The sequence below is a fragment of the Bombus bifarius genome, unplaced genomic scaffold (genome assembly GCF_011952205.1).
Source record: "Bombus bifarius isolate JDL3187 unplaced genomic scaffold, Bbif_JDL3187 scf7180000009102, whole genome shotgun sequence".
NCBI lineage: Eukaryota > Metazoa > Arthropoda > Insecta > Hymenoptera > Apidae > Bombus > Bombus bifarius.
Genome location: NW_022884897.1, coordinates 56,215 through 200,393, shown reverse-complemented (window position 1 = coordinate 200,393; position 144,179 = coordinate 56,215). Strand labels below are relative to the sequence as shown.

The 144,179-nt window shown below is 45.7% G+C and overlaps 1 protein-coding gene and 1 non-coding gene across 2 annotated transcripts; both read left to right on the top strand.

The window, feature by feature from the left end:
- Window positions 1-36,103: 36,103 nt before the first annotated feature.
- LOC117213445 lies at window positions 36,104-125,780 on the top strand (the record flags this gene model as incomplete). The annotated part of the gene is made up of 3 exons (XM_033458791.1): window positions 36,104-38,555; window positions 64,768-64,959; window positions 125,678-125,780. Coding segments are annotated over exons 1-3 (973 nt in total), but the record flags the coding sequence as incomplete, so codon positions are not given.
- On the top strand, window positions 51,831-51,903 carry Trnaf-gaa. The gene has a single exon. It is a non-coding gene; the product is annotated as a tRNA-Phe (tRNA).
- Window positions 125,781-144,179: the final 18,399 nt, after the last annotated feature.

The following is a 144,179-nucleotide window of genomic DNA, read 5'->3' as shown; positions in this document are numbered from 1 at the left end:
ATACCATGGTATTTGCCCTTTGATGGGAATTCTCCTAGGTCGACTGGTAAATACGTTCGACATTAATAAAAGAAAATAAAGATAGAAAGGAACACGCGTTACTATTGGGATAATAAAACGCTTGAATAATGGAACATTCGAATAGCAAAATCGTCGGAGAGTAGACGTTCGAATAATGGAGGTTCTACCGCAATTTTCGCTCGGATTGACGTAACAACGAAACCGAGATTGAATTGCCTCGTTTGAAATAAAAATATCACGAAACAGTCCATGGTATTCATTTATCTCGTTCGTTGCCACGAGATCCGAAACAATATGTCGGATAGTGTATCAAACAATTTGATAAGAATATAAGAATTTTTTAGCGCGTCAAATTTGTCGAAATTGTGTACACGATTTTTTCTATGTCGAGAAAAAATCCTCCTTTCTCGTTCCTTTGAAACCGCTCAAACGTCGTCCTTATCCGAATTTCATTCTTCGTTCCCGGTTATGTCACTTGTTCGTTCTCCCTGTTTTACGATCGGAGAAATCGAAGAGAAGCGAAAAGGGCCACAGGATCCCAATGGGGAAACGTCGAAGGGAGGACAACGGGCGATACGCGTTGTAGCCTTCATAAAATTCCTCGCCACTACCGGGAAACACAACGCAGCCTGTAATTAGCACTTGACGATGCATTAGTGCGGTGTGGTCTCCCTCGTCTCTTCGAGCGAACAGAGAACGCCCTTGCAATAAAGTTGAAATGACCGGCGGTCCGTCGTTAGCCTCCGAACTACTCTTGGAAAACTGACCGGGACCCTTGTTGCGTGTTTCCTCAAGAAGCTTTCTATTCCGCGTCCGTGAACGGTGTTCCGTGTCATTGATGAAGCGCGTGGAGAAATTTGCGGCTCACACAACGTACACGATGATGGATCGGTAACGAAATGCTAATGCAACTATGTGTTTCAAAGATGAAAACGTTGTCATAATTTTCCCAACGATCGACCATTAGGCATTCGAACTTTTGAGAAATTAGAATCCTCTGTAAGACAGTCGGTTTTCTAAGCAACGAATTCCTGCGTGACCACAGACCTAAAATAAATAGCAGTTTGCTAGAGAGCATTTAAACAGGCCTTCCTATTGGCGATCGCGTATAGTCGGTTCAACTGGAAACTAGACTAGCAGCGAGACGAGGTCGTGAAACAAATCCGCCGAAGAAGCTGCTTCAAAGTGAAAGAGAAATCCCGGCAAAGGACGGCGACCGCACCGTTCGTGCCATTTTGCGCTCGCATCGCTCGCACGCTTTTCACCGAGCGTCTGCGGCAAAACCGAACTTTTCCGTCTCTTTGCTCGCGAAAAAATGCTCTATGCACCACCACTGCGCGCAAATCCAGCACAGTTTCGCCAGCTAGTGGCATTTTTGTTAATTCTACACTCTATTCACGATACTGCAAGAATTTTCTAGCCATGTCGGAATACTTTCGACGTTCGTTCGGTGATTTTTGAATTCCTTCTTAACGGAAACGTTCTAATACGAAGTCGGAGACAAGTTGCTAATTCTATTAAAAATTGCGCGAGAAAACACAATCGGAATGAGAAGTATTTATATTCTGACGAGTTACTAAGGTTATCCATGAATACATTACCCATAATTACGATATTATACAGAGTGGTTGGTAACTGCTGGTACAAGCGGATAGGGGGTGATTCTACGCGAAAAAAGAAGTCGAAAATATAGAATAAAAATTTTTCGTTCGAGGCTTTGTTTTCGAGAAAATCGACTTTGAATTTTCGCTCGGTAGATCGTTGTCTCGATGGAAAAATTAAAAAAAAAATTTTTATTCTATATTTTCGACTTATTTTTCGCGTAGAATCACCCACCACTTACCAACCACCCTGTATACAATGGTTCTTTATGCAATGCGATATTAATGCCAATTGAAGTTCGCTTTCACTGAAAATTACTATGAATATAAAATATAACGTTAATAATATAGGTTACGAGAACTACCGACAAACAGACTGACAGTTATGTCGACGTAATACGAACACCCGATCTGCTATTTTATTTGTTCACGGAGAGCTGTCTTTTGACGAGTGTCAATCATATTACGAAATTCGCGTGGTGATTACGAAATCGATCCCTCGGATCCGCGAGCTGCCATCGCGGAGACTATTTCTACGCAATTTACACGGAAATCGTAGCTATAGTTGCGCCACGTAGAAACGTTCGATAAAATAATAACACCTCAAAATTGCTTTATCTCTCGCGGCACTCACTTGCGTAAAGTATCGATCGGTGAAATGGTCGGTGTTTCGAAATTCTGATTGAATCGGTGAATCGTGCGGAATTCTCACGACCGGAAAGACACGATTCTTACAGAATTGGGTTTTGTTATCCTTTCCGTTATAATGTCTGTAACCCGTGGTAGTTTTTTTCATGGTTGATCGCCTATTGTGACAGAAGATATAATCGATGGGACACGTATTCGATACAATTCGTCGAAGAAATAGAAACGAAACGAATATACGTAATAACGTTGTTCGAAACAATTTCATTTAGTAGGAGTTAACGATATCGCAAAGTATTTCTCGTGTTACAGCAGAAAATCCTTCGCTTCGACGATCGACGAAATAAAGAAAGACGAACGTAGAATTCTAGAAGGATTGGCTGTACTCCGCCCTTTCTTCCAATTGCCCTCGTTCCAACATCGGCGAAATCAATGATTATAATGATCAATAAGAAGAGAAAGGGTACATAAATAATTGTAAAATCGGTTTTCGTGACGGTAGTTCGCGCGGTAGGTCTTCGGTCGTTAATCCGAAAGATTCACGCGCATTTTTCCAGCGGTGAATTGCGCCAGGTAAATGGCAATTCCCCAAAGGAATATATTTTCCGATACTTAATCTCAAATTACGATCGTTAACGTGGAAAGGGAGCAAAAGAACGAGCAGCGACCGAACGTCGATAATGAATCGCGGGTATCTTGTTCGACAAGCGCACGGAGATCTTGAAAATTGCATCGCGTAGACGTGCACAATCGACCGCCGCTGCAACACTGTGCCTCGACTTGATGGGCATCGTGTTCCCTACAGGTCGATCCACGTAACGGTTTACCCTGAGATTTCGATCTCTCGGCCGAACTGCGGTTCCACGATTCGGCGAAATCCGCAATACGAAAGCTTGTTGGAATCGTTTTAAACCTTGGTCCTAATTATCTTCTCTTTCGGACGTACGTCGCGTGTTTTTCAACAAATTTTCATTTCCTCGGCTGTAGCATGGTTGGTTGTTAGACAGTTAGAATAATGGGTGTTTTGCAGCGAAATTTCCGCGTAAGAATCATCGATCGCGATTGGCCGATTAACAGCGAAACGTTCTAACTTCTCCTCTGCTGCCCTAAACAGACCTCTCGAGGTTTCACTTTCGCTCTAAGAAAGAAACAGACTTCGATAAATTGGATATTCGACGAAGCCTGTTTCAAGTTTCAACCGGTAGATCAGATCTTATATGCGCATCTCTACTTTGCACAAGCTACGTGATATAATTGTACGGAAAGAGACCTACAATTTCCGCATTACCCACCGTAAAATCGCTAAAAATGGACATTCCCTGTACTGCCCTTGCCGTTTGCGCCAAGCATCTCATAGCCAGACTTACTTACTCTCTTATTCTGTTGCAAAGGTTGCGAGATCGCTCTCGGATCCGGTGGTCACGGGCAGGACGTTAAAGGAAGGCCGCACGGTGCGGTGGTCGGTGGCGGGTCGGTCGGTGCAACGGTCGGCGCAATTGTCGGCGTGGTGGGCGCGGCCGTTCTCCAGAGGCCGAGAGGTCGTCCCGAGGGCCGCTGGGAACCGGCGATTGTCGCTTGTGGCTGACTCCTTTCGAGGAGCACGCACTCTCCGCCGCCGGTGCACGCCGCGGTGCAACCTGCGATTACCGGACGATTTTCAGATCGGTAGCGGCCGACCGTCTCGCATTTTTTCGCACGCTGCACGATCGTCCGCGCGCGACCTCTTCTCCCGGGACACGTTCCTGACCGAGCGGCGGCGGCGGCCGCTGCTGTTGTTGAATAGACGTAAACCGGGGGCCTGGTCAGCCGGTAATTGCTCAGCCGTTCCCTCTTCTACATTGTACCACGGACGTTGCCGGTTTTTTCGCGCCGTTACTAAACGTTCCAGCTGCTTTATTTTCCGCGGATTCCTCGGTAATCGCCGGAACGTGAGCTGCGGAACTCGAGACCGCGACTCTGTCGTTTTCTCCGGACTAAAGGCAGAGAGACGAAGAGAGGCGATGTATCGGGGTAAGAATTGTTTGATGCAAAACAGATCTAGGCCAGAGATAAGATAGAACGAGCAGTGTCACGATTTTCTGATTCCGAGGATTCATGCAGTTCGACTGATAGATTGATTGGGTTAGATTGCGACACAGATTGCTGGAACTCGGTGCAAGGATAGCGACAGCGTTGAGAAATATAGCTATTTTCGAAATTCTACGTTTGTTTTAACGGACCGTCGCTATAGGCAGAATCTCGAGAAATCGTGATTCGTCGTTTCTTCATCGGCGTCAAGTTTTTCGGCATGTTTATTGGAGAACTTAAAGGAGGGCGGATTGTGCAAAAGAAAGGAAACGTTAACGAGAGTAGATGGTGGAAGACACGACGAGGTCGCGGTGAAAGAACGAAGCATGGCGTGAAGGATTCAGGATCGGCTCGGAAATGATTCAGGGGCTGGTGGGGTTTGTATCAATCGGAGCCGGAGGTTGCGTGCTTGAGGTCACGGAGATGGATGGGAATAAGGCGATCGCCCCTCCTACAAAAAGCGAGCAAAATCGAAGCAGGTGCAATTGCTGCCGACATCTACCTCGCTCTTTCTCCCTCTCCTGCTCCGTCTCTTCTTCTCCGTTACGCGAAGGTGAACGAAGAATCGTCGAAACAATTATAGAACGAGCGATGAACGGGGTGTGTAGTATGCAATTCTGTTCGGGGCTACCGTACTTATAATTGCTTCCGAAGCAATAACGTCCCGCCGTGGAAAAATCCCGCTTCCAGACCATGCAAGAACAAGAAAAGGATCGCGTGATACTCGAGGTCGACGCTGCGTTTGTTTCTACGTGTTCGCAACGCCGACCGATTTTTACAAATTCCGTCTTTCGGGCCTGAATTACTCGATTGGTGATCGATTTCCGCTCGAAAAGTTTCGTCGCGTCAGTTGCGTTCTTTGATTTGCGATTTGTTTTTTCGAACGAGTAATTTGCGATGTACAGGGTGGTTGGTAACTGGCGGTACAAGCGGAAAGGGGGTGATTCTACGCGAAAAAAGGAGTCGAAAATATAGAATAAAAATTTTTCGTTCGAGGCTTTGTTTTCGAGAAAATCGACTTTGAATTTTCGCTCGGTAGATCGTTGTCTCGATGGAAAAATTAAAAAAAGAATTTTTATTCTATATTTTCGACTTCTTTTTTCGCGTAGAACCGGTTATCAACCACCCTGTAGAATTCACTGTAAAAATCGTATATCCGTGTCACTGATTTCGTCGTTAGTGTGCATCGATAAATGCTTAGAAAGCGTTACTTCCGACACACCCAAAGCGTTCGCGTTCCATCAATTAGTTTTAGACCAGCTTTATCTCTGACACTTACTCCAGTTGCAACTAACTTCAATTTACAGTCTAATCGCACGCACTCGATTCCAACATCTGGCAACGTTTCCATTCACACGGTATCCGCTGACTTACGTGGCATCCTGATCCATCGCGTCACCCTGTCGTTATCGTTCATGAAAGACAGAAAGAACGAAAGAAAGAAACGAAACATAGGAGGACGAAAAAGACAAACGCTGCAGGGGACAATCGTTGGATGCGAGTTTCCCTATTCAACGGTCGATTAAACTCTCGCAAGGCTGATGCTCGTATCCACCTGCGGCCACGGGGAACATAGCCGCGAATTTACGCGCGGTAAGGTTAATTGAGTCGCCATAATTTCATGAGTCAGGGCAGCGGTATGCGCTTGGTGAGTTTATTCCCGGTCAGAATCGGAGTAAATCTGAATGAATAGCCTCGTAATACCGGCGATAATGAGAAAACGCGGCGGATCCCGTTATCCACCGTCTAGGATCGCCATTTTTTCCGGCGATGACCGCGCCAAGGAAGAGGAGAGCGGTCACGGAGCACGCACTTAACAGGTGCCATTTTTTTCTTCCCATTTACTAGCCTTTTTTCCCCCACAACCGCAGCGCAACAGGTATTTATTATTTTTAACGATGAAATTGCATTCGTGGCAACGAGCAGATACAGATAATTAATACGGCCCGCTTAGAGAAACAGCCGATCGCCTTTTTTTTTCTTTATTCCGCTCCTCGCTTCCTCTACTTTCTTCTATTACTCCTATTTTAATTTCTAATCCACGGCGGTAGTTCTTTAATCGTGAAATACAGTGAAACGAAAAGAGGTTGGCTTATTTTGGAAACCTTTGTAAGTACTGAACATTTGACAAAGACTCCGTACGTTCGTGCAGGCTCGATCGATTCTCGTAAGCCGATGTTGCGAGCGTCAGTAGGGCGAAATACTCGCAAGGACGTCAGGGATAATTCCAGGTCCGTGCGAGTAACGACTTCCGAGGATCAGTCGTAAAACAGATCCGTTTTAGCAAAAGCTAGGAACCCGCGGCGGAGCAATATAAATTTGTCGGGGTCGGTGGTGAACGCGGTGCAGCGTGGCGATATCGCGCTCGACCGTGTGGCCACGGATCGTGTGGCTGCCTCGTGAGGTACTACTTCGCTCTCTTTGGTCATTATCCTTTTATTACCGGCGTGTTATTTAGAGAACCGATCCTTGGGAGCGTTCATACTCGCGGCCGATCGCTCGACTGGAAAACGACCCATACGGCCGCGCGCTGCATCATCGCCGCTGCATCTCGTAAATAAAATACCGTTCGATCGTGCGCCTCTATCCGATCCTGCGAGCCGCTCCTCGTTCACCGTCAAGCTATTTACGATTCACGCCGCCACGAACTTCACCCTAACGACACACGTACTTTTTTTATTGCCTGATATCTCCAACCGCCGCGCCGTCCGTGTAGCACCGCCCATCTGTACCGCGAAACCGATCCCTCTATGTATCAAACGATTCTACGCTCCGTTCGACGATATTTGCGTTTAGGGATGCAATCGAGTTTCATACTACGTACTTATGGACGCGAGTTAATCTCAGTATAATAGATTTACTTGGCAATTTGAAGACAAGGGACAATGTCTTATCGCGTGCGAACGAGAATGGAAGAGTGGCGGTAGGAAACACTGTAAGCGACAAAGTCGAAAAACTTTGTGAAGGGAATAAATGAGAATACTGTGGCGTAGAATTTAAGTGCAACTTCCCTTCGGAAATATCTAGAATTAGAATTAGAATTAGTCGTCTCTGTAAAGACAAATATTAGCGCGAAGAAACGTTAGTTAAAAATATTGTAGTATCGTGGACGAGGGGCCTGGGGGTGTCGTGCGAATTATAAACAAGCGGTTGCTGAGCATGTGCGTGGTTGGGCTAAGACAAAAGACAAAGGGTTGCTAAGGGACATTGTTAGTATGTAATCTAAAAGTTAAGATACATAATCTGTGGAAGACGCAACGTTTATGTTGAAATAATATTAGGTGATATTTATTAAACAGAATTACAGAACCAAATGTATTTAAAATGTTAAGTGAGTGATATGGTATAATTAACAAAGTGTGTAGGTAAAGAATTTATGGATTGTTGACAGTTGGTCAGTTACGCTCGTAGTGACCCATGGTCCCTTAAAAGATTTTGAACCCCACTCTCTATACAGTAGTGAGTATGACCTGTGTAAGTGTCTTGTTCAAATGCCTGTGTAGGTGTCTGTATAAGACTATTTGTGTCTATATGTGTAATATCGTTGTATTCCAACAGACGTAAACGAATTAACAGCAGTATGAGTTGAGAAGCCAGAGAGTGCGAATTGCGTTGTCGAGAGAGAGTTGAATCCGTGGTGACGAGAGTTGCAAATTAATTATCTAGTTGTTTTAATTATAATATGTTATAGCGATCAGTTCACGTTAAACAACCATCGTTTCCTGTTTAATCAACACCTGTTTAATCCATTTATTATAAATAAACTAATCATAATATTACGATACTACAATATATTTAATTAATTACATAAAATTTCCTGGCTTTTGTCCACGCAATCTATGTAAATGAACGGAGCATCGAGTTTTCTTTGCAACTAAGAGGTGGCGCAGACAGGCTTTTCTACTGATACGCTTTCCTTTTTTATGAATTTCGACTAAACGCGTAAGTTTTCTTTTCCTCCCGAGAAACTTGTTTCTTAGCAGCTGCAGTGTTCTCTACGAGCACTAGGATTCGTCAAACGTGTTCAGAAAGAAAATAATTTACGTCTATTATTTCGCGGATAGATTAACGCAAACAGGTGTAGTTTCGAGTGAAATAGGCAATTAATGTTTTATCGCTTGGAATGTTACGACATTAACGTAATATCGAAGATTGCGATATCGTCAGACGCAAATATTCATACACGAGTGTCCGTAAAAAATGAGCTACTAATCGCAATTACTCGCCGCTTCGTACTTCTCATATTTGCATTTCATCGAATCATCGTCTCGTCGCAATTCTCTCTCCATATTTACGAGGTTGTCCACGCTTCGCTTCCTAGTTTCAGAGTACATTAAGAACTAGACTCTAGCAGGGATTAGTGACATTACTTCTTTGCAAGCGAAGTTATTTATAAGGACACGGTCGTACAGGTTTTACAACTAGAATGCACCGCTGGAGAGCATTTATTAGCAGGAAATAGATTGTTCTCGGCTTCCCTTAGCGCCATTCCGGGTTGACTCGCAGGAAGTCATTACACATGTGTCTAGCGCTAATGCACTGAACGCCTCGTACTTTATATCCGTGCGTAATACTTTATCCTACGTTTCTATATTTCCTCTTTGTTAAAATACCGAGTTACCTTGTTTAAAAAAATGTCCTTCTTCCGGATCAAGTACTTGTCTTTTTCGTCTTGTTCTTTCTTAGCCGAACGTAACCTCGAGGAAAATAAAATACCAGAGAAACTCGACCACGAACTCGACCACGGATCTCCACAAAAACGCTTACCGTGGCGATCCACGGTCGCGGTTGTCACTTTAATCGTCGAGCAAACGAGAATCACGCGAAATCGAACGTAACCCGCAAGCATCCGCGTCCGTAAATATCCGGCTAAGGGAAAGCACGACGCCGCGTCCAGACGTTCTCTCGCTGCGTGTACGAAAAAGGCCGCACGTCGAGCAGAGAGGCACGCGCGCGGCAGTTCCGGTTCTAACCCTCTCGAGCGCCGAAATATCCGGGCCGCTCGGTATCAATCCTCCGGAGCTCTTAAGAGGATCTCGCTGCTTCTCCTTTCTCTCGTATCTCGCGATGGCAATTAACGTGGCAGACGATGTTGCAACGCATTCTGGCAGACACAACAATATAAAATCCGTTCACGGTAGTGATTCTCGCGGCCGCTGAAATTATTCCGTTTCGTTCGACGACGTCGTTAATAATACATATAACACGCCGCGGCCATAGTAACGGCCGCTGGCCGACCAGTAATTGCCTTTTAAAAATCTGATTACCAGTCCTTGCTTACTGTAAATCGTTCAGACCTGTTGACTTTACGCAAAAATGACTACCGACGCGGCTTCTCCGCCGTCTGCCTGCTAATCGCAAGGTTGATAAACCTCGGCCGCTGGATTAATTGGTTGGTTACGAGGCCACAGCGTTCGTAAAAGTCGCCCGTGTATCGGGCAATGGCTGCTCCGAGCGCATTCTGACTGTTCAGTGGTTCAAAACGAAGTGCTTCCGTCGTTGGAAACCCTCTACTTTCTTCTTTAAGCGGAGCGTCGTTTTAGCAAACTCGTTGCAGATCGTTTGGTCCGCTTCAGAAGTGTTCACGTCCCAGTAACACTTGTTCGTCGCTCGAGTGTTCCGCGAATTGTAATGGCACGTGGTGCTCGAGATTTTCTAAGAGAAATTTTACGACCGAGTCGCGATCGCCTGTTGCCTGGTCGCTGCGATTCGTGGCCCCAACGTTATTTAAGTTTACCGCTGAAATTAGGCGCTGTGCACGATCCGGTCGGAAAACCTCGCTTTATCGGTCACCGATAAAAGTTTCCGAACAATTAGAAAGAGAAAACAGCGTGATTGTAAGAGAAATGCGATTAAACATTCGCGTCGCGTATTTAATGCGAAATATTTCGAAAAATATTGTCCGCGTATCTGTCGTACTTGGCGCGATCTTCACAGGTTTAATAGCTTCTATCGCGTGTTCACACTTTCGTATCTAAATCAGCCGAGTATCTAAATGGTATCAGATCGACCAAGTTGCCACCTTACCGGAAGTGACCAGAAGGTTCGGCTGACAGTAATCACAGACGAGAGATATCAGGCTCGGTTGCCGGTGGTTCGCGTGTGTTTATAAAGCGATACATTGTCGAGGAACGATCAGAGAACGGTCGCTGGTGTTCACACGAGCGTGCCGAGCGGCTTGGGGCAATTAAAAAATTAGCCACGCTCGGGAACGAATAGGAAGAGCGGTTGCCGCGATTTGTCGGGGTGCGCGCGCGCGAACGCGTGCGTGTGCACTCGTTCGCTCGCTGAGTGCCGGTAATTATTTCGACGGAATCGGCTCTGACGGGCTTAATGGCAGCTAGTCGGTCTCAGAGCACCGGCAATTAATCACTATTCATTAAGAGGCCGAGCCGGAAGCCCGAGACGAGGAAAACGAAATTACAAGCCGACCGTCTTCCCTCGCGATCCTTTCCGTTTTCATCGAGAACGGTAACGCGCGTGCGTCCAAGCTCGCCTGCGATTCCACGCGATTATTCCGATATTTTTCTCGTTGCACGTTTATCGAAGATTCGCTGTTTTTACGACCAGTAATACCGTTAGTTTGCCAATACCGAGCTATACTTGTACATCATAGTGATTTGTTAATCTATATTCTTTATCGGCGAATTCCGCGATAAAGCGTCTCTCGTTCTACTGGAATCGGCCAGTGAAAACATCAGAATTCGCTTCTGACACGACGTAAGAATGAAACATAGGTGTAAGCGTGTAGCGAGCCATAGAAAATGCCGTAGGAAAATTTTCAAGTTGAAACGGAAAATTAAAACTGCGAGACTAGTATTATTGTGTCTTTGAATACTAACGTTGTTTTGGATTACGAGGTTTAGATTGTTATTGTTATTAATATAAATGTATGAACGTGCTCCCCATGATATTCTTTTGGTATTGTAGCATTGAGCGACGATCAAAATCGGCGTACATTATCTCTGTACAAATAGTTGTTTCAATATATTTTGTTATTACAAATTCATCCACTCGTTTCTTTATCGAACAAGCTTTCACGTTAACCACCTCAAGCGTAGCCAATTTGGTTGGGTGAAACAGTGTCCTACCGTGTGCGACATTTCGCGATATCGTCAGTCCGATCGAAGTTCCGTGTTGTCCGTGGATATGGCAAACGAAACGTGGATAATCGGTAGACTTTAAAAAAATTCACGAATCGATAGCCGATCTACATATGCGACGACAGTAATGCTTTTACCTTTGTTGAGAATTGTGGGTGTTTATTGTCGAAATAAAAGTAAAGGAACACTAAGGTTACACTTAGGATTTATATTAAAATTGTTTTAGATTTATTTAATAAACGATTTGCAGGATCTTCGTCGATATATATCTCAACACTTTCTTTGTCTCATCATCTTCCATACCACACTGCCAACGGAATAGTTACATTCATCTGTTTTTCGAGACGCCGTGCACACACATACTTCCACACACTCATATACTCACGTACGTGTGTCACTACTACGCGAACAATCTAGTCTAGCACGCAAAACTATACATATCTCAATAATTTTATGCTATGGAATATCGATTTTCGCCTAAACTCGCATGTTAAGTCGATATTAATCCTCTGTCTTGTGACATCGAATCACGGACCTTCTAACTTATTTATGACAAAGTTCAGGCTAAATTCCGATTACAATTTCGAACACCGTAAAACGCTTAAATAATTAATAATTACTAAAGAGATCAATTAAGTCAAGGCGTTAAACACCTACAACTTGTATAGTCTGTACGAGGAAAGTTAGATACAGAAATTCCAACGTTTCGTCTTTCTAACCTAATCGTCGAAGTTACACGATCGGAATTCGTCGCAGAAAGTGGATCGATCGACGCGATCGTGCGGAGATGTTGGTCGAGTCGAAGAGATTCGCGTGGCGGCAAGTGTCAAGGTTTCTTCGAGGCTTCGGTCTACACACCGCCAAGGGGATTCAGGACCCTTCTTCCGACCGCTTTAAACAATTTTAAGGCTCATTTCCCCCCTTAAAGCGAATATCCTGTGCGAGCAGACTACGATAGGACAAGGACCACCCCATGACCCGAGTCAACGAGCTAGAAAAGGAGGGGCGATCGGAAGAGAGGAAAGGGAGGCCGCGAGGCATCTTACTTGGGGCTCCGTAGCCATCCGGCAACCCCTTGGTGAAAACTGGAAGGTAACCCTCGTATTTACCAATTACCTAAGTAATCTGCAGCGGCTGAGCTCCGTCTCTGTCCTCGCGACTTGCCACGGTTCTCCTTCTGCGGTATACGTCCTCCCTTGCCAGCCTTCGACTAGCCCACGGCGAACGGTGCTTGGTATTTTCAGGCTCGCCGCTGACAAACGCGGGACATTTACCTCGCCGCCGCTTTAAACGACGAACGACCGTCTTGCGCCGCCGGTCATGTGTAACGTAAGGACCTGGATCCCTTGGTCTTTCTCGGTTTTATAGGAGTTTGTGCGATGGACATGGAGTGCAAACGTTGATGAAGGAAGGAGCATCTTCTCTTTCATTTCAAATGAAGCGATATAAAAATTAGGTGGAGGATATTTGTGTAAAATTCGCCAGGCGGGTTGTATTCCAAACAAGTCAGCTGCTTTACGTACTGAGAAATTGCATTCGAACAATTTTAATTGCCTTTCGATCGCCTAACTATTCTCGCCAAAAGAAGCTCGAAACGCTGTACATTTGCCGGCTAAAAGAAGAATTCACAGCGTCGCGTCTCGCAAACCCAGTCCAAATGCTAGCGTTTCCGTACAAATCTCGTCGACTCGGATCTTCGTAAGAGTCTCACCTTCAGCCAAAGATACGATCAACGATTATTCCGTAATCAAGACTAATTATCGCGGGATCGTAATACGCTTTCCTCAGCAGCAGATCGCGTCACGTATGAACCGTACGTTCTTCGAGAAAACCACGTGAGCGCAACGGAAAGGAGCGAAAAAGGCGGAAGAACGACGTCTACCGCGAAGGAGGAGAGAATCGACCGACGTAGTCGTGGGTACACGCGCGAAAGAGACATATAATAGCAACGGTGCAATCTGCATATATTACACGAACGTACGTGAAACACGTCCTCGGTTGTTCGAGCGAGTAGCGAGTCGATTCAACCTGTCTGTCTCTCTTTCTCGCTCGCTCGCTCGCTCGCTCGCTCTGTTGATCGCGGCAGAGGCGCTCTGTCCTCGGTGTTTCTCACGGAAGCTGACTCGAGACGCATGACGGTCCCAAGGTCTCATTGAATAAGCCGGTTGGTTGGAGGAATCGGCTCCTTGGTTAAACCTATCGTACGTATCGCCCGCGCGCGCGCTCGCGATCGCGAGCACCCTAGGAATTGCACCGGAGCCATCCGGTTTCCGGTGCCGTTTACCCTCGCACCGCCGACAGCTAATGGCGGAAGAATTTCTGATTAGATGCGATCTAGCCGGCTACGCGAGTCGAAAGCGTAATTGAAATCGCGAGCGGCGTTTTGTTCACCGTCCCCGACATTTCTCTGTCGCTCCCCTTCCGAGCGCCGATGTTTACGGTATTTTTCCTCTCGTAGATGCGAAGTGGAGCTGCGAATCGAGGGGACTGGAGGACAGAGATCGATTCCTTCCTTTCTTCTTTCCTTTGTCTTCTTTCTCTCGAAACCATTAAGCACTCCGATCGTGAAAGAAAAGCTTCTGCTGGTCGAGCTACGGTTTACATCGACGATCGTTCCTAGTCGTCTACGCAACTACCCTATTGTACTTTCAAACGTAGAAACGAAAGACGAGAGTTTCTATAGTCTGTCTCAACAACTTACTGTAAAAACATCTGACAAATGTTCAGCCGACGTTTTTGATTCTATAGCCATTACCTTGTCGAACTCAGCGACAAACTTGAAGACCATCGTATTAGTCGTTTGAAAAGTTTCTTTCGCTTCGTAAGGAAATAATGGATGCACAACATTTGTCGTTTTATATTATTTTATCGAATTACGTATGATCCATTTTGTTCTATCAAAATAAAGATCGATTAGGTTTCATGTTTGTATAAAGATGCATCGTTGTAAAACACGTGTCTGTAAAAGGAAGACACTTTCCGGACGACCTAATAGAAATCCACAAAATTTCGTCGAGATGCTCGAGCATTATCGTTGCTTTACTCTTTACACGGCAGAGAGCTCGCTGGCGAATTACAAGCGAATTACATGGAGGAACGAATCCAACTTCCTGGTCGAATCGAGTCTGTAATTGAAATCCCAAGATGATTTTCCCGACGCGGTGGTCCGCGAGCTTCGGTTCCCAGGTGCAAAGGGTAATCCATGTGTAATTAGCGACCGATGGCACTGGTACGGCAGCACGAAACGTCTTCGCGGAAACCGTCGGGTCAGATATTTGCTACCCGGTAACAATGGCGGATGGGTTCATTAATTAATAGGCTGGCAGCAGTCCACAAGCCCACGGACGTCTCTCGTCTGACATTTCGAGTGACAAGCCAGTGTTCCTTGATAGCGTGACCGACCGTGTCCCGTGTATTTATTATTCACCGCTCCGATAGGTTAACCGTCATGGCGGTTGCTACTTACTTGGAACTCGGCCTCTCGCTCTCTCTACCTTCCTGTCTCGCTCTCCTCTCCGACCGTCACGCGTTCCATTAAACGTCGCGGAGAATTGACGCGTTACCTCGCGGAAAAGCGCGCAATTTTATCCCCGTGGGAGTCACAATTAACCCGAGAAGGCGTTGGAATCAACGGAAAAGAAGGGTGAACGCGAGTCGGCCGATGGGCCAACGCGATTACGTGAGACGCGATCGACACCTGGATGATAACTTCTCTCGATAACAGTATACATTTCACGAATGTGGGTAGCTCCGTAATCAGCTTTTGTAATCGTGCGAGAATGTGAAAAAACCAACGGAAGAAGGTGGATGGCCATAACGGTGGCTTAGTAGTAGCTTTACCTACGTTGTTTCTGCTGCTACGTTGTTTCAAATTAATATAAGGTGCAAAAGTATTGTCCGTGATAATTGTAGCTGCTGGCTGAAGATGTCCCCTGCTGGGGTATACTGCTATTTTTCTCTTGCGTGGAAGAAAAATCGGACTCCGGTCGCCGGGATTCGAACTCGGGTCCCGAACGTTCGTAACGCTAACCAGTGCTTTTCTTTTTTTTTAAATAACGTTTATTAGACCCAGATACACTTTAATACATTTGGGTATTCACAATAAACTATGAATTTTGATAAGATGTGTTAGGCAAAAGTACCGATACGCGACGGTACCACGTAGCCATACTATGTTATTTGTCGGCGTTTTACATTTGTTGTGTTTTAATATATTCTTTGGATTTAAGCTGCTGGGGAGCGGAGCTTTTATGTGATTTTGTTTTTATTTGTTTTTTCTGTCCTGAAAACTTGATCGCAAAACAGGACGCTTCGGTAGTCTACTTTTTTGGGTGCTGTGTAACATTGGGGAGGGGCGGGATGAGAGGGAGGGGGAGGGGGCGCTAACCACTGCGCTGTCGTCGTTCGGTCCTAGTTAGTGTCGAGTGGTGGTATTTGCTGTTGAGTGCCGCCACAAATACATCTCTGTATTTCGTAATCGTTTTCGGGGTTAGTGTTCGGAATTTTGAGTGACCGTCAGTTTATGGCACGGATAGGCCCATTCCTTTTTTTAGGAAATTCCGATTTCAATGTCCTCCTCGAGCTGTAAACCTTATGACTCGGAGGTCAGGTAAAAAACCCCGGGAAAGGACCATCCGAAAGTGCAGGATGGACAGACGAAACTCAACAGCTGGTAGGGAGAATCAGCAACGTAGGAGGACAGTTCATCGTCAGACATCGTACCGTGCGGGTGAAATATTTCACTCCCAACAAGATCCTACCCAACACCGCCGTGTTCGTAACATCAAACGTTACTTTTATACAACAGGTGCAAATACAGCGCTAGATTACTCTAACATTCGATCTATTAAACCTTCCCCACCCTGAGCTAATTCATTCGAGGTACGCGATATCGATCGATCGGTTTGACCTGACCGGTTGCTCTTTAGTCGAGAATTCGCAACTATATCTGCAGTTTTAGATCACCGTCGACGGACCAGACTAATTATCTGGCTCTGGTCGTTCTTCATCCTCGTTGCTATCGATCGTCGTTTATTTAACCTTCTTACTAATTTATTCAACTAATAATTCTTGTACTCGAGTTACATTACCGTCCCCCAAACACAGTACGAAACACGCGCGAAAGAATCAGCCATAACGAAAACCCATTACAGCGCCTGGATACATATTCCATTCGCCACTCGACATTCTCATAAAAATATAACCTACCTGCCGTGCCGCGAAAAGACTGGAAAAGGCAACCCCACGTATGAACACCGTACCAGCCATACGACGCGTCGTGACGTGTTGCATCGCGACGATACGTGCTCGCAACTTTTCACTGTATAGGTATCCCCCAAACGACCGAGGAAACGAGCTCCGCGCCACTTGACAAACCGCGTCCCATAAGCAGCCGTCGTTTTCCAGGCCTCCGGCCGTAGTCATAATCGTAGATTCGGAGTTGCTGCATATTTGATGTCGCGTGGCCCGCGATCGGCCGAATTTTTCCCGGCGGATGGCGGCGTTGCTGGCCATAAGAGGCTTCTGTGATTGAAGGTTAGGGCGGGACACGCCGATACCGCGCGCCGTCCCCCGGCGTCCATTAACTTTTCATCTTTATATAATTCTAGACTCGTACCGGCGCGTTGCAGCTCGTGCTCCTCCTTGCCTGCTTTTTCCGGGCCGCGCGCGCCCGGAACCGGCCGTAATTGCCGGCTATAAAGATCCGGCCGAGATATGGCCTCTCGTTACGAGATTTGCCACCGGTGGGACCGTTCCATCGTCCATGCCGCCGCACCGTCCTCTTTGTCCCTTCCTCTTTCCTCGTTCCATGTACGCCACCCGTATTTGCCTACCGCGGCCAGGCGGACTTTTACGAGCGACGTCCGCGGTCCCGCTAAATCACTCGCGAAGCCACCGATTACCCTACCGATTGGACTATGTTCGCGTGCACGCGTCCACAGAGACGTCGCAGGTGACCCGCGTAAGGGTTGTGGTCGTGCGAGTGGAAGAAATATAGCAAAGTCGTAAGTCGTCGGTGGTGAAAGATGGTGAAGATTTTGGCGGTGACGTGCGTCGTTGCGTCTGGTACTTTTTTCGTATCAATTTGTAGCTATTGCGCGATATCGTACGTGGAGCAAAGTTTGCAGAAAAATAATAACGACACGGTGTTTTACTTTGGATCCGTTCAGACGATTTGAAAAATTAACGAACGTCTAACCCTTGATAAGTTGAGCTGGCTGAAGCCTCCAGAACGCTTTTTTTATTATGCACAAGGGTACCTTTGCGTCTTTAAACGGAGCCATATCGTTCCTTTTCTCTGTCGTGTACCGAGGGGGAGAGAAAGCTACGTTCAACGTGCAACGTTACAACTTTTCTCGATAACGGTAGGCTAAAGAAGCTAAACGTATGAAAAGTTCAAGGGACGACGGAAAACAATAAATCGATGTACGGAATAAAACAATGGAATTCATCGTGCTATCATTTCGATATTTGAGAAACTTATCGCGCTGTGTTATTTCGTACACAAGTCACAGCGTCGATTATCAGAACAAAGTTGGAACAACTTGGTTGCTTGGTCCACTTCGAATTTACGTCGGCAAGAGGAAATTGACGAGGTGGATCGTGGTGTATCGACGAGGTAAAAGATACGAGGACTGCTGTGGCTGAGAAGCTCGAGGGCTGCGAACCACTTGGAAAGAAATCTATTGCATCCGTGGGTCGTGTTGAACGCGAGGGCGAGTGTGGGCTCAAATGACACGGAATAAAAGTAATGCCCCGCGATACACACCGCCCTTGCTCTAAGAACACCCTTCTTCTCGCCCCTGACCACCCCGTCGACTTCGTCGACGCTCGAGGGTTCCCGCTGGGAAGCGAGCAATCGATATCCGGGATAAGAAATGTCTGCTCGCGGGCCCTGCCTTTTCTTCCTATCGGTCGACGATTATTTCACGATACAATGCCGAGTGTTTCGCGATCCTGACACTGGTTTCTGATCGTGCGAGGGTCGTGGATGGGGAGGTAAGGGATTGTAAGGGGTTCGAGGACACGTGGAGTTTGTTTAGATGGTAATTTCGTGCTGGGGTTCGGATTCAAGGAGAAGTACCGTTTGAAAAATTGAACGAGAAAAGGGTGAACAATAGTAAACACGAGTAAACGTCTAGTGGTTGTTCAGCTTATAGTAGTAGGGCAATTTTTTATGTTTGTTCCTATGCAATTCATTTTCTGTGTTTGACTTTGTATCTCTGTCTAACATCTTACGCTGTTAAAAGAACTTGTCGCCGTATAATCTTGATACACGGCCGTAGATTACGCTTCAATTTGCAAGGAACAGGAGCTCACATACGATATGTAAATGTAGAACAAATTACCCGTTCTATATATTCATGGCGACGATAAGAGCCCGAAGAAAAGGAAGAAAGAGGTAAAGGAGGCTCGAAAATGGTAGAATGAAGCAATTTCAACAATTATCGTCCCGCTGCTATTTACATCGTCCTTAAAATAATGTACTTTGTCTGAATTGTCTCGGGGATAAACTTCCATGCTATATTTCTCAAAAAGATCTCGTCCGATCCGCCGTGTATATCTCGTTGAAACCGGTTATCGTGGTTTCTACCGTCTTACACGGCCACCAAAATAAGCGAAACGAGCATTCGTATCAACGACTCCGCTTCGATACTTTGTTCTCGAACTCACGCTATAAAGGTTCGCCGATAATTCTGCCTCGGAGCGGAATTAAGTACAAATTGGCCACGTTCCATCGCCGTGTACGTACGATCCTCACGGTCATGAAGATCGATCTCTAAGTCGATTCTCGTAAACCCTCCGAGTGGAAATCGACCGTTTCGTTTTCATAATACGATCCACGAAAAGCTGGAGTAGTATCGCGCCGATCTTCGCGTTCCATGAACAATCGAAACAGGAACGCCAAGAACTCGTGAACGCCGCGGGACACTCGACCGTGTGATTGCGCCGAGTCGATTCCTCGAAATCGGCCAGAACTCCATGAACCTTGGCGTGTTTTTCTCTTTTCGGTAGCCGAAGATTATGTATTTGCTTACGACGATGTGTCGTAAGACGACGAAGATGGTGTGCTACACGATCGATGGCTGGTTCATTGACGGCCTCTAGGTATCTCCTTTCTATTTCGTTTTTTGATAGGGGCCTCGACGATTCGATCGTGGCTCGATAATACCGCGAATGAGCGAATCGAAGCGATAGAACTGACAGTCGTATTCTTCGCTGGATCTTCCATTTGCCGATGATTCGTAATTTTGATATTTGATGGATTAACAGTAGAAACGAAAATATTAAACGTTGGCTTCTAGTTAAGATGGTTAAGAAATAGATAGGGATTTTGTAAATCACTGAAAATAGTGAAAATTTTGTTGAGAATTGTCGATCTTAATAGCCGAAATAAAAGTAAAGGAACACTAAGGTTACACTTAGAATTCATATTAAAATAGTTTTAGATTTATTTAATAAACGATTGCCAGTATCTTCGTCTATATACATTTGCACGCGACTCAGCACTCTCTTTGTCTCGCCATTTTCCTTACCACACTGCCAACGGAACAGTTACATTCGTCTGTTTTTCGAGACGCTGTGCACACACGTACTTCCATACGCTCATATTCACATACGTGTGTCATTACTACGCGGCTAATCTAGTCTAGCACACAAAATTATACATATCACAATAAATTTCTTTCCTATAGGTTTCAAGGATGCAAAAATTAGTGCGAACAAAGTGTGAAAAATACGGTTCGATAAAGACTTTTGCGAGATATGTTAAACACTTTGCTAGCGGAGGATCGAAAAATTAATGCAAAGTGCGATTCAAAAACCGGCATACTGACCTAGAAAAGGGATATGTGGCGTGACGTCATGCTGCTTTCCTACGTAGGGGTAATTCAGAATTGTGGGGTATACTGGGCAGTGGGATCGATATTTCGGTCCATGGGGTCCGTCGACATTAAAGAGGAAAAGACGTCTATCAAACGAAACTTACTCATATTGTAAAGGGGATATCAATCGTTCCATAAAATTATGTAGGAAGGAAGCTTTGTGATTCAACAACGAAGAGTGCACTTTCTGGCATTTAAATGGAAAAATTGCATTAGAACGTTATCAACTGGAAAAATTATTTCTTAACGTGCAACATCGACGATGAAGGTTTGATCAACCGTGAACATATTAAGGGAGTGTCCTGCATTAGAATGTTCTAAAACAGCGTTTCTTTGTGATTATTTTTAGAAGGGACAGAAAGAAACGAAGTTATTGAATTTTGATGTACGTTTCTGTATATATTTAACGAACACAAAAAAAATGTCTTTGAAGCAAAAAATGTTATTATAACAGATTTCTAAGCTTATTTCATGGGCTGCAGTCTTCAATCGGCGGGAAAGATGCACCTCGTAATTCTTGACTGAAACGAGAAACCAAAAAAGGATTAAATTATAATATATTTTTCTTCTGGTTGAACTAAACAACGGCAGAAAAAAATGTGAAATTAAAAATTTTAGCGGGTTTAAAAAAAAATGTGTTTCTTAAAAAAAGAAAATAAAATTTAAGGCGCCTTTATTTAAATAATTGTTAAGGCGCCTTAACTTTTTTCTACCTTTGCTTAGTTCACTCGGAAGAAAAATATATAATAATTTAATCCCTTTTTGGTTTTTTGTTTCAGTCAAGAATTACGAGGTGGATCTTTCTCGCCGATTGAAAACTGCAGCCCATGAAACAGGCTTAGAAATCTGCTATAATTTTCTTTTTACTTTAACAAAAATTTATGTGTATTCGTTCAATATATATAATACCATACCTCAAAATTCAATAACTTTGTTTCTTTCTTTCTCTTCTAAAAAAAAAGTCACAAAAAAACGCTGTTTAGAATATTCTAATTCAGGACACCCCCTTAATTAATCTCGACGAAAGAGAAATACATTGTATTCGAATAAATAAATGCTTTTTCTATTAGGTCGCCCGTAAAGCTTTTTTCTTTTTATAAAGAAATAATGGATGCACAACATTTTCCGTTTTACATTATTTTATCGAATTACGTATGATCCATTTTCTTTTATCAAGATAAAGGTCACAACGTTCGAAAGATTAGGTTTCATGTTTGTATAAAGATGCGTCGTTGTAAAAGACGTGTCTGTAAACGAAAGACACTTTTCGGACAACCTAATATATTTAACCGAAACATCCCCCAACGCGATCTTCAATAAATAGCCTGCCAATAATCGAGCTTACATTACTTCTGCAACCCCTGATCGAAACGACTGACCGAACAGGAAGATCAAAAAGGTCTCGCATCTTTTCAATTTCGCGAAAGGACGCGCTGTTTTTGTGAAATTAGTCGCGATTCGAGGGATCAAAGTTGCTGATCCGTGGAGAGAGGCAGTCACTTCGTCATCGTACGACGCAGAGACGCCGAGACGGCGGTGCCGTCGATTAAAAGTTTCGACGCTCCGGCTCATTGGCCAACTCGATGGCAGACAACAGTGACAGAGTTCCGTCCGTTCGCGGCTTTTTGCCTTCTTACTTTTTCTCGCGACTAAGCCGATAGTGGAATTGCTCAGCGAAGTTGGAAGCTTCCTTTCGTTCACGTTTGCCTCTTTTTTCAATCCCGAGGAAATATTTCTACGATCGATCGCGACGCACTTTCTTTGATTGGATGACTCGTTGGAAAGTTGATCGCGTCACCGTATCGCTGTTTGGCACTGACAGTGGTGGCACGATTCAAAAGATGTAAATTTTAGAGGTTTTTTAAAACTTCGCGAGTCATTTCAACGGCGTTGCAAAGCTGACTTGACGCAAGATACGCCACTATATGCCATTACACGCCAACCTTCCACCTGTAGCGTCAGAAAACAACCGAAAATGAGTCGGTGTTGTTATATTAAAACTAAAATCAAGTTGATAGCGGCGTAAGTAGTAATTTTGCCCTGTGATGCAGAACTGATAGAATTATAGATACAGCATTTTGCACGATAAAGATAGGAACGTAATGTAAACCTTCTATTCGGTAGAAGCACGTTTGAAATTTGTTCAGTCGTGCCGAGTTCGGCGTAAAATGATTATTAAAGTTTCTTCTTTATGGAGACATTATCGTATCGAGATTAATGATATAATCCATATAAGTAGGAATTCATGAATCGAGACCACTTGAAGCCACTTCAGCTTCTTTACGTATAATCTTCGATATCTGTTCACCAGAACGAAGAAGAGCTGCGTTACGATACAAGACAGAAAGCAACTCTATCTACATCAAGAATCATCCATGGTTACCATCATTTATCGCTTGCGTAGGATATTAGACGTATGAGCGTGCTTCTATTTGCCATAAAATCGAGTATAGTGAGAGCGAACAATAGTACTTAACAGCTGATTCCCAAGACCAAGTCGTATTTCACCTTATCATCGTAGTGGAAAGAAAGAAGCGGCGTGGCACGGCCGGACACCCTGCGCGAGGTTGTTCGATTAAAATATTCCAACGTAATTCATTAGCATGATAGTAGTCGTGCAGCGTATCGAGCGTGGTACAGCCCTGAAGGGCTCACCTCGAGCTAATATATCCACAGCGTGTACACACTTGCATAGCGGCCACGCGACAAAACGACCGGCAAAACCGGGCGTAATGGAACGATCAAAAATCATTAGAAGCTGCTGTCCGCAAATGAATGGAAATTAACGCCGTGGTTTGGCGGGCTTGGGCCCATAAAAATCCAGCGGCCCGTCGCATAGGCGGATAATTTGAGTAGCGGATCGATGCCGGCCCACGGACGGTGTATTACGTTGTAATTATCATCAATATTCGTGGACGAATTGCGTTGAAGCGGCGCGAAGAGGCCGCCGGTAGGATGCAATTACTTGCCACTTTCTTAGCGGCGGATCCATGAATTATTCGGTGAGCGGCGCTCGTTAACGAGTGCGAAACGGAACGGGACGAAGAGAACGCATCGGAGAGGATGATCGCTCCGCGCTGCGATGTCAAAGCGGGGACGACGCAGGTGCGCGCGGGCGAGCCAAGGCGACGAGCCAAGCGAAGTAAGGCTATGCGGCGTGGCAGCGAGGAGGCGAAGAAACGACGGCGGCGTCGACTCGAGGAGGCGACGAGCCGCGCGCAACCGCGTCCGGTGTGTAATCTACCTAACGATCTGCAGCACTCCGGGATTAATAATCACGGTCGTTCCGAGTCCTACGAAACAGTCCGGTGCGGCGGAATCTTATTTAAAAATAATTGCGTACCCAGTTGCGATGGTTTCCTGTGCTTGATTACGGCTAATTGTTCGGAATTTACAAGTATAATGGCGCGTTTAACGCGTCGACTATGTAACGGCCGTGAGTGTATAAGAAAGAGAGAGAGAGAGAGAGAGTGGAATCGTCCTGTCGTCCCGCAGGCAACTGCAATTCCTGTGTGTGCTCGCTCGCCAAGTGAAGAACCCGCAGCTCGTGACGCGAATCGACCTCCTTCCGCGTTTCCACGGGGACCCCGTACCGGATCTCCGACCAACCTCTCTTCCTCTTTTCCTCCCTGCTACTGAGCAAACCGCGGTATCGTCGTTAAGCTACCTTGTTATCGGGCCTGGCTAGTCGCAACGTTGGTATCAGCCGTGGTTGTCGATGTCTTAGAGATTTGTTAAATCTCAGAGATTTGCAAAATTACGTAAGGGAGCCTCTGCCAGCGCAGGCTTCGTGCGAAATCGTCATTGACAAGCTTCACGTGGTCGCTGCTAATTGCTTTTGACGTATCCGGGAGATCAGAATGTAGTAGAGTGAGTTATAGGAAATATCAAGGACGAGAAACAGTCAAGGTGAGATTGTTTTGAAGAAGTTCAGAAAACGAAGTCAATCGTAACAAATCGTAATAAATCGTTCCATTATTAATTCAGATCGACTAGTTAGTTGCTATTCGTATAGATGCGTCGGTTCGGATGACCGAGGCTTTCGTTAGACCACGTTACTCCGCCTACCGCGACAGCAACTTCACCAACCCCATTTCATAACCACCCGGTCCATTAATTAGCGGATAGTCCAAAGTCACTCGAAAGCATTGATGCAGGGTCCGGCTTTTGGTTTAAAATCCGGCAGAGGGGTGGTGGACGCCGCGTCGATCTGCTCATGTGGCTCGGGTCACAACGTTCGCCAGATACTATACGCGGAACGTCTTTATACGCGGACGGGGCCACGCGATACATTTGGACATTTTCGCTATCGGTTTGAGCTATCAGCGAAATGACCATTCGCCACGGCTGTACACGAACGCAACGGATCGGCGAAGCGGACGAGAAAGAGAGAGAGAGAGAGGGAAACAGAGGAACGGCCACCGCCAATCTGTCGCTGGCTGCATTAGCCCGGGGGGTTGCCTTTTCAAAAGGCCACGTTTGATGAGGCGCCCTCTCACCGGGGCGGCGCTGGTTCGCGAGCGCGCGCGCGCCCGCTCGGATACTTTTAAAGTAAATTAGCTTTTTAGTTTTCTGCGCCTAAAACCCGGCGAATATAACATGTATAAAAGGAAGGGCTGCTCGAGCGCTGGCCGAGGGTTCGACCGCCTCAATAGCTGAATAGAATCTCCCCCTCCGTCCGCTCCGGTCCTCGCGATATCCTCGTGTGTGCGCTGCGCCGACCGCCTAAGTCGACCGCGGTCTACGCGCGTCTGAATGCTTAAAAACAAAATGCGTTGCATCCGCCGAGCCCTTTCCCTCCTTTCACCCCCCCCCCCCCAGAGTCTAGTCTGTGAAAGAGAGATAACCCCCTTTTGGGGGTTGGAAAGATCGAACCGCTCTTTCTCCGCCGATCTACCGCTTCTGTTGACTGTTCGCAAAGTCGCAAAAAGTCCGACCTTCTTCGTTTGCAATCCGACTCTATGAGTAGACGTTAGAATATACGGACGATACAGTCGGTGGTTGGGGTTTTCGTAGACCGCCGTCGAAAAAAGTCGACGTTGCGAGAAAAACACGCGGCCGACTTCTTTTTCCCAGCCGAACCTGCGGGCAAGTGGAATGAACTGTGGAAAACGCGCTTTTGTGAGGTTCGAGGATGAGCTGTCTGCTGGTTTTCCAGCGCTGGTGAACGACCCTTTTCCAGATTGGAATCAATTTTTCGAAATGCCCAGAAATATTTCTGGTGTGAACAGAACGTTCGACTTATATCGAAGATGGAGAAGAAACGGGTCTTTGAAAAGAATCCGCGAGGATCGACGTTATGGTTGGTCCAGGTGAAACAGAATTAGTCTGTTCGATTATCACAAAGAAAAGAATATCGTACACACAGATTTGTCTCCGCCGACGAATGAATCGCATATTGAATCGACCATCGGTCCACGCACACGGTTTAGATTGTTCGCATCGATCAACTACAAATTGCTACAAGGTGCTAGCAGTTCGGAGCAGATCTCGTTAAGGTCAACTTTTCTCCGATCTGGGAAGCGGAGAGAGAAAATGTACCTAATCCAGATTCAGTGAGTACAAGCGGGTCTCGGGTAATAAATAATCGAACGCGGAGAAGGATTCGAGGAAAAAGGAAAAGAAGGAAAAGGAAGCGGTAGGACGGTGAAAAACGGCGAAAAAAAACAGTTAAAGGCAAATACTCGTGGACTCCCCGCGAGGCGACCCCGGGTGAACTTCTAGCAGTCATCGCGGGGGGTCTTCTAACGAGCCGTGCAATTAACATTTTTATTAGACGGTTCCTCCGAGCCGATCGGTTGGATGCTCCACATGCGCGTCGATAAAGTGGACGACACGAAACCGCTTCCTTCCATCTGCGAAATTAATTGAAACTCGGTCCGTGGCACGATGTGCCTCGGTCCTGAACTTCTGAGAACGACTCCTCGCAACGGGAACCGCAACAAATTGCTTTTAGAAAATACACGCGCTCCTGTTCGCAGCCTTTAAGTATTAGGACAGTTATGAAAAAACAAGACGAAGATGAGAAATTGTTAGAAAATGACTAAAACCTTCAAGGTTTGAGTGAAAAAGTGCCATATGGAGAAGTAAATAACCGATCTTAACGTTCGTATCGTTACGTTCTTCGTGATATTTGCCGTTATTTGATTGTAAACGAAAGCACAATTTCGTTCGCCTTTAACGATTTTTGTACAATATCTGACTTACTTGTCGCGTTGTCGATCTTTCGTTATTCGAATCCACCAATTATCTACATGAATCCATTTCATGCTACCCGATGCAACGTACGAAGGTTCATTCTAAATATATACGAACAGCCGAGTTGAAATCCAATTACAGAAATGTCGGCTCTTATTATATTCAAAGGAATAAAAACTGTTGGAACAGAGAAATACCGAACTCCTCTCATCCTTGTAACGTAATACCCTGTGCGTTATACGGTACACGTAATACGTTTAACGATATAAACAAAATCCTAATATAATTACAATATGCCAGACTAATAACTGTGGTTACAATTTTGGTTTTAATTTACTTGTCATTAACTGCGATCATGCACTTCCTGTACGTAATACGTAACGCCTATCTGTTCATCTTTCTATGCAAACGTGCGTAACTTTCTCTATAGGGTAGCTTTTTCTCGAAAACTTGCATACAAATGAACTCATTGCTAAGATCGATGACACCTTCCACCAACGATAGAGCATCGGCGTTATCGTGTTCGATAGGAAACACGCGCACGAAAGATCTCACAGGCTGCAATTTTATTTTACACGTCCGAGCCACTCCATAGATTGTCTCGTGCGAAGGTAGAGAGAAAGAATGGAGCGAGCAAAAGTGCAGCACGTAAGTAGGATTCTCACACGAGCAGAACGATGCTGCGAAGGGTCAAACGAATGCTCGTACTCCTACTTGGGCCACGGCTCGCCTATCGACGCTGCATCCCATAAAGCGCTTAACGAAACAAACAAAAGGAAGATTATCGGCTCGCGCCTCGAACCGGGGCCGGTCGGCACGAGTTACGGCTGCGGAAGAGTCACGGTTCACCGGCTCCTACGAATCCAAAGCCCTCGAAAAACTTCCGCGATACTCTTTCGCGCCTTCGAGATTATGATTATCCAGCGGGTTATCCACGTAGCAGAGACCGGTATCCGGTACCGTGGTAAGGTGAAAAACAAACAAGGGGTTATCGTTCACAGAGGGAAGGTGTATCGCGTAAGTGTGTCTTGAACACGTCTGACGCGTATGCGACTGCAACAGGGAGGAAGATACCGGAGAGCAGAGACGAAGATGAAGCCAGTGGACACGGGATAGAGGGAACGAGGATGGTCGTAGAGGGAATGGCGCCTGGCAGAGCGATGGATCGGGCATTGTTCGGCATTCGATGCGCATCGGTGTGCTACGTGCCGTACGGTGATTTGGCTAACCACACGTTGTTGAGCCATCGGCGGCATCCAGCATTGTTTGCTCGCTTTGATGAGGCCAATTCGCGTTTCGCTTTTGCGTTTGCGTTTCGTACGGGATGCGCGCATGATTCCGACCTGCTCTCTCCGGCCGTCGCACCGGCATTTATTCGCAGCCTCTGTGTGCGGATTCGCATCCCGCGCGCGCGATGCACGCCGTGCAACCTGTGCACACGGGGTGCAGACTCAACCATGGGATCCGCTGTACGAGTCGAACCGCGACCCAAGCGCTTCTGCACCATTGTTTCGGAAATTTGGAACACGCGCACGCGGCTAGAGTCGCCACGGCATATCGTGTAACGCGGTTTCCGTTTACCCGACTGCGCTCTGCCCGGCTGAATCGGAACTAAATGACCTGGAAAAAGGGGCAGCTATCGCTACGTTTTGCCGATCGAGATGCTGCAATTTTTTCTCTTTTTTTTTTATCCTCTTCCGTTTAGGGAGAGGTCGTTGTTGCAGATTCGCTGAGATCTTTGATGCTGAAATTATGCCATTTGTTTCGTGCTGTCGATCGGGCATAGCTTGGAACGAGTGTTGCGCTATGTGCGAAGATGTAAAGTAGAATCGATGAGAATATTGGAGTAGTTGTTTGCGACATAATTACCGATAGATTCCGGAGATTGAGAAATTTTTATAAAGTTAAAAGAGAGACAAGGAAATTTGAATCCGCGCATCGTTGTTGCCAGCGAGGCATCGTATCGTTGAAAAGAAAAAGTTATCTCTAAAATAGAGGAATGAGAAGTAAATCCAGCGCGATATTTGATCGCAATCTATAACAGAGTCGCAGGAAAGGATCGACGCAGCTTGAGACTGGTTTACAGAAGAGATCCGTGTGTGTGTGTGTATGTGCGAAGGAGCAAGCGTGCAAGAGTGTTGTTGCATGCGCGTACGGGGCTGCGTATGTCATTAGTGACCCTCGGGGTGACCCCGGGATTCGCTCTCACCATACCGGGCTATCAACACCGACCACCGTGCGCACAAGGCTCCATTACGCCTTTTCTAACGATCCTGCCTGCACGACACTGTCGCAGATTATAGTTACTCGCCACGAACGCGAGTAGTACGAGGTTTCCCTTACGTTTTATCACGTGTTGCCGAGGTAATGGCAGGATATGTTGCGGCGGAATTGTTTCTTGCACTCCCGAGGCTGGGGCAGCCGCGAGTCGTACTTCTACGTTGGGCGAAAGCGCTACCAGTTTCGTAGCCTTCGATTAAAGGCCAAAGGATATTTGAGAACAAGTTTACCTTTGCTTCCGAGTCTTTCGAAACGATGAATATTATCAATTTTTCAGTTTTTTTTTAACGAAAGAAGAAGCTAAATGAGCACATTTATACCGAGATTTTGCGTAGAAAAATGAAATGAAATGAATTGTAAATACTCGATTCGTGTAAAATTTCAGGAAAAAATAATTCTATAGATAGTTGCAAACATACAATGTTTGTATTTACTCCGTAGGAATCGCTGCCTATTCGATAAGCATGACTGCGCGCAATAAAAGACAAGAAAGTAAAAACCGTTCGCTAACAGCAAGAAGAATAAAACATAGAAGCTAAAGACCCTCGACTAACAATAAGAATTCTGACACCAGCGGGCAAAACGACTGCTGTCATAGTTGCGAAGCGAAGAAATCGTAAAACGGAAATTCGCCAGGCAGAAAGCACACGAACGTGTTTCGAAAAGTGGAGAAGAGCACGATGCGACGCGTTCGAAAGTGGCGAGGAACACGAGGCACATCGATCGATCCGGCATGGGACGGCCGTCTGGCGTGGAAGAGTGCACGTAGTGTACGCGAAAGAGTAGGCTCGCCTCCTCCAGCGAGAACTGGTAACTGCTGCCGCTATTAAATGCAGACACGAGCGAGCACAGGCCGGAAATTGCCTAATTTCCTGAGTGCGCACGCCGATCCGTCAACCTGACGTGACGGGGACGTAGTTGCACGAACACCGTGACTTTTAATGTCAAGCGTCAAAAGAAACTCGCTGCCAACTATATGGACCAACTTTCGTCTACGTAAACAGGTAGGTCCGCTCGATCGTTCCTCTACGATTCGGTTACCCACGGTTCGATCTTCCGGAACTATGTCAGGCAATTGTGAAAGCGTGTAATTTTCCACAACTACAGTCTACACAGGATTTTTTTTTTTTTTTTTATTTCTGTATAAAACGGCGCACTTCGTTCGCTAGCAAAGGGGAGTTGTTGCAAAGAATTTCATGGGAAATTAATTGTTTAGTTAATAACGTCGAGGCGTATTTGCACGACACGAATTCGATTAGAATCGTGCGTAAGATTAATTTTTAGGTCGAGGATACGATATATCATTGTTCTTCGTAATCGTCTATCGTATCTGATATTATTAGCTGTTACCTACTATGTATATGTAGTGAAGAAAATATTATAAGACACGTTGTTAATCCTCTCTGGATCCTTTGTTCCAATGGCTACAACACGAACACATTCACCGATCCTAGATGCCTTTACCAACAGCTATCCACACCCAAAATCTGCAAGTACCTACTCGATAAGTCGACAAGCTCGAACCGTTTAAACACAAATTCGAATTTAACATCCAGCATTACGCATTAATCCGCGGATCGATAATCCGTATGAGGCAACAATGATTAATTAGCGATCACGGAATGGTACCTGTACCAACATTTGGTAAATCCGCGTACCGTGTACCGCGATACGGATACGACGATGTTTGTCGAGTGAATTCCGCCAAGCGGAATGTATGGAACAGCGACCGACCGGAATGTATCGAGCAGCAAACCATCCGGTCGATACGCAGTAAGCTCCAGCCGCGAGTGGCTATCGAAGGAAAGATTAGACGCTCGACGTGGGTCGCCGGTGATAGAGAGACTAATCCCGGGACTTAGTGCAGCTCGTGTGAGCAACGGGATAAGGTGACAGTAGATAGGAGAAAAGCCACAATTAAGAGACGTCAATCGCTCGAGAAACGCGTCAAGGTTCGTTTGTACCCACATCGACAGATCGAACAAGACACGAGCATAGGTCGATTCCACTTTCATTCAAAGCCTCGCGCACATATTGAATTTACAACGATTTTCGACAAACTCTCGTCGAAGATTTTTCGTCGATTTCATTCGGTTCTCATCTGACATTCTTTTCGTTTTGGGCATTTGGTATTTTATTTCAAGAGATGGGAACGAAGAAATAAGATTGAAATCGCACGTTGTGGAAACTGAAAAGCAATCGAAGCTTTATTAAACCGAGACATTCACCTACCTACCAATGGAGAAAACAGTTTCTTTCGCTTCGCGGATCCGTATCGCGAGCCAAGGGTAAAAATCACGTTACACTCGATTAAGAGCGTAGGCTGTAATAAGGAGCTGGAAAGGACTAATTTCTGGCGATTCATTGAAAATTACGAGCGAGCAAGTCGACGAGATCGGTACGGTTTAGTCAAGGTAAAAGGAAAAGAAACGCGGGACGTTCGATTCGCATAAAAAAGCGCAACTATGCATAATTTTTCCAGTCCAAGTTTTACGAGAACTCGTGCATTTTTAAAAGGCAATTTCAGCGCGCCGATTCCTCCGGCCCTCTCGCCTCGTCTCGCCTGCGGCGGCCGCACTTTTCTTTCAGCGAACGGTCATTTTGTTCGAGTAGACGTCCGCGTGGTCACGATCCATGACGAAGAAGCCCCGTAAGGAAATTTATGCGCATAGCCACGAAGGTGTATACCCGAGCTACCGACTAGAACCGTGTGTCCGTGTGGCTGCGTGCGCGCGTCCGCCAAAAGATATTCCGTAACTCGCTCTCCACTCGTTACAAAAGCCGACGCTCGCGATGCTGCCAATGTTACGAGTCAGCCAAAATACGAAACTATTAATTAACGAACCTGTCAAGATCTTATCATTGAACATGTCAAGCGTTTGTGAAATCCGTCTTTCTAAATCCTCCTGCGATCGATATCGTAAGAATTAGAGAATCCGATGTTATAGTTAATAACAATAAACAGCGGGCATTAGAAAACATTTGTAAACACTATCTATAGATATTATTTCTTTCTCATTGAACTTAAGTAGCGAAACTACGAGAACGTATGGCAAGAGGAGTGTAGAAACTTTAAAGTAAGTGGATGTACAGGTTTATACGCAGTTATATTCGATGCCCACCGGTATTACATCTGTTCCTTACGATTCGGTCTCACCGTAAGCTCGGAACCCTGGCGTTACGCAATTCGCACAGAGAGTCGATCTCTTTAAACACTGGAACAAATCGCTGTGTATTTCAGTCAGATATCACACGAAAAGCCAACATTCCTCCCATGAAATTGAACAGAACTCGGACACGGTAACGCGACACGGTGAACGGTATACGCGAGAGAACGGTGCAGCAGCACGTACTACTGCGCAAAAGCGAGAACGTTAATCCAAGGAGGCTGGACACGTTTCTCCTTTGAAGCTCGGCAAAGCAAACAAACAAAGAAATTCCTTTCTATTTGGCCTCCAATTCAGTTCCCGATTCAACATCGGAAATAGCCAACGGCTTGGAATCATTGCTATCCGACAGTCCGGTTCTGCTACATGTCGCTCGTGTGCCGTACGGCCGTACGGCGGCAGACGCGAACCACATGCGCCGTGGACAGCGCACTCGAGCGCTTCCCCCACTAGCAATCGAGTGGGCGGAGTCAGTTATCCCCACCGCGCGACATCTTCCCCTACGACCCCTCCGGTGCTCTCCCCACCACGCGAACGTCCGACCGTGCGACCGTGATCACCGACACAGACGCACCGGTTGAGTCGAGAGGGACAGAGGGACGGTTCGTGTCGTTCGAGAGTCCCCTTCTTTCCCGTGTCGTCCGCTTGCTGTCCTCTGGCACCGGGGATCCACGCCTTCCCACCTTCCCATTGGCTCGATCTGTCCCCGGGCTCTCTGGTGACACACGCCCATTCGCGATCGTTCTCCAGGAAACGGTCGGCAGGATCGACGTTGGTTGCTCCTCGGTGAAAATTCTTCGCGAGATTGCACGTATTTCACCGGTGCGGCGTTTCGCCCGACATCCTTTGACCGCGCCGGTAATTACTGGTTTTCGCGGAAGAACAGGGGGAGAGAGGGGACAGAGAAGGGTGATACCTAACGTACACGCCGAGAGCTCGGAATTTTATCGTGCAAACCGTCCTCCGGGCGGAAATTGGAAATTAGATTACTCGGGGAACAACTCGATGCTCGTACACCGCGGTACTGCTCTGCTGGGTATCGTCGGGCAGATTGAGAAACCCAGACTTCGAGAATCCGTCGTGCCGCGAATAGCATCGGTGGTTGCGGACTCTGTTCGGATAGCTCAGATCGACTGCATATGTATGTACTTACTTGGGTATTCTCTATTTCCTCGTTGTATAGTATAATATGTATCTCTATCCGTACATAAAAAAAAACGTTTGTACTTAATTTTTATGTGGAAGAGATGGGAATGATACTAGTCACTTTCGCTAGACATCGTCTCGCAAGTTCAAATTTTGCCGGTGTGACATTGACAAGAGACAATTCGGACACGTTGTCAAGCATGGTGTTATGTATTTCACGTAGGTATCAATTTATATTGACACGACTCGATGATATGTTAACGTAATGCAACGACGGAGTAGCTTTCAAATTCGCACGAACAGCCCCGGAAATAGGTCTAATTTTCCGAGGATCTCCGTTACAGCTGGGCGTATCATCGTGTAATCTAAACAAGCCGGTAATCGATGTATGCGTTTGACGTGGGCTTGTTTTTCTTTGCCCTACGATCCGTAGCCCCTCTGTTCCCCTTCCAAGTTACGATCGGACAGCTGGGAAGCGTGGCCCGATTGCGTAACGAGGACCCGCGCTCCCCGGCACATGAAATACCATCGTTTTCGCTCGGCTTGTGGGCTATCGCGCGGAAAACCGCGCGTTATCGCCAGGCTCGACTGCAGAAACGAGGCTGAAAAATCAACAGCCACGCTTAAAGGTCGCGGCCGAGTTCACCGCGGACATTTTTCGGTCCCGATATGTCACTGTCAACTAGTATCGGTTGCGCTGACGTGTTTCGGTTGCATCGGCGATGGATTTTTCCCTTTTGCGTCGCAGTTGCAAGAGATAAGACTCTAAGCGATAGGGATATGGAATAAAGTCGTGACAAAGTTATCGAAAGGAAATTAGCGATTAACGATAAACTTGCTTAAAAGATTCCTATCTAATATAAGGAAAGTAAAATTTTATTCTACCACACGGAAATATATATATAAAGCGCGGCGTAAGAGATTAAGTTCCTTTAACGCAACTTGATTGAAACGGTAGATCTATCGCATCTTCTATTCAGCTTACGAGATTCGATATGTGCCGGAGAAAAAAAGAAACGGACGGACGACCGAGATGAACGGAAGATGCGACTGCGATAACCACGATGGAAATTGAATTCTCTCACCAGTCATCCCGCTGTGAAAGTACATACGTATACGCATGCCAACCGTTGGGCGATCGATGTCGAGAAAAGGGAACCGAAGGTCCTGTCTCTATTGTCTCGAAACCGGAGCGCAGGTAAACGCGCGTAAGTACTTACGTCACTCGCCAATACCGTTGTAGTTGAGGAATACACGGGAAACCTTGAACCTACGATAAAAACGATGGGATAACATAAAATAATAACTATTAAATAATTATTAAACAGATTAGTTATCAAATAAAATGAAATAAATAAATATTCCGGTTCCTGAATGTGACAGCTTTGTTAATTGTATAACGCTTCCTTGGTATTACTTGAATCGCGTAGGTACTTTTTAACGAGATAGGTATAAACAGCGTAATGAAAGGGATAGGTAGTTGAATTTCATCGAGCTTTCTTTAGTCCGTTGCGTAACACGCGTGCAAGTCTTAGCGGCTACTTAACGTAGGTTAAGCTCCCATCCACTAGGCTGTCGAGGGATGCCCGTTGATCTAGTTAGCGAAATTGGAATTGAAAGCGTGACTGTTCGACATTACGATAATTTATCACTCAAATAAATGTTCGCTCGTGGTGTTCAGCCATATACAAGTATCAATTTACATGACGCAACGGATACGTAATCTGATATATCGTGTAACGGCGCGCACAGAATCGCGAATGGCCGTTCTCATCGAAACAGACGCCGAGGGTAACGCAGAATCGGAAATGATAAATTTCTCTCTTTTACGTGCCACAATTGTAGGTGCTTTCCTTATCGACTACTCACGTCGAACGCTCACCGCAACATCATTTTTAACGCATTGGTTCTATGCGTTGTTTTATATACATATTCACTAGTTTATTAACAATTTCATTATAATGTTGTAGACAATGGAACGAGACAGGTACGAAGGTAAATAAATTGCGTTAAATTAGTTTAGGCGTTCGAATAAGCGACATTTATTAGTACGAGCTTTAAAGTTGCCTGTCTCTCGTTTATTTCGAGCAAATGGCTGTTCCCTTCTTGCTTGCCTTTATATATCTTGCTTATATTAATGCTATATATTATGCTATGCCATATATTAATGATGCTTTAATGGAATGGGAGTGTTCGTTAACCTCTCATGCTCGATATTTCTTTCCGTTAAGTTAGCGCCACTCAGCGAGTAATTACGCGCGGACAAACTCTTCAAATAAAGCAGCTTATTGAATTTATTTGTTACGTACGATTTAGCATGATTCAAATACCAATCTGTCATCGATATTGAAATTAATAATAATTCTGTTTATGTCCTTGCTTAACCTGTACTGCGTATAACGCGACTCGGTTAATATAGAAATCTATATCTAGTTAGTAGAAAGTTACTTAACGAAATGAAGGAAAAATAGTACTGACCTGTAAATTAGTAAAAATACAGTAAGAACGATCATATTACAAGAACGACGATCTTTATCCCGCCAATCTTGTATCACATTTGTAATCCAAACGTAATCTCTGTACATGTACATAAGTATATATATGCATCCCGAATTTCAGTAGCATACGTACATTAGCCCCGAAGTTAGGCACAGATAATTGTGTATCCTTTTTTATCGACATAGATCGATTAATTGCAACTCTTTGGTTCGTAGCGCTACGTAAGACAAAATACCGCGAACAATAGTTCAGTTTTCCCGCGTCGTATCCCATGAAAATTGTTTATGCGTTATTCGCGTTGTTTATCGTACGATTACACAGTGTATTTTGTGCATAACCAATGAAGAGGCAATAGGCACGAATAAGAATGGAAGAAAGGAACGAAGATAGTGGTAGTCAATTGCCCCATTGATATTTACTATGTCCATCTTTTCCAATGGCCAACATAACCTAAAACGCGTAGAACGGGAACGTAAAAACTAGTCGAAATGTTAAAGTACCTACGTCTGAAAGAAATTAGAGTATCAGTAACAAAAAGAGGCGAAAAAGACGAGGTTTAGTAAGATAGACAGGTTGGAGTAGGATTGGTTTAAAGAAGCACGGTTTATCGGGAGATGGTAAATGGGCGAAAACACGGCGGAAGAACGCGTAGACACATCGCGAGAAGAAGTAGTAAGCCGTGAATAGAAGTGCGCTGGTAGATTCAACAAAAGGTGAACCCACAAAGTGGATCTAGCCGTATAGGTCTGTAGAAGGCGGGAGGTAGCCGGCCAACTCCGTAGGTAGAGATATATCGGAGCTCGGGCGTATTCGGGCAGGCTCGTGCGTTCCCGCTGGCTGGTGGTGGCCGCGCACCTCCGCCAAGTTTCACGCTGCGTGGAACGAAACTCGTACGCGATCAGCTCGACCGAGGCAATCCGGCATCCTTACGTATGCTCGTTGCGTTCTTGACCGATATGGTGTTCTTCTCCCCGTAATTAGTGACCCTGATCGCGAGATAGAGTCGATCGCGAGAGCTAACACCGCGTGTCGCGTGAAGAGAGCTAGGTTCGATCCCCGGACGGTTCGACCCCCTCTCGCTGTCTGTGACTGAACGAGAGCGAGCACGTCGGTTGCCGCTGGATTCTCGAGGCAGTGTACCGTAAAAAGTTCGCGGAACACGGTGAAAACGCGAGTCGTCCGTTCCTCGCGCGTACGTATATACACGGTGCTTCACGCTCGACGACGTTTCATCGCCTCTCACTATTGGAGAGGGAAAAAGAGAGAAAGAAGAGAAGCTCTGAAGCGTATCTGTATCGTTGACACTCTGTCCGTTCGCTCGCGTCGAGAGCTACCTGCAAGTGACAACCCTCCGAAGGAAAGCCTATCTCCTTCCTGTCCACCGAAGCTTAGCAGGACCCTTACGATTCGATGCGACTCGTACGAACGACAGTCGACGAATGACGAGAAGGAAAGGGTCCCCGATAGGGCCAGGTAACGATCCGACCAAAGGAAAATCGGAGTCGTAGGCGGGGCCTAAGGTCGGGGACACGTGACACGGAAACTGTCACGCCGCCCTTGTCCTCCCCTCCTTCACCCCCTCCACTCGACCGAAAAGCACCGAGCCAGCTATACGAGCGCTGCTTCTACCAACCGACAGCGTGCCGTCGAACGCTTCTGTTCGTTCGTCGAGTCTTCGCTTCTTTATTTCGATCTGTTCCATCGACCAATTTTTTCACACTGGATATGAAAGCGCACGCTCTGCGATTCCAATGCTCCTGTAAGAACACATGCGTTCGAACGACGCCATCTCGTTTCTCTACGCCTGTCACGTTTAGAATTTTACCAATGACGCATCGGAAGCAGTTTTAACGATACTCCAAACTAAGCAGCAGGTACACTTATACAAATATATGATATTTCGTGACACAAAAAGTGGGAGTCGCTACAACATCGGCAGTGTCTGAAAGCTGACATATTCGCCTCACTGACGTCTCTCTCCTGTCTAACCGCGTGACACCAAGGACGATCATCAAGGATTATGATAATATTTGATTCAAATTCGATCGTAGCTCGCAGTCACGACACTTTCGACGATCAGCCTTTTCATTATCCGTAATCGACGTTATTCAACACACCTGGTTTCCTAGTTTCGAATGATGCTCGTACGAATCAGTGATCGTCATAACACGTCTGTGGTCAGTTTGCCGATGGCTCGACCGAGATTCGACGCGGTCGAATTCGCGGTTTGACGCGGGTCACCGCGTCGCCGTGAACGTCCAGAAGATGCAGCAGGGTAGCGTGGGTGACGGGGACTCGGCCCCGAGGAATTCACCGAAAAACTCCAACTTGGGCGACGCCGACGGTCGTATTCGAATTAAAGTCGAGGCGCCGGAATCGACGGAGGTATTCGACCTTAAACGAGAGCCTCAAGACGAGTACCATACAGTCCAGCATGATTACCATTACGACAGAAAACCAATCGTTCCTTCAACGAAGCTCGATGGTAGTTCCGAGATCGTCAACCAATGTCAGCCGCCACATCAAATTTATCCGCGACCGGTTACAACTGCACTCCCGAATTCTTATGGTTTCCCACATTTTTATGGACCGTCAGCGATGCTGCCTCCGTCGTTTCATAGCTCTAGACCATCTTCGGATCGACCGATTGGGAAGATCGACGAGCATGAGCACGAACAGGAACGTTACAGAGTGCCCGTGTCCAGTGTGGCCACCAGTGACAGTGTTTATCTGCATCATGATGCTCATAGATACGAGATCGGTGATTATCACGGGAAAGGATATTCAGGAATACCTTATGCCGCGTTTCGGCCTTCGATGCAGCAGCGTACTGCGGTATACGCTAGTCATCATAATAACAGTGGCTATAGGGTTGCGCAGTATCAAAATAGGAAGCGCAAGTGGAGCGGCGCTGCGCTCCGTGGAATGCCGCCGTCGATGCCAGTGAGTTTCCTTTTTTCTTCTTTGCTTCCGATTACTTGCAATTGATCTGGTTCATAGGATCTCCAATGCGTTATATGCAATTCTATTACAAAGAATGAAACGTCGTTGGTACTTACTTTTAGCTTCGATAGAGAGATTTAGTTAATGTTAATGTTTTCCGCGTCCCAGCAATCAATAGTTTAATCGTAACGACAGATTTTCTAGAAGCAAATAGGATTCAGTGCGATGGTTATTTTTCTGTAACAAATTAAACGTTCTATTTCGTTTCTTTTAACTCAACTGGTAAGATTTATTAAAATATACAATTTTGTTTAAATTGCACACAATTTTTGGTGCATACAGCGGTAGAGATAGAGCGAGAGACATATAAAGGAAACGCTGTAACAATTATTTGATTGTGACTGTTTACCCTATAGTGGTTGCTATCGCATTATCCAAAAACGCAGTTCCTCGTGTCTCGATTCTCGTCTACGCGAAGCGCGATCATTTGATTCGCTGCAGTCCGAAGTGTAACTCGTTTAATATCGACACGCAACCGAAGAATATCTTTTGTCTGAGACGCGGAAGCAACCGTAATTTTACTTGTGGAAGATTTTTAATTATATTCGACATTAATAATGCATTGAACGCCACTTTCTTCTGTTCGGCGCTCCGACGCACTGTAAACAAAAGCGAATTGCATTACGTAAGAGAAGCGCGTTTAATCGAATCCGCGGATATTTCACTGACATTTTACATGGACGCGAGGTGGTAGGCCTGTGGTCCGTTGGCACACATCCAATTTTCGTACCACCCAATTTTAACACAACTATCCAACCAGATTATACGAGTGATTTCTGACTTTTTGTGAAAACGATGCGATGTAATAATACGGCGTAATAATATCCTTGCAAGCAACGTGTGAATAATATAACTCGCTACAACGATTACCCCCGTGAACATAATTTGTAATAATCTTTTCGTAATTCTAACGTACACAGAAAGGATCGTGAAATTTTCTCGATACTAATTCGCTAAAGATGCTCGATGTATCCGCGTTTAATTTTACAAAGCTAGGTATTTGAAACGTATTCTATTCAATTCTAGAATCGAATGAAAGAGCTAGGGCTTGACGCGGTGTTGCCTGATAACATACTGAATTTGCCTGTGATTTTTATACGCGATCGACGACGAGAAATACGAGAGAAAGTGGCGTGTAACTCGGGTCCAAGGAGGAATCGTTACCGGTCACGACGCGTTATCGTCGCACGACCTGCGAAGAGTGCCCCGGGTTCCCGCTGGTTTTAATGAAATCGAATGAAAGTTGGCGATCGTTCGGTCAAAAATTACGCCGATCCATGGTCGAAATTACAGTGATTACACGCGGCGTGTCGGTTTGGCCCCTCGAGGGGTGGATTCTCTGGGCGAACGCGAACCGGGACGCGGCGAGGCCCATTCAGCGGCGACCGCGTCGATCACGAGCGAGAAACGGCCGACGCAGAACGGTTTGCACAACGATTATTATAATATCGGTGGATTAAAATAGATGCGCGTGTGGCGGACGCGTTTTGCCGGCGACTTCTGGTCTGGCCGCGATCCGCCAGCCAGCGCATTACATATTCTATGGTTATATAATGCGTACGAACAGCGTGGTTACTTTACAAATTACGCCAACAGCGGCACGGCTACCGCACGCTTCGATTAATTCAAATTGCCCGCGCGCTTACCCCGCATGAATTAGCTCGGCGTGCCCTTTTTCCTCCGCCTAATTGAGACCTACGAAACGCGCATAATCCGTGGAAGGAACGTGACTGGAAGTGGGTCGCGATACTCGCGATCGGACGTTTCTTTGGGTCAAAGGATAACCGAATCGCTTGATCGCGTAACGTCCGCTTCGACGTATCTACGATCTATACGTACGTGTTCGTGTTCCGTTTGTTTGTTGCTTTGCTTTACCTGCTCGTGAAAATTTTATCTACGATGTCTATCACGGGTCACTGATGGTAACGAGTTCCTACGACATTCGCATCGTTGTATTCTCGTGGAAAAAGTCGAGTTACTCAATTTGCGCTAACCTAACTCTGCGTTATCCCAGCTTTCCATTTTTACCGATTTTAATTGGTCTCCGGGTTTATCACGCGACCAGACCAGCGTATTTCTCGACGCGAAGAGAAATTACCGCCAACGGCTCCAGAAAACGAGAACGAACTACGAGCTGTTGTCCGTTTAGGCGCCCAATGATGGCGAAATCACGCCAAATCGGGCCGAGGCGCGACTCTAGCTGTTCTGTCGGCCACTTCCGCGCCGAATTTGTCCAGCCTCGATGCAACCAAGGTTCTCTCATCTGCATACCGTTTCCTCTCTCTAACGATCGTTCATCTTCCGCGCCGGGACGCACGCACCTGTATCGAGATAACGCGGCGTAACGTATACCCGCGGCGAATAAGGGCATTGAATCGAAGCCGATCCCTACGGCTTTCCTCGGGTTAGCTCGCTCGCGGACTACCGCGGCTCGGTCTATAAATTTCGTACCGGGAAATCGTGCACCTGCGGCCGCACTCCTCCGAATCGATCGAGATCGAAATGGAATCTGTTTCTGCGAGTGCAACGATCCAGGAGATTGCGGGACTTTTGTCCTAGCACGTTTCTTATTCTTGCGTTTTAGTTGGAAAGTACAGTATAAAGTAAAATGCAGAATATGGTAGAACTAACGCGTGTAGACTAATAACTAATAACTAAGCGTGGAACTAATTTCATTTTGCAAACAGACTGCTTATATAATCGTAAAGGCGTAGAGAGATAGTGTAAAGCAGTGGTTAGAGGGAAAAGTAAAGTATACATATAAGGTAAGGAAGAAAAATGAGAGAAACATAAATCCTTCACCTAATTTTTAGATTTTATACGCGATTCCGTACATACTACATCCAGCTTGTTTATATATTTTACGGAAAGTTCGCCGGAAATGTGCGACTAATTAGCAAACACAATTAATTTGTTCGGAAACTTGCACAGCGATCACGTCGTGCGTATAACACTATATAACGATTATTTTTGCTTCCGCGAGACATAATATTGTATGCATCGAATTATTAAGCAAGACGCAGTTATCGCGTTGCGAGTCACCATAAACGAGATAAAACATACACTTTCAAAGAAGTAAAAAATATTTTTTCACGCATTCGTTTCAACTGCTAAGCACTCGTTTTATGTTCGATATTTGAGAAATTAAGATATGCTTTCGATGGCTAAAATTTAAAGCACAGGAGAATGGAATTATATAGACCTGGAAGATAAGAAAAATATAAATACAATGTAAGCACTCGACTTCGGATAACGAAATATCTTTCTTTTCTATTAAATCTGGGCTACGACCTAATATCGATACAACGGTTCGTTAAACGCGAAATACATATAGGTACAGCGCACACGAGCTATCAACGGTTTATTCGGAAAGTCGTGAGATAATCGGAATTCCAGCAGATCCAAAAGTAACGAGAGATGGAAGCAGCACGCTTCCTCGGAGAGATGTACTTTATCCGTGCATACATTTACGCGGACATTGAAGCGCGCAGCCGGTGCAACAACTTGTCAGTCGGCGCGTACCGAAAAGGTTAAAGGCTGCCGGAGATGAGTTATATAGTCAATTGGAATCGATCACGAGTCACCAGGCATTACCGTTGTTCCTTATCGATCCCGTTACGGGGCATGGGACGCCCACTTAATAATTTCGTTACGGCCAAGGAACCTGTGTAACATTCAATCTCAACTATTGTGCCGTCAATAAAGAGGATTACGGAAGTACAACTGGAACTCGTTTTACGGGGCTAACGACAGTTCGCCTTTTCTCCTCGCGAATCTACCCTCTTGTTCGATTTTAATAATCATATTATATATATCTACGTCTAATTAGATATGCCACTAACTATAAAACATCGTGCGGCGCGTACAAGTCAAACTCGCTGGTTGATACGTCGAATAAAATCATCTATTCTCGGGCCGCGACTCGTAACTTGTACGTAACTCGTATAGTTTGCATCGTGTAAATAACGCGGTGATGAATATTCATCGGACGTTTCGCAATTACAACTGATACACTTCAATCGGCGATAAATTAGAGGAAGCGTTTTGTAACTATGGTTCATATCAGCTACGCGATATTTAACGCGAAACCGTGTCAATTTTCAAATAACATCGTGAATAGATCGAAACGAGGAAAGAATTACGTAGGTTGGCGCGGATGGGCCGGGACCCGGAGCGATTCCGCTCGCCAGATGCGATTTACAAGCCGTGGGCCCAAACGGAACGCGTTTTTCTACCTGGACCCTGTCCAATTGGCCGCAGCACATGGCGCTGCGTGATGCGCGATTCGCCTCGTCTCGTATCCACGCGAAAACAAGCTCGTGCAACGCGCTTTCGCCAAGCTTTAATTGAGTCGACGAGGAGAAAGTTTTTTTTTATGCTCACGATCCAGGGCAAAAAGAAATAAAGGGATCGTTCACGGTTAATGAAGAGACTCCATAATCCTGGGGATACAGTACGTGTTTCTATTAAGTTCAGTAAACACGTTCTACACGTTTTACTCGAAAATATTGGAATCACGTTTCAAAATCACGTCGTAATATGTTTGTATGGGGTGTCTCGAAGTTGAGCTGGAATGCGTTAAACTAGACACAAGTAAGTAACGGGTTTGTGCGAACGAGTTGATGCATCGAGGAAGAACGAAGAACTGGACAACGATGTTTGGATACAGTTAGACAAGCATCTAATATGTTGCGCATGATAGATGATGATAGAGGTTAGGTAGACGTTATTCTCCAAGATGGATAGGGAAGATCTGATTCTTTAGTCTGGGGATATTATACAACTTTGATATTGTCGTTCGTTATGTGCTGGGAGTTTTAAACACACGAGCAGTTGACTAGGACACAGTCAATGCCAGAGATTTATAGACTAATATATTCGTATAACGACGTAGGAATCACGTTCACAATGGCGAATAATGCTTGGAAAAGTAAAACTAAACGAACGTACTGTAGCTCTTCTTACGTTTATATCGATTCGTCGATCAGTTAGATAAGAGCGCTAACGAGGAGTCTGACGTCGATTAAAAATGTATCGAGCAAAACGTTAGAGGTATAGCAGGTAATATTATTCGTGATTATAGAGTATTCTCTATTATTTACCTATTTCGTTTCACTTGCAAGTGAATGAGAAACGGTATCTGATGATTCACTTTATAGCCAAACTTTACCTGCCTACTATTGTGCTACCGAGTAGTTGAACCATTTCATTCGACGATTAGGTAGTTATTCCTCTCGAAATCAACGTAACCGCGACATAGTAACGAACTACGTCCACGGTAATTTTGTGCTTTGTACCGGTCGATTCACAGCCGGGCCGTGATTCTGACATAAAAAACGATGCCGCGGCACTCTGCGGCTCTGGGTTCCATTGTGCCGGCCTCCGGCGGAGGCTGCACGCTTTTCATCGTTAACAAGCATGCTAGACAACGTTTGTTCGCTGCCACTCGGCGGGGAGCACGCTGCAACTTTTCTGCCGTGACGATCGTCCGAAGAATCCGGAATTGCGAACCGCTCCGGCTTTTCTGGATCGTAAAGCGATTTAAGTGCGCGCGGCGAGCCTCGCGAACGTCCGTACAAGCGGACGTATGCGGATGAGACGACGAAAAACGACACACCGCGTGACTTTCTGTTTTCCAATGTAAAACGTTGCTGTTGGAACACTGCTCTAACCGTAACTCGTGGCAAGAACTTGAATAGTAGCGGAGTTTATTTATGGTTTTTCTTCTACTTCGTATTTTCTGGGTCAAAAGTACAGACGCGCTATTTAACGAACTAAATATTGAACGGTAGAAATAATGTATTCCTGGAAAGATCTTCAACCAATGGTCCATAAAGATCAAAATGATTAATTGCTAAAGATCGTTCGATTCATGAAGTATCGGAACATCGATCTATTTTCTTAATTGCGAATCCCGTGTGTAATCTCGTGACGTTAATGTAAACATTGCTACAAAATCAGGTCGTATCTTGATGAAGGTATTTAGTAGCGCTTACGTGTGTTTCCATTGAGGATCGTCGAGTTAACGACAAGCGGCTCGCGACAAAAAGCGTGCACAGCGTTATTACCGCGAAACCCGGCATCCCGATGATACGGTGCGGAGCTGCCAGTTTACGCTCGTTCGCACGGCATCCCCCTTCGATACGGCGCGCAATCGCGTGGCTCTACGTGTCACTTTGTAGCGCATGAATAATTAATGGCCAACGTTTATTTTCCGTGCCGCTTTACGGCCCCGTTTTTTCATTTTCCTCTTTGGCTTCTGGCAAATACCGGATCGGCCGACAACGCATTTCCGCCTCGGGAAAAAACCACGCGACTGATCCGCCTGATTGCATCCGTGTAATCGCCATAATTTCGTTTTGCGTGAACGTTGCTACGCCTTAATCGTATCACTTTCTGCCACTATTATGTCATTTTCTTAATGAGGTAATTTTCGCATCTTGCAAATTCACGATGAATTTCTTTTGACACATTGATTCTCACCTTTCTTTCAGTTCTCACAGGTGTCCGATAATTAACTCTTTCGGTAGTCTTAAACGTCGTTTTAGGAAGATAATTTTGTTCTCAATAAGAGAACGTAGATTACGTGATTTAAACACCTTACGCATACTACAAGCTATTTAGCATGTTACGTATCACGTATTAATGGAATTGAATGGCAAACAAATATTTACGTTTATAAGAAATTGAGAAACCGGCTGAACTGAAAGTATCTGTCTATGAAAGGCAAGAAAATCGGATCGAAAATGACCAAACGAACCGACGTAGACAATTTCATCGCACAAACGGTTCTATATGTATCCGGAAGATTCGCTTCGGATAATCGAAATGTAACCGCGAGGCAGGATATATCGGGCTAGGTGAAGGGGGATGGTTACGTACCTGCACGTATTCTACCTTCAGTGAAAGTAATAAAGTGTACCGTTCTCCTAATTACACGAATTTTTGTCGAGAAACAAGCACATCTGTCGTAAACATCCGCCGCAAGATAACGACGCTATCGTGCAACATTAGTACTGCAATAAAAACCAAGCTCCGCATTAATCCTATCTAAAATTGCATCCTACGAGAAAGAAAGTAACTTCTCCTCGGTCGTGGTAGGAATTTATTTGGCGAAACGATACAGGAGATCGGCATTACTGCTATCCTTGAAGACCATCGCCACCCTTTCTGCAAACAACCGGCACGTTAAGTGGAGTTAATGAAAAAACGGTGCAGTTCTTGAGGAATACGGTCCGTCTCTCGAATGGAAATCACCCGTTACACGGCTCAAGCGGCAATTCAGCGTGTGGTAGCCGAAAAAGTGGGTAGGTAGACAACAACCCCCACGTCGTTATTAAAGGACGAGACGTTGGTTGTGGACAGGCGCGCGATAGGGCGCGTGCGCGGAGAAACCGCAACCCCGAAGCCGCACGCTAATTATTTATTCTTTGTTATGCTTTCCTTTTTCGTGTGGCATGGTGTGGCATGGCGTGACGATTCTCTTTCTTCCTGTCGCCACGTAAGTACAATTCGTCTCCACTTTTCGTTCGTCCTATTCTTCGGACGCCTGTCGTCTAATGGCTTTTCCGGTCTTCTTTTCGAGCGGAGATTGCCAACCAAATGTCTCCTATGGTTCTTAGAGCGGCATAAGCAAAGGCGACCTCTCTTCTTCTTATTGCCAGTCGCTATTTATCGAAGTTTGTACGAACGTCGTGGCTGATTTTTGCGTTTCGATCTTTTTAACGGTTTCGAAGGAAGCTCGGATTTGCTTTGTTCCGTTTACGCGAAAAATTTGTAATGGTAATGCGCGAGACGCAGCGATGTGATCTACGACGGTGAAGTAGGTACATCACGGATGACTGCGCGTAATTGCAAGAAAAAAAGGAAAAGGATAATTCAGTTTCATGCAAATGCGACACGTCGTTAGGTTGAAAATTGTCTTGAGCCGATGCGACCGGATGGATCGTTTTCTCCGATTCGTTGGCGTATCGGCCGCCTTGAACTTAATCCCCATGGAAGGAAACACACGGCGCATAATTACATCTCAATATCGTCGAATTAAATTTCAAAATCCTCGGAATATCCTTCTGCCGGTCATTATTCACGGCAATTATCATTAATTTACTATCTGTGGCAAATAGTAATTAAGTTTTTGTTCCGAGCTCGTGGATCGAACAAACATATGTCGATACGCAAGATCACCGTGCATTTTCCCATATGTATTTTTCTCAATTACGGCATTTTTTCTTCGTTTCTTCTTCCTCTTCATGTGAAACGTCTCCTCAATGAGCCAGTGGCCGGACGGATAGGCAACGAGGTGAGACCTCGCGGAAATTCCGTGAGGACCCGCGCATTCCTTCAGGATCGATCGACACGCACGAATATTTTCACATAACACCGAGAATTCTATCGTGCCTGTCTATCGTGCCCGGCATTGATGAACACCACGACGTCATACGGGATCACGCGAACACGTGTCTCGATGCTTTAACCGCGTGTAAATGCTGCTCTCGAGGGACGAGTACTTGTCTATGGGTGACAGGTTGCGTTTCGATAGTGAACTATGATATTTTCCTTCTTTCTTTTGCAAGGAGTTTATATTCTAACAAATAATTTTCATATTAAATCTACTTCCGCGTTGTAACATATCACACTATCCATATCGAACGTTACGCTTCCTTGTAAACTGTAAATTTCTATTTTTGGAAAGTACATTCACCGACCCAAAAAGTTAAAGGTTAACGAGCCAACACTTACATTAAGCACTTATCTGCTCGCTTCGGAGATACCAGATTAAGTACCAACAGGAAGACACAGAACCCTCATAGGATATAGGCAAAAACCTACATCTTATTGATCACTGTCATTCAGTAGAAATAAAAACGTTGGTTCGAGCGAACGGTTTCGTGGTTGAAAAACGTTCTCGAGTTTTGCCCATCGACTTCCTTTCTCTTTGCCGACTTATACATACTTATCGTAAATATATACCTAATTCTATTTACAGTTAATAACGTAGGAGGCTGGATGGAACGTGTCCTTTCGAGGAACGTTCTTGTAATATCGGCTTGAATATCGACAAGACGATTTCTTTTCGCAGAAAATTTTGCGCTGTAAAATCACGGACGCTGGAATAATTTTGAAATTAGACCAAAACTTCACGGTTTTACGGTAACTCCGAGAGAATATTATTTTCGTAATCGATTTGATCCCTCGTCTAAGAGACGTAAATGGGAAAAATTGGATTTTAGAAGAGAACGAAGTTAGCCCTTTACGATGCAACTAACTGATAAAACCACTGTACTTAAATATGTTAAAAAAATGAAATGGTCTTTCCACGGGTTTGATAAATTTGTCCGTAAAGAAGTTAATGGAGGCTTATCTTCTTCCGCAAAACAGTGTCCGCCTCGAAAAGGGTGCTTCGCGTTCGAGTACCATGGACAATGCACGTTACATTGATTCTTTACGAGGCCACTTAGATAGCGGCAGCGTTGTAAGCGCACATTGAACGTTATTGTAATGCGGGTAACGTTGCACACCGACGCCGATTATGTTACAAAGACACGGAACGGCCGCTTACCGGCTTAGCCTACCACGCTTTACGATCGCTGACACCTACCGACCCGCCAGCGATCGCCGGTATTATGATCACGACCATTAAAGTAATTGATGCTATTTAGAGGAGATACGCTTCTCGTACAAGTTGACCCCGTGACATCGAGAACCGCGTCGCGTGAATGATTTCGATTTAAATAATTTCGACCGAGGATCATTCTGATCGCGTTTTCGCACGAACCGAACAAGTTTCCACGTCTAAGCTTCTTTGTTTATATGCATTGCAGGTTGCTAGTACGAGAACGGTGTAGCGAGTTTATAGTCGTTGGAGTAGAATGCCGATGCACGATACTGCTAGGATTTCGTGTCATTTTTATAATCTTTCGGCTATTTTTGATTCCTGTTTCTCTTTAGAAAATTGTCTGATCTTGAGAAAATTGATCCTTTGATAGATAGCCACGAGGAGTAAGAAAAACAGTGATATAAACAACATTAAATGATGGATGGCATTTCTATTTCAAGTTTTTGTCAAAGTATTTGACAAAAATTACATTTCCAATTGTAAAAATTGAATTTGTCAAAATATATCCTCGAAGGAAAGAAAGGACACTTTCATCGAACAATTCCGGTTGCTGAACGCACAAGCAGGATCTCGATTCTCGATGGCACGACACGACGGTCCACTTCTCACCGTAACGAGCAGATATGGTGACTGGTCAAACACGACCCAGTGATTCTTTATGGGCCCATTAAACGCTCTCGGACTCATAGTCGCGTGGTAAACATTATTATAATCCGACTAGCGTGGCAGGGCCGTGCCGATTACTTTACAAAGGCACGAAGCGACTGCTTTAGGGTTGCGATTCCGCTTTACGATCGCTGACACCTAGCCTTGGTCGAAGCGGATCGCGTACGCGCGCGCGATCGCTCTCAGATATTACGAGCTCGAATATTAAAGTAATTGATGCCACCATAAAACACGAAACAGCGGTGTCTCTGCCGGTTCCTCGCCTCGGATCGCCCCGCGGTGCTCGATTTAACGCGCCAATATTTTTTCCGCGCCCTTTCGTGGAACCTGATGTGTGGATATCGACGCTTGTTTCCTGGCTAAACGCCTGTTATTATTTGTGCCAAGATTTTTCATCCGGTGCCCGACCATTATTCGTTTCCTTTTTTATTTTACCAAAAGACTGCAAGCCAACTGGATTTTATATTCTGCAAGAAATATTTCTGCAATGGTTGTTTTACACGCAATACTATTCTTCTGTTTCGTTTAATGTTTCATTCAACTTATATTTATTTTTTTTTTTTACTTTCGAACAATGTGGATATTTATGCATTTAACGTATGATTATGATTAATAGTTTCGAAGTTTATGATTTATAAAGCAGCCAAGTTAATTTGAATTGGCTACGTAATGTAAGTATAGAGATACACAGCGTGTACCATCATCAGATATTCATGTCGGTTGGAATATTTATATCAATTGCAGATCGATAGTCCAACTAGTACATTTAATTCGTTCGCTTCCGATATATCCGTCGCTGTCATCAGTCGTACACCTTCTGCCATGATTCCTTTGGCTGCTACCGTGGCTGCTATATTTAGAAGACGGATTCTCCCTACGGAGTTCATTCTTCCCGGCGCGGCGTGGCGAGGGGTTCTTTGTTGGCGTCAAACGTGCTCGCGTCGTATATGAACGTCGATTAACCCTTCGCCAGATAAAGTGGAAGGTATACCGCCGATACCCTCTTTGAGACTATAATGTTTTTCAGCGATAGTCGTTGCGCAATTTACTTGGATTTTTAGCGTAGACAGCGTAGGTATATTTAATCTTTTTCTGTGTGAGTATATGCGAGCCGCGAGAATTTGTTCTTATTTCCAAACGATAATAACTTCGTAGTTTATAACGTTTGCAATTACACAATTAGTTATCGATCGCTGTTTGAAACGCCGATCGCGAACTTGTAACTTGATAAAACTAACAAATGTACGCAATTAAATGTAACAAGTTAGTTCATATTTGCCGCGCTGCCTGAAACGAAGCAATTGCAAATTATCACTCGCATCTTGAAACACGAAAAGTATCACACCGTACGAAGTGTAGAACTGGTACAGCAGTAGACTTAAACGTTTCACCGGGAGGGTTGGCGCTTCTTCGCACGGCGGAATAATAATTTCCGATCTCCGCGAGTCGGTCGGAACGACTTCATCTCCCCGGGGCCGGTGTTCATCGCGACAATGTCTACCCCGCGGAGGCGCGCTGTAGCCGGAGGATTTAAGGAGCGGGTAGATCGCGTAGGCGGCTGCCTGCGGCCCGGTGTAAACCGAGCTTTACGGCGCTCGTGGCCCCGTCGATCGTGAGATCGTATTAGAGCGGCGCGTCGGCGCCGAGTTTGGCTTAGGTCGATGCTGCGTGTCGAGGGGTGCCGAGGGGCCAAGAATTGTGCCCTTCTTCTCGGTGTACACTCGAGGGTAGGAAGAAAAGGGACAAAGAAATCGAGAGGAGGATCGTATATACGGTGCGCGAAAGAAAGGTAGAAGGGGGAAGAAATAAAGAGAAATATAGAGTTAATGGGAGAGACGGAGAAATAGATCGAAGGAAGAAGGTAAGAGGCGAGAGACAAGAGAGAGAAAGAGAGGATCGAAGGGCACATGGAAGGAACAGCGTGTAACGATGTATCAAGCTGTTGCGCCCCTGGCGTGTCCGGCAATGGTGGATCGTCGCTTTGAGCTGGACCGCGCCGCTTCGGCTCTGCATCATGCCTTTACACGCTCCCAATGCCCAAACGAGGGACGATAATGCCTCGCTCTCGTCTTGTTCCCGCGCATAGACACTATTAATTTCGTATCCCTCGCCGCGTGCGCGCCTGTGTATGACCTGTCTCGCGGTCTAACACACGGAAAGACAGAGAGCGCAGGCCCGTTCGATTGACTCGTTCGCCTGGATATACGCCGTCCTTTTTAACGTGCATCCGCGATCCCGAGGTTTTCAAGCCTCCCTCGAACGTCATTACCGCGATCACGTCCTTTAACCGTTGGAAATTGCGTACGTAATGCCGGGTAATTCCGGCGTAGACACCGGACTAGGTGTCCAGTTCGCAAAGGTCTATCGGTGGTGCGGCTACATAACAGCGAATTGGAATTTAAATTTCTGGCGATTAGAGCTGGGTAATGCGTTTTAATGAGTTTTATGGTCTTTCGTTCGAGGCATCTATCGCCAGACGGACAAATTTCTGGACGGTTTAAGAAGCATATGGAAATCATTATCGATTTTTCCAATGTAAGATTACTCGTTTGCGATGATATCGTCTAATTTTTCCGATACCCGGCAACAGGAATTCTAGTGATAAATTCTGGTAAATTACGCCCGGCATTTTCTAATAATCGTGACCGTTCTGACCCTGACGTTATGCTATCAGACATTCATCTTCTCCTCTTTTGCTTCTATCGTTATCTGTTATTTTTGTTTAATAGTATTTCTTACTTATCTTTCCCGCCTGTTCGATAATAATTTTTCACGCATGCAATCAAGCGATATAATTTATTGCTAGTTTGTATCAGATTGAATGTGTAAAAGAGAATCTTCCGTTTGTGTATTAAAGTTGATTTCAATCTTTTTATTTAGTATTTTTCAGACATATTGTGTATTTAAACTGTATTACGAACGTAACCCATCAAGCCGAAATAGCTCAGTTGGGAGAGCGTTAGACTGAAGATCTAAATGTCCCCGGTTCAATCCCGGGTTTCGGCAATTTACCTTTTTTTCCTTTTTATACCTTTTTTTTTATTCACAGCTTATTTACTAATATTATTAAGCTCTCATAATGTTATTAATCTTAAAAAAAAGAAATAAAAAATATAATTTGCTACTTTATTTTATAATTTGTAAGTCGAACGTTATATTTGAATGTGAATACAGTTATCATAGGCAAACGAAAAAGAGTATAATTAGATATATGTATATAAAATAGTGGTTATTGTAGAAAATTATAGAATTATAATTACGGAAAGAAACTAATCTCTTTACGTGTCAATAGCACATCTAACAGTCACGAAGGCAACATGACGCATAGTAGTTTCAATATTTAAAATCTAGTAATCGTGATTAATCTGGCACTTACTCGGCTCGTCCTTTTGACTCGTTAACGCGGCTAGATTAAAATTTCCGTTCGCCTGACTGCCTTTTGCGCGGCAATAAATTCCATTAATAATGTTGCATGATACGCTTTGGCGGGTTAAGGTCCGGCTAGGCCGCGGCTTATATCGAGAACGGTACATAATTATTACGTGGAATGATCGCGGCGTTGCGTGTGACGTTGTAACCCCCGCGCCTAAACTGGCCGGCCGATAATCTCGCAGTCCGGTCTTGTTCTCGAGCATGGATACTATTAATTTCGTGTCCCTCGCCGCGCCGCTGCGCCGTGTTTTTCGATTGACTCGTTTATCTTGCTTTCCGCCGATTTCGCTGTAATTAGAAGCCTTGATGGGAAATTAATTCGTCGAGCCGGTTGCAGCATCGGATTAAAATTGTTCTTTTGAACGAGGCACGTATGGTACGTACCGGCAGTGCGATGCTGGGCGGAGTTTCTTTTGTGAAAGTTTAAGCGGCGATTGATTTCTTTCGTTCATCGAGACATAGAGTTAAGAGGGAAAGTAGGTATAAAATTCAGTGACTCACAGGTGTTTTTACCAATTAGTTTGCCTCGAATTGGAATTTCCATTAAATCGCACTATGAAATAGTTAGCGTCGAATACATACGATCCCTTACGCGATTGATCTTTCTTGCACTAGCATTCGCGAAACTTTCAAAGGCCAAACAAAGCTACAAACTGGCGTATTACCTCAAGTGCCCCCCTGTGCATCGGCACGCCATTGTTTTCGTAAACGCGAGTCCACGGCCTGAAACAGAAGCGCAGGCGAACACGTAACGACACGTTGACAGGTGCACGACCAGTCGTTGGTGTTTCCGCGCGGCAGCACGCTGCCGTGGACACGCACGTGAACGCCCCCGGCCGATGAATGCGTGCAGGGAAACGCGTGTACGGTTCGCACGTGCCACGCACGCCGTTACGCTTGGAAAGCTCTTGACAACGGCCTCCTTCGATCGACCGTTCGTTCGGAAGCGTAAATGCGAGTCGCTTTATGTCTTCCAGCCCTCCGATAGATCCCTCGTCGAAGATTCACCGGACGTACGGCTGATTGGTCGAGCACATTGGTCGGCCTGATTTCCTGGAAAACGGTGCCAATTTGCCGATGAGTTTTGCCGCGTTTGCTCGATACCTTGCTGATATTCGTGACTGCTCTGGCTTAGGTTTTCCGTCACTCGTTGCGTGATAGGACTGTGCAGCAAACAGCGTTTTGCTATATGCTTTTCAGGACAATTATGTGATGTTTTTAGGTAGTTAAAAGCTTGTGTGTAACAACGTGGTTTTAAAAAATAGACCAATAGAGAAGAAAGAGAAGAGAATGAAAAGAAAGAAAATATACGAGATACTCAAGCGGTAAAAGTTTTTCAAATGATTATCAAACAACGGATAATTTTGCCTGTAATACGCAAACCGCGTGCACTATATCTTTCAAAAATGCATTCTTTCGAACTTTAATTTTACTCCATTATATCTTGCAAGAAACGATCCAAGCAAACCCTAACAGAACGCAAGACGTTGGGTATCGAGGGGTCAAAGAGGACGGTACGGTGGGAATAACCGCAATTTGACGTAACATGATGCGGGGAATAGCGAAACTCGGTCCAGAGAAAGGCAGGCAACCCTTGCAGATTCGGTCGGGCGGTCACAAGGGGGTGGAAAAGGGTCCACGAGACAGAAACCCCGGGAAAGGGTATCTGTTGTCATGGTCCCTGATGCTCCATTATTGATTAAAGATGGCTGACTGGCTGGATGGATGGATGGGCGGTGAAGTCGTGACGCCATTTTAATATGCGCAATTATAATGTGTACCCAGAGCCCCGGGGGATGATACGGGCCAGGTCAGGGAGGTGAAGGACGCGTCGCGCATGTTGTCGGTGACCCTGCTTCTTGAAACCGGTTCGCCTTCTTTGTTTGCACCGAAATCAGAGGGGAACCGCGTAATTGAGGAGTTAATTAGGACGCGTTCGGTGCTTTAATCGAGTTTCCCGTTTCTAATCTATAGTCGTTAGCGAGATTCTCGTGTTCGTCCCTGGCGTTTTTCGCCTCTTCTCAACAGGTTGCACGGTTTTCCTATAAAAATAAACGGGTACAACTTGGAAAACCTTTGCGATCGTTAAGGTAGCATAAAATTACGAGTGTAAAAAGTGAAAGTTCGTTTAAAGAAAGCAGAACAAATGAAATATAGAACATATCGTACAGTTGTTTTCTTCAGTGATAAACATTCGATACGTGGAATTAACATTAGAACTATCGATAGTTAACACGAAGCTATTTCTACGAAAACCTGTCAAAATGAATATTTTTTTATTAGAATATTTTTATGTTTATTGATTTATTACTTTCTTACAGAAGAAATTTCATGTTATGTAGTACATTTATGGTATTATTAATCCATCTGGATCACTATGATCCCTAAACGAGGGTTGACACATTTATGAAATTGCAGAACCAGTCATTTTGACTGCTGCGGTGTTTCTAGTGTTAGCATCTAACGATCGATCCGGAATTTTCCTGATAACTAATATCATCGTATTGAATGATACGCAGTAAAAATTTTACAAACGTGTGGCAAGTTGTACGAAACGAGGAAATTGGTTAATTGGGGTTCGATAAACAGACTGCAGATTTTACACTTTGACAAGTACCAGTCATTTTGACCGGTGTTGGTATAAGTAGCCTTAATACAATATTATTTTGAGTTTGAATACATAAAAGACAAAATACAATTCGTTATATTATTCTTGTAGTTATCGTTGCGCAAGTCATTACATCATTAAGGAAAAAAAATATAACATGAATTATAAATCTTAAAATAAAATTGTAAACAGTCAATTTGAATTCCCGTTGCATAAGTAGAATCGCCTTAATAGCGTAATACGATGTGCAATTAATTTATTGCCAATTATTCGCAACATGGATAATGTCGGTAACTTTACTGCTAATTCGTCCTCACCCTGAATCTGTTAACAAGTAACTGTCTAACCTTCGCTACGACCGAAGAAACGGAAAGAAACAACCCTATTCTCGGCAGAGGCTTCATCAAATTTACACGAGAAACTTTTCCGTAGGAGAAAATACACGCGATACGTTCTCTAGCCAATCCGTTACTCCGCGGTACGGCACATGGGTGGAAAGTTTGTTACATGGGGCGGTGATTGCACTGAGGGGATGTACGCATCGGTATCAGGAGACTCGTGAAGAGATAACAGCGACGACAGCTCGTTAGCGTCGTGCGTCGGGGTTGTAGCGATGTCGCGAAGCTCGATGCCCGACAACGACCGACCGTGGGCGAACATGTCGTGGCTACAATGCCCGTACGTCTACCACAATGCCCGTAATAGGAAAATTAATGTGTGTTGTGTGTGGTCGCTACGTGCACCCCGGGGCGTTCGCGAGATCCTCGATTGTATTGTCCACGTACAATTCGGTCGTATAATCGATTAGTCAATGGAATTTGACTTGTGTCGTCTTTGGTTCGCTCGTAAAGTTTCTGAATCTCCAGTGTCCTTCCTTTGATATTCTTCTGTGGATTTTTTCCTATTTCCTCGAGGGATTCGAAACGATTCAGACGTCGATATTCGATTAGTCAAAAAAGAGGGTGGGAAGTCTTTTTAAAAATCACAGCAATTTTTACGATACAAATAAACGCTGGTTTGGTAGTAAACAACTAATATCATAAACGGAGAAAATTTCTCCTAATGAAATTTTCTGATGTTCGGGGAACGTTGTTGCGAGAGTAACGTTACAGCCTGTAGCACGGACGTAACGAGTTCAACGTTTCAGTTTCCTAGAAGGTCTACTGTATTCAGTTTCTCCTTGACTTTTTAGGAAATGTCGTTCACTTTGAATTACGCAATGAAAATTTTACCAAGGATACAAAGGATGTTGCGTATTTTTCTTTCTCGAAAGATTGTCTAATTTAAATTCCAAAATTTTTAACGTATGACGTAAGCAGCGGATGATCGATCATTCTTACGTTGTTATTTAAAATATCACGTCTTCGAAAGGTTGGAAAAAAGGGAAAGAAAGCTCGTTAAAAGGGAGGAAGCAATAGTTCCGCCGCGTATCAAACGTTGCGCCCCATCCCTGTTAAAGCGGCCGTAAACAGCGAAGCATTAATACAATTCCGCTATTTAATTCACATCGCGTCTACTCACCCTCTTTGCAACCCGTGCCGTGTATTTCATGCGAGCTGCAATATTAATCCGCGTTCGCGTGGCGTGCTAAAAGGCAGAGAGAAAATTCCCGCGAACCACCCCATGTGTGCTCTCTCTTTCGCGCTCGCGCGTCCATCAAAGGATAACGAATAAAATGGTAAATAACGATGCGAATGTTGGAACTCGAGGGGAGGATCGTCGATGACCGGATTGGGTTTTCCCTTTTCCTTCTGTATTTTCCTCGTCCTACTACCGCGTTATCGCATTTCTTATTTAAGCCGAAGCATGTTGTACGCCACCCGATGGCGCGGCTCGATAGGTCGCCGATACGAGTCGTTCGAAGAAGACGTGGCTCGTCCTCGTGGAGGATAATGACCGCTCTCGCGGTAATAGCAACTGCGAACTCCTCCTGAAAGCCTATCGAACGGCCCCTCTCGCGTGGAAATGCGTCTAATAAATATGTCGACTGTATTGCACGCGAGTCTCTTTTCTCTCTTGGAAAGTGTTTTTCAACCACAGGGTATTCCTGCTTCTTTATATTTTTCCCTCGCATCAACCAAGATTCAGACATAGCACCACGTAACCAGTTACCATTTTTAATTCACGGAAAGACACAGCACCGTGTCATCAGTTACGAGTGTGTTAATACACGTAAACGTACACGTATGTTCTCTACGCTACTTATCATCCATTATACGGTTTGAAATTTTTACCAAGAAGTTAGAACCTGCAGCACCGTGGAGGTTCGCGGAAGCGGAAATGTCCAATTCACCGCAGGTGACTTTTATCGGAAAGACCGCGAAGTGGACTAACCAGCGTGCGTTCGTAATGCAAGCTTCGAGAGGGCCGCGTATTAGTAGGTACCTTTCTCGCATAAACAGTCATTTATATGCTCACAAGCCTTAATAGCGGTAATATATCCAGTGACCAGCGCGTTAATAGGCAATAAGCGCGAGGCGACTCACCAAGTGCCATTTGCTCTCCGGGGAAAATTCTTGTTTTCCTCGAGACGGAACACGGCGCTCGCGTCCGAGAAAGAGCAATACAAAGTGATCAGAGTCGACTTGCTATGTATGACTCACATCCAGTCGATTGATCGCAGGTGACGAGGCGAAGCCGAGCGTTGGCGCTGGCGCTAGAATTTTCCCATGCGTACCCTGCCGAAGATAATAATTACGTTTCACGTCGGGAAACGTCAATCTCTCTGTCTCTCCTTCTTTCTCCGCGTTAGTCCGTGGCGATTTACCATCGTGGATACGTCTTGAATTATTATTGCGTTTTCTCCAATGGATAATTTGCATTGCCGTTCGTTCGCGCTACGTCCATTCCGCGAATGGAGAATCGATGAGCGGCGAGGAACAGCCAGCGAGGGGATAAACTTGTCGTCGACCGTGTCTTCGTCGTCTCTGGTTTTTTCCAGTCCAATACATACAACGTTGAACAGGCTGTATTTATAACAAGAGTTATTTTTAAGCTCGTGCGTGTACGTAGGATTTTAAGATATTTTTTAAAGTTTGTAAAAAAAAAAAAAATCCACGGCGACCTGTTAAAATTTCAAGCCAAGTTTGATTTCTTTTGAATCTTACTACCGTCTGCACGCTGCTAGTTATTCACTTTTAAATCGTTCCAATTAGTCTAATTTGTTTCGTGTTCGCGATAAATCTTGCTTTAACAATGAGTAATTTCAACACGTTAACGCAACCCAACATAAACATATCCCCTGTCCATCTTCGCAACAACCTCAATTACCGCCCTCTGCCATCTCGTCAGACATCGAAAACAATTCAGCTAGCGGCACGCGAGCGAAAAAGAATCTCGGTCGATGAAGATAATCTGCGCCGGCATTCGCCACGAATTAATTCGTGGCCGCGGTGCGTGTCAAGCTCGTCCCGTTGTGTCGTCTCGTCACGGCAGTGGCTTGGTCGTTTTGTCGCCAGTAATTACGGGGCACGGAGGTGGGCGGCGCGTAACGTGTCGCGCGTTTCGCTCGGCGCGAGCGTGGACGTCGCGTTACGGCGCGCGCGGAAGTGTGACGCCGCGACACGCCGCTCTCCATCAGATAAACTCGCTTAACTGGCCGTTTAGCCCGGCTCGATTGAAAACCGTATAGCTCGCGCGATCGCTGCGTGTCACTGCGCTGCTTCGCACCGTTGCGTGCGCGTCAACCAAACGCCGAGTCTCCTTTTGTCCCGTGAATTTCATGCTTGTTACTCGCGTTTAACCTTCGTTGGCAGAAGACGGTTGGCTCATGGCCGGCGGTTTCATTAGTCGTCAGCTTTCTATTTTCCTTTTCGTGCAGGCCGCTGATGACTTCGAGTACTCATTTTTCGACTACTGCGCTTAGGGTGAAACACGCGGTGGCTGTGACGAGTATTTTCACGTACCTTTCTTTGCCCAATGAATTGTTTTTTTTTATCGGAGTCGTTCAATTTCCGTATTATCAAATTTTTGTAGTTGATCGCAAAGCGCTGCGAAGCGTAACGTGCAGCTAAGGAAGAGGAATGTTTGAAAATAGACGAGGTAACGATCGTCTCGAACGCATCAGAACGCGAGGATACATCGAGAGTTTCACCAGCCCGTCGATTGTTTTTCGTGGCAGGGAAGATTAACGCTGCCCGTCACCAGCAATGTATTAATGACGCCGATGATGGAACGGTACGATGATCGTCGACGTACTTACATGTACCTCGCACGGTTTTCTACTCGTTGCATGCCGTACACGGCTCTGGGGCTAATTATCACAGCTGTCGGAGTCACCGCTTCCAGATCTCCAAGATATCCATGGGTCGGCGATCAGCTACAAGGATGACACGCTCAATGTCCCTTTTATACGCTTATTTCGTTTGTACGCTCATTGCCTTTGTAATCCCTTTCGTGGCTTCCAAGGCGTAAAAGTAGATAAACTAATGGTCGAATTTGGATGCTTCGTCTGCCACGGATGTTATATTTTTCGTATAATTTCGTCGCTTAAACATCGTTCGTAAACTCGCCGCTATTTTACGTTATTCGATTTAAAACAGTTGCAGACCTCTGCAAGGATACCAAAGTGTCACGTTTATCCTAGCGATCGGGACTGCGTCCTTCAACTCGTATAAGAGTCTGTCAAGTGACTGGTCAAAATGACTTACAAAAGCGAAAAGGACCGCGGTATGCACGATATCTCGCGTATGATCGACGCACGACAGGGGAAATATCCCCGTGGAACACGGTGTACGCGACATTATCGAGCTACGAGATCGGTCGAGTGTTTCGGCGTTCGCTTCGCCGTGTCTCGCCGGAGGTCGAGGATGAACCAGCCAATGCATAGACCCGCCTTTAAACGTATGCGTCCCGTCTGAAGTTATGCCAATAGTAGCGTGTCCCATCGAAATTATCGGCTGTCGCAAGATTGCAACGTTGTGGGCGCGTAATGTTCGATAAAGCTCGCAATTAGTCGGCGCTGTCCTCGGCGCAAGACGCCGGGATGGAGTGGAACGTCGGTGTTCTCGGTTGGCTGGAAGAAAAGGGAGGAAAGGCTGTAATTTTCACTTACGTTGGCTCTCTGCTTCGTGGGCTGTCTTCGAGGTGGTTGGGACGCAACGTGTGATCAACGTGACTGCTTCGTCGTGCCGTCGCGTCGTGACGTTCGAGTTGAACAGAATCGCGGAGGATTGAATCGTGGCGACCCTGTGGCTGGAAATTCTTTCGACGAAAGGACAAGTCAAGTCGAACAAGTCGAATCGTTGTTTCGTTGTACGATGGCTATTTTTCATTTCCGAACAGTCGTGTTAAACAGCGCGTTACATATGAAAAGAGTACGAAGGATGAGGCTACAGAAACGCTGAAAGTAATAAAGATAAAAAGCAATAACGTCTATAGACGTTACGAAGGACATTTGTGTACGTGTTTTGATACAAAAACCGAGGATCGCTTTATTGGAATTTCAGATAAGCATAAACTTCTTATTTAACCATCTGCGGAGTATGGTTTTAACGACGTCGGTGATTAAGCGTGCAACCTCTGCTGTAAGCAATACTTTATTACGTGCACGCATGCTGTGTGTAGACTCGCACCGATGGACATAGTACATACTTGAAAGTTTCCGCGAAAAATCAATTATCGCGCGCCTTTAAGTTATCGATCATGCGTCTTCCAAATCACGAAAAGTCGTTTCTATCGCTTCCAGTAATTTATCTGAATCGTAATTCTGAATCTTCGCAGTCTCTCGTTGCGTATGGTTTTACGATATTCGTCTTACGACAGTCGCAGATGCGATCCATCGCGAGATTCGAAACGATTTCGATGTTTTCAGACGTACGTAAAATATTTCAGCAACCTATCATTTGCTCTGCCTATAGTAGTTCGCTTCAAGTGTTTTATTCCCATCGCTGTACGACGCAACTACGCACGCATGCAGTCTGCTTGTTTCGAGGTCGTTCGTTGATGAAGTAGTTTGGCTCGCGTTTATCTCGCTGGGCCATCCTTACTTTGTCATTACGCGGTGCGACCGCGGTTGGAAATTTTCGTGGCAACGCGTCCACCAGCTGCTACGTCTGAATCACGCTATTCTATGAAATATCGTTATTGTCATCAATCCTGCTCGTCTAGTCATCGTAATAACGATGCCGCGATCAACTCGCATCGTCAAAAATCGTTTCAAACCTCTTTCGAGTAATATCTTTTAATTTCTTCCAAATTACCGCGAGACATTCTCCAAATTACCTCGTTTCCACTTGATAACCTCGATTACGCGCCAAGATTAGAGAAATCGTTGGAAGACCGAAGAATTCGGTTTACATTGGAAGATCCGGGAGACTGTCGGGTAACGCGAAAGAGCAAATGTTCGGCGAGAAAGGAGGAGATGTAACGAGGCAACGGAATCCAGCCTTTTTCTTCAATGGCACGCGTTTCTTTGTCCAGGTACGAGGAATCGGCGACGATTAGAGAGAGAACGGAGGCGCACGCTTCGCGTTGCGAGCGACGTGTCGCGATCCGATACGTTTTTACTTTTTTGTCACGGATAGAAGTGGAAAGACTCGAGAACGCGTGCGGTGGGCTTGATATCCTGTGAAATTGAGTCCAACGAGCGAATTCCTTCCTCCATCTACTGTCAGATGGACAACTTTTTTGTAGATTCGAATCAAAGGTAATAAAAATGTCGCTACGTGGCGGTTGGTCGACGCGTGCTGAGATTTCTATTCGAACATGGAAACACGGGTTGAACATTGGTGTTTTAACGACCCACGTTTCAAGTATAAAAAAATTCATTTGCCTTTTACTCTGGTCCTCTTTAATCGATACAAAAAGAGTCGTAAAATTTGAAAATCAAGCGGTTCACTCGCGAGGTCGTATCGACGTTTAATTAACTTTATTGGAATCGTTGGAACAAAACAACGCATCAAATCGACGATTACTTCCTCGTAGCCATCGAACCAACATCGACGTTCCCGTTTCCCCGATCGAAATGATATCCATTCGGCCGCACGAATCAATTTGGCCGATCGCGATCGATAACCATTCGCTCGCAACGTGCAATCTGTCCTGCCGTGTAATTATGCCGTGGGCCCGTTTAATGGTTCTTAAGCGACGAATATTGATCGTGCAGGAAGCGAGGGGCTCCTCGGGTCAAATTGCTGGTCGAGCGATGGATAAATCATCGAACAATTTGATCCATTAATTTTCCGTTTTTTATATCGGCCTCAGCTGTGTGTTCCGCTCTTAATACCATCGACGAACGTTCTTATTCGACGATCGTTCGTGCGAGAATCTATACCGTTCGGCGACGACTTAAGGAGAAGTTATTCGCGGGTTCCGAAAGAATTACGTCGCGATGCACTATTTTCGGGACACGAGCGGTTCGTACATCACGATTATGATCGCGGCGCTGTCGTAACAGCGTCGCAGAGGGGACGCTGATTAATCGGAAGGTAAATATTTTTCCAGGGCTCGATAAGATCCACGCGATGCGTCTACTTTGGTTACGGCTGCCGATGCTGACTCGCGGTTCTGGAATCTGAAAAATTCCGCGCCACGCTTCCCCTAACTCGCACGAAAATAGGCCGTCGATATTACACGTGGCGGACACGAGTATCGACGATGCAAGTATCTGTCTTTATGTCGGTCCCGCTAACGGCCTGTTAAAGACGCTCGTAGAACCGAGCATCGGCAGTCGAGGATGGTTGATGGTTAATAAAAAAAAACTGTTGTATTATGATGTCATTGTTGGCTCGCTGGCTTAAAATTAGATTCAGGGTGGTAGGATTTAATGACGCATTTATTGCGTCGTATAAATTTAACCGATAGGTACGTTGGGCGGTGCACCGACGACGTTCGACATCGCTATTGTCGCGTGTAACATTCGCAGATAATTGTAATTTAGATTTTCTTCATCTCGTTTCACGATCGAAGCTACGCGAAACAACGGAGGAAGAGATACAATTGTCGATGCAGTAGGCTCCGCCGCGATCCGTTTGCAGCAAGGTCGGTCGAACGATTTCCGTTACGAGCCGCGTCTACGGTAAACGATTCGCGCGGCGCACAGAATGGCCGTGATAAACAGAAAATAACAGAAGCTTCGGAACCTCGGACGAAGTAGCGTTAACTCACTAACTTTAGGAGTTTGTTATTTCGGTTTTGCCGTTAACTCCCGCGAGCCAGCGACAAGAGACATTCGCCAGACCACCACGAAACGGTTCATCCGCCTCCTTCCTCTCGGCTCGGCCGAGTTGCCGACTTTCCGGCGTGTCGTGACCAATCGGGTCCACCACCGCTATCCTCGTGCTCCAAAATAACCGAAACACGCGATATTACCGCACTACGTGACGTAAGATCCTCGTGGTTCGCGCGGATTTCTAGTAACGACGGATCAACTCCGCTGCATCAACGAGACGCACGGTCGAGTTCTTGGAGCGACGTTGACGTTGCATTCTGCGACGTTGAGTTATTTTAATTGTTTCTCCATGTTTTACCGTGCGTGACGTATAAGAATGATCATCGTGTTAAACACGGCGTAGTTGATTCTGCGCGGCAAAAATATGATAAATGGATTTTCTTAATACTCGGATGGCGGTTTTGGAAATCGATCGTTTCTTCATATCGGTGAATTTCAGATCGAATTTAGTTCGTAACACTTTGCAATTTTCTGCCGTTGAATGGTTGAGAAGAAATTAATAATAAAAGATATTAATCCAGAATATGGAGCGAACAGCACAAAATGCAAATGAATGTTTCGATTCTTCTCTTCCTTCTAAATCGTAAGATCCTCTGAGGACTACAAGGACTCTGATTATCCAAAAATTGATAAAAAGATTCCTCGATTCCCCTTTTGATACTCTACCACTCGAAAAACGTAAAACGCGACTTCGATCAAGGCAACCCTCGACAAAAGACGACCACTTGGCGCGACGTTGTATCTCGTTCTGATCGCGCTACGCGGCCATTTTGTCGAGGTGCGTCAATGGGAATAATCGCGTGGAATTCGTGTCGTCCGCGGCAGGACGATCAAAAGGTCTTTACGTACTACGGTGAACGGAACACCGTGGCTTCTTTTCATCCTCCGCCTCCCACCTCAACCCGGGCTCCTTTATAAGAACACTTACAATGGACCACACGCATACCGGTGACCTCGAAGCGAGTGCGCTTCTTACAGGGTCAGGGGCATGTGTCATCTATCTTGGGGAGGTTCATATTCAGTCGGTGACACTAATGCCTGCTCTTCGTTCCACGGGCAAGAGCTTTATCTCGCCGAACACGCGCGACGCCCGCGCGTTTTTTGCCCGAGCAATCTGTTCGATGACAGACAAACGGGCTGACTCTGTGGAAAAGCCAGCTCGAAAGATTCGTCGATCGTCTGAAAGAGTTCGATAAAGTCTACGATCTTTCTACGTAGTTTTCATTCTTATCTTCGCGATAAATTGTCACGTAAAACGACAAGGATGGTTGTCTGAATTATGCCCTTTTTTCTCACGAGCTTCGTTTTTCTTTCTTTTATTTTGTCAACTTTCGGCTGTAATTATAGGCGTTCGAGAGGTCGGTCGATAGGTTGTCGGTTTTTCGATATAAATCAGTATTTTTTGTCACAGCGATGTTAATGTTACGGAAACTTACGAGGAGGTTTAATGACTGTTTACGACTTTGGGATCTGAATGGTGACACTGTTTGTGACTCGTGCTTTATCAGGATGTGCTTTGATATTCGAGACTTGATATTCCAGCAACGCTGACACGAGTCTAAATATAATTTTCCACAGTCTGATTACGATGTTCTTTAGAATACAGCTAAGCAATGTAAATAATTGTATTACGTATTAATAAGTGGAATTAATGTTTCAGTGGCCAACGTGGTTTTATCGGCCAGATTTCCCTCTCGGTACATCACTACCCACCAGTCACGTATCAAACGCCAGCAGTGTTCCTACTTCGTCGCCTTTGTACTCCAGGACCCACTCGCAATCGGAGGCTCCCAAGGCTCCTGACTTTCTCGATAGCAGCAAAATTCACGGACAAACACCGACGATATGCACGGTAAGACGAACCACACAATTCCCTCCACGTTTCTCAATATTCGTACACGAACATTTAAGAAGCTCGACATTCAGTGATCAACCTTTTCCTCCAAAATTGCTATAATTTTATTAATTGTAATATTGTTATAAATTATAATATTGATTAAAAAGAGGAAAGTTAATATTTATGTACAAAGAACGTTCCGCCCTGCGAATTTTAATCGAGAAGAAATCAACTTACAATCGTTCTACCGTACCACTATACATTTAAAACGTGCCCCGATCTCGATGCATCTTTTACACGTAAAACACACGACGGTAGAATAACCAAGCTGCATCACTCGCGGTATCATGAAAATCGCTGGCGTAAACGGGCCAGTAATCGCCACGAGCATCGACATGCAATTTTCTCAGGCGACGCGTAATTCGGAATTACTAATTTCACGAGGACATCTTTGTACGCGCAAGCAGGTGACATGGAAGAAATTCGGATGCAAGCACGATACGAATCCCTCGTTTTATACTTAATCAGCCGTAAGTAACATGCAACACGGTCTTCGCCACCTCTTTGAATATTCTCCCCGCGCAGGAAGCTTTAAGAATAAAATATGCGTGCAGACGCGATGAGCACGGATGTCGCGCAGGTTGCGCACAGTCGAACGGGAAATTAAGTTGTCGAAGAGGAACCGCGAGCGGATAGATTGAAACGTTGCATTGAGCGCGATCCTGTGATCGATAATAGGCTGCCCATGACGGCCAAGAAGAAGAAGCGAGCGAGTCTCGTTACGATGTCGTTATTAAAATTCCCATCGGGCAACGCTGTCACCTGCGTTGAAATTATCGGCTGATTGATTGCCGGCTATTTTTGCAAAATGCGCATGCCGAGGCTATCGTCGTTTTCATGCCACCGCGTACCGCGAGCAGCGTGACGCTTGCGTTTCAGGAAAGCAAGATATGGCTTCCTGAGAAACGCTTCGCCGACGGAATTTCTCTATTTACGGCGCGACCATAGCTGCCATAGAAATGACTTTGGCATTCGTGTAGAGAAGCGCGATCGTAGGTCTAATTGCGCGGTTATGTTTCTTGCTAAGAAGTTGACAATTGCACGAAAGTTCTTCTCATCGTCGAATTGCCAGTTTCAAAAGTGTACGTACGTCTCGCCGCGTAACTTTGAAACGCGGAAAGAAGCTTCGAGTTGCTACCTATATGGTTCGATTGGCGCGTCGCCCTCGTCGCTCGACCACGGAACTCATTTCCGAGTCTCGGAAGCAGGGGGTTCGATTTAATGGGCGCCGACATGACACAGAGAGCTGCTGTCGATCGATATTCAATTTACAATTTTGTGACAAAACGGTGGACACGGTGGAGAGACGAGTTCGCGGAAGCGAAGGCCCCGATCGTCGGTCTAAGGGGGCGTTCGAGTCATTTGTCAAGATCGAAACGACGCGACGCAACGCTTCCCCTGAAACGATGAAACCGCGTGGGCGTGCGTGGCTCGTTAGGGCGCTGTCGTGGCCCCTCGTTAGCGGCGATGCGCCTGCAACAAATGATTTAAATATAATACTTAATAACGCCACACCGTGGCACCGGGGTGTATTCAATGCGCCGCGCACTTTTGTTTCTCGATTATTATTATCCCGCCGCGTAAATCGTGTCCCGCGATATTAATGGCGCGTACGGAGCGAGCAGTCGCGGCAGCGATCAATCTCGTTGTCACAATTAAATGCACCGCAACGCCGAGCCGAAGAATAATTTATATCCGGCTACCCACGTGAAGAACGAAAGCCGGAGAACTCGAACGAGATCGCGCCCGCCTGTCTTTCTACGCTGGAAGAATGGCAGCGATGCTTTTCTGGAAAAAGTCGTTTAGAGCGGAGTTCGCTGCTGGTGAACGCGTGATCGACACTCGGTTGATCGAGACTGAAATTATTGGTAACGTTGCGTTGATACGACTCAGTGGGGTCGATCGTTTGAAAATGTCGTTGGAGACTCGTGATAGATGTTGCACACCCTTTAGAGAATAATTTAAATGAATAAAAAACGATTAGGTAGGAGAAAGTGGAACACCTTTCTGCGATGGACATATAAAATTAACTTTCCTATTAAAAGTAAGTAAATGAAAAGAATCTCTAGCTATAAACAGTTAGCGGCGGCTAAATCTACGATTAGCAATGATATTGCCATTACATGGACATCGGCTATCACAGTTCAATTTTCACTAATGGTATTAGCTTTTCTGGCTTAATTTAAATCGCTGACTCCCATTAATCTGATAGAAAAAAAAGCGCGTGCTCTCTCTTCTAGCAAAAGGGAAGCGCGTGCATCTCGTATCCGCTCCTCGAGTTTGATTAATGTTAAACCTCGAGTCTGATCCAGCAAATAATTGCCTTCCAGATTAATTGTTTTTTGATGGACCACGGTTGCCTGTGTTTTATTTATATTCGTTCTCGCGACCGTAATTGAAAGTCAAAATGGTGGGTTTCACCGGTGCATCGGTACGGTGGCCATTGTAAGTAAATATTGGATGTTTAGGAATCGCGTGCGAATGTAATCGATAGCGCGGCCAATTTATTTTGGAAAAACTTCGGCTCGATCGCTTTTAAGTCGAAACGCTTCGTGTGTGATCGATCTTTAACCTTTCTACGTATCTATCCGAGTACCTACGTATAAAGGCCGACACGCATGATCTTTCGTTCAGTTCGCCGCGTACTTGCACGGTCACCTTTTATAACCGCGATCGTTTCTATCTCGACTCTAATTTGCCATTGATTTATGGGAATTCGCTGTTTATTCCGCAACGTTCGGCTCTCGGGTAATTTTGACGTATCAGCTGAACTTGTCTTCGAGGTACATACCCGTGTCTAATCGGCGTATTTGTATTGCGTTTGTTTAGATATTTTTGCTCGTCGCTGGACCGTACAGGATGGTTCTAGAAACTGGGTTGGGCTTCGACTTTGTTCTCGGTTGAGATAGGAAAGCACACTAGCGGAGAATGATTTTTCAAGATTTGCCGATACTCTCTCAACGCGTAATAAATTAGAAGCGCGTTGAAAATAATTCGCTACTCGAATGAAAAATAGATTGTTCGTCTCTTAAGGTCTCGCGTTCGTTTATCCACAGTTGCAACAATTAAATACAAAGGTAAAGATTCCTCGCATAGATACATTGTTGCATCGGAAGTGAGGATGCGCGATGTAGGGTGCACTTATCGGCGGGGTCATTATTCGTTGGCGTTCGTGCGTTTATGAGCGAACCACCGACTAGGTACCCATGGTTTGCCGCTTTTATTTTTCCAGATAATCCATTTACTCGCGTCTATGCATCTGGTGTTTATCCGTGGCGCAGTCGTTTATTAGCGAGCAAGTAAGTAAGACGATTTACGTCGAACGCGTTTCTTCGGCCCGTTTCGATTTCGCTCGCGTGAAACGCGTGCATTAACGGGTTTATGGACAAATCATCCGTTCCTCGAAACCTCCGTCGAGCCTATCGACTCGTCTTCGTTTTAACTCGCCTTCAATTTGCCGTCCTGCCACGCCGGTCGCGCCCCCTTAAATTTCATCTCTACGTTTCACGCTGTTGGCTTCTTCGTTCCTTTTTCTCCGTCCGATCTCTCGTACTTAATCTTCAACAGGTATCGTTTGGTCGTAGGCTAGTTTTACGTTAGGTCACTTATTCCTTATTTTACTGCTAGCTATTCAAACACTTCCAAACTCGATGCTCGACGATCTGCACACTGTTGAGGGGAATAAGAGGAAGGAGAATTTTATTGGTGCCGGGAGTACGTAACGAATCGTGTAATTAGTAATCGGTGAACAGCGGGTGCTTCACACTCGTTCTGGCGAGCAACGCCCACGCGATCGGTGGAGTTGCGAAAAGTGGCATCGCGCGGTATATAAATTCGATATTGCCCAACGACCGGCTCGTTTCAGCGGTAGCTAATTGCAGTTGACGCGTAGAAAGTGCATGATAAAGGAAGCTAATCTCTGCCGCGAACTGCATCAATAACGCTACCGCTTACGTAAGCTAACACGTATGGTAATGAATAATATATTAGCTGTCGAGCGAATTTTGCGATCCACCGCGAAGAAACGGCCGGCCGTTTCCGCCTGGCAGAGGAGGAGACAGATAAGGAAGATGGAGCCGCTTTCAGTTTGTAATCTAATAATAATAAGAGCAGGTGAAAGCGCATAGGTGATCGCGAACCATGGCTGGCTAAACTTGTAAAGCGGTGTTGCGCTTTTTTCTCCAGTTTTAGAACCTCTTTTTCCATAACATGAAATTACCTTGTGAATCTCTCTAATCTTACGCCTGTTACCGCTTTTATCGCTGTACTTTTTCCGATAATACACCAATAATATTTTTACACATACGAAAAACATGCTCTTCGATCGAAAAGATCCGATCTCTACGCGTCTCGCTACCCGTTCGCCTCCTCTCAGTCCGGCAGTCGCCTAATTACCGCTTAAATTCACGTTACACGATGTCAATTACGATTTCATGGAGAGCAACTCGACGACGTACAGTGGCATGAACCGAATGGAATCCCGCTACCGGCGACCAAGAAACATGGTCCGTAATAAGGGACCGTGGAAGGGGGAGAAAAAAAAATCATTAACTAATCATTAACTGTAACCGTTTACCGGTCGCGAGGAGAGATTCAAAGAGGGGCCGACGCGGTGACGAGGCATCAAGGCGACCGGTGACCAACCGCTAATGACGATGACTTTTTGCTGGCCATTTTTTTTTATCTGCCTGCCGGCCACTTTTCACCGAGCTCCGTGGCCAGCGACGCGATCTCTAATTACGGTTATTACGAAAATATTTCGCCGGTCGGCGCCGATCGCCGCTTCCGTATTTTTTTACGCGCGGATTACGAGCCATCTTTGCGTCGCGTCGCGTTTTATATTCCGTTTCGATTCACCGCGAAAAATCGAATCGGCCCCGGGGCCAAGAATTTATTCGATTGGAACGCCGTTACATCGAGCTTACATTTACATCTTCTCTGATCTTTGAAGCGCTTCCAAGTCCTCGAACAGCGTGCTGGCTCCGAGTAAGTGTTTGCATATCGAGGCTTGAAATTCTGCCGAGATTTCGCTGTAATATTTGTCGAGGTAATTTTTATTCACCGTAGACAGACAACATAGAATTAATATTTTCCTTTGCACAAAAATTAGTTAACGAAATTTATTTTTGAATGAAACATTTCTCGAGGAAATTGGCGTAACATATTTATTTCGTTGAGAAGAGTTTCCTTCTCGACCACACCCTACGACTTTCGACCAGTCAAAGTCTCGTTAAATTCAAAGGCGGAGAACGTTGTTCGTGCACGGTTCTAACCGATCGACAACGGAGATCGGAACGATGCAACACACGAGGGGGACTGCACTCGTTTTGGGGGATGTTCCTTCGCGTTCGAAAACGGGCAAAGTAAGTAGAAACGAAGTAATTAGCGTTTCGAAAAGTTTCGTCGGACTGTCGTATCGGTAGGGGCCGTGCGGCGAGAGGGGCGGAAGCTAATTGCGCCGACGTTTAATTAGATCGTTTGCACCCGCTGCCCGCGCTGCCCTTCGTATCAAACTTGCCCTGTCCTCGCGATACGGATCAGCCTTAATTCACCGACTCGCCCGTCTGCCCTGTTAATCCCGCTCCTACGGCCGCGGAACCGCTGCTAAATTTAGCGCGCTCGTTGATTCGCCTGCACCGACATTACGCACGCGCGACCATCGATACTTCCATACGATACCTCTTTCTCTCTCTCTCTCTCTTTTCTTTGGTGTATATACTACTTTTTCCATCTATGAAACTTCAACGATAACGTAAGAACCGAGAGATTTGATTTTCGAAAGATGGCAAAAAATGCATCTCACGTCCATTTGACTTTCCACTTTATCACGTACAAAGTACAGTGCAATCACATTTAGTTCTTCTTTGAGATTTCATGATTTTATTTCGTCGATCAACAGTCAACTTTTCCACTCATCGACTATAATAAATTCAGCTTTTTCCCCCGGCAAAATGTGTCCGGTCACGTAATCTGCTTTTTCATGGTCGCACCACGACCAAGAACCTCTCGAGCAACGACAGTGTCTACCTTATTAGTTATTCGACCGGTCGCCGGCAAAAAAGCCAATAATTTTACCGGTGCCAGCCCTAACGACGAGTCGCTCGACAAAAAGCACAATCTATCAAATTGTCACTGCTCTTTCTATTTCATAGTTACGAGGCCTCCTAATAAGCAATCTTCGACGCGGTACCGTAAATCGACCGAACGAGTTCCGGCTAGTACCGATTTCACTGACTACCATACGTCGGTGGCAGTCGTCGAAATTTCTGTCTCTGAGTTACGCGCGCCCAGCTTCCAGCGTCCTTGATTGAATTAACTTCCAATTAGAGTCGATTTTAGTTGACGTTGATAGCTGAATCCGTCACGGTCTCCGGGATTCGAGCTCTTAACGAACTCGGCATTACGTATACCGTGATACTTGAGATTAATCAAGAATCTTAGTAGAGATTGATTAAGTATTGAGTTTTCTGATATTCAGCGTTCGATCGATCGTTCGATTTTTCAAATACGCGCTGGTAAACATACGCGGCGTTCTATCGCGCCAAGTTCTAACAACGTATCGTAACTCTGACCGAAACATCGTCGTTGTCATCCGACTCGAGCTATCGAAGATTCTTTGTAATTTCGCGTCGTTTCGTCCACAATGTTCGGTCTGTCTACCTTCGTCTACCTGTTTCTCGAGAAACCGTGACGTTCGCGTCACGAACAGCTTTTATTTCCGAAGAAAAATCCCTCGAACAAGTCCAGCATCCTCCGTCCGAAGCCCACGACGAACGTCTTTCATTCATCCTCGCTCCTTTTATCCCCGACCAGTTCCTGAAAGTTTGAATCGACGTCGTCGCGGCGAGTACGCACATCAGTCAATGCGGCCGCGGCCGGTTCAACGTCCTTCTTCAGCGTTCATCAGCCGGCACAATCAGCCTAGACTCTGGCGATCAACGCCGTCATCGTTCGAACGACGAACAACCGGCGACTAATAATCTCTCGATCTTGTTGTCCTTTTTCTCCCACCGCGCCGCGCCGCCACGCTAATAAGTCATTTCGTCGAGCGTTGGATGTCGCCGCGCCGCTTCGTGAACAAGTCCCTTCATGGACTTTATGAACGATGTTTTCATTGCTGGAAGACACTTCATCGTGGTTCGTTAATTATTTCCGAGAACCGGAGATAAAGGGTACGAAAGAACGTTTCGACACGGGATTTCGTATTCCTACGCTCATTTCCGTCTTCCAGCTGTTTTTCACCGACCATTCTGTTTGCTATTCCTTTTTGCCTCGCGTTCGATAGCTTCCTCCTAATGAGACACACGCCGACGATCGTGACTAGCCATTTGCCATTGATTATTAGCTGGCCGGTATTTGCTGCTCGATTACGACGATGTCCTATCTACGAGATCGACCACGCCTTCGTATCGATCTCTCGGCCAGTTAACCAACGGTGTTTTAAACATTATTTTTGAATTTTTCCTGGTACAGCTTACAGTACAGTTGGCGCGATCAAGGACGAGCCGAATTTACGAGCGCGGATATTAAAGCGCGGTAGTCGCGAATCGTTAGTCTTGCGCGGTTTTTGCCGTTTGTCTCCGTGCGTGGCTCGTACCTTGTGTATTTAATCGCGTCGCGCAGCGCAGCGCGAAGAAACGCGCTGATTGCCACGAGAACGCAGCGAAGACCGACGTCGCTTTTACGAGGCTCGCGTGTGGTCGTTCTAAGCTAATTGTACGTTCCGTTGAGAGTACGTAGCTTGGAAAAATCCGGATTCTCGACCGCCCAGAACCGAGCGTACGTCCGAAGCGGTGCTTTTAAAGGGAAACGGACTCTCCAAATTGCGAGGACAGCGCGGAACGTGACACTTGAGTGAGTAATTGAGTAATTAGCGACTCGGAGCATACGTATAAAACGTCTCCATCGTTTCCAGTCTTCCGTACCACAGCAACCAAGCAGTGTTGCACTCTTTTCATATAACTGTTTGAAAAAGATCGAACGAGAAGGGACGCGCGCTAGTGAACAAAGAGGAACGGACGCTTAACGTTAGCTTAATTTCGGGAAGCGATTACTGAAACGAGCGTCCATTTCCCGTAGACGATTTAATCCATTTTCTACACCGTAGTTGCTTTTAAATCGCTTCTCAGACTCAACTGTCTCTTGGCGCGTCACTTCTATCGCGTTCCACGGATCGAAAACTGTCCTCGAGCTTCAACTTACGCGATGTATCGTCGCAGTCGAAGAAAGGCACCGAATCGACGCTACGTTTGCAACACGTTTGATCGCGCGAGGGCCACCAGAAATTCAGCAGTATCGCGTGACAGACCGCTTTGGCATGGTGGTCACGTGCAGCTATGTTTATGCACCGATAAGCCTCGGACGAAAAGCCCGCCGCATTTAGCTAATAACCTTTTTCTCGTCTTGGCCTGATCGAGGTCATAAGACAAGGGGGGCGGCTCGTTGCGTAATTGAACAGGACCGTGGCAGCACGCGGTTCCTTTCCGACAGTTTCGGCAGCGAAGAGAAAGCGGTCGAACGAGAGCGAGCGCGGTGGCATGCGGAGGAAAAACGCTGTTAGCCTAACGGCATGCGCGGCTTAATTCGGGCTTTATTAAATTTGCTACGACCCCCGTAATTTCGCCGGGTATCCTCGTTCCTTATCAGCGGAAAGAGGGCCTCTCGCCGCGGAATCTCGCCATCTACCTGCGCCTTGGGTTACTGTCCATGATGAGACGGTATGTACGTACCGGCCTACGTGACACCATTAATAATACGCCGTGCGTGCTGCGAAAAAAACAAGCGGCACCGGTGGACTTATGGGCTTCGACGTGGCAGAGATCGGTGAGAAATTGGTGGACGATGAAGAGGCGGAATGTTACAGTTCGATAGAATTAGAGGAACGTTTACAGGTAGATTTCCTGAATTTCGCAGGTGCAGCGGCTCGCGAAAATATTCGAACGTTTGTAGAAATATTTTGCGAATATATTGCGCGTTATTGTACGATGTTATTTTGGAATTTCGTTGGCGTTGTAACGAGATTCCGCTACTACGATAATGGACGGCGAGACGCGACACAGCGACCGATTTCACCTTGTCCTCGCGATTTCCGTTAGGATTTCGTGATTATCCCCGATGGAAGGCCGGGAGGAGGAACGCGGAGAGTGGTCACGTTGCTTCTTTTGCAGATAAAATTATATTCCGCGGCGGATAACTCGTTGTCGTCCCATTACATATGAAATTTGCGCCTGAGCAAGATTCTCGGCTTTAATCCGCGGAAAAACGTGAAGCCTCGCTAACTGCCACTCTGAGATTGCGTCTTGTTACCTGCAAATGATTGCGATCAATTTAGAGACCAGATGTTTAGTGTCGTGGGCGAGAATCACGAAGCGGGGTGGGCTGGTGGTTTTTCCGGTCGTCCGGATTGATTTCCTTCGCGAAACACGAAATCGCTCTCCCGCCATTGGTTAGGTTTAACATGATTCGCGATAAGAGAAAAGGGAGCGGTTTAACAGAGAATCGATGAAAATTTGAATCTCGTTTTAATTTCGAAGGCAGCAGAAAGGTATATATCGTTAATATTTAACGTAGAAACGTAATCCAATCTTGTTTCAATCTGGAGACCTTTCAAACGAGACATCCTGCACCTTCGTTTCCTTCTTTTTATAAATATGCATGTCGCCGGTTCGCCGAACAAACTGCAAAGGACGCCGATCGGTACAAACGAAGGCGGCCAGTTAGGAAGATAACGAACCGCGGACGAATCGCAAAATGGTCGAAGGAAAAAAGGAGAGAACAGAGGACGGCTAACAATAAGGGAAGAGACAGACGTCCGTGTGCAGTAGCGAGGGCGCGGGAGTAGGGTACGTTAGCTGGCACTCCGGACGGGGGAACATCTGCGCCCTTAATTATTTTACAGATTTAGTAGATCGTTATGGCTTGTAAAATTACTGCCAATTTCACGGCCCTAAACTTATTTTATCCGCGCGTTAGCTGCCTATCGGTGCATCGCCGCAAAAGCTTTCGAAGGATATTGGGCATTCTTCCTGGCTAAATTAATGGCCCCTTGTTTATGACTGCATCGGCACCGGACACGCAACGATTCCGTCGCGAATTCCCGTAAATACCCCCGATAATAATGCGATTCCCCGTCTGCTTCGCTCTTCTCTTTCGTTTATCTCTCCTTCTCCTCTGTTTCTTCTTCTTTTTCTCTTTTTTACTTCATCCCGATCTCTCCCGCCACTGCGCCAGACCAAATCGAAGCCTCGTGCTCTCTTTTCTCGCGAGTACGCTCTTTCTACTCTTTCGCCCTTCCCTCTGCCTCGCCTTTCGTCCTTTTCCACCTTCTTTCATCTTCCTTCCTGCAGTTGGTCGAACGTGGCTCTTCTCACGGATTAACCTTCCTTTCTTCTCTCCCTTGCTTTGGGACGGTAAGCTGCGTTTCGATCGTTAGAGGATTGAAATCGATTTTTACCGCTCTTAGTATTTCCATTTAGGGCCTCGCGTACTAGCAACACGCGCGTATTCCTGCATGCACGCGCTCCTCTTCCAGATAAATGATCTTTTGCGAGTCGTTCGTTAACTGATTAAACCTTACCTTCGATTATGTTCGTTAATGATTTTCTGTTCTCTCTAGAAGATACTTTCTACCTCGTAGAGTAAACAATCTTACAAATTATAGACGTTTCCAACGATTTACGAGCAAACGATGGCGATCGTGAGTAAGGGACAGCCTAAAGAGGACAGAACGTTCCATGGAATCCTAACACGACGAAGAAAAAATCCTGTGTATCTGGTGTCGAAGTTACGATTAAAATTCACGTGCACGCGTCCCGGATGAGAACGGAGACCGAGTTTCCCTGCAGCGTCGCCGGGATTCGTTTAATGGTCGCGCGGCTAATCGACCGCGATATCTCTGGTAATCGAAATCGAAAAGCGAAGGAGAGCGGGAGGGATACCCGCGGACGAGGACGCGCGACTACCGGATGCCCGGAGCCCGGCCATGAATCACTGTAATTTAATAAATTACCAGAGCTGCCGTCCCGGGGCAAATTGTAGCATAATCATTCATTAGTAGGTCGTGACTTCGCGTCCGTGTGGACGAGAGCTCGACGCACACAGCCTCCAGTTACCTCTTAGGCCTCCACCGGTATCGATATACCGAGGATTCTGTCATTTTTTATTCAGCCTTTCTTCGTCCTACCTCTGTTGTTTTGCAGCATGTCTCGCAGATTCGTAGATCGCAGTAACTTACAGATTCTTCCACGAAGCTTTCATTATCGATTCTTCACTCGATATCGTATCGTAATTTTGCATTTGACACCGCGTGAATTAAACGCCGGTTCACTTTAACCACGCGTCCTTCTACGTACATCTGTCGTTTATATTTTTCAATGATATTTATCGCACGAAGAAACGAACTTGACGCTGCGAGCAAATATCCAGCAGAATTTTAATCGATGCAGCGGAAAAATCGCATTCGTGATTCGTCGCGGCTGCGATGAAAAGTATCGGAACGATGGCCATAGATTTTCACATGGGTTTTCGCGCGAGATTTTTTCATCGTGAAACCTTAATCGTATCTGCGCTGGCGAAACTCGCGGCATCGGTTCGTAGTTCGAAGGGGGTGAGCCGGGTTGTGTATCCCAGCCCCTTGATTTATTTGCTGGGCGCTCGGAGCCGAATTTTTTACCAAGGGAATAAAATATCGCCCGGTTTTATAGAAATAGATTCGTCGGTGTAACGGCGTTTAATACGCGTCGAGGGCCTCCACACTCGGTTTCGGGATCCGTCGATTGATTTGTTCCCGAAAATTGAGCACGGGAAACAACGAAAGGTAGGAGCGATGTAAAAATCGTAGACAACCTCGCGTTCTCGATGGAAAATATTTTCGTATCGGTTTCGCGTCGATGGTGGAGGTGCCAGGCTGAGCGCTGTAAACGTCACTTGTAACGGGACGATGGGTTTGGTCCGACCGGATTTAGAAATTTCGCCACGCACATATACGCGACGTTTCCGCTTTGCCGCGTTTGCTCGCAACTTTCGACTGACGTTTCGATATTTTACCAAGAGATATTATCTTATCTAAGGCTAATTTCACATAATCATTGGAAATTTGCAGATTCGAGAGTTCAAAGATTTAGCGTCTCCTGTATCGACGAAGATCGTTAAGAAATCGATACGCTTCAGAACTGTCTTTTGCCAATTCATCCGTTGATATAAGGACAAACATTTCTTACATCACGATGTTCAAAGAAAGCTCCGAAATTCTGGGTCCTGGCGCGATCGATGCATGGCTGATAGCTCAATCCCGTGGCGATCGGCTCGCAAGCGCTCGTATCCGGCAGGAAAGCTGGCAGCCCTGGGCTATGTGGTGGCGCGCGAAAAGGGTGCCTGGGATCGTGGTCGCCGGAGAAAATTACAGAGTTCATTGTTTCGTGCCGGCCCTCGGGACGAGCACGAGCACCACGTCCCGTTTCATATTTCCCTCTTCGTCCCTTTTTTCACCGCTTTGCGAACGTACGTCCGAGGACCGACGAAGATTCGTCTCGTCGTTGGTCATCGCAGAAAATCAACGGGTAATCGTACGTGTCGAGATCTGTCGCGTATGTTGGCTAGATCTTTTCATTGCGATCTGTCGAGATACGGTGAGCATTTTACAAGAAAAATGCAATTCTTGCACGGTGATTGTCGTAAATTTGTCAGATTAATCGCTTTGGAATATCGAAATCAGCGACAGGGTAGCCTTAAAATTGCCTGAGCTTCAGAATTTCTTCGAACAGAGTAACGAATCTGATTTAAATAAATATGTTTCTACGGAAAATTTTCATTCGTATCGGCAGAAAAGGTGAGACAAGGAAATAAGAAGGCGAACAACTGACATCGATGTTTATTGGAATCGCGAATTACAGAAACCGGAGGAGTGGGTATTCGACTCGTGGCATCGAGAGGGCCTCGATCGACCCTCGATATCGTTCGTATCTTTTTTCCTCCGCTTCTTCGAGGAATTTAAAAGGATTTCCATCGGATATCGATGATACTCGACGAAGCGAGGAGGCGGGAGTTTGTAAACTTTTATCGAGCTATCGAAACGTTTGCGCTTTCAAGACACTCGAGCTCGGCGTTGGCTGTCGTGTGGAAACTTAAGGAGGACTATCCGGAGAACCTCGAGGATATCGATGGGGACCGTTTCCTTCTTTCCCTCCTTCTTTTCCCGGTGTTTTTTTAAGCCAAAGGCTACATTCTCGCTACAACCCCTCGAAACGGGGATCCAAGCTTTTTATTACCCAAATAGTCTGCGTGGAATTCTAACGAAGCACCGTCGGTCGTTGACCGTTTCTCTTAACGAATTAAATTTTCACAGGTCGAATTCTCTGCCAGTCGCATCGATCTGCTTCATCTACGTTACGTTCTATTCGATTCCTCTGTTAATCGCACTCTGTGGTAATCAGATCGTTCCGACACTCGTTGTACGGTTTATTGCAAAACGTCGATGTGATCCAAAATCTTATTATCTTCAAATCTGTCCGACATCTCGAACAACCACATCCTGCAGCGTGGCATTGACTCTAGAAATTAAGATCATCGACGGTCTTCGCATCTACGTAAAATTAACCACAGGTTCGTTCACAGAGCAAAGAGAAGTCTCTTTCGATCGCTGTACATTAATCGCCGGTACATTAAATACACCGTGCGTATGGTCATTTCTCTAACAAGGTTGGAAACGGCTGGCGCAACGACGCCGCTCGCGACTCGAGAGTTGCGCTTATTGGCGGATACAGTTATTCGCTGATTACACGTTTCCTGGCGGTATAATATCCTAAATATCAATTATCGTGAATTTCTTCGGCGGTCGTCGCGCCGCACGACTTCCTCCGGGTCCTGGTCTCGAGTCGCGGCGCGGCTAATTGGCTCGCTTCTAATGAAAGACAGCCGTATCTAGAAAAAACGATCTAGAAAAAGCGCGAGTAATACCGGGTGAGCCGTATCGGATAACCCAGTTTAGTCCGTGGACGATACGCGGACGAAATTCAACCTGCGATTAGAATGTTGCGAGAATGTCAAGCGTTCGACCAAACGAGAACCGGTACTGCATCGTTACATCGTGGTTCATTGTGTAGGAAAATTCGCAGATCGGTTCCCAGCTTCGAAGACAATAAGAACCATCCCTCGAAGCGAGTGTCAGTCACAGGTGAGCTACGATACGTGACCGATAAGATCGCCAACAGGCATTTCTCGTCGATCCGAACAGCTTGAAAGAAGAAACGCCGCTACTCGGCGCGGCGGGACGCGTTCCGATCATTCGCGAACAGCGAACAATACGCAAATTAGCGTATCGGTTTGCAAAAACAACACGGCCGGAGGTGGATCGGTGCAATCCATATCTATCGTACCGCCTACGTGGCGAGAAAGAGCGGAAAGGGTGAAAGAGAGAAAGAGCGAGATGAGGGCTGGCCGCGGGCCAGTTCGGCGTTTGTCTTTAACGAGGTACAAGGGAGGATGCGGCGAAGGCGCAGGTGTACGCTGGTGGAAGACGCAGGGCGTGGTTCTTCTATTCGTTAACGCGGACAGATTCGACGGAGGTGGAACGCACGCGGGCTGGCGAGCGACCTTTTCCGCGATCAGCCCGTGGGATCGATCCCCGTTGAAAACCTACCGGGGATTCCTGATTTCCTCGCCCTTTGACTATTCACTACAATGCCGGCATTGTTCTTCTCCGAGCAAGCGTAACCTGCGTCACTTGCCGCGTCATGAGAATATTACCTTTCCACGTCGCAGTCGATTTCGTTTGTTCGGCCGGAGGATACGGCTGTTGAAAGAATTGCAGAAAATCCAACGATGCATGGAGTCGATTGGGATTAAGAGTTGGGGATTTTAGTGTAGGAATTTTCGAACATTCTTTTGCGTTTCGCTGTCTAAATGTAAGTATTAGGTTGTCCGAAAAGTATCTTTCTTTCGCAAACGTGTTCCTTGCAACAGTGCGCCTTCGTACAAACGTGAAACCAAGTCTGTGAAATATCGCGGTGTTTATCTCAACAGAAGAGAATGGATCGTACGTAGTTGGAGAAAATAATATAAAACAAAAAACGTTGTGCGTCTATTGTTTCCTCATAAAACGAAAGAAACTTTTCGGACAACCTGATATTTTCAAGAATTCCACAAAACTTTCCGTCCAATCGTCCGTAATTTTATTTAGAATCAGTTTCTCGAATTATCGTCTTTCGTGTATATAAACTGTCTTTAACTGTTGCTATCTTATCGAGTAGCAAGTGCAGCATGTCAGTTTCCCGATTTAAATCTGATCCATTTTAGGCGTTAGCGATGCGACTCGAATAGCACGATCGTTAGCGTCATATCTAATTTTAAACGAGTGACGCGTGTTTCGTTTTATCATTATTATACTTATACTTAAGATATCACTTTCATATGTTATATATCGTTTTAAAATGGCGTATCGTGATCCGGATCTGCGATCGCGTTATTATTCACACACCGTAACTGACACCTCTATCGATCGATCAATACGAAAGCGTATCAATACGAGTATCACTTCTTACCTGTTTATTACCGTAACTACTGTAAGTATAGCGTTGTGTACAAGTTCAACGAGTTGAAAAATTGATATTCATTATCGCTCCCCTATGTTTCCCGCGTATTTCCAACGTAGATCGTGCACTAACACACATCCTCCAACGAAATCCTACTTTCACCTTGAAAAGTCTGTTGGTTTTTTCAAATTCTATCAGCCACCAACTTCGTTACGAAACGTACGTAGTATGAACGAATTTATCTATCTATGCATAACAAATACGATAATTCATCGTGATGGCAATTCTTGAAGAATCAAAGGCGAATCCGAGCATCCGCGTGGGAAACGCATCATCGTCGCTGATAGACGCTCGGCGTCGAAGCAGCACCAGAGGAGCCCCATTGCCCCGGGGCTGGGGATACCGCGGGGCGCTTAACGAGCTCCGTCAAATTCTTTTTTCCATGGCTCGACGCAATTAGACTCTGTCCCGTTGAACGAGGGGACGCGCGAAGAGTAATGACGCCACGCTAAATTGCACGTGGCCTGAGCTGTCCGTCCACGATCGTCCAGGACTGTCGAACTGGTCGTTCCAGTCGCTTCGTGCGCGTAAACCGGCGACCCGACCGATCTCATTTTTCCCTCGTGTCCCGCTGACAAATACGCGTCGCCTGTCTCGCGTTTTCTCGGCCCTGTTAATCACGTAGCTTCGTTACGCGTTCGTCGTGCAAATATCGTTACGACTTCTTTCACCAGCGTTCAACGTCGTTGGATGATCGTTACGAGTAAGTAGAATCGAGCTGTCCGATGTTGAGCAACAGCCATGAAAATAGAAACTAAGAATCTTAGACTTTTGGTCAATTTTGCGTTGCAACTCTTAATTCGTCTAGGAATCTGGCTGGTCTGGACGCAGCGCTAGAAATTTCTATCTTTCGATCGGAATTTCCATTCCCTCGGTCCGCGTTAAAGCGTTCGAAATTCTCGTGGACACCGAGTTCTCGATCCCGGTTGCCGATCCGGCGCGCCTCGAGCATACTTCAACGCCAGCCGCTCGGAGCTCGCGATTTTTCACAAGCATCAGACCTCGTTCCCCGTAATTCTTTAATTTAATCGCGCAGCAAGCGCGCGTTACGCCGCTCACGGACGGCTTAATAGATCTCCGGGCATTAGCCGTGGCGACCCAACAGCCGCTGGATCGTTCGGCTCTTTCGTAAAGATTAGCGCGAACGACCGTGCGGTAACGACTGCCGGAGAATCGTCATCGTCCCGCAGCGTTCGAGAAGACGCGACACGCGTCCCAAGCCATTTTCGTGTTCTCGGTGATCGGACGTGCCACAAACTGTACATAATGAAGAAACGACCGATGCTGTGAATTGTACGTTTTACGCAAGTTTTACGCAACGTTGAATGCTAGTTTTACGTATTTTTCCACGTTCCTCTCTTCCCACTTTCGTCCGTTTAATTTCCTCATCCATAGGAAATCAACGATTTCATTCGCTTCTGCCGCCCTTCCTCCGCGAAGTGTCCGTTAAAAGCAGCGAAAGAGAAAAAAAAGGGAAACCCGAGCTCGGTTTTGTTTTATTCCTTCGATCGATCAATCAAGCCGGGGCTGACACCTCTCGTGGGAACCATTAACTTAAACACGATTTAATAGTCGCCGCGCGCTCCACTCGCGTCGGAATTTCTCCTGGATTTTGACGAGCGCTCGCGAATGCGCGCGCCTCTAATGTTCCCTTCGGTGATCGAGCAGATAAATTTCCGCGGCGAGGAGGAAGCAGCGATGAATAATATTTTAGAATTTATGCCGCACCGGCTGGTCGAGAGTCGTCTCGTTTCGAAACGCGACGAAGAATTATAGCCGCGGCGGAGGCACGGCGACGGTGTTAATTGCCTGGTAATTAAAACGATACGTCGAACCGAGGTGTTTAGCATCGTGCAACGCTTTTGTAACGACCTCGCCGATTTTTCTCTTTCTCTTTCTGTCGCAGGTAAGCGACTACCAACGGCGAACGTTTTCTTTCTCTAGCCGGTGAGTGGAAACCACTTTCGTGAACGTGTAACGTTGCTTTTCTCTTTTTCGGAAAAGGAGGCGAACGAGATTTGTGTCGATAAGCTCGAGAAATTTATATTGGAAAAGGAGGAAGTAGAGAAAGGAAAAGTCGACGAGGCTGTTTGAAGAAAATTTCGAAATTTTTCCGATATTCCGTTACGAGCGAGGATATTTTCGTTTTTCAACGATAATTACAGTCTTCGATAATAGGATTCATTCAGAGGTCTGCTGTGTCAAAGGAGTATTCATTCAGAATTCTAACGAATCTGGCTTACATCTAGGACAGACATTCATTCATGGCTCAGAACAGTATCCTCGCTTCAGAGACGTAGCAGTCTTCGTCGTATCGTCGACTAGAACTCACCGCAGCAACGCTTTTTATAGTTAATGTTGATATGTCATGGCAAGGAAAAACGGAACGACTATTCTCTTTGATTCGTTCGAACGCGAACGAAAAGTTTCAAAGCTGTACAATTTCGAACAAAATTTACCTAAATATTCGCTCAGCGGTTCCGAACGTCGGTTTACCCACGCGTCTGTGATAGCCTCTCGACGATCCTCTTTTCTACTTTTCTAAATCGTATGCAGGACGAGCGGTACATGGGTTCTCGATCGGTGTCGATCGGAGAAAGAACGAAGGAGAAAGGATCGAAAGTACGATCTGATCGAGCATACGGAGAAACGGTACCACCCGGCTTTTAATGAGCACTTCACCGCGTGTTCCAGCCTAGGTCATTGTTTGACTCTGTGGGTGGAAATTAATGCGCTCTTACATTAGCCGATCGGATAACCAAGGATATAATAAGATGTTTAAATATGCGACTTCACACCTGCGCCACCTCGGCCGTATATTAGCATTTTTCGCTGTCGCGAGAGAAACAATGGGCCTCTATCGTGACTTACCTTTTACCGCGGACGCGGAAACCACGGTACGCTGTTGCCCGTTATCACAATTCCATAGTATACGGTGCCGTGAGTCATTTTCCAGTGACCAGCCAGCGTTTCTTTGCGATCGCTTCGGGTTAAGTTATTAAATGGTAACGTATGGTGCTTTTGTGAGAAAAGGTAGTTATTTACTATCGCGTTTGAGGACGCGTGGGATTCGTAAGTCGGTATATTGTTTCTCGAAAGTATTGTAGAGGTTGGTTGGTCGTGCGGTTTAAATGACGAGATGTCTTGATATCGAAAACCGTTAAATATATTTTAAAATAATAAATAAATAAGTGCAGACAATATTCGCTAAAGACAGTGTACAAATCGCTAGTATGATCGTTCCAGGCTAACTGATAACTGATATTGATTCGCACACCACTGACTCATTCACTTCTGGAGGACATGGTCGTCTAATAATACTGGTCGAGGGAGAACCGGAAAATTCAAATTCGTCTTCGTTTCACGGTTGCACGTAGCGGCGACATTGTTTTGACCAGAGTTTATTTGAGGTGCAAGTGTTAATTGTAGTTGTTGGGGTGATAGTGCTACTGCTCGTGTAGAGGTCGAATCAGAGGTTCTGCTGCTGGTGTAGATATCGCTGCTGGGGTACCACTGCTTTTCTTCTCATTTTTTTGTGTCGTGGAAGAAAAATCGGACTCCGGTCGCCGGGATTTGAACCCGAACGTTCCTAATCTAAGGCGCTAACCACTGCGCTGCCATCGTTTTTTTTTCTCTTATAACGTTTATCGACCAGTAGATGAGTATTATATTGGTACGTTTCACAATAAACAATGAACTTCGGTTGTGGGGTGGTTTAGGCAAAAGTACCGATACGTGACGATACGACATAGCCATACGATGTTTTGCGTGTGGAAATTACATTTTTTAGCTTACTATTTTTAAATTAGATTTAAGTCGCTGTAGAGCGGTGCTTATACAGGATGGTTTGTAACTGGTGGTACAAACGGAAAGGGGGTGACTCTACGCGAAAAAAGAAGTCGAAAATATAGAGTAAAAATTTTTCGTTTGAGGCTTTGTTTTCGAGAAAATCGACTTTGAATTTTCGCTCGGTACGCGTGCAAAAACAGGACAGTTCGATTCTGCGCTGCCATCGTTCGACACTAGTTGGTATCGTCCGGTGGTATTGTGCTGTCGAGTGCCGCCACTTATTTATGTTGAGATTATTAGATGTATGAACAGAGGAACGCGTGGATAAATTGTAAAGTAGAAAATATATTTTAATACAGAAATGTAAGTACAAGTAGAAATGTAATTTGAGCTGGTCCAGATCCGTCGCCTGTCTACTGTCTATGGTCTGCCTTCGTCCCAGTCTATTGTCCATACGCTGTCGATGGCTTCAGTGCTTGAGAAAGATTAAAAGGCCAGATGTAGAGTTTTCCTAGAAGTGGTGACCACTTCAACAATTTATTATTACATTACGTGTGTCCTAGCGATGTTGATACTCCGAGATAAAACAACAACATGATTTGAATTGTCCTGTATCTCATGTGCCGCTGCAGTATTCCAGAATATTACTTTGCGTGCTCTTTACGTTCGGATAAAGCATACGCCGAAGAAGAATCCGAATAAATAGAAAAAGCATTAATTAACGTATCGTGTAATTAAACAAATTTCTATCGTCCATCTGAACGCCAGCCACGCAAAGACAGCGTCCTCCGCGTCGTGGCGTCGCGTCCACACGGAAGTTCCGCTTTGAAAAGCAGAGTCGTGCGACTCTTTCACAAACCGATTTCCTGCTCCTCTGCATCCTTGCTGATCCATCGTCCGGCGAGGTCAGCCATCGATCCAGCATCCACGTCCGCGGCCCCGCTAAAAAGAAAGCGAGCGAGCCACTGCGCGAGCTGGCAATAAGACAAAATGGCGCGCGGCCGGGGAGGCTTGTTAATTGCAGTTTAGTGTTCTTGCTCGTAATTAGGTGCACTGGAGAGCATCTGGCCAAGTCGGCCGGTCAGGCCTGCAGGAAGAGGGAAAAAGAGAGGAAGAGAGCGCCCCGCACCGCTTCTCTTCGTTCCTGGGATAATTACCGCATCGGCATCGGCCGTCATACGTTCCTCCACGAGCTGATTCTGCTACCTGCGCCCCCTTCCGGCCCGCTACGTGCTTAGATCGCGCTTAGATGCGTGATTCGCGTGTGAGCCTGTCCGTTTGCAATTAATCGAGCCGAGGAGAGCCGTTCATTCGCGAACGATGCTCTTGCACGTCGGCCACGTAACGAGAAGCGGCTTACCGATCCTTCTCGGTGTCTCGATGGGATCGCACGGTGTTTGGAAATTCGAACCGCCAACCTGCGGTGTAGGAGGCAGTGACGTTTGTCCGTGGAAATTGATCGATTGAGAGTTGTGTCGCAGGATCTTCGAAATTCTCCCTTCACCACGCCCGACGATCGTTCGAAGGAATTTTCGTTCCCGATATGTTGCTTTTCAGCTTGACGTACACGTAGGAGATTAAATAGTTTTGAGAAGAAACGAGATTCAGGGAATTTCATAGGAGCATAGACGAGCATGGTTCGATGGATATAATTTGCGTACGACGCCAAGTCGTATCGAGTTTACTCGATATAATGGTCAATTAAAGATAGGATAAAGGCCAAAGATCTTAAATGGAGTTTAAGAAGTTTAGCTCGTACAACGATATGTTATAGCGGAGAAAGGATTATGTAGAGAACAAGTTTTTCAATTACGAAAAACTGCCTCGATGCGTAATCGAGTAGCTAAAGCCCAGCTGAAACTAAAGTTCTCGTCTGCTAAGAAATCGAGAATCATTCTAATCCCATTTTAACATCTACGAACATTTTCCTATCCAGTTAATCTAATCCTTTTAATTACCCCCAAAGAAATTCGCATTTCCTCTTAAACTGCAGCCTATACTATGCGGAATTTAACCTCGTCATCTCGCGCTACTAAATATTTATTACGCCTGATACAACGATTCTACGATTATTCAGAGCATATTTTGCTCCACGTTCTCGGAATATCAGTGCGAAATCGTCGCTCCGTTTACGCAATCAGGACTGTAAACGAGCAATTTCGGAAGTGGTTCGGCAGCGATCGGTATGGCATAGTAGCGCACGATCGTTGAGCAACGGCGAGCTTCTCTTTCTTCCTCTTTCTCTGTTTTTCGTTCGATCTGGACGCGTGTTCTTGTGCTGACGCGGAAACGCGCTCGCATGCCGATGCATTTCGATCATCGGTATTATCAGTCGGGCGATCGGCACCGCGCGGACTTTCTCACGGGTCTCACGGCAGGGAAACGACGCGGAATCGGCGCGACTCGCCGCGAGAGAGATGCCTAAATTAATGCTCGTTACCGTGCCGGTACCGTGTTTGACGAACCTTTGATCCCGCGCGGTTAATTATCGAATTAAATGCCACGAGAAACGAACGGCGCGCGGCGTTTCGCCGATTTCTAAACCGTCAGGCTGATACGCGTGCGCGAGCACGTTGCGCAACAACGATCCGTCGATCGTTCTCGCCAACGTGAAAAATGATCGACCGATCTAGAAGCGGTTGGCGTAGAAGAGGCGGTCGGAGATTCGAGGAAGTTGGATGCTGATGGAAGATTGATCGAAGGTTTTGCTGATGGCTTCTTAGCGAGAAGCGAGGGGATGAGCAGATCGGTGGACGCGAAGGGTTGACGAAGAGAAAGTTGGACGACAGTGTTACACCAAGTTGTTCTTACGAGAAATTACGGAATTTCCTAAGATCGGAATTTTCTACTATGTGATGTTTGCACGCCATTGGACTCACTGTATCGTAAGATTCGATCGAAGGACATTTGCTTTCTTTTTTCGTGAATGACCAGATCGCGTAGACTTATCCACGGGTCGCCGGCTTCAGTCGGTGGGAATAAAGCAAACGACCAAAGAGATAGGAATCGCATCGACGATCTCGTCGATTCGTAATATCGTAAGCCGCGGCGATTTCTATGTGCATGTGTATATACACGATGTATAAAGGCATATATATCGCATAGGTGTGTCACGCGAGTGCGATTGCTGCTGGGCTATAAGCCACGGATTATTTCTCGCAGTCCCGTTTTTCCTCTTTCACCGGACTCCCTGGCCTGTTGCGTTTCCACTCGCTTAAACTCGAACGTTCACCGATGCTCTTCCTCTGTTTCTTCCTTCCCTTTTACCGGTGAGAACGTTTTCGAAACGGTGCTCGCCATTCCGCGAATTTCCTGCCGATTTATGAATTAGCGCATCAACTTCGTTCCCGTTTTTATCCGTTCGATTATTTTCGTTTTGTTATCGAACCGATAAACTCGTTCCCGGGAGATATGGTGGCTGAGGAATGCCGTAGGTTCACGGACGAGATGATTTACGTAGATAAGATTGCAAATATTTGCAGTATGGATATCGTAGGTAATTTGGAATGGTCAGTGATACTTGATTTCGTTTTGTGGCAGGTTTTATCCCTGTTTCTGTGGGAAATTCTTGGAAATGGTAATTGGCCGTCGATTCGTGAGAAATAAACGGAATTCTATGTTTAAAAACAAGTCTAAAATTCTAGAGTCAAAAGTATTTGAAATCCGTAAATGTTGCAATCTCTGGACTCGATCTACGTCAAAGATTTCCACTTAGAACGCTTTATTTTGATAAGGCTTGGCAATACTCAGTGTGCATAAACTTCGCACACACTTTTACGCTAGATCCACGCTACCGATATCGATTTTACTCGCGGCGAGTGTTCGTAGAAATGAAATAATTACAGCCTACACTGACACTATAATTTCCTTTATTAAGATCCGTCTGGATAACAGGAAGATAGCAGGTGTTTAAAGCCTTCAACGAGATCAACCAACGTCGATCGTTTCTTTCGCGCATTTCAAAATCCTCTTGACTCTAGAAACATTCGCAGACGCATAGGTATGTGTAAAGACGTACGTACCTGGACAATTCGTAATTTTCTTGTCGTTAGTACCGTTCACTGAGTATTTCTAGCGAAGAGAAGCAAAAGACAGGGAAAGTGATTTGAACGAGTCGGGCTGTTTCAAAATTTTAACACGTATTTTCTTGCGGAAGACGTTCGAACGTCAACGAGGATACCGAAAATATAGAGATGTATTCAGATAAACGGGGGCAATTATGCGAACGGCATGAATAAAACTCTGGTTCCCTGTGTTGTTTTAATAAATGCAAAACTCCGGTTGAATATTCATGGCGTTGGCGGGTGGCTCCTTTTGTCGTTTGTGCCTTGCCATCCGCCACCTGAAAAAATGGAGAACCCACCGAAGAAAACATGCCGCCGCGCTATTTCATAAGCCGAAACCCTTGAATTCTAAGTGGCTTTTAAAACCGACCCAGCCCTTTTCTCACGATTTCTCCAATTTTTCTGAAACCTCTGTTTCCAGATGTTTTCCTCCTATTGTGTTCATTGTATCTATCCTCCACTGGGAAATGGGAAGTGGTAATGAAATTTTATTGCATTTATCGACGATGACGATGTTTGTTTGCGAACCCTACTGCGATGAACGGTTACTCGTAGAATTAATTCTCTGCGATTCATCAAGAGGATAAAAAAAAAAAAAAAAAAAACACAGAAAACACGTATATATTAAAAATGCGTATTGTCAGAGCAGGTCGTGCTTCCCCGCGCACCCTTTCCCGCTTTGTTCTCGGCAACTCGGCGTTATTACAGGGCTCGGTATAATTTTCTTTATTATGTAAGGTCGTAACGAACGTTTCATTAAATTGCAAACGAAGTCGCGCAACGACTTCTTTGTTAAGCTCGGTTTCTATCCATAAACAGGAACGCGAGCGTCGTGCAGCTTTTATTGATGGTATCGCTACTATTTCTGGCCGGCCGAATGTATGGTTAACCGTTTATCTCTTTCGTTGGCCGGTTACATGGCCGGTCATTAAGCGGAAGATTAATTAAGTTAAAATCACACGTAACGGCCTCGGACGCGGCTCTCGTGGCGCGATTCGCCTTCGTCGATGGTTTCCCCCTTAATTCGACTGTGAGGCGAACGGCAGAACGATCTACGGCCGATCTTTTCGCCGCGGATTAATGCCTGATTAATAGACGCAATCATTCAGCTGCGCGATCATTTAATGATAATTAATAAACACGCTTTATTAGACGGATAAAGGTCTCACGCTAATGAAACTTGTTGACTTGCTCGCTGAACATCCTGTACAGATAAGGGATCTGCTGGGTAAAGCTGGACAATAAAAATCTCTCGTTAGCTCGTGTTATGATTTGTAGAAATAACTGATGTAAGGTTACGGCTTCTAAAACATCGACTTTATCCTTTAGAACGTGTTCCTTCTTCGCGTAACGGTCGAATAGTGGAAAAAACTAGTCCCAATTAAACAGCGTCGTTGCTACCTTCGTACATATTTCCAGCGTGATTCGTTTCTACAATTAATCTAGAAGATCGATTATTTGATAATATCTTATTCGATGGAAAACGATGTTTTCCGGTGACCGGCGCTTTCTAACTCGACAAACGTTTCGCATCTGCAACGAGATTACCGTCTACGTAGCTAAATGTGCAAAGAAACTCTCGATAGCTTCGCACGGAAGAGAGGAGAAACACGATCGCGTACGGGGACCTGTACGCCGTGGCTTATCGATAACGTGACCGGGCGTAATGCTCGTATCGCAAGCGGGGTTGGTGCACGCGGGATCGCATTATCTGAAATGCACAGCTGCCGACTCCCACACGTCCGGGTCCTTCGTGGGATGGTAGGAGCGGTGTGTTGAAGGGACCGGGGGCAGAAAACAAAAACTCCAAACCGCGATACTGCATCGCGTGATCACACGTGTGGCATGTTAATACACAATAAGAAATTAAGAACGCGGTTGCATTTTCTCTTTTAGCCGAAAATCCTGGGTGTTCGTTGGTTCGTTGGCTCGTTCGTGTGTACGATTGTTGCCGAGCCGCCCTGCCCGTGTTTCAAACTCGTCCGGCAGAGAATTGGCCGATAAAAAACGACCAACCGCCGTTAATTTGGTAATTAAGATAATTCCGGCCGCGGAACGGGCCGTTTCGTTGCATTGCGTTCACCCTTCTCGCCTGTCCTGGCCGAGCATCCGCAGCAATTCTCGTTTGCATGCTCGTTTCGTGCATGCGCTTTTCGCCATCGCTACATATTTGCCGCTTCTCTCCTTTTTTCCTTCTCTTCGCGATTTTCATTCTCTTTCGTCATTTTTTTTTTCAGGAATAATCGACAGGTTTACGTTTAGATCATCGTTGACCGGTTTGTAAGCGAAAGACACGAGAAAGATATTTTAAGTTGCAATCTTTAAAAGTTCCTTTTTATTTCGTATTTCGTTAACTAACGTGCTAGTTAAATTTGCTATTTGTTGTCAGAGACATCGTTTCTGCGGTCAACTTATCGCCTGTTATCGTTTGTCGATCTCACGAGACGCATAATCGTACGAAGATCCAAGTTGTCTCGCGATCTGCTCGAAATGCGTTAATTCCCTCGATAATCGTTTGTAGTCGTTTATTCGTATAATTAGCTTACTAACCGTGGCGAAACAAACCGTAACTACTTTCCATCGCTATGCGTATACACGTATCCCAAAAATTTGACGTACGATTTGAAGGTTTTTAAAAGTAAACGAATGGATGAGAGGATAGGATAGGAATTCTGAAGGATGACGCAAGCGTAGACGATTTGATGTGACGTTGGTATGTTTATAAAAAACATTTATATATCACGTGGACCTGTTCGTCGATTACTTTCGTTCCTTCTCAGAAGGCTAACAGAAACTAACGTTAGGTCAAATCGAGGAGAAAAGTGAAAGAAGCACAAAAACCTACGAAATTACACGGCGACAAAGCCGAAAATCCCAAAACCGACAGACGCTTCCACCAAACACGAGTCCAACCTACGCCTTCGGACGACGCCGGAGAAGATTGTTCGTCTAAACATCGTGCGGCGGTCGCGATAATGAACGACAGATAAGAACGACGTGACGTTCCCTGCGCAGACTGGAAAAGCTGGCCGCATAATGAGACCGAAGGATACGCTTTGGGCAAACAGAGATTCGTTTAGCGCTGTACGGGACAGCTACCGGTTCGATCAAACAACGCGCAACAATGAAAGAGATTTTTCGGCGGCACGGCACGTTCGGAGAAAAAGCTGGCGAACGAGGAAGGGAATGGAAGAAAAGGAAAAAAGGAACGCGGCCGAAAAGGCAAAGCCCGGGAGCTCGAGACACGTTAACGACCGCGCAGGTGCTAATTGCGGTGGCGGCGAGCCAAGGCCCGGCTCGACGAGGTTTCTCTACGACGCGACGATTCCGGGGACAACTGAGCTAAATGTTTCGGCAAACAATCCGGGGACCCAGAGTCTTCTGCCTGCTATCTAACAGGGGAAACTCTTAACGTTCACCCTTTAATCAATGCTCCGGGATCGACGGGATGTTGCTCGTGAACGCTCTCGACGAATAGGTAGGTCTTAACGAAGTCAGCCGACGAGTAAAAGTTTCTTCCACAATGCTATCCAGTTTCTCATTTCCTGCAGTGGGATTTCTTAAAATTGTTACACCGACGATAGAACGAGAATTGACGATATACTTTATTTTCGTTCGACATTCTCAAAAATTCCAGCAACTCACCTTGAAACGTTTAACGAGCGAACAGCTGAGTTTTAAATAGCTTGGTGTGACGCGGCCTCGATTTTTAGAAAAATTCGTCTTTATTATTCGAATCAGCGTAATTATTAATCAACGAGCGTCGATTACGTTCGTTTTTCTTTTCTTCGCGTGGCTAAAGCTCACCGTTGAGAATAGGAACAGGAAAGTTGGAAGTAGTATAGCTTGCCGAGAAAATGTCTCACTTTGTCGAGACGACAGCCGATATATATCCTCGGCGAGGAACGAACGTAACAATGCTTAATCTGACTTATGAGAATTCATCTCTAATCCGCGGCGTATTATGACTGGGAGGCCCGTAATACGTAGCGACGCTCGTGTTTTACAAATCGTTGCGCGTTTCACACTCACTTTGTTGCATTGGCTGCAGCGACTTACGCGTCAACTCGATAGCCGCGCTCGACGCTAGTCTACGAGACGTATGCGTGCCGAGATCTCGGCTGACGATGATAAAGCGTTCACACCGAGCCGCTGCACCTCTACTCGTACTGTTTCTGACCGATGGAAACCGTTCCCTTAAGAAATTAGTCGAGATTTGTTGTGACTGCGAGAGATGGAGGAGAATTTTATTCGAAATCCTTCCTATTAAACATCCAGGGAATTAAGCGTTTGATCGATCATTAGTTTAGCTTTGCCAAGATTAATAGATCGGTCGTTTTGTCAGAATTTCACCCAAGTGTAATTTCCTATTCGTAACGTGCATTGATATTTAATTTTTTGAAGGTTTTTTGAAAACTTGCGCAATGGGTGCTCGGTTTTTCTGCTCGTTCTCCGGAACAACCTCCCAATTTCGTTGTATCAATTACGATCTTGTAATCTGTAAGCTCGCAGATCTTTCGTTTAAACGTAGTTTGGGTTAACAAACGAATCTTCCTCCAAGACGAGAGTGTCTGGCCGTGACATCTACGATCTCGCGAATATATCGTATAAGGTTCGCAGCCGGTGTCGTTTCGTGGTCGAAAATCGCGCGTGCGTTTAAACGAGCTATCATCGGAGAAGCGTGTACAGGAGAGCTCAAACGCAGCCGATCGTGTACAACTGTCAACGAAAGTGACTGTCACGCGGCAGAGGCCGATGGCAAAATTTACATCGGCGCAGCCGCTTCTCCTTTCACGCCTTATACGAGGAATGACAGCCTCGTAATCTGCGTCCTCCCACACTGGCGCGCTCTTATTCCCGGCCACTCGAACTCTCTTCCTCTTCCATCCCTTCCGCGCGGCCTTTTTGCTCGTCTTCAACCTTCGTTCCACGTTGCCGTCATTTATTCCGGCCCGCGTCAGCTCCAACACGCTGTTCCTGGCCCGCGGCTCCGCTCTACGACCTCCGCTTATTAAAAAGCCTGTAGAGAGAGGCGCGCGGTTACGGGAATGGTAATCGATCGGCCCGAATGCGCTTAATTTTTCTGGTTTCTTTGTAACAGCAACAATTATCGTATTTTAATTAAAGATACAAAGAAAACTAGCGCTCTTACTTGCCAATGCAACGTCATTAACGTTCAAAGCCCGGTGAAGAAAATTCTGCTCGTTCCACTTGCACGTAACCTAAATGTATTCTTCCATGCACGCACACCGACACTTACGTTTGGAATTCCAATCTCCCGCGCTGAAACGCCTGCATAATAACAGAAGCGAGAAAACACTCGTCAGCCTACTCGCGCGTCACAGTGACAGCCGGTCGGTCGCGCGATTGTACGCTCTCGGTCAGTCGTTTCGTTGCTCGACGCGCGTTCCACGGGAATCGACCAGCGTCACGCGCCATTAAGATCCTTGAGATCCGATCGCGCCATTAGCGACCATCGTCTATTAATTACTCTGCGATTAACGGCGATGACGCGCCGTCGTGTCCGCGCTGGTTCAGCCCATACAGGTAATTAGCCTCGAGGAATTTTACGAGTTATCCGTCCTGCGCGCCTTCGGTCTCTTCGCCCGTCGCTTTACCTTCGTCGCTAACCCTTTCATCCGTGCGCCTCCAACGGTTCTTTTCTTGCAGGCAATCGAATCGACGTAGCAACGATTCACTTGCCGCGTGTTTTATTCTCCGAGCAAAGAGAAGATCGTAGAGTCGTGTGAGTGTTGGAGACCTTGTCTTTCACGTATATGTATACGGTGCGCGGAAGACGAGGACCGATCTCGAGAGCATGTGTTTTTTACCTCGTATAAGGAGAGATGCATCGCTCGTATGTCAAAAGAAGCCCTAAAAGATGCGTTGCGAGGCATCGTTGACCCAATTACGCGGCAGAATACAATGTATCCTCTCTTCTCGAGTCGATCCGGCTAAGTGGCTTAATCGTATCTTCTCTTGCTCTCGCACGTGGTCCGTGCGTGACGCGTTTCTACAATTGTTGATGCATGCTGCGATTACCGATCCGATCTCTGATCGGAAGACCAGGGCTTTTTATCAACTGCGAATTCGTCATCAAACGCGAAGGTACGCCTACGATTTATTTGCAAAATACGACGCAAAATCGAAAAGATAATGTATTAGCGTGATAGAAAAAAGGACGAGAAAGGGACGACGTGTTCGTAATAAATTTTCCGGCAAACGTAAATGCTTGTCCGAACGAACGAAAGTAACCATTCTACGTATATGGGATTTCTTAAGCGGAGAAAGTCAGAATATCAAGTACCGACCGGGTGACAGCGTAATCCTGTGTTCTTCGTGGAACGGTTCCGTGACGGTACATGGAGATCACGAGGAACAAGGATGGACCACACACAGCTCGCGCTGTTATTACGCCGCACGAAGGGCGCCACCACGGCGTTCAGCTTGATTAATTATCATTGCCGCGTCGCGTCGGTCACATTCACCATTCAGCTTGTTCGTGTACACGACACCGTACCTCTATAAGGTATCGCGCTTCGAAAACTCAAATGTACGACGAAGGATTAGTTTCTTTTAGAATTAGACGCATCGATTTCGTACGAATTTCGGTGTAAAAAAAATCGTGAGAGATTCTGTACGACCGTATCACGGCAGAATCGATTCGAGACAGCTAGGAAAATCAACTAAAAGCCAAGTAGTTGTCAAACGTGCTTTGAATATTTCGATGTAGAACATGTATCGTACTTTGGTGAATAGAAAACCTAAGAGAAGGACGCAAGAAATAGACAGGAAACTCCAGATCTCTCATACGGAGCCGATTTAATCGGCCTGAATCCGCTTAATACGCTGTCCAAACCTCGCGAGATCCACGAAGGGGAGCAAGTCGATGATTCGGCGGTTCCTCGGAATCTTCGGGACACAAATTGTCTCGCGTTACACGCGTCGTTCATCGCGTAGACGTGGAGGATTCCGGTCTTTCACGGTTCCATCGTTAGCCGTGGGGTTCGCACCTGCAGCATCACCTCTCATTGTGCACCTGTCATGTTTCACACCCTTAAAACAACAATCGCCGTTGACCGTGCCGGGATTGCTCGTCGACGAGGCGGTCCTCGTCCATTGTCTTCGCGCCTCTTACCGTTGCGAGTTCGAAAAATCACCGATTTATTTATTTATTTACCTAGGAGGCAACGGGGCGAAAGGAACGCCAGAAAGCCACCACTCGTACATTCAGACTAGGTGTTTACTCTGCCGAGAATGGATAAAGATCGCTTCTGTCCTGAAGAGTCGCACGTTGCTTTCACCGATCGAATAGCAAAGTCGCGGTGGAAACTGTTGGGAAAGTGTGGACAGAAGTGACAAGGTGTTTTCAGGAGAAATATATAAGAAATATAAGAGAATTTTACGGGGATTATCCCTCTGATTAGGATATTTTGTTACGGCTAAACATCGAGTTCGATTACTGCGAGTACTCGCAACATGCGACAATGCGTTACAGCATTGCGTCGTAGAAAGCGAAAGGTCCGACGCTTTTACTTAAAGAAACTCTCGAGGCGTCGAACGAAGAGTTATATCTATAGAACAATCTCACCATCGTTGATCGTTTGTAAATCTCTGCAAGCCACCGAAACGGAATCCCCAGCTGTACCGCCTTCTAAAGCTCAGCAGATACATTTATCTGTCCGAAAAGCTGCACAAGTAAGTCGCGAAGTTTGCCGACGCAGCAGCTCACAATCCTTTTGCAACTATTTACCCCCGCAGATCCCTAAACAAATGCGATCGAGGCCATTTAGTTAGGTTCGAAAAACAGGACGCACTTTTCGAAGGAAGCGTAACAATGGGGCGTCCTGGACGATTCGTGTAAAGAATTCCTCTCGAAGGAACATCGAAACGAGGAGACAACGGTCACCGGAGAAGGGTTTATTTGTCAAGCAAACAGAAAATACGAGCGAGGCGGGATTGGGACGCGAGGAGGACACGGCTCTGTTCTGCTCGAGGAAGGGCCGAAGACGTGGATGTTTATCTTGCGGCAACGGCAGAATATTCTTTCGCGAACGGCGAAGGGAAGCGTGCCGTTCTCTCGCGATCGTGCTTTGACAGTCGCTGACGAGTTCATCAGGCCGCGATATTTGCATCTTTACGAGGTGTGCGCGCTCGTGGCTGCACCTGTATCGAACCACCAGCCGCCAGAGTGGTTTCCGACCGAACCCCTGTCTCCGGGCGATCCTGTAACCCGGTTCGACCGACGTTTTCTAAGCCTCTGCCAGGCATCGCTTTGTTTCTTCGACTCTTAGAACCTGCGAAGACCGACCGCTGTTTTCTCGCTTGTCTGTTACGTAGACGCGTATACGACATCGTGGACTGCTCTTAGCGATTTGGCGATGCTTCTTATGCTTCTTAACCTATTCACGATGGATGACATACCGGTATATACACGGCAAAGACGTGCTTGCTATGTTTTCGACCGACGTCCGTAGTACGTGAAAGGTTTGTTTGCTATTACAGTGACAATGAATGATTGATATCCGTAAGAAAATTTAGTGACGCGCTTATATTTTTATTAATTGTAACAATAACTTTGGTTAGACGGAATAAATATCATTGAGAAAGAAAATTAGAAAGGAGTGAACGCGCGGCGATACGATATATGCCATTGTGTATAGAAACATCACACTCTTGAAACATGAAATGTGAATTTACATCTGAAATTTCCTCACATGCGGTGATGGACACCGAATGATAGAAACATTCGTGCTATTATCCACGAACATCTGGAATTTGCGTTATGCTCGTCGATAACCGATACGCAATGGCACACGCAATATGTTGAAAGACTCGAACCGAACAGGTGTCACCGATCCGTGGGAAAGGTTTGACGATGAAAATACCTGTGTTCATATCCACGCGATGATGTCATGGAATGAAGCCGATGATCAGACTCGTCCGGACGCTTGTACGTTCTTCTTTCATTTCTATTTTCCCCATATACCGTAGAAGCAGGTTCGTTTTATCGAATACTTTACCAAGCAGAAACTACCGTGATAATTCACGATTAATTTATATTGTTTTTCGTTCGACGACGATCAAACACGTAGTTACCGCATGACGGATATAATTGTAACTAAGATTTGAAGGAAAAAATGGAATTTTTCTGCCAGCAGATATTTTGGATCCTTTCCAAAGCAGAGGGTTTTGTTACGACTTTCCAAGCTTCACTGAGTTTTCATATTTTGAAGCATACAAAATCTCCTTTGTTCGTGCGTACACCGAAAATACTCCGAGAAAAACCTCGGCTCGAATCTGCTAACTCTTCTAATCGTCAGATCCGCCGGTTTAGGTCAGCCGCTGTCTTCCCAGGGAACGGCGACACGAAATCCCACTATACCTCGAAAGAAACTCTCGAGTTGAACGCATCGGTTCAGGCTCATCGTGGTACTGTTTCGCGTCGGCCAATAACCAATCAGTTAATTTCCAATCAGTATCTATTACTATTCGAGTCTGAGCGTATTACGTGTTGACCTCGACTCGCGCTCAATTTCCGTCCCGTAATTAGATGGGGCAGCGGTGTTCCACATAAACAAATAAACGAGTAGAAGCCGAGGCGGTGCGGCGCGGCGCGTCTCAGCGTGGCGTGGCGTGGCGTGGCATGGCGTGGCGTTCAGCGGACGGGAAGGAATCTTGTGCGCGTTCCCCTCGCTTCGCTCAGGATCGAATTTTACGGCATCCGATTGATTTACGCGCGCGAGACCGCTGCCAAGGGGTCAAGTCAGGCAGCGAACGAGTCGCAGGGAGTATTCCTCGTGCAGGATGGAAAGTCAGCCGATTCCCATTGCAGTCGTTGATCGCGGCGTTGGCGAACGAACGGAATGAAAGCGCGAGCATTAACGATCCCGATGCGCGATGTCACTATCCTCCGGGACGCGGGGAGACGCGGATAAAGAGGGCAACGGAGACACGGAGCGAGGGGCCGAGAGGCCGGGAGAGAGGTTAGCAAGTACCCTCGAGTATCCACTCGAAAGAGCTGGGTGGGCTAATTAGCGCGTTGCCTGGCAACCGGACGACGAGTACGATCTGCACTTTACTCCGTTCCGTCTCTTCTCGCGACCGCTTCTCTGTCGCCCTCTCCTCTCCTCTCCGCCCTTCTTCGCTCCTCTCCTCACCTCTCGAAGGTTTCTTCTCGACTCTGGCTTTTCCTATCTCTGGAAAACGTTCTTAGACTTTCGTTCTTAGTTGTATGGCTTTGAGGTCGATCGGACGAAACGAGGAGCTGGGTCTCTAGGGTTTCACTGGTTTTATTAGGGGAGGATATTTCGTTGTCATCCCTTTGCAGTTGCAGATTAACGCGCGAATCTTTTACCAACTTCGGTCGATCTAATTTACACAGGGTCAGATGACATTTGTAGAGAAGGTTTATCGTATCGAATATCTTCCTTAACTTGTTGCGTCGAATATCGACATCGTTTTGTGTATGGAAACTTTTGCGACACCCTGTAAACACGAGCGGCTGTGGCAGTAATTACAGTCTCGATAACTCTTGCGATAAGTGGCAATTTTTAATTTGTTTTACATTGTAGGCGATTAAAGTAACGCGCCACGATATATGCAGTCGATTTAATTTTATCACTTGCAGCATTCATTAATCGCTGACGAAATAAATTTGAAGAAGTTAATGTTGCTAAAGTTAATATAGCAAAATGAAAAGGCGCGATACGAATGAAAAGAGTATGGTAGAAAAGAGAAAATATAAAATGAATATAGAAGGTTTTGTAAAGGTAGCGCTTCCAAACTTTTCCTCTTTAGCGTATTATACGTATCTTTTTATTTTCGCCTGTGAACAGGCGCATCGAGTGGCGCCCGTGCCAGGTCCGTCGACCTGGAAAGAGGTTTCCAATTAAACGACGAGAACTCAGCGCCGCGCCGTTCTTCCCGTTTATTAACGATGCCAACGAGCGATCTTTGTTGCGTGTCTCGTTAATGCTCGTTACTTCGGGTCCTGTCGACGCGGACGCTCCGATCTCCGCCTATCGAGCCGCCGATTTAAATGCGCGCGTTCTCCCTGACGGCCATTTAAATGTCACGATTTAGAAAACTCGCGCTCAAAGAGAATTACGATTGACTCTAACGACGACAGTTTGATTTTAGACTATCTCCCAACGGTGAACGTAGTCTAGTTTGTTGCTGAACGCTATATAGGATCTGACCCGAGGTCTCAATAGTACACGCGATCACTGGATCGATCCTTGAACGAAGGCAAGTAGATTCGATAGGTTGACGGATTTGATGTATCAATAGGATAAAATTTACAAATGAAGAAACAATCGATAAACTCGTTTCTTTAAAGTTAACACCTGAAACCAATCGGTGTTGTTTGCCACTCATCTGCCATCTATTTTGTATTTCTCGTCACTCGTGGTAGATGCAGTTTCCAGATCGAACATCATCCTCGACTATTGCTCGACTATTCACGTACGAGACATTTCGCTGACGCGACTGGAGGATCAAGGTTCCGCGTTTCGTAACGCGGAGTAATCTTGCGAATTCGTGAGGAATTGCGCAAAGATTTCAACGTATCAGATTGCTAATCGACGACTCGGCGACTTCAAGTTCGACAAACGTCGAAGCTTTCTATTTCGACGATTACTTACTCTTTCTTTCGCCGGTTCTAAGAATCGATACGATTGACGGATGGAGGAATTCGAGCGAAATGCAATCTACCGATCTCGTGGAAGCTGCATTATTACTTCGGTTTCGATTTCGAATTTTTTCTTGTTGGTCGAAAGTCGCGTCTCATCGAGCCAAGGGACGACGGTGGCCGTTCGTTTAAGTGGCCGTCCCATCGACGCCTCCGTTTCGACTGGAACGGTGGCGAAGAATAAGGTTTCAGAGGAATCTCTCTTTCGAGTCCGGCGTGGCATCCGTTCTCGTCTGTTTTGTCGGCGCTTCAAGCTGTGAAATTGCTCCGACTTATCATTCGAGCTAACGAGTCCCTAACCGTCTTCACACTTCACACTCCGCACGTTCTGTCTATTCTCCGTACCTTCTCCGCACTGGCGTCGGAACCTGTGGACCGTTTTCGTAAATTACTTTCCCATCAAGTACTCTCCGGAGTGACTGCCATTTTTCCTCAAATATACACGACGCGAATCTCGGTTCTGCTTCGAGACATTTCGACGATAAATTTTCCATTCTATATGGATTTCTTAGACGAACTTTGTATATTTTTAATCGAACGCTCGCGCAATTGTAACCGTATCAAAGTTACGCGAAAGTACTGAAATGAGAAATAGTAAATGCCAAAACTCTATTATGCTTTCTTATTTGGAGAAGCAGTCGAGAAATTAGCAATTGGTTCGTCGAACTTCTTTTCCAAAATGAGACTCGCGTAAGAGTTCTTTCTTGAATATCACCAGCGATAAATTTTGATTCCTCTCCTCGTTACATAGCATCCATCGTGCTATTACCTGCCATACGCTCACCTTAGAATTACGTACTATTCCTATCGCATTTCACGATGAATTTCGTTTCGAGATATTTATAAAGGCTCGCAGCCTGCAATAACCATAGCGAGTTGCTTGAAAACGGGCTACGTTTCAATATGCAATTTTAACACTTTCCGCGGTAGGTTGAATCGAAGGATTCCGTCGGAACTTTAAAACCAGGTCGAAAACTTCTATTCCAGTTGCCAGTTACCGGGCCCCGGCAATTGTGTGCTAAGTTCGTCATAATTTCTTCATTTAACGAAACCTCCCGTAACTACCGTAGATCATTCGTAACCCGGGGGTGCACGAAACGCGTTCGAAACACACGTTCCACCTACCAAGCACGGAATATCTCGTGACTTGTGCGCAACGCACTAAATCCCACCCATCGTGTGACCGTTTGCACTATCAAATATAATGGAGCTAAATTTCTCTACATTGTTAAACGAATTCTCCGTCTCCTCCATTTTGCTTCTCGTTAAACACTTTACACGTCTACGTTAACGTTTTTTTTTTTTAACCGTTTGGATTCCATGCGGTGCTTCCACTTTCAATGTTTTACGAAATTCCTCGGTAAATTTGTAATACCTGTACCTGTGACTTACAACTATACAGAGCAGCGGTTCTTAACCTTTAGTTTACGACGGACATGCTTTAAATTATTTTTAATTTAACTCAAAGCACAACACAAAAACACCTTAACTCAAAAGACACTTTAAGTTAACTAAAAAATTTTAGTCGGTAATATACCTAATACGTGTAATTAAAACATAGACAACTGCCAATCGACAACCTTTTGAGATTCGAGAGAAGAGATTCGTTATCGATATATCGATACAAACGCCGAATATCTTTTATCCGAACAATACGATAATAACTTGCGCGTGTGAGGATTTCGTGGCAGTGGTGACGCCATTGGTCTCAACCGATGGAAAAAGAATGCTCGGACCGGCTTGTCACCCTTTGGACCGCTTTTGAGGGATGCCCATGCCGCCATCGTCTGTAATTTGTGTCCCGACCGACATCGATGGCGTTCATTGTTGTGTCTCATCCTGCGTTCGTCGTTTCGGTCGCGGCGTTTCGATCCACGCCTTTCTCGAAACGCGGCTTTTCTCTGCGAAAATGTCCCACGGTGCGATTACCGATGCGGTTTTCGAATGAAATGATACGTTTCGAGGTGTGTACGAATATGTTGTACCTTCTGAAACGAATATCAGCGTATATTATGCTTTCGAGACAGTATGAAATGTGGTTACTTTCGCCAGGATTATTAGATTTTTTGAACGCACGCAAAATATGAACCTATGTTTCCATATATCGTATTCCATTTCCTGCTTTTAATGCATAACAAATGAAATACGAAATAATACGATTAAATTAAAAAATACGATAGTACGCGCGTAATATAAAACCGCAAGAAATAAAATTACCAAGCACTTAATGCATTTCATTGCTGATCGGATTTTCAGTACTCCTGCCAGGTTTAATATGCCAACAAATTTTTATTTTCCATCTGGCTTTGTATCGTACAAATCTCGACATACAGGATGGTTGGTAACTGGTGATACAAGCGGAAAGGGGGTAATTCTACGCGAAAAAAGAAGTCGAAAATGTAGAATAAAAATTTTTCCTTCGAGGCTTTGTTTTCGAGAAAGTCGACTTTGAATTTTCGCTCGGTACGCGTGCGGTACGTTATAACGGATCTCACTGTAGATCGTTGTCTCGATGGAAAAATTAAAAAAAAAATTTTTATTCTATATTTTCGACTTCTTTTTTCGCGTAGAATCACCCCCTTTCCGCTTGTGTCACCAGTTACCAACCACCCTGTATATTTCACGGCAACTATCAAACATTCGTGATTTTTGATATCGTAACAGCGCTCAACGATTACTGATCGCTTTAAGAAGACAGTGTTGTCTTTTTTCACAAGATTCTATCTTATCGTCGCACAGTCAGATCTTTTGTCTATCAACCGTCTCGCTGGAAGCGTCTCACAATAACTAACAATGCAACGAGATTGTTTCGGTTAGCAGAAAATTCCACAGGGAACAAAATTCCAATTTCTCGGACACCGAAACGCTGCGGCAAACGGACCAAAGGCAGCTGCGCGTCTCGAAATAACGCACGAGCAGTTAATAAATGCCATCTGCGAAATATCGCCTTCGGAAACGTCGCGGTGGCTTCATAAATGTCGATCCGCGAACTCGTAGCCACGACGTCTACGTCAAACCAGTTTTCCTCGGGACTGTCTTCAGCGTAGCGTCTTCGTTGATCAGCGTCGAAACGATCGAGAACGTTGATGACCGGTTGCAGCAAAACAGTCGACTATTACGAACGAGATCGTTCTCGTCCAACTGTTCGTCGTTGAGAACATCCTGTACGGTTTGTCGCGTTTGCAAAACGTCAATAATCATTAATCACCGATTCCTTCGTGTCGCTGATGGCCGCTGCAGCGAGCAACGCGTAGGATACGCTCGATGCTTCCTTGAATGGATACAGGTCGATTCAAACATCGTAGACTATATCTTTGGTAAATTTGAATTATTTAATCGTCATCTTGTTACAGTCTATACGATACAGTATTACGTAAAATGCTGTAGATGACTCGAGAAACTTTGAAACAAATATTTTGAAAAACGAAAAGGTGCTACGTAGAACGTTTTAATTCAGAAGGGTAGAATAATATTTCTATTGGAATTTCTCGCTGTCACCGTATAAATTCTACAGAAACTGTCAATACAGCGCGACGCTATCGGATTTGATGCAACCTGGTCGATCGACATCGCCGCGTCTCGTTTATCAGATTCTACCTTTGAACGGGCCTGTAGATGGACGAAGCAAGGCAGCCGAGGAATCCACGGCCGAGTCGTCCGGCTCCGTTACATCAAAAGCATATTCATGGCGCGTCGACATTGTCAACCGTTTTCACCGGTGACGCCTGAGAAACCTCAAGGGGTTTTAATTGCGCGAAGGTCACCGCCGCTCAATCGTTCCGGATGACTGTCGACAATCGATGTTACGGCGACGCGTCCTCGTGGAAGCGACAAGGGTGACGTAACGACTCGACAATGAAAACCTTGCGGGAAGATATGCGGTTTTCGATCGGCGCGCGTGGTTCATGGTGTTTCGCGGTCGTCTCCCAGCTGTCGGCCGTCCATCTCTCTTTTCGAAAGGATCGTTCGATCGGTACGCAATTTCTTATTCTCATTCTTCCACCGGTATTATTATCGCGACCGGCTCCTCTCCTCCTTTTTTTCTTCGCGTTCGAGAGGATTGACCTTTCCGATTTCGTGCGCCGTACCCGTAATTGTTGGTATTTTTCGACGTGACACGTTTTCATCCGTCAACCGCTTTCGAGGATCGCGTACCTGCCTGCCTAATCCTCGCGCCTGATTCTTCTTCCAACAGCTTTCCATTTTGATTAGTTTTTATTTGGCCGATGACGTTCGCGCCACAGATGTATAAACTACACAGGACTTAACGAAGTAACTAGCCTGAAGCTTAACTTTTAAACGTAACCTAGGACACCGTACGAAACCATAGAGTACCACTAATTTTGTTAGCTCGTGCAGAAATCAAAAAATCAGTCGAACGAAGCTAAAGTCGAGTAGCCTCGCGGCTACGATATCACCGGCGAAGCGGTCTGTGAAAAGGCGGCTGCAAATTACAACCGTTCTCTATGCTGGGCTAACGCGGGGGCAAAATTGCCGGATCGAAGAAGGCAAACTCTCTGCGTTCACAATTTTGCGTGATCGGTCGCGGATCGATCGTGTCCGGGGCCCGAGGACGACGATTAGGAGAACGAACGCGCGTCGTCCTCATCGTCTAAACTGGAAAACGATCTCCCCTTGTCGCTGATCGAGAAGCAGAGAGCAGTAGAGACAAAGAGGAAATAACGGTGGTGGTGGTGGTGGCGGCGGCGGCGGTGGTCGTTTGGGAAGATCCTCCGCTTAGAGAATAGTTTAAACTGTTTAACATAATGGCCACCGCACGACCGACGCATCGCTCCGCATTCGGAGACCCAACAATTTACCCGACTGTTCTCTAATGTCAACAGATTAGCCGTAATAGTGAAATTACACGTTCGCGTAATATCTCACATATGGAGTCACGTCGCCTCGCCCGTAATTCTCGTGATCGCGTCAAATTCCCCGTTCTCCCTTCCACCCCCTCTTGCTCTCGCACTCTGCCTCTTTGTCCCCTCGAGATCACCGGGCCTGGAGATTTTGGTAATGCTAGGGTTAGACGTTCTACAGCGGGACGAGAGGTCAAACGGTTTTACGGGGCAGATTACATGCATTATTTTTGCGCTGGACGAAAGCCAGGACGAAATGGCCGGTAATTCGGCTGGGACGTTCTCCGGTCCACGGACTCGAGGATCTAGGGACCCCTGGTCGGGGGGACATTTTAGGGAACTGTTTCGTACTCCTGGTTGTGATTCCAAGGATTTTAGCGAGTGTGAGATAACAGTGTTGTTAGCGAGACGATGCTAACACGCCACTTGGACGATGGAGATTTTTTTCCGACTCTTTTCAATTTTAGAATCAAAGTTTGTGGAAACAACGAAGAAAATTACGAGACAGTTAATACGATAAGTATTTCTCGTTAATAAAAGAAACGCTGCATCGAGGATTATTCGATTATATCGTGCGTTAAAGTACTACAGACACGTAGATAAACCGATATCGACTAGAAGTTGCTCGATAATTGATCGGTAATTGCTTAACCGTGAAAGGATCGGGTCTTCCTTAATGATTTCCAATGAAACTGCTCTCACTTTCGCTGGAATCGGACCGCAATCGAAAGTGCGAACTCCTTTGTTCAAGCGTATCAGAGCGTTAAGACGCGACGAGATTAAGTAACCTATTAGGACAGTCCTTTCTTTTTTGCATTCGTGAAATTAACATTTGCCAGTGTTTCATCCGCCACCCAGAATAGTCTAAATTTCATGGATCGAGATACTCGTAAACCTTCTTCGATTCATATCTGTCCATTGTCACCGAGCTATTGGATACGCTGATCCACTTTGCCAAACACATCCTCGTTATTCCATTAACTCTGAAAAATAGACTTTAGGTTTTCGAAATCCACCAGTAGCACCTAACGCTGTATTTCGTGTACCTGGAGAATTCCGCGGAACTCGCCTTTCTTCTCACGTCGTCGAGCTCCCAAAGAGGCCTGTGAAGGGTGTGTTGGAAACGTGGAAACGGATCGTAGAACGTGACGCGCGTCTTTCGATCCCCGTTGAAGCGCAAAGAGGAAGGAATATTGGCGCGAGTGAAAGCGTAGGATGGATGGAAGGAAGGAAGGAAGGAAGCGGGTATATTCCCCGGATAATAATGATCTCAGAATCGACGGATGACGTACGACGGAGTCCCCGAGGGGCCAGGCCGGCGGTTGATCCATTGTTACGCTATCTCTCCTATTCTACTTCGCGTTTAATGCATAATCTATTACGGGCTTTTAACAATGCGAACCGGAGAGCCGGTGGATGCGAGCCTCTTCATTCAGGGGTGGCCGGCGAATCGATCTTCCGCCAGCCTAGCCCTCATATTTCACCAATGTTTTGACGTCTGCTTCGTAAGCATCCGTCCTAAGGGTGGAATCCGGGTCGCGCGAAGGGGATCGTCACGGGGTTGATCCGCGATGTCTTCGACACGGTTCGACGAGCCGAACGCGATAGTCGAAAGTGGGCTAAGCGGCGCGGCTTGAAAGTCGGCGGAACGACGCCGGGTGACGCAAACGCGGTCGTCGCGCCAGCGGTTTCAGGGTGAAAGGAAGAGGATTAACGATGGTGGAAGTAGGTTACGCGCACTTGGCGGAATAGGTGAAGTCTACGATGATACAATTCGCTGATGGACGAATTTTTGAAGGTTGGATCGAAAGCGATCGCGATTGACGTTACGGTATCGAGTCGCGGGTCTTTGATTTATGTCGCGATTTTACTATCCAAGAGAAATTGATTTTCGACTTGATGAATGTTTAAATAAGCAATGTAACCCGAAAGAAATTTATCACGGCCAGGACCACCGACCGGGGCAATGTGCTTAAAACAGGGCTAAGAGGCTGGGAGGAACGAAAAGCAGAACCAACACGTCGTTATACCGATACATCATACAGAACTCGATTTCTGTCGCACGACTACGGGTCGTAACCGGATAATTAACCGTTAAGTACTGTAAAGACCCAAGTCTTCTGTCGACTGTTCTCCAAAAATCATCAATCCAGTCGTGCAGGAAGAGCGGTCGTAGCCACGACCCGGTCATTGAATATGTATTCCAAGAAGTGCATTGGTCTTGGAGGCCTGCCAATAGATTAATAGCCCCGGAGTGATGCTCGAGATTTCTTCGGTATATATCGCATTACGGGAAATGACGCGCCAGAATCCCCGAATGACTTCGCGAACGAGAAATCAAGGGGATGAGTAAGGAACGCGAGTAGGACAAAGATAGAAGGAGGAACGAAGGATCGAAGAAAGAGAAAGAGGATAGCGAAGAATACGAAGGAGATCGTGTAATCACCCTTTCTTTCTTCGGCCACTCGCCCCTTCTTCCGTCTTTTCTTTTCAATTCGAACTCGTATTCCCCCCTCGGTGTGTGTGGCCATTAAGCGATTCTGGGACAACGGTTGCCAGTTCTTCCCAAAGAAATCCTGTTACACACGCATACCTTCGAAAATAACGACAGTGTAGGTATTCGAGGGGAACGGAGGATCGTCACTGAAATGAGAAATTACGCGGATAATGTGTAGAAGGACAGTGGCCTTGAAAAATTGGTGTTCCCGTCGTTCAAGCGTTTCTACCGTAATAATAAAATTGTTATCGATAATTTGTCTTCCTCATCTTGTTCGTTTTACTTGATTTCTCTTCTTCTTGGTTGAAGAAAATATATTTTATCATATTATGACTTCATTTTATAGAATATTCACACCAATGGTTGCGAAAACATGAAAACGTAGCTAAATTACGCAGCGTGTATCAAAATAACCATTACATGGTTTCTTTCAGAAGAGCCGTTTCTTTCGTAACTTCTTGTCGGTTGCAAGCAAATGACTCCGCATCGCGAAGAAGATCGACTAATGCGTCGACTATGCAACCATTTAGTAAACTACGCGTCGACTGTTGAATTATGCCACTACCTCGACGAATCATTTCGCTAGAGGATATAACTGGATCGTTTCCTGCACCACGATAGACACTCATCCCTCGGTCTCGTTCCCATCCGTTCTCTTCGGTCGGAGATTAGCTACGAAGGTGATATTTTATAGGGAAATTCTTGCGCTCGTTTCGAATGTCCTAGAAATGGACGTGCATCTGCGCGTCTCTCCTTTCGATCAACGCTTCCACGAGAGAAGAAAATTGATCGGGGTTAACCGATTATGGTGACAAATATCTGACTTTGGAGCGCTGATTATCGTCCGCAAATAAAATTAGATTAATGATGGAATTCGTGGTTGTAACACCGTACCATACGTAATTAGAATTTTCCGAAGAATAGTTATTTAAATATTTTGCAAACGGTACCGTTGCGTATTATCGACTAAAGAGCAACCGGTCAGGTCAAATCGATCGGTCGATATCGCGTACCTCGAATGACTTAACGTTCAAGGTGGAGGAGATGGAATAACTCGAGTGTTAGATTTAGACGGCACTTTATTTGTATTCGTTGTAGCACTTAACCGAACTAAGTTGGGACTTTGTCGTCCTGTGTCTGTAGTCTTCGTTGCTTGTAGTTGAATTAAGTTGGGACTCTGTCGTCCTGTGTCTGTAGTTTTTGTTGCTTGCAGTTGAACTCAGTAAGGACTCTGTCGTCCTGTGTGTACTGCCCGATGGTTGAAGCTGAACTACCGCGTGCCCTTCCGGCTGGTCCTTGCCTGGGTTCTTCCTGGCCTCGAATCATTACGTTTACTGGCCTGGGAGGACCGGTAATTCGGAATTTCCTAATGAGGGAAATGGGCCTGTCCGTGCTATAAACGGGCGGCCAACTAAAATTCCGGACAGATACGCTTCATTTATCTTCGCGTTGGAAAATCCACCGCCGCTGTTCGTAGAATAGTCCGAGTACTTTTATAACGCCGATAATATTTTAATCTTATCGTTTCTCCGGAACAAATCGCACACAAAAAATCGTTCCTCGTATTCGGGCAATCGTCGAAGCGAAAAGATTGCACGCAGCGTTCTCGAAGCGGAGTATGGTGCCCAGGGATTCCGGTCGTCTCTCATCGAACCATATCAATCTGTTGGATATATCCGCGGCGGGATCGACGCGGCCGACCGGATTATCGCGGCTGGTCGTCATTAGAGAGCCGAGGAGGTCACACCTGGCGCCCCCAGCTATGGGCCTGGGTTAGCCTAATGGGGCGGCAGATGCGGATCATCGTTCGTTCTTCCCGAATCTTCATAAATATCCGATCGATACATACATACATAAACGCGTTGTCTACGCCCTTCCCCGGGTCCGGGGCTCTAGCTCGCTTTCCGCTCGTTCTGTTCACCGAGATCCTATTGCAGATCGGACTCCCACTCGACTGGCCCGCAGCTTTCGATCGATTCGCTCGATCTTGCAAACAACCAGGGCCACAATTTCGTTCGATGCAACGATTAGGAGCCGGTTCGACCCTCGACTCGACACAGTTTCGCGCGTTTTTCTTTCGTTTTGCATTGTGCAAGGAATGTCGAGGATACCGGTCCGTCTGGTTTCCTCGACGATATTAAATTATCGTTTAAGCTATTGGGGAATTTGTAGGGTTGAATCATTGGTCACGGTGGGTTCTTCTAATCTTCTACGACGCTTTACGGTTCTTGCCTAAGAGTTCTACCGCAGGCGCAAGATAATTATAGCTACGTGTATATCTGGAAATTTTCTCGTCGAAGAGATTGCGTTCGATGGAGAAGAAAAAACATTGAAAAACAATTTGCAGTGGATCGAGTCTGCCGATGAGGTACCATCGGATTTTTTCCAAATATCGAGAAAAATATTTTCGTTGGCATCTGGCGTGCGTAGAGCGCGGAATTTCGAAATTAAAGCACGTTCCATATTAAAACATCCCAGACTCCTGCAATTCCTTTCACGCGTTGAACAAGATGGCTGTTGCTTCGTATCGTAACGAACAACTCTTCTAAAACGTTCTAACGCTTCATCGACTCAGCTATATACCGCGCATCAAAAAATTCACCCTATATATTCGTCTCCTCTCGTCTGTCTCCTACTACCTGAAATCTCATCTATTACGATACTTTCCCTATCCAATCGTTCTCCAGCTTGAAACACAACCAAACCTTCTAAAACATCCACCTCGTCCAATCACTACCTCAAACCGGCGAAATAAAAAAGTTTTAATGAAACCAACACCACGAAAACTGTTTATGTAACCGAAACCAATCAGCCTGGATGTTTCGACCGTTCGATCGCCAAGGTAACGCGCGAACGCGTTAACTGGATAGTGATCGATGAGCACGCTGCTCATCGTTCGACGCTGAAAAAGAAAATTCCGCGCTAAAGAACGAGGCAACGAGATAATAGTTTACGGCGAAGGGAAGAACGAGCTGACTCCTTCCTCGTGGCACAGCCACCGCGGTGTACGCGGACACCGGGTGGAATTTCACCTACGAGTTACCGCGCGAGTGGAGGCTGCACGCTAAGGTTTCGAGAGGACCTTGTTATTAATCACGACGCTGCCATCTCCGGGAGCAACGCTCGCTCGTTAGCCTGAGGGGGTTCGTGTGCCTGGGGGATGGCGGGGCCCCCGGGGGTGGCCATCTCTTAATTACTTCCGCGCCAATTAACACCGCCTCGAATAAAGAAGGGGCTACTCGACCGCCAATGGGAGCTCGCTTCTGAAAAAGCCAGTTGGCTCGGAAGCACTCGCTTTCGATTTAATATAGTGCCACGAAGCGTATTTGTGTACGTCTATGTGCGAGTGTAGGCAGGAGTGGTCGACCACTTTCGCGAAATCGATGATCGTCGGTGACGTTGCTTCCTCCTCGACGCGGCTTCGAGCGCGTCTAATGGCCGATTAAACGATCCGCTATCCCTTTCGAACGTTCGACTTGGAGGTAACGGAGTTTTCGTGTTCCGATCGGCGATTTTCAGCTACAGCGAGTGTGCCGTGTAACGTTGATCAGTTCAACGAGGCGAAATATTTACGATTGATCGCGTGTAACGCGCTACGTCAGGTTGTAACTTGGTAGACGAAGTTTGAGCTTCGAAAATCTAGATTAGTCCGTCGTATAAGTTATTTTTTTAATTTTACTTTGTCACTGAAGCTTCTTTGAAGCGTAAAGTCGACGCTGTCATGTAAAATCGAAACGAGTATCGTCGAGCTCAATGAAACGGAATTTTCTGCGGGATCGGAATCGCGAGTCACCCCTTCGCGGCGATCGAAGAAAGGTCGGTTGATTGACTTCCCATGGGACTCCGCTTTCGGAAGAGCACAGCTGATCCCTTCTGGCTATCTAGACCCGTTGCCTGTCTCTCTTTCTCTTTTGATCCCTTTGCAATCCTCCAAACTCCAGCCGAACGTGACTGGTTTACCTCGTCGCCGGCTGCGCGAGAATTGCGCGAGTAAATCACGAGGAGACGAAAAGCTTGTACCTAGTGGCAATCTTGCTTTTCTAGTTTTTTCTTCGTCTGTAAGTGTCTGAAACAGTGTGTCTGGAATATCAACTGAAAAACTGTCCGGTTCGATCATCGCCTTAACGAATGTGCAGTATTCCCAACGATCTCGCACTCGTGAAGGATATCCTTACGCATCTAATCATCGAAGTATCGCGATCGACATGATAAAAGTAATGCAGGTATCGCGGTAAAATATCGCGAAGGCTGATGGTATGCGTGGTCGCGAGGACCGTGGGAGTTGGGTTCAGGATATGGCGATATCGGACAGGATATGGCGGTGGTGGACGGGTTGAAAAGGGACGGGTCCGCAGGAGACCAGCACCGAACAAGTAGAGGGTGAATCGAGTGTAGTTTGAGGGCGGGGTGCTGCTGGTGGATAAAGGAGCCGAGAGTGGGGTGAGACAGTGGCAGGGGAAGTTGACGGGGATGAGGTTGGCGATTGGCATTTAATTAGCGGCCGGATGACCGCCGCCGCCTCCGGATCAATACGCCGCCCCCGAGGGCCAGCGTGCAGGAGGCAGCGGCGATCCCCTTCCGACCCACTCTATCCTCTTTCCCTCTTTTAACCTCTTCTCCAGCCAGCCGTCCACTCCTCTCTCGCTTCTCGTCGTCCTCCTACTTTCTGCCATCGTCACCCCATCCTCCGCCTCCACCTTTCCCACCTCCTCCTCCTCCGCTTCTTCCACCGCCACCCCGTCCCGAGTAGACCGAACAGAACCGAACTCGTTTGCCCCGTCGTCGGTGAAACCCTTTTCCATCCATCCCCTGGAGCCACCGGCGGAAGGAGGGGACCAACGAGTGCCTCCGCTGCTCCTTAACCTAACCTCCTGACCGAGCACCACGTGCGGGGAATATCCAGAAGCGCCTCGGTAAAATAAAGCGAATCGACGGTAAGTGGCGCGGATCCTCCTGTGCCGTGGCCTCCGGCTCGCTGGACAACCATCTTTCCTTCTCTTTTCTCTTCGTTCTTTCGAAGCAACCCCGTCGTCCTGTCTTCTTCTAACCACCCCATCTGGCTCGTCGTTGATCGACGAGTTTTTCCTCCCCGTTCTTCGATACACAACGATGCACCGACCGATATGCCTGACTTTGCGGCGTTCGATTCGATATGATAGCGGCCCGGATAACGTAACGAGTACGATCGTTACGCGCGGTGTAAAATTGCGTTTCGAGATGCAACGATGATACCGGAAGACTAGCCGAGCTGTTTCTGGAGGATTCGCGGTGTCGATGTACCAAGGGAGATCTAGGGGTTGGTTTCAAGCGTGCTCGAGTTGATTGTTCTTTGTAATTTATGTATTCGAGTAATCGAGTACAGTACTTTAACGATGTTTTTTATCGGACTCGATTTTTCTCCCATAAACACCATTCGACGATGATAAATTAAAAGAAACGCAAGGAACTTGTGTTCCATTACACAAAATCTACCACGATTTTTCTTCCATACGAATGTTGTTTTTATTCGATAAGCAATCGCTAGATCTCGTAACGTAGTCTAGTAACGAACAACAACGAATCACTAGGACGACTAAACGTACGAGTAATATCGCGGTCTTCGTTCGTATTCGCATAAGGTACACCGACACTAATTAATGAATTAATGTTCGCGCGTTACGCCAGCAACCTAAATAACAAAACGGCTCGAAGGACATTGGTCTCACGATACGTTGCTCGGTGACGGTATACTTATGCACCAGTCATTAGCGTAGATCGGCACGACGCGTTACTCCAAGTAAACCACTTTCCTTTCTCTACATTGCATCCGCGTAGAAAGATACGTAAAAAATTACAACTCCAGCAGAAATCGAACTGAATAGACTATATGTTACCAAATTGCTTTATTCCACGCGTATATTACGACTTTCCATTAAGAAGCTACACGTGCCAAACTTCTTTTTTCCCAAACGGACGAATCCTTTTAGCTATGAGTCATCGATTCTTTAAACTTCTTCGTTCGCATATGAACGGTGACGTGTGAATCGACAACGAGCCGCTCTCGGATTTTCGCTCTCGTTCGTGCGAGGAGTTAATCACGGTAAACAGTTTTCATTGTTCCACAACGCGTTGAGACACGGTGCTCGTGCCAAATCGGTGTTTATGCTTGGAATTATGGCTGGTCGAGCAACAGCCTTTGAAAATATCGTCGCCGACCAACAGGGTTCTCAATTTCATTCTGTCTTCTCTTGCGTGATCTCTTTGAGCTACACCTGCAGCTCATCCTTGCATGAACATCATAAAACATACGAAATACATCTGCTTCTTTGATACGAATCTATTTTGTTAAAACAAAAGAGGAATTGCGTAGTAATAAGTGTAAGTGTGAAATGCAAATGAGGTATTTGCTCGAGCGTAAAATTGAACAGTGGCCAGTAACATTGGAGAACGCGTGGTTACGCTTTATCGATATGGAAAAAGGTATCGTGTGAAATAAAAGAATAGAAATGGAAATAGAAAGGAAGAGGGAGAGGAAGAAAGAAAGAGACGAAACGAGGATAAATTGATATATCTGTCGGTTATTGGTGTAATAAGTTACATTGACAGCGCTATCTATATGTAAATGCACGATCGTCCTCTTGTGCCGGCAATCGATATCCGATCGATCAAGAATTATTTACATTGTCCGTGGGCCGGACATAAGCGTGGAAATTTAAATGCGTTTCAGTGGATTAACGTCGCCCTAACACGCGTTAATGGACGTCGCCGCGATCGACCTTTTATTTATGTTACAATTATTCACATGGACCGCGTTTCATGCTGCGACCGCTTGCGCTCGAGCTCGCGCGATTTATGCGCCCGCCGACCTGCATGTGCTCTAAGCGCGTCCCGAGCTTTCTACCCGCGGGCCTAGCCAGTCGATCGCGACCACGACGATATTCCACTTTATATTCTTCCTCTAGTTTCAGAAGATTACAGTGTCGAATTTTTCTATCCGGCATCGAGGTGCGACGAAAGCGTTGAGGCACGTGTTGGAAATTGCAAGCAGACGAGAACTAAAGTGGACAAAATAGTCGAAGTAAGCAAGAACAGAAAGAAAAACTAGCCACGGCGTTTAAAACACTCGGAGTAACAGATTATCAACCGAGGCGTAAATTTTAAAGGTTGAATCGCGAAAGTTGCGGTAAATAGGTTCGAAGTTGGTTCTTTGGATTTCTAAGTTACCCGATAGCAGTATTATCGAATTCTTTTCGAATTGCTTGGAAAAATAGTTTCGTTGGTATTTGAAGCGCGTAGGCTATGGAATTTCAACATTGAAATCCTCCGACATGCTGTGAATTTTTTACAATATGAATAGCACAGATTGGTAGTTCTTAAGAAAGTCGAATGTAAAACTATAATCTAAGAAAGCTTTGGCATAAATTTCCAAATGAAGTGTCGTCGCTCTCTAAAGCTACCTTTAGGTAACAGCTAATTTCATCCTTGCGAAACATCATAATTAATGTTCGTCTTCCTAGATCGAACCAATCGTTACCTTTCGAAACGCGCACGCGGAAACAAAGATATGGAAGTTGCAGTTGTTGTGTAAACAACATGCCACGCGAATGAAATCAATTTTAGACCAATCCCTAGGTTCATCTTATTTAGGATTCACGGTGAAACCGCGGAAAGAGGGTGACGGAGCACCCCTGGTCCACAGAGATCCCTTCGCCGGCAGCCGGCCGGTTGTTTTCTGCTTCGGTGTATAAAATACGGGACTTGTTAACAATGTTCGCACCTATGGGTACGTGTGCGAGGGCCGCGCGTCCGTGTACCCGGTCACCCATAAACGCGGTGCGCCGCGGCGAGGGGCCCTTTCGGCGACGCCGACCTTCGCCCCGAGATCCCGCGGAGATATTTTATTCCCGGCGTTTTTTACGAGCCGATATATCAAGCATCGACCGGCCCCAACGGGGTTGCCGTCACGGGCCCGGCCGAAAACGCCCGACCCTCCGACCCCGCGGTCCACCAGCTCGCGAAAATCACCATCACCGATCGCCATTGCATACCTCCTCTCGCGATCTGCTTGATCACTCGCGTTCTCATAAGCGAGAAATTAAGGTGTGGTTCTTGGATGCATGTTTTTCGAAATGGTATTTCAACGAGCGTTTTCTCCCGCAAGGGTTGAGTTTGGCAGTGGACTGGGTAGGTTTGATAAAAGTAAAGATAGCAGATTGTAAATGATACACGCTGTTGCGCGTTAAGGTAGGATTTTCCTTGGATACTCGACCGTTGAAGTGACATTTCTTCGATGAAGTGAAGAACGATCGATGCAGGAATTTACGATGGCTGGATGTTTCGTGCGAAAGATTTGTCAGATTTAAAGTTTATTCAGGATTTATCGATAACGGTAGCGATAATTTAGTTGGTTTTGTGGAAAACCTAATCGATTGAATTATTGCAATTAATTATATTTAGCATAATTTCACGACAAAACTTTAGCAGCGGGAACTTTGTACAGACGAAAATTTATTTGGAAATATAATCCAGTGGAAGTATCGTAATCCAATTACAATATGAATAATTGATTACCTTTTAAGCATACATATTTGTTATTTGTATCGTGCTTAATGTATCTTAATCTGTATTATTAATTATATGATTCATTACATGTATTTATAATAAGTTGTATCTATTTGCATTACTTATTTATCAATTGCATACCAGGTAATTACATCGAATTATACCGTACAGAAAACTGGTATGTAATCGACTTAAATTCGAAATCTAGTTAAACTAGCGCGATAATGAACTTAAACCTATCAATATAACGCGACAGAAATTACTATACTTGCGAGATAATTACAATGCTACCACTTCTATCCTGCTCTTTCTCCAATAACATCTCGTAGTTACTCGTTAGACATGCTAACATTTCAAATCGAACAAACATTTTTACAAATCACCGATTCTCGAACGTTTCAGTTCGAATCCGATTCTTTAAACCAGGTATCGTATACTTTTCCAAGCGATTTCCGTCTAATTGAACAGTATGCGCGCAGTCGCTTCTATTACGCATAGACGTACACGTGTTTATTATTCGTTTAGCACAGCGTGACGGCGTTGCGGCTGTGTGCGCGAAGACAGCGCGAGAACTCAGGACCGCAGTGCGTTCATAAGTCAGGAAACGAAGGGGGTCGAGTATATATGGTCGTCGTGGTGAACAAGGTCTCGCGGCTTTAATGTCCTTTTGAAATTCCGATTTATTCGAAATACGTGCCATGAACCTTGGCGCAATCGTCGCGAAATCCCTGAGAACAGCCACGTTTCGAGATACTCAGATCTCCGATCGACTGTCCGAAGATACGACCTGACTCGAGGAAAATCTTAGAACGTAGCTGATGTCGGTAGTTAAGATTTCAAAGTGGTTAGAAATTTGTAGAAAAATCTCAGACGAAGTTATGGCAAGACAAATTTGCAGTTGGATTCTCCTTTGTCTCTTTCCCCGTGCTTCCTCCGCAAGATTAGACAATTTCTTTGTTAGGAAACTTACCTAAGAGACCAACCAGGTCGGAGATCCGTTCCAAGTCAACGTTTCCGCTTCACCAATTCGCTTATCGATATTCTCGCGTAGCTTAACACAATTTATCGACGACCTTTCAATACCGAGTCCTTGCTCGAACCGCGGGAATTCCGTGGACACGAGTCGTTCGCACCAGCCGCGCGATGGAATTCCATAATCGACCCAGCTTATTATTTATTTGCCACCGCTGACACGTGTTCCTTTCGATCGCGGGCCTTTCTCCTCGCCGCTTAAACCTAATGCAACTCCTTTGTTCGGGATTGTTGTCCACACGTGTTACGTTGGATCGTTGATTTATCGTATTCCCTTGCTTAGCAATATGTACTTTGTAATATCTGAGGTGGTTGTTGGTGAAGGTGCCCGCAAGAAATACGCTTGATGTTCAACAAAAAAGGTTTATTAAGCTATTAACAACCAACAATCAACAGTCAACAATTTACGATCAACAATTAACGATTAACGATTAACTATCAACAACAATTAACGATTAGCGATTGACTATCAACGATCAACTATCAACGATTAACCCCTTACAACTACGGGCCCGTAGTACGATGATCGGGCCAAACGTAAATATTACGGGCATACCTCGTAGTATATGATCGGACCAAACGTAAATATTACGGGCATAGCCCATAGTAGATGATCGTACCAGACGTAAACATTACGGGCATGGCTCGTAGTACGACGATTAGGCCAAATATAATATACAGGGTGGTTGGTAACTGGTGGTACAAGCGGAAAGGGGGTGATTCTACGCGAAAAAAGAAGTCGAAAATATAGAATAAAAATTTTTCGTTCGAGGCTTTGTTTTCGAGAAAATCGACTTTGAATTTTCGCTCGGTACGCGTGCACTTATCACGTCTCGTTATAACGGATCTCACTGTAGATCGTTGTCTCGATGGAAAAATTAAAAAAAAATTAAAAAAAATTTTTATCCTATATTTTCGACTTCTTTTTTCGCGTGGAATCACCCCCTTTCCGCTTGTACCACCAGTTACCAACCACCCTGTATAATAGTTTTCGGGCCAAATTTCTCGAACGTAAATCGCAGGTTAAGGGGTTAACAATCAAGAGTTAATAATCACGTATTTTGAGTCGTGTTTGCTTCGCTATGACGCGAAACCTTTCGCACTTCGCAGCTCGGAGCAGAATGAATCTTTTGTTCGAAATCAAACGGATTTTTTTCTTTGTTACCCCTCGACATCCCCACTACTCACGCGTTTATTAGATGTCCGCGACAGTTGTCGCTTATGCAATCTTCCGAATATTCGGCGAAAGAACCGTATATCGATGGTACGTTAGGCATGTCGACCTTACGCTTTGAAGGTATAGCACTTTGTGTGGCGAAGCCGTTGCAAAGTTCCGTGGTCGTATGCCGCCACATATCTAATGGTCTCTGAATGACAATCTCTGGCGTCAAAGTATGGTTCACGGTGCCCATTCTGAAACTAACAAATATCTTCGTGTTATCGGATTTTTCAAATTTTCCTCGTCACGTCAACGCGTGTAATCGTCATCCACGATATTGGCCAGTATCTAATCGCCTTAGAAGGGCGTAGCCGATCGAAAGGTTCGAAGTCACGATCCGGTCGCGAGACGGTAAGCACGTTTTACCAGGAAAGGACGTCCCGTGCCAGGGAGCCATCAGGCAGCACGGTCTCGACGAACCGACTCGAGTGCTACTTGCTGAAATTGACGAACTGCGAACTACCATCGCGTAAAGTTTCTCGAGGTGATGACAATTATGGTAATGAACCGGCGGAAAGGCAGAAATTGGCACTGGCGTGGAACGAAATTTTGAAATAAGTGTGTTACATCGTTCGAAATTGCTCTTTCTATAAAAATCGGTTCTCGCGCGAATCTTACGGTCTGTTCTAATCGAATATCGATGGTTCAGGTATCAAGGATTCGGTGTTGATCAGAAAATGCGATACACAGGAATTGAACGATTGTGTGAAAATAAATCCAGTCATACGCCTCGTAATCGATAAATTATTAAGAAAATAAATTTCCTGCTTTACGATCGAACGGTTACAAATAAATAAACGTTAAATGCTCTTTCGAACGTTGCATTTCAAGATTTTGCGATATTCTTCGAGATATTCGCAAATTCCTATCGTCGTTTCCATGAAAATTCATCCTCGACAGGCCATTGCAAGTATAAAGTGTCACGTGTCGCGTGTAACGGCAGCGTTTCCTGTCCATCGTCCATTACGGCATTATGCTTGACTTTCGTGGAACGATACGGATGGAGAATCGGGTGGCGCGGCGCAAGGTGTGGCCGCTGGGATGAAAAGTCGGAGCGTAGCGGAGGCGGCGCGGCTCGGCCCGAGACAATGGCGATCGATCTCCCCCGGGGACGGCGACGCAATCGGAAATTGCCGATGAATAGGGACGATAGATGAAAACTCGCTCTATTAAAACGTCTAGTCATTTTTTTGGCCGCCTTCGCCGGGGGAAGATGGGCCCTGAGATCTTCGCAACGATCCTTGCCGCGGGCAGCTGTGCTGCAATGCCGTATCTCTCCTCGACCGTTTCTTTCGATATATCGCGTTACAACGGCGACGAACACGACGACGATCATCGTTATTATTATGGTATTTCTTTGCCAAATTGCGCCCATGGCCTGGCACGTTCTATCCGAGTGAGTTGTGCTCCGATTTGGAACTCTGTAGTGTTGTAGATCAGCTGTTCGATGAATTTTCGTGTTATATCTGGTACAAGGCGCATCATATTCACTACGAGCATTTTGAATCGAAATCGGCGCGATACGACTTTTATGATACTCGTATGGATCGTATCGATTTGGACGTGAAGGGCGAAATAGAAGTTACGAAGTTTCGGACGAAAAGTATTTTCACGTTACATCAGCGAATGGAAAGAGCATCGGAGATCTGCGAAATTGGGAAACTTGTTAATTTCCAGAGGGCGTTTCCGGCTGGGGGATGCTAATCTCCGCGCGTTATTGTTCTCTGTTATCGCGTTAAAGGAAAAAAGATAGGGATGCTGAAGCTACATGCACGCGCAATCGTTCCACGGCTAAATCCGTCGGATTAAGTTCTCCAGCGCCGTCGTGAGCGCTGCTTATTTTTCGCGTTGCCCGGCAGCTGTAATAATGAGATTTAAAAAACTCTGCCCGCCTTACCGCTACCTGTCTGTGCGTGCGGAAACAAAGAGAAAATCAGGAGGAATCCGGCATTTTTTCTCTACTTATCGTCGTTAGAGAGAACCGTTTCCCGTCGACTCGATGGTTTTTGTCACGTTTCTAAATGACTGAGGCTCACGGTAGTCAGCGTGGATGCCAGTTTCCGCGGATATCGACCGTACCATTTTCTTTACTTATTAGCGCCTTCTAATGAAAACTTTAAACCGATACTTTCTTTTACATGATCTTGCATTCATAATCAGTTTCATTCCCATCAGAATTTGTATTTTCTATTTTTCTTGTTACAGTAATAGTAGCACTAACGTGAAAGTAATTTAATGGTCATTGCGTTTCGCATGCTGTTCTTTGATCGAGATCTACCATTTAATCGCACAAGCTGAGATTATAGTCCGGTATAATTGTAAAGATCACAGGTGTTAATCGATATTGTTCAATTTCCTCTCTAGAATGACTAAATGAATCGAATCTAATAACTTGAGTCGCGCTGATTCATTGGAATTTGCTATTTAGTTTTCTGAAACACACCTTTGACACGCCCTTAAAAAGCGCAACTATCTTTTTACGGTTACAATAGAATCAAGTAGATTAAATCTAAAATTAAACTTGTTCTTCGACTACAGTGTGAAGTCTTACAGGTCTGTTTGGCCGACAAAGTCGCGTATTACATCAAACCCGTCATCTTTTCCACGCGTTTGTCTCGATAAGCTATTCCAGCCCTGGAAAATCTTCCAGACAAGCGATCTTCGAAACGATGCCAAAACCGTTTCACGATAAACCACGTGTCCTCGGAGGAAACAGGATTGCGAGGCAGCAAACGCGATACATCTCCCTTGGCGATTATCGCGGGCGACTTGCTCTCGAAGAATCCCTCGGCAAACGTCTGGACGTTTCACGCTACATGGATCAAGGCTGGCAATCGGGGCGATATTATTTCATCGGTCGGAAATAGAGAGGGGGCGGTCAGGGCAGAAAGTTAGCATAGGCCGTGACTTAGTGCTCCTCAGGGTGCCGTCTGTCAACCCCGCCGGAGAGCCTTTCTTATTTCGCGATATTTTGTCGTCGCCGGCCGCGATATTTATCGTCCACGCAGGACCCTCTCACCCTTCCATATTCCCTTCTCTATCCCTTTGTTCCGCGACGCCAAGTATAATCTTTGCTCTCGGAGAAAGAACTAATCGGACCGCTACGTGCTCCTTCGTCTTTGATGAATTACTATCTCGAATAAGTTACCTTAGTTGGCGATATTTTCTTTGTAGTATTGTTTCAGACGAACACGTTAACTTGTCGTCTATGTATTTATCATCTTTCTTCTTGGGATTTTGTCGTTCATTGATAAAAAAACAAGGAAGAAAGAGAAAAATTCCTGAGAATTATTGGAATTTTGGCAGACGCCAGCTTCACGTCGGAATATACGCCAGTTCGGTGGCGGCTCGGAGGGCCAGTTAATTCCGCTACATTTGAACGCGTCCCGAGAAAACGGCTAGATATATCACGCAAATTGCCATTGTGGCCGCGACAATATGCTAAACGCAGCCCAGGCTGTTAGCATTTCATTATTCCGCCACACACGTGAAGCGTGCCGGGATAAAGTACGGCCGTTGGAAATTCCGCTTTTTCCTTTTTCTATTCCACCGCGTTTACCCCCTGACATCGACACGCGTGCCGCATTCTGATCGAGGGGATGCCAATTGCGTCGTATCGCTACCACAACGTTTAAATCGCGCGTGCACGTGTCGCGCGTAAAGGGGATGCGGTCCAAGTTTCTTTCTTCTTTGCTGGCTTCTTTTATGGTATAAATCAATTAACGATAGTCCACCTTTCCAGTTGCTGACTTAGTCGAAAATTTTCGTCATCAGTGACAATCTCATAAATAGAATACGAACCGTACGTAATCGTACAAAGGCGAGAGTGGACGCTCGCGTGGGCTGAAAGTTTGGACACGCGTTTGGGCGCGGCGTGGCGCAGAAGGGAGCGATGGATCGGATCAGCGAAACGCATAGACCCAGCTTAAATCCTCGAACTCATTAATGGGGTTGCATCGTCGACGCGGCCGCTCGCCAGCTTTATACTTGAGGTTTAATTCGCGCTCTGGTCAAATTAATTTGCAACGATGAACGAGTTGCCCGGTTGCTGCTGCGTGGCCACCTCGCGTTCGCTGTTAGCGTTGCATTTCGAATGGGGAGATTAGCCCCGTTCATTAAACACGAACCTACTACACATCTGCCGAGAGATTTGGCCGCGATGCAAACCGGCATATCGCATCCCACGTCATCGTCCTCGAGTGCTGTCGAGTTTTCGTACTTTCGTGCCTCCACCTATCTCTCTGTTCCCATCTCTCTATCTCTTTGGGATCAACGGGCCGAAATCGACTGCAATTCCAACCGGAGAGTTTCGCTGAATTTTAGCCAGATCAGCCACGAGTGCGTTTGCCTTCAAGGTAAAGTATCCGATTCGGTTTCGCTGCTGAAAAATGAACCGTGTCTGGACTTGTTGTTTCGTCCGGCGAAAGGATTTGATCCGAAAGAGCGGGAAATTGGGATGTATCGACGCGGAGAGTGGCCATTGAGTCGATTCCGAGTTAGCTACCCTCGATGAGTGTTTGCGAGGTGGAACGCTTCGAGTGTGAAACGCCGATAGTAGCTCTTTTTAACCGCCAGCTCTTTGAGACATTGTTCGATTGGGAAAATTGCGAAAAAAAAAGGAATCGACGATATACGATAAGATACGAAAAGATATACGATATTTCTCCCTAACGTCGCCTAAGCATTATAAAGCAACTTCGACGAACCTTCGTATTGAAAATAATACAAAGCAAAGCCATACCAGGAGATTTCATCGAATATTTCGTACGATTCAATGGGAAATTAAAATCTTTCAATCAATCACAGGGAAAAATATCAACAGCATGAAAATACAATGGTAACGTTATTCTTCTCGTACAGTCGGCTCGCACGGATAGCCCCGCGTTTCACTGTGACAAATGCTCTCACAGTCAGCTATCGACGCATCACTGACGTAATTCCATTCCGCTCGTTAACGAATTCCAAACGATAGCCGAGCCACGTATCCACGGCTCTGTTATATTTAACAATACGCGGCTGCATTGTGTGGGACTGTGCCGGTGGTCCGTTCCGATTATAATGTTAATCATCATCGCTGCCACGCTGTATCGCTGGCGATATTGATTGGAAATATACGTTCGCGTAATTCGTGTAATCCATATCCGCGCAATTAATTATCGTTCGTTGATATGTTGTAATGGCCATCGCTGCAACTAGCTGGTGTACGCTTGTTCCCTGCTTGGATTACAATTCTGGCTCCGGCGAGCATGTTGGATTTCGTTGTCGAGAGACGAAACGCTCCGGGGGTCGATCGTCCCAAAATCTAGACGCTTCTTTCGCGTTGGTTTCGTTGCACATGACGAAAATCCGATCGTTACCGACCTAATCGGTACGCGAAAAATGTACAGCTGTTCGTGATGTTCTTAAACGAGGAGTGTCGTTAAAATCAAGCGGAGGAACGAGACGATAAGCTGACAGCTCGGTGGTAAAGAGATAGCTGCGATAAATATCTCGTGGCCCGTAAAAACTTTGTTGTCTTTCATACGCGATGATAGCGGGATGAAATGGTGCGCGAATGTAAATGGTATGAAAAAAAAAAAAAAAAATGTCGGTGACATTTCGGAAATTGGTGTCCTTGCGAGAAAACCACGTTGTATACATTGTGCCTCGACAAACCTGCGAACCACGACATAGCTTCGCATCATTTACAGGGTACGATATTCCCCATCTTGGTCTTGCCATAAGAAACCAACTACAAAAGTCCACAGGCGTATGCATGAGCGCATATTTAAAGCCCATTTAAATTCCAAAGCGAGCTAGATTAACTCGAAAAGCTAATTCCATGGCGTCACCGGCTCGGATATAAAAAGCGTGGCAGGGACTTTGTTTCACGAGCTCCCCTTCCGCGTGGCACGGGCGACCGCTAACATCGCCATATAATCTGTCGCTCGTTCCGAATAAATAACCCGCTGCGAAGCTAATAAAATTTGCCGGCTATGAAATTTTGTCAGCCAGCCTGGTCGACCTCGCTTCGTTTCCCAACGACAGAAGATTTCCCGCGAAGCCACGGGACGCTGTCTGGATAAAGACACATGGCCGACGATGGCTGCGCGCTTGTCGCTTCATTTGTCTTTATATTAGCGGCACACGCCGTCGTAACGCTATAACGTCATAACACCACGACAACGGGGAACTTGTACGCAACGTCGTATTCCCTTTCGTTCTTCTTTGGTGAAACGGCTCGTGTATAGGTAAATGGACCCCTTTCTCGTCAGCCAAGGGTAAGGAAGATTGCGTTAACCCCTTAAATGGGGAGTGACGATTCGCTGGAGGTTCGGCAGGGTGGGTTCGCGTCTGATGGGATTATGGTTTCTTTGGTTTAACGCTCCGCGTGACAGTTACGGCGTTGGTTATCTGGAATTCTTCTTCCTGTAATTTTTATAGCGTGCTGAAAACCTAGTAGAAGAAATTAACATCAAAGTTTCTGCGCCGCTAAATGCGTTTTCCCGGTTCCTCATCCGTTGCAACTTCGCCAGGGATTTCACGTAGCTGCAACAAGCCGGAACTATGATGAAAATGACGTTCGACGAGGCAAAAGGGCGTCCGTTTAGTAAGGATCCAAAGTTCGCCTTAGTGCAGATCCGTGTCGGTTCTCGGGCAAACTTTCAAACGCATGAAAGATGGAAGAGAGCAGCAGGAATTAACGTTTCTTTTTCCCTTCTTCTGCCTTCCTTTTTCTCTCTGTCCCTCTATCGCTTCGACTGCAACGGCAGTAGCTGCAGGTAACTCGCGACGGCGGAAAATAAACTTTCCTGCTGCGTACATAAAGTAATACCCGATCCAGGAGGTTCGCCTTCCTTTCAGCCGCGGGGCAGGATTGGATGGTGGCTCCCAAGGGGTTAATTTCGTGCCGAAGGGCGGAAAATATTCACGGTTCCTTAAAATCCGACGAAGCCCCGTCTCTTACGAGCTTCCTCTGGGGTGGCGTTATGCCAAACGGTCACTCAAAATACCACACCCCCTTTTTTCCTGCTCGCCCGTGGCAACGATCCTTTAATCCGCGCCAAACTGTCCGGGATATTTCCTCCCGGCTGAAAAGTCGACGAATAAAATTCTATCTCCTCTTTACCGTACCGTACAACGCCCTTACAACGATGTTTCGTATCTATTTTTCTCTTTTCCGCCTTTTTACCCGCCCTAACGAACGACCGGAGTGCTTGAACGATGCTTCGCTGTTACAGGGTTGGACTCTTCTGCAATTTGTGTTCAACCATCGTGATTGTAATTTTAGAAAACGTAATCGAGTCTTTTTGATCTTACTTCTGAAGATCGTCTCACTAAGTTTGATTATTTTAATCAATTGTAATCTTTTTATTTGATTATGTTAATCATTGCTCTTTCCTGATTTCAGTCTATCAAATGCACTATCAATGGATGCTCCTGCGATTCGTTCACTCCAGGGAAGCGACATATCCGCTACTGCGACAGGTGCCACCACGGATGGGTGCCACACGGTGAGTGCTACTACTTTTTTACCATTTACACGAAACAAACGAAACGTGGGTTTATCTTGATCGTCGATAATTCATACGCAAACTAGGTAGGTGCGTTAGAATCTTCAGATTGCTCCTTTCGCAGTCTCAGTAATATTATACTATGACGCGACGATACGTCGTAAACCAATAGAAAACGTACTAATCGCTTTATCGTCTACTTTGTTTCATTGCACCAACTGCGCCAAATTTTAATCCATTTTTAACCCAAATCAAGTTCGAACCTAAGAAAAATCTGGTGCAAGAGAAACCGTGGCAAAGCGGTGTCTCCTAGTCCGAGATCCATTCTCGATCAACAAGAGGTCGGCGAAGATTTCCGTGTTGGGATCGCGTGCACCCGGTTAAACGCAAATTTTCCAACTGTCAGCATACTTCATCCGGCTGGCCCTCAGGGACGAAATTCAATTTTCCGAGGATGACCAGCGGCGTCCCTTCGCGGCCAGGATTCCACCCTTCTCCGCGCACGCGATCCGCAGGATGGCAAGGCGCGCGCGCGCGTATGCATACGGATCGCCCAGATATATACGGGGGGTGTGCTTTATGTCCTCGTAAGTTTCAGAACGTGGAAGAGGAACGATCGGCCGACTGGTTCGTCGTTGATCAGCTCGTTCGCTATGGAAGTCGTTTCATAGCGGCACGCTATGGAGTATACAGGGTGTAACTCGTTGCGTGAAATTTTTAACAAACAATCCTTCGTTAACCCAGCGGAGGTCACGATTGTATAACTTCCTTATTGCTTTGCAGCAAGAGAGCTCCCAAGAGAGAAAATATATAGTAATAATTTAATCCTTTGTAACGCAATTTTTTTAAAACGACGATGGTATTATAGCCCTGAATGATTTTTACTGGATTGGCATAAAAATCGATAAGAAAGAATTCGAATCAGATTCTAAATTATTACGAGAAGATCATCGTTAGTTGTTTAAAGGTCCACCCGAGTCACCCTGTATATGGCGCGCACAAAGCATCGTATCGACGTTTAGGGGAAGATCTCGATGTACGATGGCGTGTATAGCGCTTAAAATTCCGGTTGCTTGACCCGCGATAGATTGGACGCGCCGTGCCGCGGAATACATATCAATTTCGGGCTTCGGTCACGTCCCACGGGGACGCAGTTGCATTTTCCTTCCAACAGCATTTTCTTCTTGCCTTTTTCTTGAGCTTGGACGCGTGAGGGACAAGTATGTTGCAAGAAACACGCCCTCCTGCCGTTACTTTCTTCTACGAAAAACACGGAGGGTGTATATTATGTGAGTTATTTGAAAATATTTCACACGAGGCATATCTTTTCTAGCCAAAGAACTAGTACGATTAATACGATTTTTGGAGATTTTATTTTCATGCATTCGTTCAACATGAACACGTATCTCTGTATTATAACGATCCTCGTGTGCAAAAACCGAGGTGTTGTAACAAAGCTGATCCAATTTACGGAAGAAACTTTTGAAATGTTATTCCGAAGAATATCTAACCACTAGCAATTGCCTCTGTCATTCACGTCAAAATAGGACACCTCGGTCCACTTAATAAGAATCTTCGTCACGACACGAAACGTAACCGAAATAAACGTCAAGCACGAAAGGCAGATACTCGGAATTCCTCTCACCGATCGTTCCCCGTGTTCTCTCGTTCCGATTCAGCTACGTTTTAGGCGATGACTCTGTCGACACAGATCTGGCCGGACCATTCATCAAGATCGCCCCGTACAAAAGACGATCTCCCAGTAATTGCTCGGAATCGGTCTCGAAAACGCGAGCGGAGTCATTTCTCTTTCGACATGGCTGATCGAACCAGACGGAGAATTAGAAATGCCGGGTAACCGGGCGACTCGTCACTGCCCCTTTTGTTCTTCGCCCACAGACCGGTTTCTTTCGTACGGTCGGGCAAAAAACCGGGCCGCGTCTCGGGTACGGCGATTTGTCGTTCGAAAACGTCCGTTCGTTTTGAAATTGCGGAATAGCTGTCGTGTTAAACCGTATACACCGTGACACACGGATCGCCATTCGATCCTCGTATACTCGTGACGGCAACCGTGATTCCCCTCGAACAATAATCTTAAAAATCATCGTCGATGGAGAGCGGCTCTTCCCGTTCGTCGTGAGGGTTAGCTTCTAAAACAAATTACGGAAGCTTTGCAATTAAAGATATTTGAACGATTTAACGAATGATTGTTATCCAACAGAGAAATCCGAATACAAGAAGTCAACTGTTAATACTCCGATCTACTTGAAACGATGGAAGAAACATCGTCTAAGAGGCAACTGCTTTCGTTTTTACCGTTTTAAATCCTATAAAATCTTCCTTCTAGCGCCGTTAAACTTCTAACTCGAAATTACTTTCCCAATTCTGTCAAAACCCAAACAATGGTCGACTAATGGCAAAGAGAAAGTCAGAAACGAAGGAGACAGGCGACGCCGGTACCCATCCGACGAATTAAGGAGTTCGTCGGTGGTTCGTGGAAGGACGCGGTATCCGGTCCCTCTTGCTTCACGAGGTCCTCGAGGAACGCTCGTTTCGCAGTCCCAAAGGTGACAGGCCCCTGACGCGAGAGCAAGTGGCGAGCTCGTAAGAAATCACGGCTCCGGGTATAGTACACTGACAAAAGCCTTTTTAAATTGTAATGAGCTGCCAAAGAGTGAATTATGTGCCGTCCGAGTGGCATCGAGTCGTCGACGAGAAAGCCAGCCCCATCCTATAAAAGTCCACGCGCGCGTATACGTGTATCCGGCATCCCCGTGGCCGCTCATCCACCCCACGTCATGAATATATTTACATTGATCGGCCGTCTCGGCATTTTTCATTTGCCCTGTTCGTTGTGTCAGCCGCCCGCGGACGCTCTATCACCCCACGGATACTTTATTTATATCGATGGGACGTGTCTGTCTCGTCGACCGGCTCGATACAGTTTTCATCGAGAAAGCGTCGCGCGTGGAGACTCCACGTCGGATCGTCGCTAATGATTCTTTCGATTTTTCTCCATCGGTACCCGAAAGTCCCAGTACCGGTTTTTCAGTTTGCGCTTTCGTACTTTGCAAGTCGAATAATCTCGAAGTTTCGTTCCTTCAGCGAAGATCCGCGTTTGATGGAACGATGCTCCGCAGGAAACTATTCCATTTGATTCTCTGGCTGACGCTTTGAAATCTCTGAACATCTTTCGCCAGTGAGCAGTTATTGCTTCTGTTATATTACAGTAGCTGGCTTTCGTTGTTAAAATTTCGTCAAATGTCTGCAAACGATAGAAATATTCGAACCGATCAAAGTTATCGCATCGTCCTGTGCACGTTGGAAAGATACGCGCACCCAACTAACCCCAGCACCGTTGCGCTCGCAAAAATGGAGAAAGACCCATAAGAAGATGGTTCGAGCAGCAAGGAACGGTGGTGATTATCATCAAAGGCGCAATTCACGGGCATACGATCGTGGACCGTCGATGCACACGCGATGCATCGAGGTCGTGGTTGAGATCCATCGGCCGGACAACCGGTGAAAAACGTTTAATTGACGTGGATCGAGAACGTAGATGAGTAGCTTGCAAGCGGGTAAAGTATCGGAGGCGAACTTCGGGAAATTTTCTCTGACCATGTTAAATCGTTTACTCTTCTTTTCTATCCTTCTCTTTCTCTGGATCTGGATACGGCGAAGGGCGTCGGAATTTAAAGTATGCGTATCCGCAGGATGCACGGATGATCGAAAGAAAGCCTGCTGGTTAATCGTCCACCACGATGCTCTAACTATTTATTACATGCACGTACGTATGAACTTTGTTACGCCGGATTTTGCTAGTTTCGCGTGCGAGATTAAAGAAGACGATCGTAGCGGTCGTTACGCGGTGGAATGCGACGAAGATGATGTTGTTTAACGAGGAAACAAAATCTTTCTCTTCGTAATTCCACGTAACGTAAAAATGCCTCTCTTCTACTATTTTCTATCCCCTTCAGACACTAGGAACCGCATAGGTTCACCCATCTTTGGAAATATCACGCAAATGACCATTTTCACCGTTACATCTTCACTTTAGAAAGACCCTTAAAATTTCACCCTTAAAACGCTACGTATTTAAAGGTTAAATACTAGAAAATCACGTACGCCGATCCATCATCTTCCAAACTACAATACAAATGACCATTTTCACTGTCGTATCATCATCCACTCTGACCGAAAAAGATCCTCAAAATCTCCCCATTCCTAACCTCACCCTTTACACGCACCCACCTTCGGTCTCAACACCCCTTATTAAGCCAACGTTATATATACCAAATCATCCGGCCAATCATCGTCGTCTTCAGCTAAACTAAACTCCAGGAAGAAAGACAGCGAGCGGTCGTGGCGAGGATCGGGAGGCACCATCTGCGTCTCCATCTGCGCGGTCGATTCGGCAGCTGGAAGACGAAGGAAGGTCGGCCGCGGGCGACGAGGATGCCCGTCGAACTCTGGCCTCGCGCCAGCGAGTCCGAGATCTACGCGTCTCGGCGCGTGCGCGATAAATCACTAGGAAGGCGTCGCCCCGAGTGACACGTTAATAAATGCACCGGCAAACCGTGAATTACGTCGGATCAAGGGGTTGCTCACCCTCTGTATGTCGCGCTATCCACCAGCCAGAGATATCGGCACGTCGAATGTTTGCACGTTTACACGAGAAGTGGGAATAAATTTGCCTATAATTGGCACGGTGAGTCTCGAGCGGCAAACGATTCTCGTCGCGAGTTTCTTTTGCTTGAGAAACGGTTTCAGGGAAATGATTATGGAAATAAAGCGACGAGACGGTTCTAATCAGTGGAACACAGTCAGAGGGAAACATCTGTGAATCGAGGTCGGGTGTTCTCGAGCGGCTCTGTGACTAATGAGAGACGTTGTTTAGAATCGATTTCGTTCTTCTAGAAATAAATCGTTCTGCGTTTAGGTTTCCGCTATTCGTACGTAGTTTATAGGATGCGTAGAAGTGGAAGATTCGAAAGCCTCCAGGTTCGTTACGTTTGTTCGCGTCCAAATTACCACGATATTTAAAGATTGTACAAATAAAATATACAACTTACGTTGCAATTTGAAAGAATATCGAATACTTTACACTTTCGAGAATCCGCCACCCTCTTGTGCATCACCCGCCGTCTTTATTTCGAAGAAAAACAAAGCCGCACCGCCGCTAGGGACGACGAACCCCATTGTTCGGCTCAATGGTGAAACAAAGCTTCCAGGCAGATGGCCGAGGAAAGCACAAGTCACCGCGACACCGTTTCTCCTGTCGGAGTTTTCCGGGGGGTGCATTACAGGCCATTAAGGGCCGGGACACGTCGCGCCTTTTAAGGGCTAAAACGCGCGGCTATTTGTTCTAATACGAAACCGATGCTAATGACGATATATCATATTCCATGGTCGGTCTCCAGCCTGGTCGCACCGTCACCATGAATCACGCCTGGTGAGATGCTAATGCACCGATTTATCTTGCCTCTCTGCTTTATTAAGACTTAGTTTTTCTCTGCGTGGAGGGAACGCGGCTTTTACGCCGCTCAGCTCGTTCTTCCTTCTTTCGTTCTCCCTCTTTTCCTCTTTCCGTCCTTTTTTTTCTTCTTAGCGGTTTCCTTGCCCGATAGACTTCCATCGGTAGGTAGGTATAGCAGAGAGATAGTGTGAAGGAAGATCGATATCGAAAGGTCGGTGGAACACCGATGGGCGTCCACGGAGGAGGACTGACAAATTCCAACGACTGAACGCAAGCTCGTAAATCATCGTTCCGTTTGCTGACCGCGAGATCGTCCTTTTCGATCTGCTTAAAATTCTTCCCTTGAATTATTATTTTTTCTCTTCTTTCATTTTTGCTCTTGGGTGGATTACCTTTACGTTGACAAAGGCTAAGGCAAAGGATGATAAAAAGGTATCGTTCCATGGTGAAGTTTTGTCGTCGCGAAGCTTCTAAAGCTCGTCTTTGAAACTTTGAAATTGCTCGTAATTCTTGAAACGTCGCGTCGAAACGTAGTATTCCAAGTTGCGCGTTGCTTGTGTGCCACTCTGTACTATTATTATTAATCGACTAGTCATGCTAATCAGAATCCGTACGTAGACTCGGCTGTCGCGTTAGACACCGCCTGACAATTAGAATATTGTAGTCGCGTAGATAACACTTGTAGCACATCAAACAACTTGTTGCGAACATGTTTCCTATTTTAATATTATCTTATCAGGATATGTTACGAGTTACGGTGACGTAATTGAATTGCAAATCGTTCTTTTACGTTGATACGGAATAATTAACTCGGTCACGTAATGCGAAAGGTTAGCATATGCAAATTTACGCTCCTTCTAACGCAGCGAATCGAATAAGGAGCAGTTCATTCATAAAACCAATTATTTTTGCAGACGTACAAATAAGGAAAAAAAAATATCTTGAATCTAAAGAGAGTTGAACGTACGAAAATTACGTATATCGATTTCTGTTTGCTTTTCGAGCAGTACCAGATCCTTCTTAATATAGATCAACCGAGAAACGATTATCGGAACATAAATACAGCTATAAAACTTCACGCAAGTAGTCGTATAGGTGATGTCAACATTTTTAATAACTATAAGTACACAACACTTTTGCTTTATGCGAGATATCAGCGAACTGACTTACACCGTTATGAGCCACATCCGTTTACGTACGTTCTCTATTCCATTTTACCCTTCGTAAGCGCCTCTATCGGTTCGAAAGCAGCTTTCTCGGATACCTGAACGATTGCTTATCACTATCGGAAAGCGATCGACGATGTTGGGCGAGGGGAAAGCCGGAGATCGCACCTCGACACCCGAAATAGCTCGCGTGGCTACCATATGGGCACGGCACGGGCCAGAATGTCGCTCGATAAATCCGGCCGACATAGAGAGATTTGTCACGCGGGCGAAAATAGACGAGAAATAAGTAGAGTGAATCGGGACGATCGAACGTGGTATCGGAGAGACGAGGACGAGGATAGCGGCGTCGATGGAAAGGGATGACGCGGTTGGTGGGCCTCGACGTCTCCGCGTAAACACGAAGGCGCCGCGGCGCTTTACGACGCCTCCGGCCTACGGCCCGTGTTTAACTTATCCGAGACTTTCTGGCACAAACCATTTTCACTGCCGGCTTCGAGCGACGACACGCGCTCGCCGAACATCCCCCGCCCCAACCTCTCTGCCCGCAGTGTCTTGCACGCGCCGCGACGCCTTCCGTAAACCGTCAGCGCATGAACGTCGATGCGTTCCATGTGGAAATCGCTCATCTGGGGTGTCATCCACGTTTTTAATAGTCGATAGATCATCGGTGAATATTGGTAATGGAATGTCGAGTAGAATCGTTGCAGGACAATGTCTGTTGTATCGATGAAAATTCATATTTTTTTCTGAAGAGCGTAGATGAATAAAATTCCTAACGAAGACGTTCGTCTAGTAGATTATACTTTATATATTCGGCAAAGTGCTGTATACCGATATTCGAATGGTTTTTATCAAAGTGACTTCGATCTTTCGTAATTACATTCATCGAACGTTACAATTATCCAACAATGGAATTGATTACGTTGCCGAGGAAATGATCGTAACGTACTTTCAGAAAGACATTCCAAGAAATATCGTGCGAGGATCGCAATCGCGAAATGTCGAGAGACCCGAGTGGCTTTCAGGTTGGTTCACCCAGGAATCACGGACGCCCGGTCCGTTAGTTTGTGGGGTTTATCGACGCCGCGGATAAAATTATTGCGAGCAAACGAATCTCGATAGATTCGCTAAAGCGAGATTTATCGCGCAGATATATAAGCTGGCACGAACTGTCAGCCGTTGATCGATACTCGACACCAGCGTCCTCGGATGAATATTCAAGAATCGTCGACCATAGTTGATGATTGTACTAAAAAATGATCCCATTGCTCGTCGATGAATCCTCGAATTTGCTGTTGCTTCAACCGCTGCGCCACTACTTTCTACCTTTGCATCGTGTGACCTCTTTGAACGATACACATAATATTTCTCCGAACGATGTATGCAAACGAACCGTAATCTCTTCCTGCAAAATTCCCCGTTTGCTTCGCCTCGGATTATCTGCGTTTAATACGAGCCTTACGTAACACGTAAATGTTACGAAGCGCGGATAGATTATCGAAGAAGTTTTCGCTAATCGATGTATTTATTTGGTCTGTAGCTATTTACGTTTCTAAATTTCTCACATTTCTGGTACGTTACACAGTATCGTGAAGTTATCAATACATCTTAAATTAATTCCAACAGAATGTTTAATAATCCAACGAATAATTAAGAAATTCATAGCCTCGTAATTTGAACGTGACATTGGAAAGAGTTAAGGGATGGGAACTCGATCAAGCCTGTAATCAAGTAGGAAAATAGAATTTTTCATTTACGTCCCCTCTCCGAGTAATTCCTTATCGCGGGGATAAATAAGCCGGCAGCCGTATCCTGGCGCGCTAATAGATTCCCTTAGGAGAGTATATCTCTGAATAAATGCCTTCCCCAGCGACACGGTTCATCATAACGGTCCAAGCAGGGGCAACGAAGGGAACAGCGAGGAATCGAGAGATAAAGAGAGAAACGGAGCAGATAAGAAGACTCGACGATCTGTGGAACGTCCAAGGTGGTAATCAGACATCCTTCTATCCTTTTCATTCCGAGGCTGCCAGGAGGAAAGCGGCTAGAGCGATCGGGGTGGCTGCGTCTTCGCTGTCCCTCGTTTTGGCCAACGCGAGAGACAAATCGCCGTTCGGTTGCGCGGAGGAGATTGAGCTGCCAGAGGATGCACATTAATCTGTATCAAGCCGGCCATCAATATTTAATCCTAATCCGGAGAATTGCCGCGCGATCCTTCGGCCACGACACGAAGAGAGTGGATGTCCTCTCGAAGACGTTGATTCGAGTAGCGTAGCTACATGGAAAATCATCTCCTTTCGTAAAATTACTGTTTCCAAGAAACGACGAATACGAATCTTTGAACGAGCCTAACCTGAATAATCGCGTGATCTCAACGCGTCGTTCCAACCGAGTACTATAGACCACATAATTTACATATACTCATTAGTACACGATTTATATTCACAAAGAGCGTATTTTTTTTTATCGTCACAAGAACGGCATATTTTTTGTTGTCCCCTCTGGGATTTCCATTTTTAATCGTAATATATTTCTGCTTGTTCGCAACAGCTGCAGGCGAACGTGCTAATTTCATCGTTACTCACCTTTAATTGCGCAAGGAATACAAGGAATATTTTCATTTAAGATACTATTCGATTATCCGATTGATTGCTACGATCTTAGCTATCGATGATTTATAGTAACTAGAATTCTTTCAACTAAATTTATCGAGTGATTTTCCAATCTTCGAAGCTGCGTTACGACACATTTCAATTGCGTCAAATAAACTTGTTTTAGATCCTATTGCTAGACTGTAATATTTAATTTCGTTTGCAAATAGTCTTGCACTATGTATGTTATTGTTTCTGATATCTCTATGTTATAGAGGTTCTATATTTACTAGATTTTCCCTTCCAACCAAAAGCACCATACACGATTCCTTCTGCCATCTCGAAGGCGGTTTATCAAAGAGCAAGTAAAAAGGCGACAGAGCAGATGCATTTATCTCAATTGAATGGCTGGTTCTCTGGAGATCGCGTTTCAACCGGTTCGAGCAACGTCCTCTAATTTCCAAGGTCCGCGATTGATCTATGCTCGCGGAGAGTTCTCGCGTCTCCTCGCACCAATTAGCTCGTAATTTATATGCCAACGGAATGGACCGTGATTCTGGTGTCCGCGAACAAGAGTAACAAGAACTCGAGAAAACTAGTGTCGCGCGTTCAACTGGAGAAAGAAAAGACAGGCTCGTGTGCGGCGGAAAGAAGAAAAGAGACGATTAAAAACGGAAGGAAAAGAAAGGAAAAAGAGAAGAACTGGCCCAGTCGAGGCACGATTAAGTGGTGCATCCGGGCGGGGGTCCCGCGACGGGCCGACGGAGTCCACAGCCGATTAAAGAGTGCTGCGTAACGAGTGTTTCGTCCGATCGTTCGTGTAATTAATGGCGAACAGTGCGCCGGGACAGGCCGCGCCGTGTAATAATCGGTAATTACTCACGGTAATTAAATAATGCGTTTATCGGCCTGCGATCGACCGAATGGGTGGCCAGAATCGCGCGCTTTTGCCTCCGGACCTAACCGGCTACGTGATCCGCGGCTCACGACACGCCGAACCGATAAATCTCGCCCAGTTCGCGCACGCCTCGATCGATTCTCTTCCTTCCGAATCTTCGTCGTGTTCCATAACGTTCCCTTTCAATTTTCGACGAACAATTTTCTTCGTTCAATTTCTTCTCCTTTCTACGTTTCATAATCGCGAGGTTGGATGATAAATTCCAGGGAAATGAAAAATACAATACATCGATATAATTCTGAACGGCGATAAAGAAATCGTAACGACGCGATTACCGAAACACCGGGGCAACGGTTCGCTTGCCTAGTTCCGTCCATGGCAGGGAAACGCGAATTAGTTTGGCCGATATCGGGCAAAACAAATGGTGCTATTCTTGCTGGAAACGCGCCGCTTAATAACGCGGATAAACCCACCGTCCGTTTCTCATCCGTAAAGACGTCCGGTTACGCCTCCACGGACATTTGTCAGGCCCGGTCAGTTTTTGCAAGCGTCGCGGTTCGCGATCGGATATTCCTCGTCGAGCGTGCGAGCGCGAGTGCCGTAGACCGAGAAAACGCCGAGACCACGGCCGCATCGACACCGTGACTAATGTACCGTAACGCGACCCAACACTTTCGAAGCGATCTTGTTTCTTATTTATTCGAGATGCGACTAGGTGGACATCGTGGTTTCAAGGCTGGTTTTGGGGTTTTCTCTGTAAGCAGCGGTTGCAAGGTGGAAATTACGATGGTTAAGGTTAAGTCATAAATGATAATTTCTGAAATTGTGTGTATGTGCGTGCGTGAGCGCGTGTACGAGCGTGGAGAACCTACATATTCTATGCGACGATCGTTTTATCTGGCGGCTCTTTTCCACGAACAACGGACACACATAATCGTAACTACTAAAAAATACCGAGTCCCTCAAGGTGAATCGTTGGCCGGAGAAGCGACAGGGGGAAAAAAGAAGAAGGGTCGCGAGAGACGAGGTCGTGGGGTTTGCCCGACCGCAGCCGAGAAGAAGACGATGTGCGGTCAACGGGCTGTTCCTGAGATTAATGTGTCGCCTCCTATCACCGGTGATTGACAGCCCCGTGACCACGACAAAGCGCCGACTTCTAACGCGATTCCTCTTCTATCTCGTCCCCCATCGTCGCTGCTTCCACCCACTGATTTTATAACCGTTTCGAAACGCCTCGAGCATCGTGATTCTTGACTCGAATGGTGTCACCTGACGTGGATTTTGCCTGGAAGCATCATGAGTTCTTGAGTACGAAGATCGTAAAATGTGGGAATAATTTGAAATTTTTCTTTAGACAGTTTGATTAATAGACATATTGGTTTACTTTTACTTTCTGATAATTCTCGTTGGAAGGAATACAATAGGACTGACAGAAGCGATCGCGAATGCAATATTTTATACGTATATTCGCTTTTAGAATCTCATAATTGTCGTTAATTAAGTTCCATTAAATTAAGTTTTACTGCCTACCATTATCTACCAGTAGTCAGTATGTTGTAAAATATAGCAAGAGACGAGGAATCGCCTGGTCGTCGTGCGTGACGTCTGTCACGGCAAAAGCGATGTCCCACAATCGGTCCAGTCTGACAGATAAAATTTTCCTGAACCGTTCATCGAGCATCGAAAGAATTAATTACTAGCGAGTAAAAATAAGCTTATCGTCCTGATAAGGACAATCATCTCGGTACGTTGCTCATAATAATTCCGTTCGAAGCGTATCGCCGCCACGTTCGCATTACCCCAGTCAAACGAGCATTCTTCAGCGAAAATCTATGAAAATAGTTGTACAAAAGATTGCAAATTGTTATAAGTTCAATGAATTTCCATTAGTATTAGTATCGCTTGAAACAAGTAGCGTCACCAAAAATGTATTCGCAAGAGCTAAAAGAACAGAGAATAGCACAGGAAGTTCGTATTCAATTAAATGTTCAAGTAACTTTTCAGGCCAACCAAGGTTTTATATCCCAGGTACGTAAAATATTAAATACCGTAAAAATAAATTTTACACCGTAAAAACTCCATGTAAACATCGAATCTGCGCACGAATCGCTGGAACCAGGCGAAGAATAAATTATTTTGCACGCATACAAGATCGGTTTCTGGTCGATCCCGTGGGTGTGCCGGTAATCAGTCGAGCTAATTAGATGAAGGCTTAATCGCGGCGTAGGAGGGCTGTCTCCTAGGTGCAATTCTCCGCATATTTACATCGCCCACGGGACGCCAGCCGGGAAAGGGTGGTAAGGTAAAAGTCATTCGCTGGCTTCTCGGCCCTTTCCACCCCTTCCATTTGGCTGCCGTCTCCTTGAAAGAAAGGGTTAATTAAAAACAACAAAAGCTATCCACGCCATTAGCGGCCGTTTGTATGCGCCACGTTACCGTTATGTCCGCTGCTTTTCAAGCTCTCTACAAGCCAACCCTTTTTTCCGTCGACGACCTTAACGAGTTGGAGGCTGCGTCACGAGAAGAATTCTCCTGATAGCGCCTTTCATTTTTCTCCTCCCTCGGCGTCCTAATCTCACACCATCCAACCTTGATGAAGGATCAAAGTAGAAATTGTTCCCCGATGAAATTATATTAGAGCAACCTCTCTCCGTTGCTTTTAACGCGCTCAACGTTCGAATAATTGTAATTCCTATCGTTTATTCGCAGTCGCTGTTCTCTTCGTCCTGGTTGTCGACATCGGAAGGATCGGTGGAACGCGTTGGATAATACAAGTAGAGGATAAGAGAAGGTACCAACGCGACGCGCAAACTTTTTTTCCTCGATTTATCCTCCGACAATGGCTACAGAGGCTGTTCTGCCGTTAATTAGCAAGCTTGTATCGCACAGGAACTCGTGGAACCAGCTGCTTCGAAGTTCCGACCGCGTGGCATTCGCGGAAGTTTCGGAAAGAGTGGTGGGAAACGCGGCTTTCGAACTTGCAGCATGATTATACTTCGGTGCATTGGGCTTTTAAAACTTAATTCCGCGATTAACGAATTCTGGTTAATTGGAATAATGGTTGATTAAATAATTAATTAACAAAGAAGGAATGAATTTGACTTTATTAACGCAAGATTACTCGAAACAGGCGATCGTAAAATAAACAAAAAGGATAATTACGACCGCAAAATACACTATGCTTTAAACTAGGTACTTCGATTATCGATCAACCATTTTTCTGTCTGATATTACCCGTGATTCACCGGTATGCAACAAAAGAAGTTCGTTGCACGAGTAGCTGCTAGTCAATATGAAACCTTCTGCTTCTGCCTCATAATCATTTTCTACTTTCTCAATCATCTCGCGCATCGGCTCTCGCCACGAGCTGGACAATCTTTTCTCCGACTCGGTGCAATTCGAAGGAAACAGTATCGCGTGATCAATATCTGAGGAGCTGTTCAAAGACCGGCGTGCAACTTTGCAGCGCTGACCGTACGCCCCACCGTTACTCTGCACGATAATTAAGTTACTCGCTGGAGAGGATGCAGTCGGGGTTGCTCGGCGACGATTAAACGTTTCCATGAAGCGTGGGTCGTTGAGAGTCGTCCGTGACGCGTGTGGTCTGTAGACGACCAGCCAGTAACAATCAAAGTGATAACGTGGCAAAGGAAAAAGGAAGTTTTCCAACAGTTTGCTCTGTATCAACCAGGAATCCAATTCATTAGATTGTGCCAAAAGTATATTTCTTTTATAATCATGTCCTTGAATAAAATAATATAAAACAAAAACTGTTGCGTATCTATTACTTCGTTAGAAAATGAAAAAAGCTTTTTGGACAATCTAAAATTTTTCACCAATCTGACAGATGGCACAGCCACCAGTCTCGTTACTTTTAGAATACAGAGCCGATCGGGTATCGCAAAAGGTAGACTATGGCTTCAAAAGGAGACGCGGAAACGGAAGAGTCGAACAAAGAAGCAGAAACACCACGCCAGGCTCGTATATGATCGCCTATAAAACTGTGCGAATGACACGTTCCCCGAATAAAAATAAAAATAAACTACTTCGGGGATCATTCGTCGTTTATTGCAGGCCTCGTCGTTGGCGCTGTACGAATCGTCAGATAAATTTTACGAGCGTCGTGGGATTATTTGCTCACGAAATTCTCCGTTTGTGCGATCCGTTTCCTCCGACGGGTTATTCCGGGAGCTGGTGACAGATTTGTATACTTGTCGCGCATGGCTTCGCTCGAAGATTGGTATATCGATCCGAGAACTTGTTCTTGTAGAGCGATTGAATAGTAGTAACAAGGTTTTGCATAATTTCGTTTAAAGTAGCTACTATATTAACGAAGGAATGCCGCAATATATGTGACATGTATATTATGCATATTATATTACTTAACAAAATAATCTTAAAGAAAGAAAAACAACGCGCACGGAACGGCTCAATCGTTATTTAGCAAAATTTATAGCTCGCTCGTTATTTTCGAAAATTTCAATTACATAGTCATATTGCCATTCACTTTGCGTGAATGCATTAACTTAATCGTTCCTCGGTTCTGCTGCTCGACCAATGAAATCGACGTTCTCAGCCACCGACGAAAGAAGGAACAAGGGGACTCGACGAACGTAAGATGATCGATTTGCATTCGATCGTTTTCGAGATATGCTAATTAGTCCGCTGAAGTGCTGTTCGCGATAATTTCACTCGAACAACACCGTTTTCTCTCGTGTCAACCCCGAAAATCCACTCTCGTGTCCACTAGAGGCGGACCGTAATTACGATACCCCGCAATTACACGCGACTTCCGGTGTATCCACGACTCTCGAGCAATTCACAAACACGGATAATAGCTGTTGGAGGAAAGTATGACGGGCGAGTATGGCCCGCGAGACAATTCATAAAGGGGACCATCGGTCGTTTCGGTAACGAAGGGACATGGAAATTGAATCGTTGTACATCGGACGTTTCGAGCGATTGTGGCAAATTCGATTACTCGGATCTCCGATTTCGTGGAACGAAGGCCCCTTTAGAGCCGCCTTTTAAAGTCATTCTGTGCCGTTTTTCTCTGCGCCCGTTCCTCGTGCAACTCGATATCCCCGAACGACGTGAAAATTGGTCGTTAGTTGATAGCGTGGTAATTACGCGATTTCGCCTTTAATTTGCCAGATTGTCGATGGTTTAAGCGGCCCTATTTAGCATTTTGATCGTGAGATATTTTACTAGTACATAGCCGTGACGCTTTCTGCGCTGTTGAAAGTTTACGTCGTATCGATTACGAATTTTGAAAGCGTTTATTACATAAGTGATCCATCTTTTATTAGCTTCAACAGCAATTCCTTTAAATAGCTTCCGCAGCCTTTCGACCGTAAAAAGGCTTTGTAATTATTTATTCTAGCAGTTCTGGGATCGAGTACATTAAGAAGATACTCTGCTTCTTCTTGTGTGAGAGTACGGTATATCTAAATTTTGCATCGTTCAACAGTCGGTAGGGCTGAGAAAAATGAGCGAAGGTCATGACGCTGACCCACAGGTGGATGGTGCAATTAGTCCTTTCTCGTAAGTCGTTTACGTACCAGGTGTGGAGTTCATAAATTGTAGGTGTTATTTTAGAAACAAATTTATTATACAAATTTCAAGCAGATCTTTCATGTTAACTTGGTATGTTGTATTTTGTTTATGTAATCTGATATGAGATACGCTATATTCTTATAAGTTTACATCTTATCGTCTTATCCTACCATAAATTAAATTACATATTTGCTATAATTTCGAATAATTCATGTTAATCGATATGTTCGATAAAACAAATAGTATATAATTTCACTGGTAACTGATTGCATAAAACAAGAGTTAAGGAGATGTTGGTTCATTGCGTTCGCGTGTAATAAATTTATTATTTACCCTCAGCGTCAAGTCCACACATCGTGAAACACTGTGCATAATTCATCAGCGAAAGAGATCGCAGAAAATTGACTGGGAGCGATTTCAATGATCGGTCATCACTTATTTACATACTAATTGATCTCAGCACAGGGTAGCTGTCTCGATTATGGGCCAAATTGACCGTGTCACGGGCCACGGTATAAATGAAGCTAAACCAGCAAGTGTTAATTCATCGATGTTTTCTCTTTATCGATCGCCAACATCTTATCAAGATGAAGATAAAAATGCCAGGAGTAGCAAGAAAACATATCGAGTTAGCCTTGGTAATTTATTTCTAGCGAAACGGTTGCTTAAGAACGATGGCTAAGACATATTACCGAGCAAACACTGTTTATGGCTAATATATTGGACACTACGTTTGGCAATGCGCTACTTTTAACGCACGATACATCTGTAGCGGCATATGCATCTTAGGACGTTTCGATTCGAAGATGCCTCACGTAGTTGTTTTACCACAGAGGATTAACACTGTACGACGCACATAATGTAATAAACAAACTCTGGACAAAGCAATTTCGCTGTTACGTGCAACCGACAACCGACGACAAGTTCAAACCTTCCGGTACACCCCCTCGACCAGTATAAATAGACGACCATGTTCTCCAGAAGTCAGTCAGTCGTGCGAATCAATATCAGTATCGAGTCATCGAGATCATCAGTCGAACGAAACAGTACAGCGAATCAGTCTAGCGAATCAGTATAACAATTAGTATTAGCAGCGCAGTATCGCGCAATCTTGTGACGAATATCATCGAGCGAGCAACGCTTGCGATTAACTTCGTATTCTACGTTTTAAAATATCTGTAAATATAGTTAACGTAATCAACTCGTCTCGTTATTAATTTAAGCAACAACGCGTCTCACCGTCCACCACACGTCGAACACTGTAGCTGGCGATACGCTTCTTCCTGTAAATATTTCTAGTGTTGTCTTGCAAGACGAGTATCTTGATGGCTGGGAGCTGTCGGTGTCAGTGCTACGCACAAACTAATTTTCCTTTCAATTTTCTTGAATTCCTCTAATTCGGTATGATGGTAGAAAACACAAGGGAAGAGACAGAGATATGTAACAAACGGTTTCATTTCTCCAAACGAGTCGCAATAAATAACGCCGTATCCATTATTCGCGAAGAAACTGCGAATCTTGGCCGGCATTTACGCGACCGTCCGGTCTCCCCTCCTCCGCCCATCTGCCAGAGTTATCTCCCCCGCAAATATATATTAATGCGAGTGATATATCAGCCGGGCCGCCAGGGACAAAACCTTAAATATTGGATAAGTTGGTCCGCGGTCGGCCCATGGAGACCGAATCTCGCTGATGGATGGCCCGCCGCTGACTGTCATAACAACTTCGATCCTCCGACTTCTTCATGCCTTGTCCGCGAACCATCACGATGTTGGAAAAATCACCAGACGAGTGTGTTATTGAACGTGGAAAGAGATATCGTGATTGGAGCGTCGCGTTTTTATGTCAAAAAATTGACACGTGTATTCTCGTTTCAGCGTCGCCGGAAGGATACAGGCCAGACGTTTCGAATCTTAATTCATTGCGATGCGTATTACACGGCGCTCGTTATTGAATTCCTCCTGATAATTCCGTCCTAAATTATCCGCCAGCGGAGCTGTATGCGTAGGATCCAATGGGGTGAGATTGCGAAATAGGGAGAGAGAGAGGAAAGGATCCTCTAATTTCCTGCGTCTCCACGGACTCGTGGATTATGCAGGGATCGGCAAAGGGTTGATCCTCCGGAGATGCTCGCGCCGACGTGACACTACTTGGCCTCCGTTTAATAGAATATCGTTTTCCCGTGAACAGATAGCGTCGGAAGAACCGGAACGACCCTTCGCCGACTGTGTATTGGCTTGGTGAACCACGGTGAACCATTCGCTTGGAGAAATTGATCGAACGTCGTTTTGTATGTATGAAAGTGATTGACTTCTTTTGAATTCGTTGCATCGGGTGGAAATAATCGATGATAGTTTACACGAATTACATGTTCCCCAGCTTTTACAGTCGCTTAATTAATATGGATCGTGTTATTTTGTAACTTTTTAAAGCGATGCACATTCGATTGCTTTTGTTTTGCCCTTCTTGTTTCGTTGCTATTTCGATGAGCAACAGAAGATAATTCGACAGATGTTTTCTCTGGGCAGGAATTACGAAAGTATTTTGAGCAAGTTGATCGTTGTGGACGTCGTTAATTGCTATCAAATGGAACGTTTTGCTAATTACTAAATTGTAAGCAGTTTCGTTAAAGCAGATTTCCGGTCGTTTACGTTTCGAGGAACTCTCTCTGCGGCAATTTCGTCGCGACAGAAACTTATCGCAAACACA